The sequence below is a fragment of the Pelophylax lessonae genome (assembly GCF_965119305.1).
Source record: "Pelophylax lessonae genome assembly, chromosome: 9".
NCBI classification, from domain to species: Eukaryota; Metazoa; Chordata; class Amphibia; order Anura; family Ranidae; genus Pelophylax; species Pelophylax lessonae.
The window spans coordinates 47,939,294-48,083,472 of record NC_138776.1 but is presented as its reverse complement, the minus strand read 5'-3'; the positions used below and the strand labels follow the sequence as shown (position 1 = coordinate 48,083,472).

At 44.6% G+C, this 144,179-nt stretch overlaps 1 protein-coding gene across 1 annotated transcript; it reads left to right on the top strand.

Moving 5' to 3' along the window:
- The first annotated feature begins 54,993 nt into the window (after window positions 1-54,993).
- GPAM (glycerol-3-phosphate acyltransferase, mitochondrial) lies at window positions 54,994-141,437 on the top strand. Its single transcript, XM_082268372.1, has 19 exons — window positions 54,994-55,129; window positions 58,614-58,687; window positions 69,773-69,886; window positions 71,827-71,967; window positions 74,721-74,820; window positions 74,926-75,062; window positions 82,121-82,220; window positions 93,256-93,468; window positions 95,597-95,710; window positions 95,802-95,887; window positions 99,876-99,985; window positions 105,013-105,083; window positions 108,507-108,768; window positions 108,852-108,991; window positions 115,535-115,612; window positions 120,414-120,551; window positions 124,765-124,954; window positions 136,459-136,517; window positions 141,004-141,437. Exons 1-19 carry the CDS (start codon window positions 55,016-55,018, stop codon window positions 141,118-141,120), a joined length of 2,358 nt encoding a protein of 785 aa, XP_082124498.1. The 5' UTR covers window positions 54,994-55,015; the 3' UTR covers window positions 141,121-141,437.
- The last annotated feature ends 2,742 nt before the right edge of the window (window positions 141,438-144,179 follow it).

Sequence of the window (144,179 nt, the reverse complement as noted above, 5' to 3'; positions counted from 1 at the left end):
TGATTCTCCCGGCCCCCTCCCCCTAATACAATGCTGATCCCCCTGGACCCCTCCTTCTAATACAATGCTGATTCCCCCTCCCCTAATACAATGCTGTTCCCCCACTGGCCCCCTCCCCCTAATACAATGCTGACCCCCCTCCACCTAATACAATGCTGTTCACCACCTCCCCCTAATACAATTATGTTCCCCCCCCGGCCCCCTCCCCCTAATACAATGCTGATCCCCCCTCCCCCTATTTCTATACTGTTCTGCCCCTCTCCCTAATACAATGCTGTTCCCCCCTCCCCCTAATACAATGCTGTTCCCCCCCTACCCCTAATACAATGCTGATCCCCCCTCCCCCTAATACAATGCTGATCCCCCCCTCCTAATACAATGTTGTTCCCCCCGGCCCTCTCCCCCTAATAAAATGCTGTTCCCCCCGGGCGCCTCCCCCTAAAACAATGCTGTTCCTCCCCGGCCCCCTACCCCTAATACAATGCTGCCCCCCCCTTGTCCCCTCCCCCTAATACAATGCTGTCCCCCCTTGCCCCCTCCGCCCTAATACAATGCTTTCCCCCGCCTGGCCTCCTCCCTCTATTACAATGCTGATCCCCCCTCCCCCTAATAAAATGCTGATCCCTCCCCTGAGCCCCTCTCCCTAATACAATGCTGATTCCCCCGGCCCCCTCCCCCTAATACAATGCTGATCCCCCCGGCCCCCTCCTCCTAATACAATGCTGATTCCCCCCTCCCCCTAATACAATGCTGTTCCCCCACTGGCCCCCTCCCCCTAATACAATGCTGATCCCCCTCCCCCTAATACAATGCTGATCCCCCCTCCCCCTAATACAATGCTGTTCACCCCCTCCCCCTAATACAATGCTGTCCCCCCCCCGGCAGACAGCCAGTGACTAGAGATCTGCCAACCGCCGCCGCACAACCGCCGGATATGACGTCATGCCGCTCACATCCGGTGGCTAGCCCAACTCTGCATACCCAGCGGGGCGATTACAAAGGGGAGTAAAAACTTTTTTTGCGGCCACATCTCAAAGTGGCCCCAGGGTCGCCGGCCTACCGTGAAATTTCCTGGTATCCCGGTAGGCCAATCCGGCCCTGCCTGGCTGTTGGGGATTGCTTAAACCGCTACAGAAAATGTACCTATTAGAGCTAGCAGAGATCAGGCCTGAGCTTGTTTACACTGCAGTTTTGTAGACTGTGTATCAGAAGTGACAGTGATCTCTTAAACCAAATTCCCACACCCTACCAGATCCAATTCTCCTTCCCCTCAAATCCCCCTCTTAGCCCAAACCCCTTCTAGCAAACATTCCCACCCCCAATTTCCCCTCCTAGTAAATATCCCCCCCATACCACTTCCTAGAACATATCCCCCCAATCCCCCATCCTAGTAAATATCCTCCCCAATCTTCCTTCCTAGTACATATTCCCCAATACCCCCCTCCTAGCACTTATACCCCCAACCCCCCCCCCCCCTACGATATATATCCCCTCCAATCCCCTGCCTAGCACATATCCCTCCCAATCCCCTCTCTTAGCACATATGCCCCCCTATCTCCCCTCCCAACAATCCCTTTTTGTTGGTATTTAAATCTGGAATATTTCCTTTTAGTAGCAGGATAGTGGTGGTCTGTATGTACATTTGGCCTGCTTCCAAATATCAATAGCTGCAGTTCAATGATGTCACAGGCATCCCTACTCCTGTGTATACAGCTCATGTGTATAGCAATGATGTCTAACTTTAGGATTGCGAATGAACCCGGGCTGATCCTGATTCCGTACTTCCCTGTGTCCCAGCATCTCTTTCCATCGGTCGCTGACAAAGTCGAATCCAGGGATAGCTGATATTTCACGGTCATCTTTCTTGAAATTCAATTTCATCTTCTTTGACCGTTTCACGATTGGGCTCTGTGGTGAGGAAAAAATATATTAAAGACAGGAAATAAATAATTTAGATAATGCCTAATTATTAAGATATGGAATATTATTATTATTGGGCAACTTCTGTTATTTGCTATGTGCTGAGTGAACATATGAAAGGAAATCCAATTTAAAAGGACCAGTCATGATTGGACCTATGCATCAATATGAATCATTATACCATTATAACTGTGCAGGCATTTTTATAAATGATCTTTATATTTTGCACTTATTCTAAATTCTCTGCAGGTACTTGGCAGTTAGAAGCATGAAGCTCCTTATGAAATGGTGATGGGTTTCATGCTTAACCGGTTGCCGACCGCCGCACGACTACATACTGCGGCGGTCAGCCCCGGCCAGGCAGAGTGACGTATGGGTAAGTCACTCGCCTGTCACTGACTTGAGAGCCAATTGCGGGCGGGCGCGAGCCCGCCGCGGCTCGTTCACTGACAAGTCAGTGCGTGTGACCGGTGGACCCGATGTCCGCCGGTCACACTACGATCGCTCCGGTGAAGGTAGAAAGGCGGAGCGGCTTATGTAAACAAGCCGCCCGTCATTCTCCCTGGTGTAAAAATGAAGATCAGACGGTTCTACTATGTAGGACCGTTGATCTTTGTTTTTACACCAATAGCCATGTCCCTATACAGTTAGAATCACGCCCCTAGGACACACTTAACCCCTCCCTCTCCAATACAGTTAACCCCTTCCCTGCCAGTGTCATTTTTGCAGTAACAGTGCATATATATAGCACTGATTACTGCAGTAATGTCACTGGTAAACCCCAAAAGTGTCAAAAATGTCAGTCAAGGGTCCGATCTGTCCGCCGCAATGTCGCAGTACCGAAAAAAAATCGCAGATCGCCGCCATTACGCGTTAAAAAAAAAAACACCAAAAATGACAAAAATCTTTCCCTTTGTTAGTAAACGCGATAACTTTTGCGCAAACCAATTAAAATACGCTTTTTGCGATTTTTTTTTTTACCAAACATATGTAGCATAAAAGAAATTGGCTGAAAATGTTAAAAAATTTTGATTTTTACATTTTTTTGGGGGGGAATTTCATATAAAAAAATGTGAAAAATATTGTTATTTTTGCAAAATTGACTCTCTTTTTTTGTTTATAGCGCATGATCAAAAAATCACTCAGGTGATCAAATACCACCAAAAGAAAGCTCTGTTTGTGGGAAAAAAAGGACGTCAAATTAGTTTAGGTACAGCGTCGCACGACCGCGCAATTGTCCGTTAAAGTCACGCAGTAAAAAATCGCAAAAAACCCCCTGGTCTTTTAGCAGCCAAATCCTCCGGGGCTTAAGTGGTTAATACATGCATTACTTATAAATGGTCCACTATGGGACTGTTTTTCCATCCTAAAAGTGCAATCTATTGGATAGCAATAGGTCACGGCACTTGCATAACCCAAAAGGCAATGAAGCTTCTTATACCTGCCAGTAGGGGGCAGAATAGAGACTGCAAAACAGCAGACATAGCACAACTACAGGCGTGATCCCATTTCCTAGTCAAATACTTACAGGTTCCATGTCGTATGGTGGACGTATGTTCCCAGCTTCTAATTCGTCCCAGTTAATCACTTTGAAGAATGGTTGTTGCCGGAGATTTGTTTGTAGAAACATGCACTGTGGATTTAAAAATATATATATATATTAAAAAAATAGATCATTAACATCACAAAAAGCAATAATTAAACAATTTTATATAGCCACATTTGTAGCGCAAATTGAATCTTTGGCAAGAGTGGGGCATCTTCTTACCTCCTTTAATAAGTCCACGAGTTGCCAACTGGTATCATAGTCATCATGTAGGCGTACTAAATATTCCATATGAAGGATTATACTGCGAAAGCTTGAGTAGTCGCTGAGGTAGTCACACCATGGTTCCTTAAAGACCTGGAGAAATAGAGAAATAAAAAAAAATATATTTTTTAGCCCAGAGCATAATAAAATAAAGTTAATTATACAATATATTCATTCAACTGGTAAAGAAATTACTATGTACAGTATACATCATAACAGCAGTTGGCTGTGTCATGATGCTACAACACCAAGCAGAGGTCCAACCCCATTCTGTGGGTCTAAGCAAAGTTTCATTTTTCACCTCCTTTTATTACAATATTCAACTATTCAGCCCTTTGGACGTATCTGGTACGTCCAAAGTCTGAAGACGTTGAACAAGCTCACAGTTGTTTCTGTTTTTACCAGCCAGCTTCACCACCTTTTTATTACATTACTCAACTATTGAGCCCATTGGACACACCTGGTTTATAAGAGTGATCTAGATGGCTGTAGACCCACCCAATCACTTTTATTTGACCAACGGGTGACCCCACCCCCACCAAAGCTCCCCTTCAATGGTTCCTGGGTTCTCCAGCACCTCCTAGGAGACCCCTACTGTCTCATTGGGAGTACCTGTCACGCAAAGCTATAACGAACTGAGCTTACTAGCCCCCTTGTGATAGCAATAACATTAACCTTTCCTGGCAGTAAGATTGTTTCAGATTTTAGGTGCTGAAAGGGGTACAATTATTTTGCATGTAATTCTTAACCACTTGCCGACCGCCGCACGACTATCTACGTCGGCGGTCAGCCCCTCACAGGCAAACTAACGTAGGGCTACGTTGCTTGCTTGTGAGGGTCTAGGGAGCGAGCGCGCGCCGCCGGAGGCGCGCTCCCGCGTGGTCACGGACCCCCCCGCGCGTGTGACCAGCGGACCCGATGTCCGCCGGCCACTCGGCGATCGGCGGGGGAGAGGGAGAATGTCAGGCAGCTTGTGTAAACAAGCCACCTGTCATTCTCCTCGCTGTAAAGACACTGATCACATGGATCTACTATGTAGATCCGTTGATCAGTGTCCTTACAGCTCAAGCCACAGCCAATCACAGTAGAAAGCACGCCCCTAGGGACACACACAGCCCCTCCCTCCCAAATAAAGTTAACCCCTTCACTACCAGTGTATTTTTACAGTAACAGTGCATATATATAGCACTGATTACTGTAGAAATGTCACTGGTAACCCCAAAAGTGTCAAAAATGTTAGTCAAGGGTCCGATCTATCCGCCGCAATGTCGCAGTACCGCAAAAAAAAATCGCAGATCGCCGCCATTACGCGTTAAAAAAAAAAAACAACAAAAATGACAAAAATCTTTCCCTTTGTTAGTAAACGCGATAACTTTTGCGCAAACCAATCAAAATACGATTTTTGCGATTTTTTTTACCAAACATAGGTAGCATAAAACAAATTGGCCGAAAATGTTAAAAAATTTTGATCTTTACATTTTTTTGGGGGGGAATTTCATATAAAAAAATGTGAAAAATATTGCTATTTTTGCAAAATTGACGCTCTTTTTTTGTTTATAGCGCGTGATCAAAAAATCGCACAGGTGATCAAATACCACCAAAAGAAAGCTCTGTTTGTGGGAAAAAAAGGACTCCAAATTCGTTTAGGTACAGCGTCGCACGACCGCGCAATTGTCCGTTAAAGTCACGCAGTGCCGAATCGCAAAATACCCCCTGGTCGGAATGGGGGTAAAATCTTCCAGGGGTTAAGTGGTTAAGGACGAGCAGCCCAGACCAACTATTTACATATAATTTTTTTTTACTGTGCATTCTTCTTTATAACATCTCGGGTATGATAAAGTTTGAAACACAAAATCATAAATGATAATATAATAAATAACTATAAAAAAGTACATATATATATATATATATATATATTTGTGTGCGTGTGTATGTATATATATATATATATATATATATAGTACAGTAAAACTGCAGGCAAGGGTACTGGGGGGCAAACTAATGTCAATTTATTTTATTTAGCAATGTAATCCAATAGGATTTCAATATATCAGTGTGTTTCTGTGTTATACTTTTCAAATTTGCTGCCGGTTCCACCCCCCTGCGATGTGTCGCTCGCATGAGACGGAAGCCAGGGGACAGAGCATCAGGCGGAAGATCCGGCCGCCGTATGCTGCCGGAATACTTTGCGGTATCCCGGGGACAAGGTAAATAACCCCTCTTCCAGGATCCAGCGATTCTCCCTGGCGGTACCCCGAGTGTGGCTCGGGTTTACTGCTAATGGCACTGAGATTCCACCTCGAGCCACACTCAGGAATACCGCTAAGGAGGTTAAATAAATAGAAAATAAACAAATAAAAAGTATTAGTGCCGGTTCACACTAATACGACTTGTCAGGCGACTTGGTCAGCCTGGCAAGTTGTGCACCGTCGCGGTCCATTGAGTAGTACAGGACCGGTTCTAATAGAAAAAGGGTCCTGTACTACTTCAGGGCGACCTGGAGGCGACTTGCATAGACATTCATTTTATGAAGTCTGTGCAAGTCGCGCCGAAGTTGCGCTGCACGCGACTTCACAGGTCGCCATCTAAGTCGGAGCGACCTAGTGTGAACCGGCACTTAGAGATGTAAAATCTAAAATAAGTAAAAAAACGTAAAGTACACAAAAACAAGGTTAGGTATTTGTTTTTCGGATGAATGAATGTTAACAAATCCAAAAAACGTTATAATGAAATTAAAGAATGCATTTGTTTCATTTGGATGATGCCACATGATGCGATAGTTGTTCGGCCCCATGGGGGAACAAATTCAATTTGGATAATGAATGGATCCGAATTTCGTTCTATTCGTTAATTGAAAAAGCACATGATGCCAGTAAATATTGTCCAATCAGCTCATGCCATTTCTCTAGTGGGTTGGACAAACCAAAAATATTTGAATCCTTCCAATTCTAATCCCTCCTATTCGATAGTATATCAAATATATAGCAATCTCCTGGAAAAACTGCAAATTTTTTCTAATCCAGCCGGACCAACGGATATATGAAACAAATGCCGAAGATACAAAACAAATTACATAAACTAATCGGTCCAACGTAACGAATATGACAAAACGAAATTCTGAATTAAAGAATGCATCCGATATTTAACCGGTTGCCGACCGCCGCACGACTATATACTGCGGCGGTCAGCCCCGGGCAGGCAGAGTGACGTATGGATACGTCACTCGCCTGTCACTGACTTGAGAGCCAATTGCGGGCGGGCGCGCGCCCGCCGTGGCTCGTTCACAGACAAGTCAGTGCGTGTGACCGGCGGACTCGATGTCCGCCGGTCACACTACGATCGCTCCGGTGAAGGGAGAAAGGCGGAGCGGCTTATATAAACAAGCCGCCCGTCATTCTCCCTGGTGTAAAAATGAAGATCAGACGGTTCTACTATGTAGGACCGTTGATCTTTGTTTTTACACCAATAGCAATGTCCCTATACAGTTAGAATCACGCCCCTAGGACACACTTAACCCCTCCCTCTCCAATAAAGTTAACCACTTCCCTGCCAGTGTCATTTTTGCAGTAACAGTGCATATGTATAGCACTGATTACTGCAGTAATGTCACTGGTAACCCCAAAATTGTCAAAAATGTCAGTCAAGGGTCCGATCTGTCCACCGCAATGTAGCAGTACCGAAAAAAAATCGCAGAAAGAAATGACAAAAATCTTTCCCTTTGTTAGTAAATGCGATAACTTTTGCGCAAACCAATCAAAATCCGCTTTTTGCGATTTTTTTTTAACCAAACATATGTAGCAGAAAACAAATTGGCCGAAAATGTTAAAAAATTTTGATTTTTACATTTTTTTTGGGGAATTTCATATAAAAAAATGTGAAAAATATTGTTATTTTTGCATAATTGATGCTCTTTTTTTGTTTATAGCGCATGATCAAAAAATCGCACAGGTGATCAAATACCACCAAAAGAAAGCTCTGTTTGTGGGAAAAAAAGGACGTCAAATTCGTTTAGGTACAACGTCGCACGACCGCGCAATTGTCCGTTAAAGTCACGCAGTAAAAAATCGCAAAAAAAAACCCCTGGTCTTTTAGCAGCCAAATCCTCCGGGGCTTAAGTGGTTAATAATACAAAAGTTTCCAGCGCGCACACGTCTAATTCAAGGTATCTCATTTAATGAGAAGCTGTGAACACATTTAAAGTGTCTCCAATCATTTTGGGCACCGTAATTCTTTGCAATTTCATGGGCACATGCACTTTGCCACATGCCAAATCTTTTTTATTTTGTAAAAAAAACAGGGATTATATAGTGTTTGCGTGCACAATAATTCATTTCAATGTATTTTTTTCCTTGAAAATTTAGATTTGATAAACAAATGTCGCACAACATAAAAATTCCAACTACCATCGTTTCATTGTACTGGGCCCCTCCATCATATTCTGAAGGGTCTAAAATTGTTTTTTAGGCAAAAATGCACATTTTTACCATGAGTGCGAAAAATGAAAAAATTGCTGGTTAAGAACCTCTTTGTGGCCAGAAAAACACGACAGCACCGCCAATAAATAGACAGTGTGTGCCTTACCTCATTAATTTGAGAAGACATGGTGGCCTGGCAGAAAGGAACTCCTGTCATCTTTGCCAAACCAAAATCGATGATCTTGATATGTCCGGTACTATCCAAGAGGACGTTATACCCATGTAGGTCACTGTAAAGAAAAAGAAGAAAAGGGTGAGCAGGCTGCTATGAGATAGAACAAGGGTCTCCAAATGTTCTAAACAGGGTCCAGATTGGGCCAGATTGCTAGCCTTCAGACTTTAGGGGGGCGGTCTGCAGCCAGCGGGAAAAGAAAAGGTCCCTGCATCAGTGGGAGAAAACAATACCTCATCTTTGTCCTCAGGAACAAAAAGTGCCCCATCAGTGGTGTCAGTGGGAGTAATAGGGCCCCATCATTGGTGTCAGTGGGAGTGGTGGTACCCCATCATTGGTGGCAGTGGAAGGAATAGGGCCCAATCATTGGTGTCAGTGGAAGGAATAGGACCCAATCATTGGTGTCAGTGGGAGGAATAGTGTCTCATCATTGGTATCAGTGGGAGGAATAGTGCCCTGACTCGTGTCAGTGAGAGGAATAGTTTCCCATTATTGGTGTCAGTGGGAGGAATAGTGGCCCATCATTGGTATCAGTGGGAAGAATAGTGCTTTATCATTGGTGTCAGTGAGACCAATAGTGCCCCTTTACTGGTGTCAGTGGGAGGAATAGTGGCCCATCATTGGTATCAGTGGATGGAATAGCGCCCCATCATTGGTGTCAGTGGATGGAATAGCGCCCCATCATTGGTGTCAGTGGAAGGAATAAGGCTCCATCATTGGTGTCAGTGGGAGGGATAGTGTCCCATCATTGGTATCAGTGGGAGGAATAGTGCCCTGACTGGAGTCAGTGGGAGGAATAGTTTCCCATTATTGGTACCAGTCGGAGGAACAGTGCCCATTTACTGGTGTCAGTGGGAGGAATAGTGCCTCATCAATGGTAGCAGCGGGAAGAATAGTGCTTCATCATTGGTGTCAGTTGGAGGAATAGTGCCCCTTTACTGGTGTCAGCGGGAGGAATAGTGGCCCCATCATTGGTGTCAGTGGAAAAATAGTTCCCCATCATTAATGCCAGTGGGAGGAATAGTGGCCCCATCATCAGTGTCAGTGGAACAATAGTTCCCCATCATTAATGTCAGTGTAAAAATAGTGTCCCATCATTGATGTCAGTGGGAGGAATAGTGTCCCATCATTGCTGTCAGTGGGAGAAATATTGCCTTGCAACGGTGGAAGGACTAGCTCCCCAAGGTCTGGATAGAGGCAAGCAAAGGACCGCATCTGGCCTGCAGGTGGCAGTTTGGAGACCAAAGAGCTAGAACAATAAAATTTGGTGGCTGGATTACTTACCGATGTGCAATGCCTCTTGAATGCAGAAATTGTATGGCACACAGCAGCTCCGCAGCAATAAATCTGATGGAAAAAATAAGAAAACATTTATTAGTGAAAAAACTTGCCCTATAGTAACCTAGGTCCCCTATTAATAATACTTTATCCTAATGCTACAGGAAATAGGTATATTTTTGAAGACATGTTGTATATTGCTAAATCACTTTAACAAAATGTTGCCATATTTCAATTTTTTTAGGTCTTAGATCTATTTTGCTCTTTTATTTGGCTACAAACCCTGATGTATTTTTATTATGGAATTATTACTGTAAAGCTTTCGAAGTACTAATGGAATGACTGTTGTCCAGCTAGGAATATAACCATGTCTTCTTTGTACTAATCTCCTATGAGTTAGATCTTCCTGAATCCCATCCTATAAATAATGTCATTCAAAGCTACCCATGGATATTAGAGTATATTTTTGGAAAGATCGACCTACGATCTTAGGTCTATGAGAAATTCATGGCCCAATAGCTAGGATTATTTCACCATTTATTCCATATAGGCCATGGGTGTCCAACCTTTTGGCTTCTCTGGGCCACATTGAGTGCAGAGAAATTCTCTCGGGCCGCATATAAAATATATACTGTATTTTCTGGCGTATAAGACTACTTTTGAACCTCAAAAAAATCCCCCAAAAATGGGAGGTCGTCTTATACGCCGAGTATAATATCTCCAAGGTAACCTAAGTATAAGTATTACCGGTAGATCATGTAATAGGGGGGTCGTCTTATATGCCCAGTCGTCTTACACGCCGGAAAATACAGTACTATAGTTAAGGTATATAAGTAATAAAATGCCGTTGCGCCATTCCCGCGCTGCTGCATTCAACCCCCCCCCCCCCCCCCCCGTACTAATTTAACACAACCAGAGGATGATCAAATGAAATGGAATCAGTATACAGAGGTTTACTTCTTCTGAGAGATATTAAAGGAACACTCTAACCACCATGGCCACTTCAGTGATTCAAAGTGGTCATGGTGGTAGGAGTCAGACTCGGAAACGCTGCACATGCTCGCCTCCCCCTCCCCTCTGAGGCAGCCTTTGCCTACCGTTAGTTGGAAGCTGCTGTGGCCGTGCCCCCGACCGACTTCCTTCCTCCCCAGTAACAAAAAAAAATTGTGTCAGGGGGCAGTGGGCCGCATCTCCTGTGGTTCTGGGCCGCATGCGGCCCCCGGGCCGCAGGTTGGACATGCCTGATATAGGCAATGTTTGGCATCTCAGCTATCCTCCATTCCTATTCACTCTGCATTTTCTAATTCTAATTCCCCATCACCCCCTTAAATAAGGAGACACTATTGTGTCTCCTTATTTATATACAATTGTACATTCTACCTCCCTCCCCACTACCAATGAGCCCCATTGTATAACTTACCTTATGGTGTCAAAATCCAGAGGATTCCTGTTGTCTATGAATTCAAGCAGGGCCCCACCAGTTATATATTCCATGACAAAGAAAACGAAATTCTAGAATAAGATAAAACAGATAAAAATTATAATGCATTCATTATTCACTATGGGAGTTCATATTCAGCCCTTCACCCTTGTCTTCTCACATTTGGAGACTTTCAGGTCCGGTTTACACTTATGCGATGCGGGAAGGCTGCGAATCTGCAGCCTGTTCCAGCATCGCACACGCACCCCCGGCAGTTCACACTGCCATATGCGATACGCTGGGGGTGTCAATGTAATCTTAACGACACCCCCAGTTTGATCGCATATCGCAGTGCGATCTTGCAGTCCGCACAGGATCGGAACCGCTGTGCGATCCGATCCTGATGTGGCTGCCAAAAAGGGTCCTGTGCGAGTTTGCTGCGGGTGCGGTGCGAATTTAGCCATACAAACTGTATGGCTAAACTCGCACCGCACAGCTGATCGCATGTAATGAAGGAGCAGTGCGCTCCAACATTACATGCGAACCCCGCACTCGCACAAGTGTGAACCGGGGCTCAGTGAAAATTTAGTAACAAGTCTGTGAAGGGTCTCATTTATTCATATCATTTATAGCTAGTGTTTACATTTACTGGGCTTGTTCTGTGATGATGAAGACATTATGCTCCTTTTTCCAAGCAGCAAGAATCAAAGAACCTGCTTGGATGACCATCAAAAGCTCTTCAAGGTCCAGAGATGTATAGTAACTAAGTAGAACTACTTCACTACTGTACTTAAGTACCGAAAGGCGGTATCTGTACTTTCCTAGAGTAGAATTTTTTTCTCCTACTTCCACTTTTACTTCACTACATTTTTTCGATGATTTCAATACTTCTACTCCGATATTTTTTTTTTTGTGCTGCATAGTTACTCGTTACAATTATAAAAATTACCACTGCCAGAACAGTAGATGGCAGGTTTCACGAAGCTCAAAACATGTGTATTATCAGCGCATACGAAAATAAATGCTACTGTATGTATAAATAAAAGCTGCATTTGAAATAATAAAAAACAATATGATGTTCAAACTTTTGACTTCTTTCTTTAATAACTACATAACACAGTACTTGTACTTTTACTTTCAGTACTTGAGTAGCAAAATTTTTTAAAAAAACTACTTGTAATACTTAAAGCGGAGTTCCACCCAAAAGTGGAACTTCCGCTTTAAATAGTCCTAACCCCCTGACATGCCACATTTGGCATGTCATTTTTGTGGGGGGGGGGAGCGGGTACCTAGTTTTGACATGTACCCGCTCCTACTTCCGCTCGGAGCACCGCGGCGCCCTGAGCGGAAGTTCTCCTCTCTCCCTCCCTCCCTGCAATCTTCTGGGACATGTCAGAGGTCCCAGAAGATTGCCGGCCAATCGCGACGCAACTCGCGCATGCGCAGTGCGTACCCGGCTGTGAAGCCGCAAACTGTCACAGCCGGGTGCCCACATCAGTGATGCTGGTGCCGCAGAGCAGAGAGGGAGAAGACGGCGCATCGCTGGACCGTGGGACAGGTGAGTGTACGGTTAGGCTGGAACTCCGCTTTAAGTACAAAAAATGTTGAATACTTTAGTACTTCTACTCAAGTCACTTTTTGATCGAGCACTTGTACTTTTACTCAAGTATGGGTTTTCGAGTAATTTATACAACTCTGTCAAGGTCACAGAACCGGTCCAGTTGACTAACATGTACCAACACAGGTGATTGGAAAGTTATATGGACTAGGGGAATGTTATATTCTAATTGATTTGACCTCTTCTAAAATTCTTCCAAAATAAGTAAATGATAAAGTTACTTACGTTTTCCTGAAAAGTTGCATATAATTCTGGGAAGAGCCTGCTAACTCCCGTCACTTCCATGACTTTGCGTTCTAGCAAAGAAGTATCAAAAGGATCTGAAGATTTTCTGCATACTTTTATTGCCAGTAATTGATCAACGTCACGATGTGATGCCAGGAACACCTGAAGGAGAAAAAGTAATTGGATATTAGTAGAGTAAATCAAAGGTCGTCTCACCCACCCATGATATCTTTTTTTTGGGTTAGATGTAAATATGCCAATCACCCGATGGCTCTTTACATCTCACATGGTCTCCAGTGGTGAAATTTACCTGCCGGAGTTCCCACCTGCACCCTCCCTCTTTTCCGAAACCGTGTGTCTTGGCACAACCATAACAGGTGTTAAAGCACCAAAACTATGTGAATACAGCCTTAACCGCTTGCCAGTCCACCCCAGTTTATTTGCTGGGGCAGGTCGGCTCATACAGGCACAATCACATAACCTGTATGTCACGGCTTTCTTCCGGGTCCGCTCCCACATGCGTGCGCGGACCCAGAAGGCAGTGCTGCCAATGATTTGTAAATCTGATCACTTACCTTCGCAAACGCTCCCCATCCGAGAAGCTCATGATAATTGAAGCTTTTTACAGTCAGAATGGGACCTGTGGACTCTTTTTTCTTGATTCCTAAAAACAAAAACAAACAGAAGATTAGTTTACCTCAATCTGCATAAATTTCAATCATTTTTAATGAATTTTTCCTGGTATTGATAAAGTTAACTGAACAAGTGGAAGTTACGGGTAGTGACTACATTCTACTCAATCAATCCTATGGGTGCGCTGTATTCTGCAGGACAGAATTCAACACGGGGACTGCACTCAATTGGCCCGGGGTGATTTATTAATGGACAAGTTTTTTATAAATAAACTTATCTTAAAGGCTACGTTCACATGTGGGCGTAGCGGATCAGGGGCAGAATCACTGCGATTCTGCCCACGATCCGGAATCATTGCAAATCGCGGGACGCCTGTGCGATGCCCGTGATTTGCAATGGCATTCCAAACGCTGTGCGATGTTGCTGCGATTTTCGCCTGCCAAATCGCGGTAACATCGCGCAAACAGAACCACGGGACGCATAACGCCCAAAAAGGTACAGGAGCTTCTTTTGTGCGTCATGCGTCCCGCGATTCTGTTTGCGCGATGTTACCGCGATTTGGCAGGTGGAAATCGCAACATCGCACAGCGTTTGGGGTGCCATTGCAAATCACGGGCATCGAACAGGCATCCCGCGATTTGCAATGATTCCGAATAGTGGGCAGAATCGCAGTGATTCTGCCCGTGATCTGCTACGCCCACAGGTGAAAGTAGCCTTAAGGGTTTATTTGTTTTATAGGGCATTGTTCACTAACTGCCCACGCAACAGGAGAATTTTTTTTACTAAGCAACAACGCAAATAAAACCCCAAAAAAAGACCAAAAAGTCCACCCTGCGCATATGCAAAAAATTATATATATACATGTATATATATATATATATATATATGAATCTAAATACTGCCGCTGCTGCTCATCACCAAGTGACAAAATATAAGTACATAAATTAACACAGCGCTGAAACAGTGTGAATATAAATCTAGTGACATAAATACATTTCTTAATAAATTTCTCGCTACAGCGAGGAGGACGGTAGGACTGCTTTCCACTAGACGCCGGGGATATCATATTGTTTACTGATGAAATACATAAATTGATGAGCGTATACTATTCTTATATATTGTGAGTGTATTTCCTGGATACTTTTGATTCATTAAATTTTATTGGAACGTACTGCACCATTTGGTTTCTTTCTGCTTATATATCTACATATATGGGAAGGACATCTTGAAGGCACCAAATCCATATCCACTTGCCTAAGCCTTTTAGACTATAAGGTCTCAAGGGGTCCACACATTCTGGTAAGTGGATTCATGTGCGGGGAAGGGGGCACGTTTGGATCCACAAGTATCATTTAAGTTCACCTGAGAGCACTTTTGGATCACTCATTATTTGCACAAGAATTCTTTCACTGGACACTTGCTTTTATACAATTTGTTTGGACACTTTTCTATTCGTTTATTGGACATTTTATCATATTAGTTGTATTTAGGTCATCTTATCTTTTGAGATCACTTATTTATTGATCACTGTTTTTTTATTAAGAAAATTATTTATGTCACTAGATTTATATTCACACTGTTTCAGCGCTGTGTTAATTTATGTACTTATAACAACGGAAATAAGGCTTTTAACCACTTTACCACCGGAGGATTTTGCTGTCTTACGTCCAGGCCACTTTTTTGCGATTCGGCGCTGTGCGAGTTTAACTGACAATTGCGCGGTCGTGCGACGCCGTACCCAAACAAAATTTACGTCCTTTTTTTTCCCACAAACAGAGCTTTCTTTTGGTGGTATTTGATCACCTGTGCAATTTTTACTTTTTGCGCTATAAACAAAAATAGCGTTTATTTTGAAAAAATAACAATATTTTTAACATTTTTATATATGAAATTCCCCCCCCAAAAAAATTTAAAAATCAAAATTTTTTTACATTTTTGGCCAATTTGTTTTCTGCTACCTATGTTTGGTAAAAAAAATCACAATAAGCATATTTTGATTGGTTTGCGCAAAAGTTATTGCGTTTACTAACTAAGGGAAAGATTTATGTCATTTTTGGTGTTTTTTTTTTAACGAGTAATGGCGGCGATCTGCGATTTTTTTTGCAGGACTGCGACATTGCGGCGGACAGATCGGACCCTTGACTGACATTTTTGACACTTTTGGGGGTACCAGTGACATTTCTACAGTAATCAGTGCTATACATATGCACTGTTACTGTAAAAACGACAATGGCAGGGAAGGGGTTAATTTTATTGGAGAGGGAGGGGTTAATGTATGCCTGGTGCTTACTAACATGTGTGGGGGGAGGTGACTGAGAGACATAAGGACAGATCGCATGTTCAGCTATGCTGAACCCTGCAATCTGTCACTGTCTGTCACTTAGGAGATCCGCCCGCTCTGTTTACACAAGCGGGCGGATCTCCAAACTCGATTCCCCGACGATCGGGGAAGAGTAGCGGTGGCTCCTCCCCTGGCCCGACTCCCGCTGTGGCTGAAAGCAGCGGGAGCGCCGCCTACAAGGGGAGGAGTCCAGCGACGTAGGTCTACGTCGCTGGACGGAATCGAGCCACTTTGCCGCAGTACAGTCAACGTGACTGGTCGGCAAGTGGTTCAAAAAAGGCACCAAAAGAAGGGACTCATATGAGGAGGAACCAAAACCTACCGAGCAATGCAGGATTACAGTAGATACTTCAGGATGACCATTGAGACAGGTGGTATACTATAAGTCACTGGTCATCACTGACATTAGGGGCTATAATTAGGTAATTAGGGGTGTGCTATATAAACTCTTATTTATCAATTAGAAGTATCGAAAAACATAGAAACGTGCTGTGGGGGGGGGGGGTCTCTTGTTCAATCAACTTGTATGTTTATATTGTTCACAATACTTACCTTTTCTTCTCATTCTACGGAAAAAAGCCCTAATCCTGCTAAAGAATGACCGCTTTCTGCGCGCAGGGGTGGCATCCTGCTGGGCAGGTTGGTCAGATTCTCTGCTGGGGCGGGGCTTGTCCTCCGCAGGTTCCTCTTGGGTGGTCAGTGGAGGAAGACCCTCCTTTTCTGGAAGAACAGCACGGTCTGGAACATTGTCTGTGCCGTTGATAACTTGGGTCTTGAATCCTGAGGTGGACACAGTGTCGGTAGTATCTGTGATCTCACTCCCACTTTCTGGGATTGATGCAGTCTCTATAGGACTGCTGATCTCAATCCCATCTTTAGGCTCAGCCACAGTCTCTATAACTGTGGATTCAATCCCATCTGTCAGGGTGGACAGAGTCTCCACAATGTCTGTGGCTTTGGTGGATGAGATTGTTTCTTCTGTGTCATTCCCATTGTCTTTCGTAGCGGTGATCTCAATCCCGCTTTCTGGAATTGACACAGTCTCTGTAGTGAGCTCAAACTCCTCTGCTGAAAAATAGATACTGACTGAGCTGCTTGTGGTCTCGGTCTTGCTTGCAAGGCTGGACTCACTCTCGTAAGAGGTCTTGTTTGCAAGGCTGGACTCACTCTCGTAAGAGGTCTTGTTTGCAAGGCTGGACTCACTCTCGTAAGAGGTCTTGTTTGCAAGGCTGGACTCACTCTCGTTAGAGGTCTTGTTTGCAAGGCTGGACTCACTCTCGTAAGAGGTCTTGCTTGCAAAGTATAAAGACCAAAACATCTTTGGGTGCCCACCTACAGACATAATATTTCTATAGCTGCTGGTCTGTATTCCATCTTTTAGCTCAGTCAAAGTCTTGAGGATTGTGGATATAATCCCATCTGTCGGGGTGGGCACAATCTCCTCAATGTCTGTGGTGTCTTCTAAGGTGGACACCTTGTTTGTAGTAGCGGTGATCTCAATTCCGCTTTCTGGCATTGACACAGTCTCTGTAGAGACGCTGGTCTCTATCCCATCTTTTAGCTCAGCCACAGTCTCTACTGCTCTGGTGAGCTCCAGTTCATCTGCTGAACCATAGATACTGTCTGAGCTGGGATCACTTTCTGCTGTGGTCTCCTCAACATATTTGGAGTTGGCAGATTGGATTTCACTTTTTTGGTTCGCCTCATTGTCCGTAGTAGCAGTGATCTCAGTCCTGCTTTCTGGAATTTGCACAGTCTCTGTAGGGATGCCGATCTGTAGCCCATCTTTTGATGCAGCCACAGCCTCTACAGATGTAGTGAATTCCAGCTCCTCTGTTGTCCACTGGTGGGCACCATCTGTGTCACTGGTGGCCCCAATGTTGATTTCTGAGGCATGCACATGTTCAGTGCCGCTGGTAGCCTCAGTCTCTCTTTCTGAGGCAGACACAATGTCTTTGTCGTTGGTTGTCTCAGGAGGGATCGCATTGATTTCTGCAGAAAAAAAAAAACAATGATTAGCTTTCATTCATATTTGTTTTTCTAGACGATCAACTAGTACAGTGATGGCAAACCCTGGCAACCCAGATGTTTTGGAACTACATTTCCCATGATGCTAAACTACACTGCAGAGTGCATTAGCGTCATGGGAAATGTAGTTCCAAAACATCTGGGGTGCCAAGGTTCGCCATCACTGAACTAGTATAAACCTATACAAATAAATCACAAGACTGGCTGAACAGAATTAGAGCCCAAATGTCTGGCTGCCTTTTTCAAAATCAATTTCTGTTGGTTTTATTTTTTTTGTGTGTAAGTGTATGTATATGTATATGTATGAATGTTGTATGTAAGTGTATGTATATGTATATGTATGAATGTTGTATGTAAGTGTATGTATATGTATATGTATGAATGTTGTATGTAAGTGTATGTATATGTATGAATGTTGTATGTAAGTGTATGTATATGTATGAATGTTGTATGTAAGTGTATGTATAGCCAAAACTAGCGTAGGAAAGGGTTAAAACCCCTATTAGGTTATTTTTGCCATCTGGGTGAGGAAATTTCCCTTTTCTGCCTGTCCTGACGATGCAACGGAAAGGGAGCGGAAATCCCTACAACATGCCCCTCTTATGCAGTGGCTACCTGAACAGGTGTCCCCACTGGAAGAATAACCCTGATCCCCAATTCTGGTGACAAATCCAAAATTTTGGATCACACCTCACTTTCATAGCCACGCCCTATGCATTTCGTCACTACGACGTCATCTGGAGCGTAGTGACGAAACGCGTAGGGCGTGGCTTAGTACGTCAGTACGTCACTTCCGGTAACGGTGGTTCGGACCGGTGGAACGCGGAAGCAGCCCGGGGGACACCATACACTGAAAGTGAACTCCCTAACTGTGAGTGGATGCTAACTTTACTTTGATTTGATTATCATATACTACGCAATGGAGGCTATTTTGTGTTTCAGCGACTGAAGAAACCTGAGTCATCTGCCATAAAGCGTGCGGTAAGAATTGTTTGTACCTGGTGGAGATCCACAGGCGCAATGTGTATTATTTAAAGGCACGCAACCGAGAACTTGGTGCAATACTCCACAGGTGCACAGACTAGCACTCAGCACTTTGTATTTATGTGGCAATATGAAATGGTTTTATGCACTTTATTGATGGTTTTTAAGGATATTAGCACTAAGCACTTTGCATTTAAGTGGCGACAGTACATGGTTTACTAAAAGCACTATATGCACCATATGCACTTTCTTAAAGACGTATGGTTTTATATATTTTATCTTCACCAATACGCACATCACACACTTTTTATCTTTAATATTTTATATGTGGTAGCGCCGACACCAACAACCCTGCACTTTTTCACAAGGGTCTAAAAGACCCCAAACCCCTCCTCTGCACTTCAATGTATTCAAAATGCCGAAAACGGCATTTTTGAATACTGTCACTTTTTGAATCTGCCGCCTTTAGCAGCCGAGTAACCCGGATGTGACGTCATGGACGCCGCCTTTGGGTTACGTCATCGGAGACCCGATCGAAGCCGCTTCCGGCTTTGATCGTAACTCCATCCAGCCAGCGGACGTGCCGACTGGGTGCTCGGGTCTCCCGGTGGAACGGGAGACCCGGACAAAGCAACGGAAGGTGGTGGGAGGGGGGGGGGATGTCCTCTCCTGCTCAACGGGGTAATGATCAAGCGGCTCCCGAGCCGCATCAGTCGTTATCGCCGGAAAGTCGACCATCCGCTCTAAAATACATTAAACCACTTAAAGTCAGCCGATGTAGGTCTACGTCGCTAGACGTTAAGTGGTTAAGAAAAAAAAAAATTAAATTTTGTCTCCAAATAAGACTAAACCTGTCCAATCCAGCAATGCTACATGTAATATGAAACTGTCTGAGCTTCAAATAGGAAAGATGTTACACTGTCAGTTACCCCTTTTGCACCATCTTTCCCTCATTTTAATAGTCAGAGCAAACTTCCTTGCCAGAAGCCTGAATTGAAATTTCAGCTGGTGTGCAGAGAATGCTGTGAGTTTAATATAAAGAGGTGCCACAGCAGCTTACAGTATACAGATAATGATTTGTTTTTTTCTTGACATTTGTCTCAAAACCGTTTGAATGGTAACTTTGCTTCCAACTGTCACATCTCCTGTGCAGGTTTTACATTGATAGGAAAGCTCTGATTGGCTGCTGCTAGAATGTGCAGCTCAGCTCTGGCACCTGCATACTCCAGAGTGATAATTACATTTCTCCTGTTAGGTTACACCGACTTTCTATTTCTGGGATAATGAAGAAATATAGATGTGAGACCTCCAGGTGACAATAAAGATGTGACAGAGTTTCTAATTCCTCACCAAAAAAATACATTTTGTCTATAGATGCACTTCAACCAATTGACTATGAGCTGATAATCCCCCTTCATTCCTATGTTTCAGTGCTGTGATAGTTTGAATGACAATTACTCCATCATACAGCACTGCGCACGCATTAATTTTATATCTATTTTGGATACACAGTGAAGGGGTGTAATATAAGCCATTGGCCACCAATAGGAATAGGGGGCTATAATAAGGGGAGGGGTATATGAGCTGCTGTTCACCAATAAGAAGATACAATGTATCTCATCTAAATATAATGGATTTTGTTCAGCCAGCTTGTATATTTTATGGATCATAAAGTTTACCTTCTGGATCCCTAACTGTTTTATTCTTCTTCTTTCCACGACGGAACAGACGGCGGAAAACAGCCCTAACCTGGCCAAAGAATGGCCGACGTTTGCCCTCAGTGGTGGGATTCTGATGGGCAGGTTGGGAAGAATCTCTTCTGGGGCTGGAATTCATTTCCATGTCCTGTCTGATTTCTGAAATTTCCTCTTTGGTGGTTAATTGAGGAAAAGATTGATTCTTTTTAATTTTGCGGTTCATTTTCCAAAGAATTACCATTTCTCTAGGAGCACAAAATAACACGACCTTCTCTTTGCACTGCAATTAGAAGACTGGCTCACTGAGCCCCAGAACGTCTATATATAGCTGTGCTCCCCTTAGATCGGCCAACTGTCATTTCTAGGAAGGCTGTGATTGGCTGAGCGGTTGCTCTGTCTCTATTGGTCAGATCTGCATACAATCACTAACAGATCAGAGAGAAAGATTTCCATTTCTACCATCAGCCTACTGATATGACAAAAACAACCGGATATTTTCCCAGGTAAATAAGGGTCTCCTACCGTGATATTGTCAGCTAAATAAATATTTTTTAATGCAATCTATAGACAAAAATAAGAAAACATTTTTGTTTTTTTTTCCTATAGTGACCTGTTTTAGTTTTCAGATCCAAAGTTGGGATTTACTGACAAGAGTAACCTGGATAAGAGGATATATGATGGGGTCCTGTATGTTTTATTAAAGTTTTTTTAGGGTGTTCACCACATAGGTCCTAATAATAATCATATCCCCACTAAGCAGTGAATTCAGATCTATTTTTTTGATATTTAATAAAATATATTATATTTTTATATTATATTTATTTCTCTGTAGAGAATATGATCATTATATATATATATATATATATATATAGTACATTCAATCTGGTGTATACTGTGGGGGTGACTTGTTTTTCTCTTGTTGCTATGGGCTCTGAATGGTTGCTATGGGCTGTCTATGGACATTTAGAGGTGGTTGTATGGTGATGGATTGGTGTTGTGTAAGTTGTACACTGGGGCTATGTTATACCTAATGTATGTTGTAGAGTATAGTGTATATATTATATATATAGTATAGTGTATATATTGTATATTACACTATGGACTATACCCTGTTGCTGTGGACTTTGCATGGTTGCTGTGGACCCTACCCTGTTGTGGGCTATTCATGCATGTCTGCGTTGTTTTTAGGGTTATGGCTTTGTGTAGTGTTTCTGGTCTCTGTAACCACATACTGTGTGTGTGTATATATATATATATATATATATATATATATATACACACATACACACTTTGTACACTAGGACTATGTTATACCTATTCTGTACACAATAATACATACATATTACACTGTAGACTGCATATGGTTGCTATGGGTTACCCATGGTCCTCATGAGGTGAATGTTGACAACGCTAAGCTGCTGCTTCGTCATTTATTATGGACTTTATTTATAAAATGAAGCGAGGCATTACATAATAGAAGGTGTCATTGATTAACCACCTGCTGACCAGGCCTTTTCTGGATCTTTTTGTTTACAAATATAAATTAGTATTTTTTTCCTAGAAAATTTCTTAGAACTCCCAAACATCATATATGTTTTTTTTTTTACCAGAGCCCTTAGAGAATAAAATGACGATCGTTGCAATATTTTATGTTACACAATATTTGGGCAGCCTTGGGCAGTCTTTTCAAATATTATTCTTTTTGGAAACAGTACAATGAATTTAAAAAACAAAACACAATGGTTATCCTTTTTATTTTTGTGTAATGTGAAGGATCGTGTTACACCGAGTAAATAGATACCTAGCATGACATGATTTAAAATTGCGCACGCTCTTGGAATGGCGACAAACTGCGGTACTTAACCACTTGCCGACCGCTCACATGGAGTGTACTGCGGCAAAGTGGCTCGTTATCGTCCAGTGACGTAGACCTACATCGCTGGACTTACCCTCCTCGTGGGCGGCGCGCGCGCGCCGCCGGAGGCTTGCTCCCACTGTATTCAGACACAGCGGGAGTCGGCCCAGGGGAGGAGAGGCGGTGATCACCGCCGCTCTTCCCCGATCGTCGGGGATCGAGTGAGGAGATCCGCCTGCTTGTGTAAACAAAGCGGGCGGATCTCCTATGTGACAGACAGTCACAGATTACAGAATTCAGCATAGGTGAACCTGCGATCTGTGCACTTTCTGTTTCAGGGACTACGGTCATCAGGACTAATATATGGGTAAAATCCCCAGCAATAATAACCTGAAAGGGCTTCTAACACATCACCACTCTTTCTTAACCACTTTACCACTAAGGGCTCTTTCACACGGGCGATCCGATCAGATCCGCCTGTCAGTTTTTTAGGTGGATCTGATCGGATCCTCCATGCAGCTCTATGGGGCAGCGGATGTCAGCGGAGACACCTCCGCTGACACCCGCTCCCATCCGTATCCGTATCCGATCCTGTCCGTGAAATCCGGACGGATGGAAACCCTATCGGATGAGAGCGGACCACCTATCCGCTCTCATCCGATCCCCCATAGAGAGCAGCGGGAGCTGTGACACCTCCCTCTCTGCACTGCAAGCGAAGACGGAGCTGTCATCCGCCGGCTCTGCGGGGATCGGCGGATCGATCCCTGCTGAGCAGCACGTATCCGCCTACGGAGGCGGACCGTGTGAAAGAGCCCTAAGCCTATTTTTGACACTTTTTGTTTACAAGTTTAAATCAGTATTTTTTGCTAAAAAAAACTACTTAAATCCCCCAAACATTATATATATTTTTTAGCAAAGACTTTGGAGAAAAAAATGGCGGTCATTGCAATATTTTTTGTCACGCGGTATTTGCGCAGCGGTCTTTCAAACGCCATTTTTTTTTTTAAATTACGAAAAATCACATTTCACTGCAGTTAAAAAAAACTAAACAGTAAAGTTAGCCCATTTTTTTTGTATATTGTGAAAGATGATGTCACGCCGAGGCTGCTTCCCCGCTCCACCGGTCCGAACCACCGTTACCGGAAGTGACGTACTGACGTAATAAGCCACGCCCTATGCATTTCGTCACTACGACGTCATCTGGAGCGTAGTGACGAAACGCGTAGGGCGTGGCTTATTACGTCAGTACGTCACTTCCGGTAACGGTGGTTCGGACCGGTGGAACGCGGAAGCAGCCCGGGGGACACCATACACTGAAAGTGAACTCCCTAACTGTGAGTGGATGCTAACTTTACTTTGATTTGATTATCATATACTACGCAATGGAGGCTATTTTGTGTTTCAGCGACTGAAGAAACCTGAGTCATCTGCCATAAAGCGTGCGGTAAGCATTGTTTGTACCTGGTGGAGATCCACAGGCGCAATGTGTATTATTTAAAGGCACGCAACCGAGAACTTGGTGCAATACTACACAGGTGCACAGACTAGCACTCAGCACTTTGTATTTATGTGGCAATATGATATGGTTTTATGCACTTTATTGATGGTTTTTAAGGATATTAACACTAAGCACTTTGCATTTAAGTGGCGACAGTACATGGTTTACTAAAAGCACTATATGCACCATATGCACTTTCTTAAAGACGTATGGTTTTATATATTTTATCTTCACCAATACGCACATCACACACTTTTTATCTTTAATATTTTATATGTGGTAGCGCCGACACCAACAACCCTGCACTTTTTCACAAGGGTCTAAAAGACCCCAAACCCCTCCTCTGCACTTCAATGTATTCAAAATGCCGAAAACGGCATTTTTGAATACTGTCACTTTTTGAATCTGCCGCCTTTAGCAGCCGAGTAACCCGGATGTGACGTCATGGACGCCGCCTTTGGGTTACGTCATCGGAGACCCGATCGAAGCCGCTTCCGGCTTTGATCGTAACTCCATCCAGCCAGCGGACGTGCCGACTGGGTGCTCGGGTCTCCCGGTGGAACGGGAGACCCGGACAAAGCCACGGAAGGAGGTGGGAGGGGGGGGGACGTCCTCTCCTGCTCGCCGGGGTAATGATCGAGCGGCTCCCGAGCCGCATCAGTCGTTACCGCCGGAAAGTCGACCGTCCGCTCTAAAAAACATTAAACCACTTAAAGTCAGCCGATGTAGGTCTACGTCGCTAGACGTTAAGTGGTTAAGAAAAAAAAAATTAAATTTTGTCTCCAAATAAGACTAAACCTGTCAAATCCAGCAATGCTACATGTAATATGAAACTGTCTGAGCTTCAAATAGGAAAGATGTTACACTGTCAGTTACCCCTTTTGCATCATCTTTCCCTCATTTTAATAGTCAGAGCGAACTTCCTTGCCAGAAGCCTGAATTGAAATTTCAGCTGGTGTGCAGAGAATGCTGTGAGTTTAATATAAAGAGGTGCCACAGCAGCTTACAGTATACAGATAATGATTTTTTTTTTTTCTTGACATTTGTCTCAAAACCGTTTGAATGGTAACTTTGCTTCCAACTGTCACATCTCCTGTGCAGGTTTTACATTGATAGGAAAGCTCTGATTGGCTGCTGCTAGAATGTGCAGCTCAGCTCTGGCACCTGCATACTCCAGAGTGATAATTACATTTCTCCTGTTAGGTTACACCGACTTTCTATTTCTGGGATAATGAAGAAATATAGATGTGAGACCTCCAGCTGACAATAAAGATGTGACAGAGTTTCTAATTCCTCACCAAAAAAATACATTTTGTCTATAGATGCACTTCAACCAATTGACTATGAGCTGATAATCCCCCTTCATTCCTATGTTTCAGTGCTGTGATAGTTTGAATGACAATTACTCCATCATACAGCACTGCGCACGCATTAATTTTATATCTATTTTGGATACACAGTGAAGGGGTGTAATATAAGCCATTGGCCACCAATAGGAATAGGGAGCTATAATAAGGGGAGGGTATATGAGCTGCTGTTCACCAATAAGAAGATACAATGTATCTCATCTAAATATAATGGATTTTGTTCAGCCAGCTTGTATATTTTATGGATCATAAATTTTACCTTCTGGATCCCTAACTGTTTTATTCTTCTTCTTTCCACGACGGAACAGACGGCGGAAAACAGCCCTAACCTGGCCAAAGAATGGCCGACGTTTGCCCTCAGTGGTGGGATTCTGATGGGCAGGTTGGGAAGAATCTCTTCTGGGGCTGGAATTCATTTCCATGTCCTGTCTGATTTCTGAAATTTCCTCTTTGGTGGTTAATTGAGGAAAAGATTGATTCTTTTTAATTTTGCGGTTCATTTTCCAAAGAATTACCATTTCTCTAGGAGCACAAAATAACACGACCTTCTCTTTGCACTGCAATTAGAAGACTGGCTCACTGAGCCCCAGAACGTCTATATATAGCTGCAGCTCCCCTTAGATCGGCCAACTGTCATTTCTAGGAAGGCTGTGATTGGCTGAGCGGTTGCTCTGTCTCTATTGGTCAGATCTGCATACAATCACTAACAGATCAGAGAGAAAGATTTCCATTTCTACCATCAGCCTACTGATATGACAAAAACAACCGGATATTTTCCCAGGTAAATAAGGGCCTTGTGCTGTGATATTGTCAGCTAAAGAAATATTTTTTAATGCAATCTATAGACAAAAATAAGAAAACATTTTTGTTTTTTTTTCCTATAGTGACCTGTTTTAGTTTTCAGATCCAAAGTTGGGATTTACTGACAAGAGTAACCTGGATAAGAGGATATATGATGGGGTCCTGTATGTTTTATTAAAGTTTTTTTAGGGTGTTCACCACATAGGTCCTAATAATAATCATATCCCACTAAGCAGTGAATTCAGATCTATTTTTTTGATATTTAAAATTATATTAATAAAATATATTATATTTTTATATTATATTTATTTCTCTGTAGGGAATATGATCATTATATATATATATATATGTATTGTACATTCAATCTGGTGTATACTGTGGGGGTGACTTGTTTTTCTCTTGTTGCTATGGGCTCTGAATGGTTGCTATGAGCTGTCTATGGACATTTAGAGGTGGTTGTATGGTGATGGATTGGTGTTGTGTAAGTTGTACACTGGGGCTATGTTGTTCATATGTGTAATACATGTGTGATGTGTTTATATATATATATATATATAAATTACACTGGGGCTATGTTATACCTAATGTATGTCGTACAGTATAGTGTACATATTATATATACTTTATATATATATATATATAATCTATATATAATATATATTATTATATATATAGTATAGTGTATATATTATATATATAGCATAGTGTATATATTGTATATTACACTATGGACTATACCCTGTTGCTGTGGACTTTGCATGGTTGCTATGGACCCTACATGCTTGCTGTGGGCTATTCATGCATGTCTGCGTTGCTTTTAGGGTTATGGCTTTGTGTAGTGTTTTTGGTCTCTGTAACCACATACTGTATATATATATATATATATATATATATATATATAAATATATATATATATATATATATATATATATATATATATATATACACACATACACACTTTGTACACTAGGACTATGTTATACCTATTCTGTACACAATAATACATACATATTACACTGTAGACTGCATATGGTTGCTATGGGTTACCCATGGTCCTCATGAGGTGAATGTTGACAACGCTAAGCTGCTGCTTCCTCATTTATTATGGACTTTATTTATAAAATGAAGCGAGGCATTACATAATACAAAGTGTCATTGATTAACCACCTGCTGACCAGGCCTTTTCTGGATCTTTTTGTTTACAAATTTAAATTAGTATTTTTTTCCTAGAAAATTACTTAGAACTCCCAAACATCATATATGTTTTTTTACTAGAGTCCTTAGAGCAGGGGTCTTCAAACTATGGCCCTCCAGAAGTTCAGGAACTTCAATTCCCATCATGCCTAGTCATGTCTGTGAATGTCAGAGTTTTACAATGCCTCATGGGATGTGTAGTTCCACAACAGGTCCGTAGTTTGAGGATCCCTGCCTTAGAGAATAAAATGACGATCGTTGCAATATTTTATGTTACACAATATTTGGGCAGCCTTTGGCAGTCTTTTCAAATATTATTCTTTTTGGAAACAGTACAATGAATTTAAAAAACAAAACACAATGGTTATCCTTTTTATTTTTGTGTAATGTGAAGGATCGTGTTACACCGAGTAAATAAATATCTAGCATGACATGATTTAAAATTGCGCACGCTCTTGGAATGGCGACAAACTGCGGTACTTAACCACTTGCCGACCGCTCACATGGAGTGTACTGCGGCAAAGTGGCTAGTTATCGTCCAGTGACGTAGACCTACATCGCTGGACTTACCCTCCTCGTGGGCGGCGCGCGCGCGCCGCCGGAGGCTTGCTCCCACAGTATTCAGACACAGCGGGAGTCGGCCCAGGGGAGGAGAGGCGGTGATCACCGCCGCTCTTCCCCGATCGTCGGGGATCGAGTGAGGAGATCCGCCTGCTTGTGTAAACAAAGCGGGCGGATCTCCTATGTGACAGACAGTCACAGATTACAGAATTCAGCATAGGTGAACCTGCGATCTCTGCACTTTCTGTTTCAGGGACTACGGTCATCAGGACTAATATATGGGTAAAATCCCCAGCAATAATAACCTGAAAGGGCTTCTAACACATCACCACTCTTTCTTAACCACTTTACCACTAAGGGCTCTTTCACACGGGCGATCCGATCAGATCCGCCTGTCAGTTTTTTAGGTGGATCTGATCGGATCCTCCATGCAGCTCTATGGGGCAGCGGATGTCAGCGGAGACACCTCCGCTGACACCCGCTCCCATCCGTATCCGATCCTGTCCGTGAAATACGGACGGATGGAAACCCTATTTTTCCATCCGTTCAGTGATCGGATCGGATGAGAGCGGATAGGTGGTCCGCTCTCATCCGATCCCCCATAGAGAGCAGCGGGAGCTGTGACACCTCCCTCTCTGCACTGCAAGCGGAGACGGAGCTGTCATCCGCCGGCTCTGCGGGGATCGGCGGATCGATCCCTGCTGAGCAGCACGTATCCGCCTACGGAGGCGGACCGTGTGAAAGAGCCCTAAGCCTATTTTTGACACTTTTTGTTTACAAGTTTAAATCAGTATTTTTTGCTAAAAAAACTACTTAAATCCCCCAAACATTATATATATTTTTTAGCAAAGACTTTGGAGAAAAAAATGGCGGTCATTGCAATATTTTTTGTCACGCGGTATTTGCGCAGCGGTCTTTCAAACGCCATTTTTTTTTTTAAATTACGAAAAATCACATTTCACTGCAGTTAAAAAAAACTAAACAGTAAAGTTAGCCCATTTTTTTTGTATATTGTGAAAGATGATGTCACGCCGAGTAAATAGATACCCAACATGTTACGGTTTAAAATTGCGCACACCCGCGGAATGGCGACAAACTATGGTCAATAGAAATTTCCATAGGACACGATTTTAATTTTTTTAACGGTTACCAATTTAGAGTTAGAGTGTAGCTCTCTTTTTTTAAATTATTGCTCACGCTCTGGCGATCGCGGTGATGCCTCACATGTGTGGTTTGAACAGCGATTTAATTTGCGGTGCGACTTCCAAGTTTTCTTTCGTGCGCGAGCTAACGGCAACGGGGGCGGCTACATTTTTTTTTTTTTCCTATTTATTTTATTGTTTTTTTTCATTTTAACACAGGTTTTTTAAAAAAAATAAAAATAAATCTGATCACTTTTATTGCTGTCACAAGCAATGTAAACATCCCTTGTGACAGCAATATGCAGTGACAGGTACTCTTTATGGAGGGATCGAGGGTCTAAAAGATATAGGGGATAGGGTTGATACCAGCGCTATGGAGTTTCAGTACATTGATTGGACTGGGGTTAGTATAAACAATGTGATGTAAGCTGCCTCCAACCTACCTCTGAGGTAGTGAGCAGTGGAAAAGTGCAGGGTTGTTGGTGTCGGCGCTACCACATATAAAATATTAAAGATAAAAAAGTGTGTGATGTACGTATTGGTGCAGATAAAATATATAAAACCATACGTCTTTAAGAAAGTGCATATGGTACATATAGTGCTTTTAGTAAACCATGTACTGTCGCCACTTAAATGCAAAGTGCTTAGTGCTAATATCCTTAAAAAACAACAATAGAGTGCATAAAATGTGCTTAGTAAAACCATATCATATTGCCACATAAATACAAAGTGCTGAGTGCTAGTCTGTGCACCTGTGTAGTATTGCACCAAGTGCTCGGTTGCGTGCCTTTAAATAATACACATTGCGCCTGTGGATCTCCACCAGGTACAAACAATTCTTACCGCACGCTTTATGGCAGATGACTCAGGTTTCTTCAGTCGCTGAAACACAAAATAGCCTCCATTGCGTAGTATATGATAATCAAAGCAAAGTAAAGTTAGCATCCACTCACAGTTAGGGAGTTCACTTTCAGTGTATGGTGTCCGCCGGGCTGCTTCCGCGCTCCACCGGTCCGAACCACCGTTACCGGAAGTGACGTACTGACGTAATAAGCCACGCCCTATGCATTTCGTCACTACGACGTCATCTGGAGCGTAGTGACGAAACGCGTAGGGCGTGGCTTAGTACGTCAGTACGTCACTTCCGGTAACGGTGGTTCGGACCGGTGGAACGCGGAAGCAGCCCGGGGGACACCATACTCTGAAAGTGAACTCCCTAACTGTGAGTGGATGCTAACTTTACTTTGATTTGATTATCATATACTACGCAATGGAGGCTATTTTGTGTTTCAGCGACTGAAGAAACCTGAGTCATCTGCCATAAAGCGTGCGGTAAGCATTGTTTGTACCTGGTGGAGATCCACAGGCGCAATGTGTATTATTTAAAGGCACGCAACCGAGAACTTGGTGCAATACTACACAGGTGCACAGACTAGCACTCAGCACTTTGTATTTATGTGGCAATATGATATGGTTTTATGCACTTTATTGATGGTTTTTAAGGATATTAGCACTAAGCACTTTGCATTTAAGTGGCGACAGTACATGGTTTACTAAAAGCACTATATGCACCATATGCACTTTCTTAAAGACGTATGGTTTTATATATTTTATCTTCACCAATACGCCCATCACACACTTTTTTATCTTTAATATTTTATATATGGTAGCGCCGACACCAACAACCCTGCACTTTTTCACAAGGGTCTAAAAGACCCCAAACCCCTCCTCTGCACTTCGATGTATTCAAAATGCCGAAAACGGCATTTTTGAATACTGTCACTTTTTGAATCTGCCGCCTTTAGCAGCCGAGTAACCCGGATGTGACGTCATGGACGCCGCCTTTGGGTTACGTCATCGGAGACCCGATCGAAGCCGCTTCCGGCTTTGATCGGAACTCCATCCAGCCAGCGGACGTGCCGACTGGGTGCTCGGGTCTCCCGGTGGAACGGGAGACCCGGACAAAGCCACGGAAGGTGGTGGGAGGGGGGGGGGGGGGACGTCCTCTCCTGCTCGCCGGGGTAATGATCGAGCGGCTCCCGAGCCGCATCAGTCGTTACCGCCGGAAAGTCGACCGTCCGCTCTAAAAAACATTAAACCACTTAAAGTCAGCCGATGTAGGTCTACGTCGCTAGACGTTAAGTGGTTAAGAAAAAAAAAAATTAAATTTTGTCTCCAAATAAGACTAAACCTGTCCAATCCAGCAATGCTACATGTAATATGAAACTGTCTGAGCTTCAAATAGGAAAGATGTTACACTGTCAGTTACCCCTTTTGCACCATCTTTCCCTCATTTTAATAGTCAGAGCGAACTTCCTTGCCAGAAGCCTGAATTGAAATTTAAGCTGGTGTGCAGAGAATGCTGTGAGTTTAATATAAAGAGGTGCCACAGCAGCTTACAGTATACAGATAATGATTTTTCTTTTTTTCTTGACATTTGTCTCAAAACCGTTTGAATGGTAACTTTGCTTCCAACTGTCACATCTCCTGTGCAGGTTTTACATTGATAGGAAAGCTCTGATTGGCTGCTGCTAGAATGTGCAGCTCAGCTCTGGCACCTGCATACTCCAGAGTGATAATTACATTTCTCCTGTTAGGTTACACCGACTTTCTATTTCTGGGATAATGAAGAAATATAGATGTGAGACCTCCAGCTGACAATAAAGATGTGACAGAGTTTCTAATTCCTCACCAAAAAAATACATTTTGTCTATAGATGCACTTCAACCAATTGACTATGAGCCGGTAATCCCCCTTCATTCCTATGTTTCAGTGCTGTGATAGTTTGACTGATAATTACTCCATCATACAGCACTGCGCACCAATAGGAATAGGGAGCTATATTAAGGGGAGGGGTATATGAGCCGCTGTTCACCAATAAGAAGATACAATGAATCTCATCTAAATATAATGGATTTTGTTCAGCCAGCTTGTATATTTTATGGATCATAAACTTTACCTTCTGGATCCCTAACTGTTTTATTCTTCTTCTTTCCACGACGGAACAGACGGCGGAAAACAGCCCTAACCTGGCCAAAGAATGGCCGACGTTTGCCCTCAGTGGTGGGATTCTGATGGGCAGGTTGGGAAGAATCTCTTCTGGGGCTGGAATTAATTTCCATGTCCTGTCTGATTTCTGAAATTTCCTCTTTGGTGGTTAATTGAGGAAAAGATTGATTCTTTTTAATTTTGCGGTTCATTTTCCAAAGAATTACCATTTCTCTAGGAGCACAAAATAACACGACCTTCTCTTTGCACTGCAATTAGAAGACTGGCTCACTGAGCCCAGAACGTCTATATATAGCTGCAGCTCCCCTTAGATCGGCCAACTGTCATTTCTAGGAAGCCTGTGATTGGCTGAGCGGTTGCTCTGTCTCTATTGGTCAGATCTGCATACAATCACTAACAGATCAGAGAGAAAGATTTCCATTTCTACCATCAGCCTACTGATATGACAAAAACAACCGGATATTTTCCCAGGTAAATAAGGGCCTTGTGCTGTGATATTGTCAGCTAAATAAATATTTTTTAATGCAATCTATAGACAAAAATAAGAAAACATTTTTGTTTTTTTTTCCTATAGTGACCTGTTTTAGTTTTCAGATCCAAAGTTGGGATTTACTGACAAGAGTAACCTGGATAAGAGGATATATGATGGGGTCCTGTATGTTTTATTAAAGTTTTTTTTAGGGTGTTCACCACATAGGTCCTAATAATAATCATATCCCCACTAAGCAGTGAATTCAGATCTATTTTTTTTATATTTAAAATTATATTTAATAAAATATATTATATTTTTATATTATATTTATTTCTCTGTAGAGAATATGATCATTATATATATATATATATATATATAGTACATTCAATCTGGTGTATACTGTGGGGGTGACTTGTTTTTCTCTTGTTGCTATGGGCTCTGAATGGTTGCTATGGGCTGTCTATGGACATTTAGAGGTGGTTGTATGGTGATGGATTGGTGTTGTGTAAGTTGTACACTGGGGCTATGTTGTTCATATGTGTAATACATGTGTGATGTGTTTATATATATATATATATATATATATATATATATATATGTATGTATGTATGTATATATATATATATATAATATATATATATATATATATATATATATATATATATATATATGTATATATATAAATAAATTAAAAAAATTTATTTTTACATTTTTTGGGGGGGGAATTTCATATAAAAAAATGTGAAAAATATTGTTATATTTTTTCAAAATTGTCACTCTTTTTTTGTTTATAGCGCAAAAAGTAAAAATCGCACAGGTGATCAAATACCACCAAAAGAAAGCTCTATTTGTGGGGAAAAAAAGCACATAAATTTAATTTGGGTACAGCATCGCACGACCGCGCAATTGTCCGTTAAAGTAACACAGTGCCGAATCGCAAACTATGGCCTGGTCAGGAATGGGGTAAAATCTTCCGGTCCAAAAGCGGTTAAAAATACGCTCATTGAGAATTTTTTTGTCAAAGACATGTAGCTAAATACATTTTGATAGAAAAATAGCCTAGGCTATATACAGCGCTTGCCGCAGAAAAACAATTAAATTAATGTATGTGAACAATGTTGAAAACTTATCTTTACAGTATAAGTGAAAATACAAATCAATTAAACACATGAAAATTAATAAAAAGTTCTAAGGAATGAATTGATAAATAGATAAATAAGTCTTTTCCAGTGGTGATCAATATATGTGAATAAAATAAATGTAAAATTCAATAAATAAAGTCTTTTCAAGTGGTGATCAGGTGCAAAGTGCTTCGTGCTCAATGAATAAAAGTTTGTGACTTTCGTGACGTGGGTTCCTCTTTTCCTGTGGCTTGTGGTAGAAATAAATGACTTACCAGAATTGTTGGGTCCCATGTGCTGTATAGCACTAGGACCTACAGCGCTTGGAGGCCGTTCCGGCCGGATTGGGGATACCGGATAATCACGTCTATCTAATGTGTCATTTGAGTCAATCTATAGGGGAATTGTTGAATTACATTTTTTATATATTTTAAGTAATGAATACAGGGGGTATTATTATGAACTTATGCACATGAATATGCACTATATGCTACAAATAATATCTTGGGATTGTTATAATTTGGGGTCTAATGTTTTAGTTTAATCAATTTCATGCTATCGATCGGTATATAATAGGAATAATAACAACTGCTAGTATCTGGCTCAAATAGCGTCCTCATTACTATAACAACGTATTTGCATACGATTAATTGGATGATTGTAGGGCGGAGTGATGAGCGGTGTCTTCTGTATAAATACTAGCCAGTGCACAGTGCCTTCCTACCTTTTGAAAACGTCACAGGAAGTGACGAAACGCGTCAAGGTTGTGGAACGCACGTCAGCACGCTACTCACCACGTGGAACGCAAGCCGGAACACTCCGCTCGCCACTCTGCTAGGAGGTGTTTGTAAGCGGTTTCTTTGCCTGCAAACTTGGAGTTTGAGTCTTTCTTCGCTCCGATTTTTATGAATATTTGATGAATAAACGTTTAAAACGATAATACACTATCTGGAGCCTTTCTTTTAACCCCATATCCTGAGGATTGAGATCGGGTAAGGAGGAACCTAACCTGTATCCCACCAGGATCATCCACAAAGGGGATCCCCAATCCGACCTGAACGGCCTCCAAGCGCTGTAGGTCCTAGTGCTATACAGCACATAGGACCCAACAATTCTGGTAAGTCATTTATTTCTACCACAAGCCACAGGAAAAGAGGAATCCACATCACGAAAGTCACAAACTTTTATTCATTGAGCACGAAGCACTTTGCACCTGATCACCACTTGAAAAGACTTTATTTATTGAATTTTACATTTATTTTATTCACATATATTGATCACCACTGGAAAAGACATCTATTTATCAATTCTTCTGAACTTTTTATTAATTTTCATGTGTTTAATTGATTTGTATTTTCACTTATACTGTAAAGATACGTTTTCAACATTGTTCACATACATTAAGTTAATTGTTTTTCTGCGGCAAGCGCTGTATATAGCCTAGGCTATTTTTCTATCATCCATTTTAAATCTACAGCTGCTGCCACACAATATATATTTTTATATTTATATCTCACTGATTACACACATATTATATTTTTATCTTATATTTAAACAAAACCTTTTCCGAGGCGCGAGGGCGATACACTAGTATAGTGTTATCTTTTTTCTATCTAAATACATTTTGGCCTAAATATATGACAAAAATTTAATATATTGGACATTTTTTAACTGTCAAAGTAGAAAAATTTTGTTATTTTTTCAAAATTGTCGCTATTTTTTTATTAATATCGCAAAAAATGAAAAGTGCAGAGGTGATCAAATACCACCAAAAGAAAGCTCTGTTTGTGGGAAAAAAAGGACCTAAATTTAGTTTGGGTACGGTGTTGCATGACCGCGCAATTGTCAGTTAAAGTCGCACAGTGCCGAATCGCAAAAAGTGGCCTGGACGTAAAGCAGGAAAATCCTCCGTTCCTAAAGTGGTCAAAAATCTCCATAGGCAACACTTTAAAAATGTTATAGGTTACCTGTTTAGAGTTACAGAGGAGTTCTAGTGCTAGAATTATTTCTCTCGCTCCCAATAATCGTGGCAATACCGCACATGTGTGGTTTGAAAACCATTTACATATGTCCGCGCGACTTACGTATGCGTTCGCTTCTGTGTGTGAGCACGGAGGGATGGGGCATTTTAAATTTTTTGTTTCTTATTTTATTTTACTTTTTATTTTTACACTGTCCCTTAATTAATTAATTAATTTATTTATTTATTATCACTTTTTTTTTCCTATTACAAGCAATGGAAACATTCCTTGTATAGAAATAAGGATGACAGGTCCTCTTTATGGAGAGATCTGGGGACAAAAAGACCCCAGATCTCTCATTAACCATTAAAATCATATTTATTTTGCATAATGGCTTAAATCCTGAGAATCAGAAGTGACGAAAGACATCACTCAAGTCCTCCAAGGGCGTAAAGATGAGTGGCGGCCATCGTTGCCTTACTTGACTTCCTGCCCAGAAAACGACCGCATCGGATCGCTCCTGGGTTTTACTGATTGCTCCAGTAAACTCATGAACAATCGGAAAGCGGCAGGAGGGAGGGGAGGGGGGACACCGCTGTTTCTATAAGTGATCCCGTGGCAAAATGCGTTTTTTTTTGGAAAGGGTAAGGAACTTAATTTAGTCCTGCAACAGACTGCTTTTTACGTGTAATAGACATCGATAGACCCACACCAAAAACACAAGTGCTGCATTTTTTACCCTTTTTGTATCTGTTTTGCATTTTTTTTTTTTGCTAATAGGAAAGTATGACAGTTGTGTTCATGTAGTGCAATTTTAATGCTACTTGTGTACCAGAGAGTGTAAAGACGCATCAAGGTTGCATCAAAGTCACACTACATGAACAGAACTGTCATCGTTTCCTATTAGCAAAGAAACAAATGCAAAACACATCAAAAACTGTCATTCAAAAACGCAAAATGTACCGCAAAATGTGTCAGAAAAACACATCAACCGCAACCTGCATGGATATGATCCTAACCTTAGTGTACAGTATAATGTGCAGGACAACTCCAAACTCCGGACAATTATCCTGACACTGCCTCATAATGAACAGGGAGGGTTTTGGTGTAGTTATGGGACCCCGTATATTATACAAAGTCCTAATATCTCCATATGATGGGGTACCCCGTATATTATACACAGTTGTAATATCTCAATATGATGGGGTATCCCATATATTATACACAGTCCTGGTATTTCCATATGATGGTGACCCCATATATTATACACAGTTGGTGTTGAGCTGAACACTTCAAAAGTTCTGCCCCGAGGCACAAACTCTGTTAAAGTCTATGGGATCTGAACATGAAAAATCAAAAGTCCCCATTTTAAAGGCTTATTGGCCATAAAATGAGTATGGGGGTTGGTTACTGCCCTGGGGGACATGTATCAATGCAAAAAAAACTTCTTTAAATATAGTGATGTCCCAAGAGGGCAAGGCCACCAGGTGACATCACCAGGTGGCCCTGCCCCTTACCTATTTAAGAACTGTCACCCATGCAGAGCAGGCGTTCGGCGGTCAGCCTTCCTTGCGGGCAGAGTTTTTTTTTTCTTTTTGCGAGACTGGCGGTGCGGCAGGCATTGTGATTGACAATGAATCTACATGGGGGGGGGGGGGGGCATTGTTTTTTTTATTTTTTTTACTAAAGAAATTGTCAAAAACTGCGTTTTTGGGGGCTTCCGGATTCCGATAAGCCCCCTGGCAGCAGACCATTCAAAACCACTGGCCAGGATTGTGGGGAAGATGCCCTTGTCCCCATCAACATGGGGAAAAGGTGCTCCAAAGCACCCCCCAAATGTTGAGGGCATGTGGCATGGTTCAGGGGGGGGTGTTCACTCGTCCCCCTCCTTTCCTGACCTGCCAGGCTGCTTTCCCGGATAAGGGTTTGGTATAAATTTTGTGGGGGACTCCAAATGGGCACACTGGGCAGTTGCCCGGGGACCCCAGTTGCCCAGTGACCCAGCCAAGCATTAGTCCTGATTCCCGTGTGCATCCCATCTGCGAATGTAGCAGGTGGCAAGCGTCTGTCATCCCTGCGCTGCTGTCAGGCCACTTGGGCCATGGAGGGGGAGCCCACAACTGCAGGAATGCCTGTCCGCCTCCACGGGAACAGGCACACACAGGACAGTCGAGTCTGACTCCCGTCACCCAGTGTTGCCAACCGCCCATAGATTTACGGACAGCCCGTAAAATCAGGGCACTTTTCTCCGGCCCGTAAATGCCCGTAGCAGGAGAAAAGTGCCAGTAAATCTACAGCGGCGGTGGCAAGGTCAGAACTGCGCATGTGCGGCGCGCAGTTCCGGAGATTCCCGAGTTCTCTCGGACTCGCAGAGAAGAGATGCAGACTCGCACTGCACCTGCGCCCGCCCCTGCCTTCGCCCCCGCCGTCATTCAAGTCTTCCCGCCGGCCGCCAGGCGCCACTGCGCCAGTGACAGTGTGGAGTGTGGTGGAGTGGAGTCAGTGGACAGAGACTAGAAGATGCTGCTGGACGGATCACGGATGGTGGAGTGGACAGAGCAGACTGTGACAGCAGAGCAGAGGACGAGCACAGAAGAGCAGAGGAATAGTGCAGGCTCACAGCGCCCAATCAAATTTCAGTTTGCCTAAACAAATTCTGGTCAGCATCCTTACCTTTTGCAATAATCAGTATTTGTGTTGAAATGTAAATGCTGTGTTTATTTTCCAGAATGCTGGAAAATCATTTCAATTGAACCCGCTTTCCTAGTCAGCGGTGTTCATGCGTTCTTGTATACTACAAACAATAGAGAGGAACTCCAACCAAACAAAGCATTGTAAATAGATTTTCCATCCGCCATACTGTATATAGTCTGTAGGGTGACACCACTAGTCTGAGCCTGCAACTCTGAAACCTCCCTATCACCTCCCCACCTCCAGTCCATAACATTGTCCTCCCTTACCTTTCCTTTACCTGTAAGCTTATTAACCACCTCTCCTGATGCCTGAAACATGTTGTGGTGACATCATTGTGAAATGCAATACACAATCTCAGCCTAATCGAGTTCTGCATAGTTATAAAAGCAGCATTTCTGATAGATATTATACATTTTTGAATATTCCTTCATAATATTTACAGGGGGCCAGCAGAGGGTGGTGTTGGGGGATTTAGGCGGGCATAACCCAATTTGCTTATCGTTATAAGGATATCTTGCGATGTCTAGAATGTTGGTCACATGACCTAAAGCCACCATCATGTCACGTATCCGTATCATTTTCAATGACTGACAGCTGAAGTTGGCACCTGAAGACATAGCTGCCATGGCATTGGTCATGTGACCTTGAGCGAGTAAACAAGATATCAGTGACCTTGGTATATTGTGGCAACAATAGATAGGTAATTCTAACAGATTATTTTCTGTCCATTTAACCACTTAAGCCCCGGAGGATTTGGCTGGTAAACGACCAGGGGCTATTTTGCGATTCGGCACTGCGTGACTTTAACGGACAATTGCGCGGTCGTGCGACGCTGTACCTAAACGAATTTGGCGTCCTTTTTTTCCCACAAACAGAGCTTTCTTTTGGCGGTATTTGATCACCTGTGCGATTTTTTGATCACGCGCTATAAACAAAAAAAGAGCGTCAATTTTGCAAAAATAGCAATATTTTTCCCTTTTTTTTATATGAAATTCCCCCCAAAAAAAATGTAAAAATCAAAATTTTTTAACATTTTCGGCCAATTTGTTTTATGCTACCTATGTTTGGTAAAAAAAATCACAAAAAGCGTATTTTGATTGGTTTGCGCAAAAGTTATTGCGTTTAATGACTAAGGGAAAGATTTTTGTCATTTTTGTTGTTTTTTTTTAACGCGTAATGGTGGCGATCTGCGATTTTTTTTGCGGTACTGCGACATTGGGGCGGACAGATCGGACCCTTGACTGACATTTTTGACACTTTTGGGGTTACCAGTGACATTTCTACAGTAATCAGTGCTATATATATGCACTGTTACTGTAAAAATACACTGGTAGTGAAGGGGTTAACTTTATTTGAGAGGGAGGGGCTGTGTGTGTCCCTAGGGGCGTGATTCTTACTGTGATTGGCTGTGGCTTCAGCTGTATGCAGAGTGATCAACGGATCTACATAGTAGATCCATATGATCAGCTCTCATACAGAGGGGAGAATGACAGGTGGCTTGTTTACACAAGCTGCCTGACTTTCTCCCTCTCCCCCGCCGATCGCAGAGTGGCCGGCGGACATCGGGTCCGCCAGTCACACGCGCGGGGGGGTCCGTGACCACGCGGGAGCGGGAGCGCGCCTCCGGCGGCGCGCGCTCGCTCCCTAGACCCTCACAAGCTAGTGACGTAGCCCTACGTCACTTTGCCTGTGAGGGACTGACCGCCGACGTAGATCGGCGTGCGGCGGTCGGCAAGTGGTTAAAGTGGATCCTGCTTTTGACTTCAGGCCCTTAAATGAAGTGGACTAAACGATTATTTTTCATGTTTGCCTGGAGCTGTGCCTTAAGCAGCCATAAGCACAGTCTCTGACCACCTCCTGTACCATGTCCGCAGTCTCTGACCACCTCCTGTACCATGTCCGCAGTCTCTGACCACCTCCTGTACCATGTCCGCAGTCTCTGACCATCTCTTGTCTTTTATCATGTCTGCAGGGGAGTCTGCAGAGGAGTCAAGAGTGAGAGCGCCGCCGGGATGGGGGTCACAGGAGAAGTCAGATGTGTGGGGCCTGCGGAGTGGAGACCAGAGCCGTCTGACTGAGCCCTGCACAGTGCACCTGAGAGGAGGTCAGTGACAGCGCCGCCAGACCAGTCTGATGGGGGGGTCACTGATGTAAGGGGGCACTGATATAAAGATCCCTCTATATTTGTAACCCCCCCCATATCTTAATGTAGTCACTCTGTGGAACCCACCCACCACAGTGTCCCAGCAAGCCAGCCACCCACCACAGTGTTCCAGCAAGCAAGCCACCCACAACAGGGTGACACCAAGCCAGCCACCCACCACAGTGTTCCAGCAAGCCAGCCGCCCACCACAGTGTTCCAGAAAGCAAGCCACCCACAACAGGGTGACACCAATCCAGCCACCCACCACAGTATTTCAGCAAGCCAGCCACCCACCACAGTGTTCCACCAAGCCAGTCACCCACAACAGGGTGACCCCAAGCCAGCCACCCACACAACAGGGTGGTAACTGATAACCAGCTATTTACAATAGTGTTTGACTCAGGATTTAAGTGGTTGATGTCCATACTTGAGGGTCGTTGACATAGTAAGGCTATGTTGAAACCAGAGAATGCTGGCAACTCACTCTCATTGAAGACTGACTGCTGGTCAGGACAAACAGAGTCAGACGAGTCACTACTGATTCTTACATGCCACTTCATTGACAGTGGATGGACAAAAAGGCAATTGGTGTTGAATACAAAAGTGATGCAAGGATCCCACACTGAGTACAGTAGAGAAATTTTTCTAGGCATGCTTGAAGACTGGGGAATTAACAAAGACCGAGTGATGCTTGTGCTACTTCGAGACAGTGGAGCAAACCTGCGGAAAGGAATGAGGCTTGCTGAAATGTCATACCTCAGTGTCATGGCACACAACACCCTCCAACCTTCAAATGATGGTCTCTCAGGCCAAAGAGCTTTGATTGATATATGTTTGAAGAAGCATGAACAGATTAAAAATGTTGTGCTTGCAAGTCTTTTGAATCCTCAATACAAGAACCATGCTTTCTCTTCTGATGATGTATTGGCAAAGGCAAAACAATGGCTGACAGAAGATATTCAACAGGAGGTGCAGGAGGTTCCTGCAGAAAAGACAAGTCCTCACTATTTTTATAATATGAAAGAGCAGCGTGCTGCAAAAACAGAAAAATGTCCAAAAACACGTCTACGTCAACGAACAGAAGAGAATCTTCTTCATCGTGGTCGAATTGATCAGGACATTTTCAGTGTTTTAATGGGGCCTCATGCGGAGGATTCAATTTCTTCTGAATCTGCAATAATGAGCCTGGATGATGAACTTCATTTCTATTTGAAAGAACCAGTAATTGACAGAAGAAGTGATCCTCTTCAGTGGTGGAAAGAAAATGAGGCACGCTACAAAAGACTTGCTTCCCATGCTAGAAGATACCTCTCTCTCTCTCTCTGCTCCTCTGTCCTGCTCTCCTCCTAAACATATTTATGAAGAAGTGCCAGCATTATATCAACAAAACAGAAGCCCTTTAACAGGTGAACATGAACATGCAGAAATGTTCTGCTTTCTGCAGTATAATATTGTTCTACTTAACTGGGAGTATTGAAAAGAGTAATGTCCACTCAAATCCACTGTCTAGCTGTTGTCTAGCTTTTTTTCTATGCAAGGAAAAAACAAAACAAAAAAAAAAACAGCATTTTTGGTTGCACATGATTGGATGACGGAAGTCAGCAGAGTTCCCTCTCATTTACTAAGTTCTGGAGCAACTGCACTTTGCAGAGTTTGGAGATTAATTCAGTAATACCGCAGGTAGCGGCCAATTTATTGCACTTTATTTATTTATTACACATATTGCACAATTGTTGTATTCATATGATGTGAGTATATATAATTTGTATTATTGAAATAGGGTGACTTACACGTAAGAGGATTACTGCACTGCTGTTTATGGTGTTTAGAATACATATTAGCCTTGATGAAGAATAGGATATTATTGGCATGAATTACATTTTTTTTTTTGCTGGTTATTAGTAATTTGCAATTAAATACATTTTTATTCTAATATCATTTTTCAGTATTATTATTATCATTAGTAGTATTTTGGCATAAACGACATCATATTTTTTTTATTGGCACTAGTAAGTTGCAAATATATATATTTTTTTACTGTAGTATTATTTTGCACTATTGTCATTATACGAAATGATTATCATCATCATTATACTCACTAATAATATTATTATTTGATTCGCATGAATTCATATTTTTGTTATTTTGTTTTTTGTTTTTTTACTGGTACTAGTAGTATTTTGCAAAATAATACGTTTTTATTTTTTAATTATTTTGCAGTAATGTAACGGTAAGATTATTATTATTAGTATTGGGCCCTGAAGAGTCAGTGTACAGTGTGCAGTGTACAGAGTTAAGAGTTGCAGCAGCACAAGTAGTGACAAGGAGCTATCTCAGCCAGTGAAGGGCTGGAGGGAGCTGTTCAGTGACTTTTGAGCTAAATTGAGTGTCAGGACTCAAGAGTTCTACAGTCCTGGAACTTCTGAGTTAACAAACGAGTTAAAATCTAGGTTCCAGCACTAATTCAGCCAAGCAGTATTTGCAAGTGTCAGGAAGCGCTGTTCGGCATTCAGCTGGCGCCAAAGCAGCGCTACTGGGCATTTTGGTCATTGTCTCAGTTCTCACACCTGGGTTCACAACTTAAATGTGTTGGGAGTGTTACCTGTACTAATGGCAGACCCACCTCAGGCCCAAGGCCTGGAAACATTGCTACATGAGAATCACAATTTTTTTGCTTAAAATAAAGATCACGATTCTCAGGGTAACATCAATTTTCACATTATACAAAAATATTGGGTTAACTTTACTGTTTCATTTTTTTTTTAATTCGTTGAGGTGCATTTTTTTCCCAAAAATTTTAGTTTGAAAGACTGCTGCTGCGCAAATACAGTATGCCATAAAATATTGCAACGACCGCCATTTTATTCTCTGGGGTCTCTGCTAAAAAAAAATATATATAATTTTTTGGGGGTTCTAAGTAATTTTTTTTTAACTTTTGTAAGTAACAAATGTCAGGAAACAGCTCAGTCTTTAAAGAGGTTGTAAACCTCCAAAAAAGACAAAGGCATAATGAGCTAGTATGCATCGCACACCCATTATGAAATCCTTACCTTAGAACCAAGCCCCCATCACCCGCCCACTTTCCACTGACACGGTTGTTATGTTCACCCTTCTTTCTTCCGAGTTTGCGTCCTCCTGCCATCTGATTGACGTCAGCATGTCGCAGACCCGATGCGTTTCGTCACAGATGACGTCGTCCTGGGGGAACGTTGTTTGTATAGCTGGCCGGCTTATTTTATGCCTTTGAGGACTATGATTTTGTAAGTGCAATCTTTTTTAATCACAATAAAATATCATAGGTTTACGCTATGGGGCATTTGTTATATCTTTTGGGGATCATTATCCTTTGAAAAGTTGCCCATTACCTGGAGAACTACAGAGGAGAAGTTTCGTCCTCCATATAGGATACCACGGCTTATGTTTGGTTATATCCCCAGCACTGTGGACCCTTGTGGTCTTTATTTCTGGTAAGCAGGTTATATGAGCAGTGGTGGATACTGCTTTTGGTGGTGGAAACTTCACTCTTCTACATTTTCAGTCCATTGGTCAATTATATGGTCGGAAACTCACCTAGTCACTATTTGTTGAACTATCACTGATGTTCACTTTCAATTAAGAGCTTAAAGCCTACTAACAAGCCGAAGATCGTCAGATCGGTCGTCGGACGAAAATTCCCTGCCGATTTTCGACGCGCGTGTACGAGGCTTTAGTTTCCTGGCTCTATTGTGCTATATTTATTTATTTTAAAAAATGTTCCTGTCTCTATGCATTGATAATATACATGTCAATTATTATATCATTTCACTATTAGCGCAACTTCGTTTTTAGTTTATGTTTGTTTAGTGTATATCTCACTTTTAAATTGCAGCTTCGTATTGCTTATTTAGCATAGTTTATTTTGTGTGATTATTCTATCCAAGTTATAGCCCTCAATAAAAAAAAAAAAAACAAAGTCACGGACTGTTCTCCGACTCCGGAGTGCCTGTGGAAATTCAGTGTGCCTGGCTGTGCAGGGTGGGGGATCCCAGGTTCTTGCGGCTCCTTAGGGGGTGCGCTACAATGGAATGCGGCAAAAAGCTCCATTAGCTACTTTACCACGTTTGTCACACATAGGGCCGCCCACTGAAAGGAAAACAATGTCAAATATGCTGAATGGGACCCAAAGCCCTAAAAACGCACTCATCCTTTCAGTTCAGGCCATAAGTAAAGATAAAAAGGAACGGGAACGTGCCGTGTCGGAGTTGGCAGGCAGATCGGAGGAGCCAGCCAAGGTTTTCTTGGAAAGGTTTCCCAATTGTCTGTCGTTGTAGTAACATCATGCAAACCTCTGAGGTTTTGCATCTTGTGTAGCATGGAAAACTGCGGCTGTCCGCAGCGTCTTAATGGAGAATCCTCAGAGCAGCAAAAAATACTGGCGTTTTATGGCACAGATTTTCCCTTTTTTTGCTTTAATATATTTAATCCCTTGTCTACCAACGAACATTTAACCACTTTACCACCGGAGGATTTTGCTGTCTTACGTCTGGGCCACTTTTTGCGATTCGGCACTGTGCGAATTTAACTGACAATTGCGCGGTCATGCAACGCCGTACCCAAATGAAATCTACGTCCTTTTTTCCCCACAAACAGAGCTTTCTTTTGGTGGTATTTGATCACCTGTGCAATTTTTACTTTTTGCGCTATAAACAAAAAAGTGCGACAATTTTGAAAAAATAACAATATTTTTCACATTTTTTTATATGAAATTCCCCCCCAAAAAAATGTAAAAATCAAATGTTTTTATCATTTTAGGCCAATTTGTTTTCGGCTACATATTTTTGGTAAAAAAAATCGCAATAAGCGTATTTTGATTGGTTTGCGCAAAAGTTATTGCGTTTACTAACTAAGGGAAAGATTTCTGTAGTTTTTGGTGTTTTTTTTTTTTAAACGAGTAATGGCGGCGATCTGCGATTTTTTTTGCGGGACTGCGACATTGCAGCGGACAGATCGGACCCTTGACTGACATTTTTGACACTTTTGGGGGTACCGGTGACATTACTACAGTAATCAGTGCTATACATATGCACTGTTACTGTAAAAATGACACTGGCAGGGAAGGGGATAATTTTTATTGGAGAGGGAGGGGTTAATGTATGCCTGGTGCTTACTGACAAGTGTGGGGGGAGGTGACTGAGTGACACAGGGACAGATCGCAGGTTCAGCTATGCTGAACCCTGCAATCTGACACTGCCTGTCACTTAGGAGATCCGCCCGCTTTGTTTACACAAGCGAGCGGATCTCCAGACTCGATTCCCCGACGATCGGGGAAGAGCGGCGGTGATCACCGCCGCTCCTCCCCTGGCCCGACTCCCCGCTGTTACTGAATACAGCGGGAGCGAGCCTCCGGCGGCGCGCGCGCCGCCGAGAAGGGGGAGTGTCTGACCTACAAGAGCCACTTTGCTGCAGTAGAGCTCTAGTGAGCAGCGGTAAAGTGGTTAAAAACGGCAAGTGGCTAAATCAATTTTTTGAGAGATTTGCATGCGATTTTGCGTGTCACATAGGGCCAGCCCATTAACTTGAATGGGCCGCTCTGTGCGCGTTTGTTGCCCAGAAAGAAGCTCCTGCTCTTTTTCAGGGAACAAGCTTCACATGATTTTTAAAGGCGCGGCTTGCCGCTATTGCCGTGCGATCCTGTTACACGACTTTTGTGGCAGAATCACATTTGGGGTGCCATCTGTGCCAGGACAAGGTCATCCAGCACCCAGGGCAAAGATGCCAAACTGCACCCCCTCCTTCCCTTAGTGTAGGGCATTCCTGAAACAAACCATTGCACCCAGGGCCGCCGTTCCCTCCTGCCCACCCCTTGTCGCAGCCCTGGTTGGCATTGAGGGATAATGGCACCCAATTGTGTGTTGTGCATCGTGCAGCAATCAGTGGAATCATGGGCAGAATCTGTAAAAAAGTACCACTTAAAAGAAGCGTACTCCCCACGCCTAGGATTTAGTGTGTATTAAATGTGTAAAATAATTTAGTGACAGATTATACAATAAATAAATAAATAAATACAGAAGCAGCAGTAGTATGGGAAATCATAAAAGGAAAAATAGTCCTAAAATTAAGACTATCTACAGCGCTTGCTGGAAACAGTATAAATATATGCAATATTCTTACTAATATAGGTGCAAAATGTGCAAAATATTGTGCCAATTAATTAATCCAAAATTAATCAATTCATAAATGTATCAAAAAAGTCAATCTCCAAAGTGCAAAATCAAAAAAGTCATGAAAACCAATGTTCAGTGTTTGTTCCTTTTCCTGGGAACTGTGCAAGTGCTCACAAAATTCAATGAGTGACAAATAAAGTGCAGGTGCTGGGTGCCTTCTTCCCGTGCAACAATTTATAAATTGGGTGACTTACCGAATATAGTGGGCCTCATATACCTTATAGTATTGCGGCCAATCTCACTTGTTGGTAAGTCCCCTTTAAGATCCTCCTGTGCCGATGGTGGTTTTCTTCCTTACCCTTCCATAAGGCAGCTCATGGTGTAGGATTTAAAAGGATAAAAAGCTCCAGATAGTCAAAGGGTTTGAAAACGTCACCGGATGTGACGAAACGCGTCAGCACATGGTCCGCACAACGTGATACGTGACCCATTTGGAACGCAAGCCGGAATTACCTCCGCTTGCCACTCTGCATGGTACTGTTTGATTGTCACGGATACTACCATAGAGGGATTCTTGCGGGATCCGACCAAACTGGTAGCTGATACACTTTTTATTTGAATAAACCGCTTTATAAACAATAATACACTATCTGGAGCTTTTTATCCTTTTAAATCCTACACCATGAGCTGCCTTATGGAAGGGTAAGGAAGAAAACCACCATCGGCACAGGAGGATCCTAAAGGGGACTTACCAACAAGTGAGATTGGCCGCAATACTATAAGGTATATGAGGCCCAGTATATTCGGTAAGTCACCCAATTTATAAATTGTTGCACGGGAAGAAGGCACCCAGCACCTGCACTTTATTTGTCACTCATTGAATTTTGTGGGCAGAATCTGCCTACAATTCAGAATCACAATGTGTGGGTGGAGCCTATGAGCCGGTGAAAGGCTTTCCGTTAAAAGTAATCCAGGTGGATTTAGAGCTACTCAACCACGTTTATGGGGCTCTCAAAGTGTGTACCCCCCACCCACCCCCATCCCGACGGTAGTTTCCAGGCTTGGGGAATGTCCATTCCTCGATCCCTTTTACGAATAATGACCTCAGAAGTGTTTTTATGTCACTTCCGGGGTCACAGCTGCCACTCTATGGTGTAGCCAATGATGCGGCTATTCAAGCACAATCTGTGTTTGAATAGCTGCACAGCAGGGCAGGGAAGACACTGGGGGTCTAATTCCCCAATGTCTCCATAAAGAGTATCTGTCACCTGCATCATATATAGAGGCTTGTTAGCAATAAAGTAACAAAAAATAAAAAAAAATTTAGTGTAGGGCAAGCATGTGTATGTAAACATTGATTGCACTAGACATATGAGGAATCGTAGCGTTGTTGTCGGAGTCGGAGTGAGAGCAATATGCTAGGTAGGTCCATAATTAATAGCTACCTCTAAACTGATAACCTGTAAAAGCTTTTAACTACTTGACCCCTGGAAGATTTACCCCCCTTTATGACTAGGCCCTTTTTTGCGATATGGCACTGCATTACATTGACAATTGCGCGGTCATGCAAGACTGTACTTTATTTAATTTATGTCCTTCTTTTCCCACAAATAGAGCTTTCTTTTGGTGGTATTTGATCACCTCTGCTTTTTTTTTTTGCGCTATAAAGAAAAAAAGACTAACAGTTTTGGAAAAAAAAAACTATATTTTTTACTTTCTGCTATAAAACATAGCCAATAAAAATATATATAAAATATATAATAATATTTATAATAATAATGATGATGCTAGTATGTTATGCTGTAGACTTCCCCTCCTGTATGAAGTCACTCCATATAACACAATACAGTATACATCAGGTTGTGCCCACACTAGAGATGGCCGGGCAGGGCTCAGTGACGTCAGTGCGGTGCGCGGCCGGGCCGGGCAGAGGGGGAGCGGCATGCTCCACACATGAGCCGGGAGGTGAGCGGAGGAGGACGGAGAGGTGAGTTGTCTATGTGAATACATTGTATGGGGGGGAGGTTGGGTACTCTGCTCTCCCAGCGCCTGGTGTCATTGTCTATAGAGAGCTGTGTGTGTGCGGCATCTCTATACCGTCACCTCCCCCCCCCCCCCTCCTCCATAGAGCTGTGTGTGGGTATTAATAGCCCGGAGATAAGCCGATCATCTGCTGTGCGGACCCGGGGGTGACCTTGGAGCGGCCGATCCCCCCCCCCCCCCCCCCCATAGAGGATCCATTATCTTCTTCCATCATCTCCCTGAGATCAGAGAGGCCCGATCCGTACATCCCATGACAGGTCACAGAGGAGGTGACAGACCCCTTCCTTCCCTGCACCATTCTACCATCCACAGTCCCTGTGTGTCCGATCTCTATACATCTCTTCTATCACACTGTCACCTCCTCTCTACAGCTCATGTGTCATGACAGGTCCTCATGTGTCATGACGGGTCCTCATGTGTCATGACAGGTCCTCATTTGTCATGACAGACAGGTCCTCATTTGTCATGACAGACAGGTCCTCATTTGTCATGACAGACAGGTCCTCATGTGTCATGACAGACAGGTCCTCATTTGTCATGACAGACAGGTCCTCATTTGTCATGACAGACAGGTCCTCATTTGTCATGACAGACAGGTCCTCATGTGTCATGACAGGTCCTCATGTGTCATGACAGGTCCTCATGTGTCATGACAGGTCCTCGTGTGTCATGACAGGTCCTCGTGTGTCATGACAGGTCCTCGTGTGTCATGACAGGTCCTCATGTGTCATGACAGGTCCTCATGTGTCATGACAGACAGGTCCTCATGTGTCATGACAGACAGGTCCTCTTGTGTCATGACAGACAGGTCCTCATGTGTCATGACAGACAGGTCCTCATGTGTCATGACAGACAGGTCCTCATGTGTCATGACAGGTCCTCATGTGTCATGACAGGTCCTCGTGTGTCATGACAGGTCCTCGTGTGTCATGACAGGTCCTCGTGTGTCATGACAGACAGGTCCTCTTGTGTCATGACAGACAGGTCCTCGTGTGTCATGACAGACCGGTCCTCGTGTGTCATGACAGACCGGTCCTCGTGTGTCATGACAGACCGGTCCTCGTGTGTCATGACAGACCGGTCCTCGTGTGTCATGACAGACCGGTCCTCGTGTGTCATGACAGACTGGTCCTCGTGTGTCATGACAGACAGGTCCTCGTGTGTCATGACAGACAGGTCCTCGTGTGTCATGACAGACAGGTCCTCGTGTGTCATGACAGACAGGTCCTCGTGTGTCATGACTGCTCTCCTGTACATCCCTGCTGCCCAACCTGCGGCTCCCCAGGGACACACACAACCCTTTCCTACATGTGGGGCCCTGGAACCTCAGCAGTGGATTGATAAGTGAAGGGCCTGGAATGGCAGTGACCTCAAGCAGTCTCCTGTAACATTTTCCTGCACCAGGACAGTCTCTGACCACACCTGTAGCCTGTCCACAATCACCTTCTGTCTCCTGTGCAATGTCCTCACACCGTCTTCTGTAACATTACATATTATGAACATATTGTGTAGCTCTTTAGTGATGTCAGAGGCCGTGGTTGAGGCCCCCTATAGTCCATAAGTTGACAACCACAGGTCATTATGACTGGACTATATCTTATCTGTCATGACTGGTCTACATGTGTCCTGATTGGTCTACATGTGTACTGACTGGACTATACCTTATCTGTCACGACTGGTCTCCATGTATCATGCCTGGTCTATACCTTATCTGTCACGACTGGTCTCCATGTATCATGCCTGGTCTATACCTTATCTGTCACGACTGGTCTCCATGTATCATGCCTGGTCTATACCTTATCTGTCACGACTGGTCTCCATGTATCATGCCTGGTCTATACCTTATCTGTCATGACTGGTCTCCATGTATCATGCCTGGTCTATACCTTATCTGTCACGACTGGTCTCCATGTATCATGCCTTGTCTATACCTTATCTGTCACGACTGGTCTCCATGTATCATGCCTGGTCTATACCTTATCTGTCACGACTGGTCTCCATGTATCATGCCTGGTCTATACCTTATCTGTCATGACTGGTCTCCCTGTATCATGACTGGTATATACCTTATCTGTCACGACTGGTCTCCATGTATCATGCCTGGTCTATACCTTATCTGTCATGATTGGTCTCCATGTATCATGCCTGGTCTATACCTTATCTGTCACGACTGGTCTCCATGTATCATGCCTGGTCTATACCTTATCTGTCACGACTGGTCTCCATGTATCATGACTGGTCTATACCTTATCTGTCACGACTGGTCTCCATGTATCATGCCTTGTCTATACCTTATCTGTCACGACTGGTCTCCATGTATCATGCCTGGTCTATACCTTATCTGTCACGACTGGTCTCCATGTATCATGCCTGGTCTATACCTTATCTGTCATGACTGGTCTCCATGTATCATGACTGGTATATACCTTATCTGTCACGACTGGTCTCCATGTATCATGCCTGGTCTATACCTTATCTGTCATGACTGGTCTCCGTGTATCATGACTGGTATATACCTTATCTGTCACGACTGGTCTCCATGTATCATGACTGGTATATACCTTATCTGTCACAACGAATCTGCATGTGTCCTGATTGGTCTACGTGTGCCATAACTGATCTATACCTTATCTGTCATGACTAATCTATATGTGTCCTGATTGGTCTGGTCTACACTGTATCTATCATGACAGGTCTACTTTTTACCATATATGGTGTGACTCCTCAATACCACACCTGGTCTGAGTCTGTAGAAGAGGGGGGAGTATTGTGACCAGGGCTGCTTTTTTCTTTTTTATTCTAAAATTTGTCTGGGGGGGGGGGGGGGGGGATTTGTTTTAAAACCTAAAAATGTAGCGCTGGGCTTTCAACGTAATATTCACTCATAGTAGGATACTTGATCTAAATGGTTTTTGGTGAATATAATGTGGCATGTGTCATTGTACAGCAATCAGTGAGCGGAGCCCTTCTATGTAATGCACAGCGTGGGATCATTCATCCGTCCAGATACAATGTATCCTTCATCTACTCTGTCACTTCTAAAGACCTGGCGAGATCAGGGAATCGACCAATCAGTGGGAAGTGTGCTGCTGGGTGTAGTCACAGTGGAGATGTATTTAGTGATTTGTATGAATTTTATTATATTCAGACAAGTGCCCCCCCCCCCCCCCCCCTCCTGAACCATACCAGGCCACATGGTCTCAACATAGGGGGGCTTTGGGGTGGGGGAGCAGTCAGACGGCTGAAGCCTTTAGTGCGAGTGGAGCTTTTCTTTTCCTCCTTTTTTTTCTTTTTCCCTCTTATCTGGTCGGTGAGTGTCCTGATTGATGATGGATCTACATCGGGGGACATTGTGGTATTTTTTTTTTTAAATAAAGGAAAAATCTCATATTGCGTCTTTATTCACTTTTTACACTTTTTTTGGTGCATGGGTAGGCCATACTCATTCACGGGGGGGTCAGGACTAGGGGGGGCTTCCTGATTCCAATAACTCCCCTGCCTGCAGACCCCCACAATCACCGGCCAGGGTTGTGGGGAAAAGGGCCTGGTCCTCATCAACATGGTGACAAGGTGCTTTGGTGTGGGGGTGACCTGGTACGGTTCAAGGGTGGGGGGTGCTCGCATGTTCCCCCCCCCCCCTTCTCCTTCCTGACCTGCTGGGCTGCATGCTCAGACAAGGGTCTAGGACGGATTTGGGGGGCTCACGCCATAGGGTTCCCCTCAAAATCCAAAATCCATACCAAACCCGAAGGCCTGGTATGGACTGATGGGATTTTATTATTTATTAATTTTTTTTACGACAATTCTTGTTTTACATTGTCAGCGGGAACCCTGAGACTCCGTTCACACAGGTCGCCTGACAGGTCGCCTGCCATAGGGAAGCTGCGGACCTGTTCTAATAGGAGCGACACAAGTCGCTCCGACTTAGAAAAAGGGTCCGGAGCTTCTTTGGGGCGACCCGGAGCGACCTGCATAGACGTCAATGATATGAAGTCCGTGCCGGCCGCTCCGAGGTCACGGTGTGAGCTGCGCACCGCAACCTTTGAGGTCGCCTCGGCAAGTAGCGTTGCCCCAGTGTGAACGGGGTCTTATTCTCTTATGTTATCTTAACGTAAGATAATGTTGGATGCCTTCCAAGCAGGGAATAAGACGGGCTTTATATGTCTTGCTGCATCTTCTCCTGCACATTGTGAGAAGCTCACAGTGTGCAGTGAAATCAGGGTAAGCCATTTCTGTCCAGGAGAGGAGCTGATACTTTCAGCCTTGCACAGTTGTATCATGTAATGGGAGTTAGGCCCCTTTCACACAGGCTGAGCGTTCAGATCCGCCTGTCCGTTTTTTTTTTTTTTTGGTGGATCTGAACGGTCACCCCATGCATCTCTATGGGGCATCGGATGTCAGCGGAGACATGTCCACTGACATCTGACCTGATCCGTCAAATCCGGACGGATTGAAACCCTATTTTCCTTTCGTCCAGCGGATCGGATGGGATGAGAACGGACAGGCGGTTCGTTCTCATCCGATTCCCTCATAGAGAACAGTGGGGACCTGACAGCTCTGTCTCCGCACACAGTGTGAAGATTGAGTTGCCATCCGCCTGCTCAGCGGGGGATCGGCGGATCGATCCCCCGCTGAGAAAAACTGAGTCCTCCGATGGACTACCATGTGTGAAAGGGGCCTATGTGCAATCGCAGTGACCTGCTGCATTGTAAGAGGAACATTTTTTTTTTTATGTGTGTAATGATTGATCCCTACTATTACTGATTAATCGTGCTGCTCCTGTTCTCCTGGAAGAAAATCAAATCTTTTAAAAAGTTGTAGGATTGTTTGATCTTTTTTTTTTTTTTTTGATATTGCACATCCTGAGCTCCCATGACCCTGGGATTATTGTGGAAGGGAGGGACGGAGTGGTCAGCCCATTGCAGCAGCCGGGGTGGTGTGACTGAAGTGTTCTCTATTATTGTGTCCCCGCAGGGAGGGGAGGCGCAGGAGGTCATGTCTCTGCACTGAGCAGGCTGCAATCCTGGATCTGCTAAGCTGACAAAGATGGAGGATTATTCCCTGGGGGGAGGCGAAGGTTGCTACTCTCCCAGCCTGGTGGATGGTCCGGTGGGGAGGCTGAAGAACTGCGGTGAAGAATGGGTGAGTGAAATCTATCATCTGTCCCGCTGCCGTTAACGGCTGGACGGTTGGCAAAGTTTTCCTGGGTGCTCATTGCTGTTCCAGACCCAACTTTGTATAGAGAATGTGCTGTGCATCCTGCTACTTCTCCGCTCTCACCATCCATCCCGTGTTTGTTTAGTAAACAGGAATATTTATTCTTCAAACAAAAGTCTAAATAAACAATATTAATTATTTATTTTTTTAATAGTAATGCAATTTTCTAAACCGGTATGCCCTGGATTTCCCTATTGGGATTGAATATAGATACATGTTTATAGATTATTATTTATATTAAACATTATTATTTTTGATTCCCCAAATAATCAGGGTTTGTTTTTACATGTTCTTATTTGAACATTATTAATTCAATTCCCTAAAGAATTAATCTATTGTTTTTGTAGATTCCTTTTTATATATAAATAGTTTTTTTGTTTTCTAACAAGCTTTCTAAATAGAAAATTGTTTCTGGTTTTCCTCATTAGTATTTAATCCAGATAAATGTTTACATTGTTTTTACGTAAATAATTATTATTGCAATTCCCTGAATAAACATTACTTAAATAAATATTTTAAAATGTTGGTATTAAAATAAAAAACTTAGTAGTAATAATAAAAATGTATAATAATATTTTTTTATTTTCTACATACAAATGAATTATGCTTGTCCTCATTAGGAATGTAATGCAGAAAAATGTTTATTGGGTATTATTTAAACATTATGATTTTAGTTCTTTAAATATTTAGTTGCAATTGTTTTTTTAAATAAATGTTTTAATATGTTATGTTATTACATCACCTTTTCTACGGAGAAATTTGTTCTGATGGTTTTGGATATAGTAGGGAAGGGGTTTAAAACAATAAAGAAATATTAATTTTAAACATTTTGTGTGTGTAATAAATAAATACACACACACATATATATATATATAATATATATACACACGTGTGTGTGTGTATAGTCAAATATAATACAATTTTTACATGTCACTTCATTTTCTAAAGAGGAATTTATTCTGGTCAGTTTAAATATTATTGGGACTTTTCTTTTCTTGCTATGTCCCGCTGGGGATATTTGTCTTCACTTCCTGCTGTCCTGGAGATGCAGCAGAAAATGAGGAAATCTCTCTGTATTAGGAATAGTAATTAGGGACATTGGAAGATTTCCCTCACCTGTTGCTCTAATTACATCTGTTACAATTTGGATTTTCCTCACTTTCTGTCTTCTGGACAATTTTTAGGGCGAAAGGATGTCTGGCCCGGCAGTCTTCAAGTCCACCACACTAACATGGAAAGAGACCCTGCTGAGCCGGAAGAGGCCCTTTGTTGGCCGATGCTGCTATGTCTGCACCCCTCAGAGCCGGGTAAGAGGACCCAGACAGATCATTATTCCATATCATCCCTCCATACAGTCATATCATTATTCCATATCATCCCTCCATACAGTCATATCATTATTCCATATCATCCCTCCATACAGTCATATCATTATTCCATATCATCCCCCCCATACAATCATATCATTATTCCATATCATCCCCCCCATACAATCATATCATTATTCCATATCATCCCTCCCATACAATCATATCATTATTCCATATCATCCCCCCCATACAGTCATATCATTATCCCACATCATCCCCCCCATACAATCATATCATTATTCCATATCATCCCTCCATACAATCATATCATTATTCCATATTATCCCTCCATACAATCATATCATTATTCCATATTATCCCTCCATACAATAATATCATTATTCCATATCATCCCCCCCATACAATCATATCATTATTCCATATTATCCCTCCATACAATCATATCATTATCCCATATCATCCCCCCCCATACAGTCATATCATTATTCCATATCATTCCCCCCATACAGTCATATCATTATCCCATATCCTCTCCCCATACAGTCATATCACCCCCCCCCCCATATAGTCATATCATTATCTTATATCTTTCCCTCATACAGTCATATTATTTTAACAAAGAAAAAAACACGCTAAAATGTTATAGAATAGAAATTAAACAAGCAGTGACAAATCTGTGTGATATGTTCACAGTCCACATCCAAATAATGTATCTTTAGGTTGCGCTAATCAGTGCCTATAGGTGCAGCACAAATCAAAACATAAATAGTGTTGACAAAAAAAGTCCCATAAATGTGATGTTCTACAGTTTCTGATGTCACCGTCTACCACCTTGAAGAGTGATTAGATACAGCCACCAATGGATGAAATGCACCAGATATTAATGACCCCTAATTACAAAAGGTCATCAATCGCTTAAAATCCAAACCAGGCCTGGGCTTTTAAGGCATCCACATAGATCTTCTAATAGGGCTCCACTCTCTCCTCGATTCCATTCCATGGCATTACCTAAAACATATAAAATTCCACATAGTGTAATATTGTAAATGTATTTGAATAACATATAGTAATCCACTTACATCAAAATGTAAAAAAAAAAAGCGCCTAAAATCATGCGTGTCGGCCGCATACACACAATAACTTGTCCTTCCAGGACTCACGGATCAGTGATGTCAGCACATCGCTCCGCTCTATGCGTTTCGTCATACGTTAGCGTTGTCCAGGGGCACGGGCGGCACACTGAGTCACTGCTAGTTATACTACATACAGAGAACCACGCCTCGTTCTGAGCTTTGGATGGCGCCAACACGGCCCAACTGTTCGTCCTCATTAAAACCAAGCCTCTTTGTCATTAAATAAGAGGAGGAATAAACTATCCACCCTGCCAATCAAATATGAATTGTGTTAAATATATCAGGCTTCCCAAGTTTAACAAATCAACCCTTATTGCCAAGGATTCTCTCAGATGATGGCTCTAGAGCAGGGGTCTTCAAACTATGGCCCTCCAGTTGTTCAGGAACTACAATTCCCATCATGCCTAGTCATGACTGTTAATGTCAGAGTTTTACAATGCCCCATGGGATGTGTAGTTCCGCAACAGCTGGAGGGCCATAGTTTGAGGATCCCTGCTCTAGAGTGACCTAAATATATCATGGAATAGATGGTAGCAATTGTTTCCCCTAAAACCCATAATGCCTCTTCAGTGGCCCCTAGTGGGCAAATAGCAAATTGAACTAAAAAAAGATCTAAAAAAAAAAGATATATATATTTTTTTATTTAAAAAAACAGTCAGTAAAAAAGGGGAGAAAGTTAAATCTATAGTGTCACTCCAAGACTTAAAAAGCGATCACCATTAGACTAACTTGATAGCGTATGTCTAAACATTATGATTCAAATCTAGATAAATTATACTCACTCCAGGTAATATCTTTCCAAAATGCTAGTATTAAATGAACCTCCAATTAAGGCCAGACAAGGCTCAAAACAGAGTTCACAAGTAAAATCAATATACCGTATATGCCGACGTATAAGACAACTTTTTAACCTTAAAAACATCCCCCAAAAATAGGGGGGTCGTCTTATATGCGGAGTATAAAATGTGAGGGCTACGTTACATGGGCCAAAACAAATGTCCCTATTATTCTCTCAACCCACTGGATATGCAGTAATAATGTATGTATCGTAGCGGAGTATAAAATCTGCGGACTACTTTACATGGCCAAAAACGAACGTCCCTATTCTCTCAACCCGCTGGATGTGCGGTAATAATGTATGTATCGTAGAGGAGTAAAAAATGTGAAGACTACCATACTGTACATGGCCCAAAATGAACGTCCCTATTAATCGCTCAACACGCTGGATGTGCGATAACTGTAAGTACCGTAGCTTCTGCTACATACAGTATACTTCGCTGAGCCAATCACGGTGAGCGATTTATTTTATTATTGAATATAAAGTCTGCTCGGATTGGCTGAGTCGGAGAGAGTAACATCATCAGCCCACCTCTCTGACTCCACCAATCCGAGCTGTCTTTGTATTCAATAATTGAATACATCGCTCACCGTGATTGGCTCAGCGCGGTATCATGTGTGTAGCCAAAGCGACGGTACATACAGTATTACTGCACATCCAGCGCGTAATATTATCATATCACTATCCAATATCAACCCCCCCCCCCCCCCATACAGTCATATCATTATCTCATAGTTGTGCAAATATCAAAATGCCTTAAGTGAAAGAACTGAAAGCCAAAAAATTGGAAAGGGGTGGGGCCAGGGACAGTCAGACTGGGGAAGAAAGAGCTACATGATGCTGGATGTTCTCCAGCCAGGAAATGAGGCAGGCTCTATCTGACTTGCTACACCCTCTAATGCACACTGGGAGAAGCTCACAGTGTGCAGTAAGCAATTTTAGTCCAGGAGAGGAGCCTGTACATCTATGCAAGACTGAAGTTCAGATTTAATGAAGTAGTAGAGATTTGTTTATTTAGATTTTCCTGAATCTTGTTCTTCTGCTGTTTGCAGTAAAAGTAATCACCTTTTCTGATCCCCATCTCAAAGGCAATTCCTCCAACATCATACTAGTTATTTTTTAAAGGTCCCCAAACTATCTATACATTTATTTTTTGTCTATATATTGTGCCAAATGCTTATTAGTACCTGATGCTCTGTACCACTGGGGCCCCTTGTACAGCTGGGGCCCCATAGCAGTGGCATGGCTTTCTATGTCTGTAGTTACTTCTTGCTGAAAATGTTGCCAGAGACAGGGACATGAGCGCTGTGCAACACTAGGGGGCACCCTTGACAAAAAACCTTCCCCTTTCCACATATCTGAGCTGCCAAATCATCTCTCATCTTTGTATGTCAACTTTACTTTTAGCTGGAGTTCTACTTGAATTGTGATTTGTTTGTTTATTTTTTTAATTAATCATTTTGTACTCATCGGTTTTGTTTTGTTGCAGGATAAATTCTACAACCCCAGCATCCCCTCCTTAGGTCTGCGGAATGTCATCTACATAAACGAGACGCACACCAGGTGAGTGCTATTCTGCATTTAGAGGAAGTCCAAAACGCAAAAATACAAGAGAAATTTTTTCCAAAGAATTTTCTATTCCTCTTTGTCAAATCCTGTATAACTTTTTATTAGGATCTGAATTTATTATCATGCTGGTAGTAGGAGAGAACAGAGTGACAGATGAGCTCATTGTGCTGCTCCTTCTTCGTTCACTGTCCAGGCACATTTTTGGGGAGAGAAGACCTGTAAGTGTTACTGAACTGCAGCAGATAGAAAATCGGGTCTCCTGTTCTGCCACACAGGGCCATACTATGTGGCAGAGCTGTGTAAATCCTTGGGCTGAATGGACAAAAATACAAATCTTTTGGCGAGTAAAACAGCCCCCTTTGTTTATTTAGCTGTTTGTGTGGATTTAAATTAAAACTTCAGGAAAAATTTACTATTTTCATTGTGATTGCTCCTGAAAAGAAAGTTTTTTTTTTTTTTTTTTGTGTTATGATTTGAGAACTGCATCTGGATCACATTTAAAGTACCGTATTTTCCAGCGTATAAGACGACCCCCCTAATTTTCAAGTTAAAACATAGGTTTTGGTCTATACTCTAACATCAGATTTCTCATAGATCTCCAAGGTACCCCAAGTACTGTAATACATGTAATCTCTCATAATATCTCCAAGGTACCCTAAGTATAAGTATTACCAGTAGATGTAATCTCAAGACGTTGGCTGTGTGGGAATCCTGTACCGGTGTACCGTAGCTTCGGCTACATACAGTATACCGCGCTGAGCCAATCATGGTGAGCCATGTATTCATTATTGAATGCAAAGCCTGCTCGGATTGGCAGAGTCAGAGAGGCGGGCTGATGTTGCTCCGCCAATCCGAGCAGGCTTTGCATTCAATAATAAAATACATCAGTCTCCCTGATTGGCCTAGCGCGGTATACTGTATGTAGCCGTAGCTATGGTACATACGGTATACCGGTACAGGATTCCCACACAGCCAGCGTCTTGAGATTACATCTACCGGTAATACTTATACTTAGGTTACCTTGGAGATATTCTACTTAGCGTATAAGACGACCCCCCATTTTTGGGGGATATTTTTGAGGTTCAAAAGTAGTCTTATTCGCCAGAAAATACAGTACTAATTTTTTCCTGGAGTTCATTTTCCTGGCTGCTCATTATATTACTCTTGTCGAGCTTTCTGTTTTCCTGCAGTGTTAACTAATAGCTGTGCTTTTACAGCTACTTTTGGCATTTCAGATATGAGTTGGATGACTCATTAAAAACATTGCACTCCCTGTGTGGCTGATACTTAATAAAGTTTAGTTGAAAATTTTTTTTTTTTTTTTCTCTACAACTTAAATTTATTAACCTGCAATGAAGGCTGTCCTATGATGTGCAGGCTTCTGGATTCTTCACAGCAGGGCTGCCGGATTCTTCACAGCAGGGCTGTCCTGTCTCTTTCCTGCTGCTGCGCTACACTGCAGGCCTGCCCTTTTCTCTTCCTGCTGCTGCTGTTCACTGCATGGCTGCCTTGTCCCCTTCCTGCTGCTGCTGTTCACTGCATGGCTGCCTTGTCCCCTTCCTGCTACTGCTCTCTACTGCAGGACTGCCCTGTCTCTTTCCTGCTTCTGCGCTACACTGCAGGGCTGTATTTTCCCCTTCCTGCTGCTGCACTTTACTGCAGGCCTGCCCTGTCCTCTTCCTGCTGCTGCTTTTCAATTAAGGCTACCTTGACCTCTTCCTGCTGCTGAGCTTCACTGCAGAGCTTACCTGTCCTCTTTCTGCTGCTGAACTTCCAGAGCTGTGGGGGTTAGTACCTTCAGGTCTTCAGGCTCAGCTGCACTAAAGATGATTGATCTGGATACTCATTGGAGGAGAAGGAAGGAGTGGGTGTGTTCCCATCAGATCATCTTTAGTGCAGCTGAGTGGAAGCTGTTAACCCACACAGTAAGTTCAGCGGCAGGAAGAGGACAGGGCAGCCCTGCAGTGAAGTTCAGCGGCAGAAGGAGAACAGGGCAGCTCTGCGGTGACGTTCAGCAGCAGGAAGAGAACAGGGCAGCCCTGCGGTGAAGTTCAGCGGCAGGAAGAGAACAGGGCAGCCCTGCGGTGAAGTTCAGCGGCAGAAAGAGAACAGGGCAGCCCTGCGGTGAAGTTCAGCGGCAGGAAGAGAACAGGGCAGCCCTGCGGTGAAGTTCAGCGGCAGGAAGAGAACAGGGCAGCCCTGCAGTGAAGCTTTCTAAAGAATCCAGCAGCCTGCAAGTTATGGGACATCTTTCATTACAGGTAAGTAATGTAACTAAAGCTGTAGAGAAAAAAGTGTTTTGTAGCTAAACTTTAGCAGTTGTTAAGACACAGTGACTGCACTGCCATCTCCTTATATATTTATTACAATACAAAAAAAGGATGAGGAATCTAGTAAAAATGTAAAAGTTGAATTCCAGTTGACTTTGTGATAAATAACTGGAAGCTGTGCTAACTAAAAATATGCTATACTTTGCCTTTAAGCAATCCTATGTTGTCTTCTATATAATGGAGATCCTTCAGCTGTCTGAATGTATTTCTGGATACACGGGGGACTACTTGTCTTACATGGCCTCCTCTTGTATCAGCAAGCCAATGTTTAACCGTTACTTGACTCTGAGATTATCATTGAACATGTCACACTAAGAAGGGAACAAAGGATCATGTGAGCGTCTCGTCTGTCATTTTTAATCTTTCATGAATGCTCCAAATAGTGTGAATGTGCAGTTATGGTTCCGGGCTTTACTGGGGCCCCTGTTATCATCTTCAGCTGTTATACCCTTGCGCCCCCTATGGAGCAGTCATTTTTACATTTTATCCTTTTTTGATGAATATCATCAAAAAGTTTATTCAGCAATTCTATTCAAAAAGTGAAATTCATATATTTTATGTAGAGGCATTACACACACAGTGATATATTTCAAGCATTTCTTTCTTTTCATCTTGATGATTATGGCTTACAGCTGGTGACACCTAAAATTCAATATCTCAGAAAATTAAAATATACAAGACCAAAAAAAAAAAGTTTTTAATACAGAAATGTTGGCTTAGTGAAAAGTATGTCCATGTACAGTATAGTTTGCACTCAATACTTGGTCGGGGCTCCTTTTGCATGAATTACTGCATCAATGCGGCATGGCATGGAGGCGATCAGCCTGTGGCACTGCTGAGGGGTTATGGGAGCCCAGGTTCCTTTTAAAATCGGCTTTCAGCTCATCTGCATTGTTGGGTCTGGTGTCTCCCCTCTTCCTCTTGACAATACCCCACAGAGTGTGTGTGGAGATTAGGTCAGACGAGTTTTCAGTGGAGAAGCACAGAATCCAAGTTGCATGAGGCCCAGTGTGAAGTTTCCACAGTCAGTGATGATTTGGGGAGCCATGACATTTGCTGGTGTTGGTCCACTGTGTTTTATCAAGTATCGAGTGCATACTATACTGTACATGGATAGGCTTTTTAGTAAGCCAACATTTCTGTATTCAAATTTTTGTTTTTATTGGTCTTATGTAATCTATTTACACTGTTAGACCCCATTCACACTAGCACGACTAGTCAGGTGACTTGGTCGCCTGACAAGTCGCGGTGGGTCGCTCGCCATTGAATAGTACAGGACCCGTTCTAATAGGAGCGACACAAGTCGCTCCGACTTAGAAAAAGGGTCATGTACTACTTTGGGGCGACCTGGAGGCGACTTGCATTGACTTCAATGATATGAAGTCCGTGCATGTCGCGCCGAGGTCGCGGTGCACTTCACAGGTCGCCCCAGCAAGTCGCGTCGCCCCTGTCTGAACGGGGTCTTATACAAGTTGTACACTCACTACTTTACATTGTAGCAAAGTGTCATTTCTCCAGTGTTGTCACATGAAAAGATAGAATAAAATATTTACAAAAATGTGAGGGGTGTACTCACTTTTGTGAGATCCTGTATATTTATAATTGTATTCGACTTTTTAATTAATATCATGAACTTTAAATTAATATGAATTATTTAAGTGCCGATTGACCCTATTTTTGGCCGATTCATTTTCGATGGCCGACACATATTTTTTATTCTTTAACTTGTGCCTTTTTTTTTTCTCTTGAGACATTGGAAAAAAAAATATAAAAATAAAAAAAAAGGTTTAATAATAATATTAATAGTTAGAAAAATAGAAATAAACGAAAAGTCAGCAAGAAAAAAAAGGGAGAAGGGGTTAATTAGGACTGATTAGGGTAAACTAAGGGTTAGTAAGTGGTTATATAGTAATGTTTTACCTGTCAGGTCGGCATATTATGCAGGTAAAGGAAGCTCCTCCCTTTGATCTGTTTGTGAATGAAGCGGTATAGATAGAAAAGTAACAATGTTACTTTGTATCTCTTGACCTCTGTTCTGAACAATGTTTATAAACACTTTGAAAAGATGTCTGGTTTGCGCAAAGGTTATCGTGTCTACAAACTAGGGGATAGATTTATGGCATTTTTATTTTGCTTTTACTAGCAATGGCGATCAGCGATTTTATTTATTTATTTTTTTTCTAGTGGGATTACGACATTGCGGTGGACAGATCGGATGCCTAACTGACACTTTTGGGGGGGACCAGTGACATTTTTACAGTAATCAGTGCTAAAAATATACACTGTTACTGTACTAATGACACTGGTAGGGAAGGGATTAACACCAGGGGTGATCAAAGTGTGTCCCTAGGGGGTGTTTTCTAACTGTGTGGGGATGGACTCACTAGCTGAACACCTAGAGCTGTGTTCCTAAATAGCAGGAACACAAGATCCCTGTGTTGGTCTGTGACAGAACCTTGTTTACATAGGCAGACTGCCATTCCTTCTCTAATGGGAGCGACCGCGGGTGGCCGACGGACGCCGCGTCCACCAGACTCACTAATTGGCACCCCCACTGGCTATTACGCGAAAAGATGTACAGGTATGTTTCGCGTAATAGAGCCGATCTGCCGCAGTATATGTGCAGCGGCTGGTTGGCAAGTGGTTAATGTGATCTATAAACTGTACAACTCAGTTGAAGAACAAACTGAAATCTTTTAGGTGGAGAGAAGGAAAAACTTAAAAAATATGGATGCATAAGTGTTCACACCCTTAAACTAATACTTTTCTGAAGCCCGTTTTGGTTTTATTACCGCACTCAGTCTTTTTGGGTATATCTATCAGCATGGCACATCTTGACTTGGCAATATTTGCCCACTCTTCTTTGCAAAAACACTCCAAATCTGTCAGATTGCGAGGACATCTCCTGTGCACAGCCCTCTTCAGATCGTCCCTCAAGATTTTTAATTTGGATTCAGGTCTGGGCTCTGGCTGGGCCATTCTTCTGGTGAAGCCATTCCCTCTACCTAAACTAAGGCCCTTGTTCCAGCTGAAGGAAAACAGTCCCAAAGCATGATGCTGCCACCACCATGCTTCACAGTGGGTATGGTGTTCTTTTGGTGATGTGCAGTGTTGTTTTTGCATGGAACATATCTTTTGGAATTATGGCCAAAAAGTTCAACCTTTGGTTTCATCAGACCATAACACATTTTCCGACGTGCTTTTGGGAGACTTCAGGTGTACTTTTTCAAAGTTCAGCCGGGCTTGGATGTTTTTCATCGTAAGAAAAGGCTTCCGTCTTGCCACTCTACCCCATAGCCCAGACAAATGAAGAATACGGGAGATGGTTGTTACATGTACCACACAGCCAGTACTTGCCTCATATTCCTGCAGCTCTTTTCATGTTGCTGTAGGCCTCTTGGCAGCCTCCCTGACCTGTTTTCTTCTCGTCTTTTCATCAATTTTGGGGTGATGTCCAGTTCTTGGTAATGTCACTTCTGTGCCATATTTTCTCCACTAGAAGTTGACTATCTAGACTTTGCTCCATGGAATATCTAATGCCTTGGAAATTCTTTTGTACCCTTCTCCTGATTGATACCTTTTAACAATGAGATCCCTCTGATGCTTTGGAAGCTCTCTGTGGTCCATGGCTTTTTCTGTAGGATGCAACTGAGAAAATGTCAGGAAAGACCTACTAGAACAGCTGAACTTTATTTTGGGTGAATCAGAAGCACTTTAAATGATGGCGGGTGTGTACTGAGTCCTATTTAACATGAGTTTGAATGTGATTGCCTAATTCTGAACACAGCTACATCCCAAATTATAAGAAGGAGTGCATGCTTATGCAACCCCCGACCTACTAAAATATTTCAGTTGAGTTGTACAGTTTGTAGGTCACATTAGAGGTGGAAAAAGTTCTGCAATGATTTATCTTTGTCTCATTTTTTACATCACAGAAACCTGAGATTTTAGATTTTACCAGGGGGGGTGTAGACTTTCTATATCCACTGTACAGACTGTAGATTTTGGTGAATTATTTGTATCTTTTGTCAAAGTGCGGGAAAGACGAGAGAGTGAATTTCCTGGAATAACTTCATAAATAATAAAGTTTCCAAAATTGAAATGTGGGAAAAATGCCAAGAAAGCAATTTGTCCCTTTTCTAAGGAGACACCCCCCCCCCCCCTGCTCCCATCACAACCACCACCATAGTAAATAATAATAGGTCTTTAAGTGATGCTGCAAATACTGTAGCTGCTGACTTTTACTATTCGAGCACTTACCTGTCCAGGCATCCAACGGTGTTCTTACCCGAGCCAGTTTCTGAATGGGCTCTCGAGTGCTGGCATCGCAATTTTGGCTAAGAAAAACTGGTTTCCTACTTCGCGTGCGTGAATTGTGCTGCACTCTGTGAACGGGCTGATTGCGGGGGAGAAGGGGGGGGCTGAACTTGTGGCTCACTTCTAAATGGTCTAACCCGGAAGTGGGAGAGGGTACCTGTCAAAACCAGCTACCCCCCCCCAAAAAAAAAGGTGCCAAATGTGGCAGCGGAGGAGGCAGACAAGTGGAGCTCCGCATTAATTGCAAAGAAAAATCAGGTCTCTTTCTCTGCCAGGCAGGGGTGTACTGTGCAGCAGTGCCATGTAAATCTCAGGACTGGATGGACAGAAAAACTCATTTGGAACTAATTTGGAAGTAATGCAGCTTTGTTATGTGTTTTTTATTTGTGTGTTTAGTTGTTTTTCAGGAGTTGAGATTTAAGAGCCGGTTCACACTACTCCAACTTGTCAGGCGACTTCTATTATGAGAAGTCGTTTGCAAGCCGCGATGAAGTCTCTCTCTCTCTCTCTCTCTCTCTCTCTCTCTCTTTCTCTCTCTCTCTCTCTCTCTTCTCTCTTCTCTCTTCTCTCTTTTCTCTTTTCTCTTTTCTCTTCTCTCTTTTCTCTTTTCTCTTTTCTCTTTTCTCTTTTCTCTTTTCTCTTTTCTCTTCTCTCTTCTCTCTTCTCTCTTTTCTCTTTTCTCTTCTCTCTTTTCTCTTTTCTCTTTTCTCTTTTCTCTTCTCTCTTCTCTCTTCTCTCTTCTCTCTTCTCTCTTCTCTCTTTTCTCTTTTCTCTCTCTCTCTCTCTTTCTTCTCTCTCTCTCTCTCTTTCTTCTCTCTCTCTCTCTCTCTCTCTCTTTCTCTCTCTCTCTCTCTCTCTTCTCTCTTCTCTCTTCTCTCTTCTCTCTTTTCTCTTTTCTCTTTTCTCTTCTCTCTTTTCTCTTTTCTCTTTTCTCTTTTCTCTTTTCTCTTTTCTCTTCTCTCTTCTCTCTTCTCTCTTTTCTCTTTTCTCTTTTCTCTTCTCTCTTTTCTCTTTTCTCTTTTCTCTTTTCTCTTTTCTCTTTTCTCTTCTCTCTTCTCTCTTCTCTCTTCTCTCTTCTCTCTTCTCTCTTTTCTCTTTTCTCTTTTCTCTCTCTCTCTCTCTCTTTCTTCTCTCTCTCTCTCTCTTTCTTCTCTCTCTCTCTCTCTCTCTCTCTTTCTTCTCTCTCTCTCTCTCTCTCTCTTTCCTCTCTCTCTCTCTTTCTTCTCTCTCTCTCTCTCTTTCTTCTCTCTCTCTCTCTCTCTCTCTTTCTTCTCTCTCTCTCTCTCTTTCTTCTTTCTCTCTCTCTTTCTTCTTTCTCTCTCTCTCTTTCTTCTCTCTCTCTCTCTCTCTTTCTTCTCTCTCTCTCTCTCTTTCTTCTCTCTCTCTCTCTCTTTCTTCTCTCTCTCCAAAGACTGCAGCGCATATAAACCAAAAAAGAGAGCAGCATTGTCTCACGGGTCTTGAAAGGTGAACGCACAATGATGGTTTTAATCAACGTTCCTAGAAGGCACAAGCTTGTCTTCCTCAGGAAGTGTGTGTGTGTGTATGTGTAATATTCTTTTTTTATTTAAAAAAAAAAAAAATGGAGAAAAGCTATAAAGAATACTTTTTGTTACGCCTGCTCAGTTTACTTTTATACACAGAAGAACAGTTGAATTAAAACGTTCTTTTAAATGTCAGTTGTGTAGTGCAGCTGCCCATATGCGGAGGTGTGTTTATATAGGTATAGCCGTCTATACCTCCTCATATAACCCTTCCACAAGTCACTGCCTGGTACATGTCCACACACTGTTTGTTCAGACGGTGACGTTCTTTTTAAATATTGACCTAAACTTTTATAATGTCAGCAGGAAGTCCGTTAACAATATAAAAAACTAAAATGCATCAGAAATCTTTACAGCTGAACTCCAGGCAGGTGTTAGACACAAATGAATGCAGCTTTGTAATTAATATTATATATTTACATGTGTTTTTTAAAAGCAAGCAATGTAAATACCTGAATAGGAACAACACAACCTTCTGGAACTGGAGATTGATTCATAGCTCCGTTTATTTACTGCACAGAGTATTACATTTCATTACATTTCATTACATTCATTTATACACTATATATGCACCTTATTCCCATATTTATTTGTGTTTGCATTATTGCACAGTATCGCAGTCCATAACCACTATAGGCACTTTATATTTATTATTTATTACACGCAAAGTCACCCTGCACTTTGTATGATCACCATATATAGGTATTGATCTTGTTAAGGATAATATTTTATATAATGAAGATTTTTTTTTAACTTCTTGAATAATTTAATCAACTTGGCGTGTACACCAATATTAATTTAGAGAATGTGACTGCACTGATTACACACTTATCCCTGAAGCTCATTATTCCCCCCAAAAAGAAATGCAAATTGCGGTAAAATCGCGTGTGCAAAAACGTACCACAAAAAGCACTGCAGATATAGATCAAAAGCAAACGTGTGAACTGGGCTTTAAAGATTTTTTTTAATTGAATGTATTAAGTTGGTTTGACTTTAGATACTGTATACACTAATATATTTAGATATAAATACAAAAGAGATTGGCCCGCTGGACTTTATGTGAGGTGGGTGCTAGTGTCTGGAAATGAAATGTAGGAGTAGGTAGGTAAAAGAGTAAGTTTTTATTGCAATATATAAAAAATATTGTACAAGTAAGGAATAGTGTCATACACTGGAAAGCATATGCAGTAGCCCACTGGCTAAAATGTAAACAATATACAGCATAAATAATGATAAATCACATATTCGTATACATCTTGTAATACAGCTTGGTTTCAAAGATAGCCTTAATGACATATTGTAATTCCATAGTATTGGAGTATACTGCATCCTGTCCTGACGCGTTTCGCGAGCTATGCGCTTGCTTCTTCAAAGATAAATGCATATAAGATATATCTACAAGAAAATAAATCTTGGAGTAAGAAACAGAAAGTGAATGAAAAAGATACCTGAAAAAGGTTCAATAAAATAGTAGAGACTCAAGGGAGTGTTAAATACTCACAGGTCGATAAAACTAGGATGGGGAATGGAACTTCTGTGTGGTGGTAGCGCACGCCAAATGCAAGCCAAAAATGGAAAGAGTCCATGGTAAGTGGGTGACGGGTGATGAAATAGAGGGGTGCACCTTCCAAAACTGCCATAAATAAAATAGTGAAAATATATTGTAGTGTTGTCATCTGAAAAAAAAAACGGATAATATTTTTTCATATGACAACACTACAATATATTTTCACAATTTTATTTATGGCAGTTTTGGAAGGTGCACCCCTCTAATTCATCACCCGTCACCCACTTACCATGGACTCCTTCCATTTTTGGCTTGCATCGAGCTGGGACCCTTCAGCTCCTGGGTCCGACATATGCTACTACCACCACACTTCTTTGAAGAAGCGAGCGCATAGCTCGCGAAACGCGTCAGGACAGGATGCAGTATACTCCAATACTATGGAATTACAATATGTCATTAAGGCTATCTTTGAAACCAAGCTGTATTACAAGATGTATACGAATATGTGATTTATCATTATTTATGCTGTATATTGTTGACATTTTAGCCAGTGGGCTACTGCATATGCTTTCCAGTGTATGACACTATTCCTTACTTGTACAATACTTTTTATATATTGCAATAAAAACTTACTCTTTTACCTACCTACTCCTACATTTCATTTCCAGACACTAGCACCCACCTCACATAAAGTCCCGCGGACCAATCTCTTATGTATTTATATGTATATTGGGATGGAGGCGTGCTATGGAAGTCACCGGACCATTTCCCTGTTGCTAATATATTTAGATATTTAGTTTTGGATAGAGTAAGGAAAAGTTAAAATCTTGTGTTTTTTTTTTTTTTTTCTTTATGGGAGATAACTGTTTACTTCCTGCCCTGTAGAACCAACAAGAGCGATTTCTCCTTCCTGTTCTGGTGACGATTTCCCATCATTTGTAATCTTGGTGACAATAGTCACCTGCTTAAAAAGAGAGGGTGACTCTCCCTAGCGGGGACACAGACAGCACTAAAAACCTTGCAGAGGGTGGAACGTCCCACCCTTCCATCCAAAAACTACAAAAAAGTTTTGCCATTGGATACAATTTTAATTAGAAGTGATGACAGATGTTCTACATTTTATAGCTCAATGTAATTTCTGCCGCACTATAAATGTCTCTTCATAGCTTTGGAGTGCATATTGTTGACTTTTTTTTAAACTTTGTGAATTTGGCACATGTGGTATTTTTTTTCATTGACCTCAATTTAGAAGGTTCTGTCTTATTATCTGGTGACCATTTGACCGAGAACATTTTTTTTTTGTAATACTGCTGAGCCTCGACAGGTAATTGGTGATTGTTACACCCGCCCCCTCTCTGATTGGCTGCTTTCTCCTTTGCAGACACCGTGGCTGGCTGGCTCGTCGCCTCTGTTATGTGCTCTTTGTTCAGGAACGGGACGTCAACAAGGCCATGTTCTGCAGCAATATGGCGGAGGCGGTGCTGAACCAGAGCAGGTGAGGTCAGGGGGACCTGATGTGGTCACAGGGACTGGTCTGATGGGGATGTCAAGTAAGACATTACCGGTTGTCTCTTCTCAGAACCGACATAAATATTTTGTAACTGCAGCATTTTTTTTTTCTTTTGTGTTTTTTTTTTTGTCTTTGTTTTGGGTATACTGGAGAATGGTTATCTCGGACTTTTTTTTTTTTTTTTTTTACTGCTTAGGACCTGCATTTGTAAAGTCTAAGAACACCAGACCAAGATCTAAGGCAGGGGTAATGGATTAAAATTTAAGAAGGTCCAGTTGCTAAAAATTTCTTCCAGCCAAGGTCCAAATTTCATGTTTGTGCTATGACTCAGATTGTAGTCATTGTGTGTCTATTAAAAATATATTGGGCTCTCCCATCAGAGTACCTCCTTCCCATCAGTGTGCCCCCTTAGATCAGGTGCCCCCTCTGTTTGCCCTCTTAAATCAGGTGCCCCCTCTGTGTGCCCCCTTAGATCACGTGTTCCCTGTCAGAGTTACTCTTTAGATTACGTGTCTCCTGTCAAAGTGACCCCTATAGATCAGGTGTCTCCTGTCAGAGTGCCCCCCTATAGATCAGGTGTCTCCTGTCAGAGTGCACCCCTATAGATCAGGTGTCTCCTGTCAGAATGCCCCCCTATAGATCAGGTGTCTCCTGTCAGAGTGCCCCCCTATAGATCAGGTGTCTCCTGTCAGAGTGCCCCCCTATAGATCAGGTGTCTCCTGTCAGAGTGCCCCCCTATAGATCAGGTGTCTCCTGTCAGAGTGCCCCCCTATAGATCAGGTGTCTCCTGTCAGAGTGCCCCCCTATAGATCAGGTGTCTCCTGTCAGAGTGCCCCCCTATAGATCAGGTGTCTCCTGTCAGAGTGCCCCCCTATAGATCAGGTGTCTCCTGTCAGAGTGCCCCCCTATAGATCAGTTTTGATCAATCATAATGCATTTAGAGATTGGTAGAGCCCATATATGTGAATTGTGTACCTGTACATGATAGATATGTCCATGTAGTCAGGCAGGCAGAGGTGGGGACTGGGCGAAGAAGCTTGCTGTAGGGGGCGGGGGACTGGGCAGAGTAGATTGCTGTATGGGGATGGAAGCTAGGTGGAGAAGCTTGCTGTAGGGGGTGGGGGACTGGGCAGAGTAGATTGCTGTAGGGGATGGAAGCTAGGTGGAGAAGCTTGCTGCAGGGGCGGGGACTGGGTGGAGAAGCCTGCTGTAGGGGGCAGCAACTGGGTGGAGAAGCTTGCTGTAGGGGCTGTAGGGGATGGAAGCTAGGTGGAGAAGCTTGCTGCAGGGGCGGGGACTGGGTGGAGAAGCCTGCTGTAGGGGGCAGCAACTGGGTGGAGAAGCTTGCTGTAGGGGATGGAAGCTAAGTGGAGAAGCTTGCTGCTGGGGGCGGGGACTGGGTGGAGAAGCTTGATGCTGGGGGCGGGGACTGGGTGGAGAAGCTTGATGCTGGGGGCGGGGACTGGGTGGAGAAGCTTGCTGCTGGGGGCGGGGACTGGATGGAGAAGCTTGCTGCTGGGGGCGGGGACTGGATGGAGAAGCTTGCTGCTGGGGGCGGGGACTGGATGGAGAAGCTTGCTGCTGGGGACGGGAAAGCTTGCTGTTGGGGGCGGGGACTGGGCGGAGAAGCTTGCTGCTGAGGGCGGGGACTGGGCGGAGAAGCTTGCTGCAGGGGGCGGGGAACATGTGACATTCCTTGATTGGACACTGGTCGGCGGTGATACGGCGCTGCAGACTGGCGGGCTGATGGTCCAGATGAGAATGTCACTCAGTCCAGGTCAAGTTTGATGCTAATGCTGAATGTCTAGCCGTTTTTAGATGTCCTGTCTTCACTAGAAGAAGGAAAAATCTACAAGAGGTATCCCAATATCAACACATGTTGTATCTACTTAGTATAACTGGTTCACGGTCTCCTTCCCTGCCAGGGTGAGAGAAGCCATAGAAGCCGTGGCAGCTGAGGCCAGTCCCACTGGAACTGCAGACCCCAAGTCTACCAACAAGGTCAAGAGGAAAGCCAAGAAGATCCTGCAGGAGATGGTGGCATCTGTATCCCCAGCATTGATCAGGTCCGGGCTTGTCTCATGTAAAGTATTGCAAATTCTGATTTAACCCTATGTACACTGCTGTGCACTTCTACCTATTTCTAGAAGACTTTGCATAAAAACAGGTATTCTTGGTTTGCATATATGGCAATACACATTCAAGCTGGCCAGCTTCGTCAAAGTGATAGTTGGGGAGAGCTACTGACTCCATTGTGGTCACTGACCTTCATCTTGGAGAGAGGTCTGTGCTCAAATCAAATGGCTTACATATGTAACACACAGTGGGAATGACCCAGGAGTGGGCAGGATGGGCGGCTGCCCTGGGCACTGTGGTATCATGCAGGGGGGGGGGCACCACTAGGATATTAAGGAGGGAGGGGATTTGTGTTGAGAGGGGGAATTGGGGGGCGGCAGGGGGGGGTAAGAATTGTTCTAGGAGGACTCATTTTGAGGAGGCGTTCTAGGAGTAGTGATTGGGGGGATTTGTGTTGGGAGGGGGTAAGAGGATTTGGAAGGTTTGTGCTATATAAGTATGATGGTGGAGGGGAAATATTTTTGAGGGGGAATTGTGCTAGTATGGATGATTGGGGGGGGGGGGGAATTTGTGCAAGGAGGGGATATTCGTGGGGGGGATTTGTGCTAGGATGGTTGATTGGGGGGGGGGGGGGGAATTGGGAGTGAGGAGAGAGGATTTGTGCTTAGAGGGAAAATTTGAGGGATAGAGGATTTGTGCTAGGAGGGGGGAATTTTTCTTTTTTTTTCTTTTTGGGGTGGAGGGGGATTTGTGTTGGAGGCATATGTATAGAGGGAGGATTTGAGCTGGGGGGGGGGGGCAAATATTTTTCCTGGAAAGGGTGATTATAGCATGAGGCAGATTTGTTCTGGGAGGTGGGGGAATTTATACTTGGGGATGAGGATGCAGATTAGTGCCCTTTTTTTCTTTTTTTTTTTTTTTTTTTTGGATGGAAGGAGAGGATTTTTGCTAACACATAATGTTCATACATCTTGGGGGGGGCTTGTGTAATTTGGCATCTTTACCCTGGGCACTAGATGACCTTGTCCCGGCACTGGTGTGACCATACATTAAAACTGAGCTGCGGGAATTTAACAAAATCTACCCTTGCAGTCCCCATCCCCATTCCATCATTCAATCGTGCAAGCAAGAACTGTGGGCTGATTCAGAATTATATGGTCTCACCCTTTCAGCTCCTTGTGTTATATACAGTATGTTATTTGGATTTGAGCCAGACATCTCTTCATTTCTATTGCATCGTATAAAGTCCGACACTCGCTGAAATTAGCTTCATCACTAATCCTGGCCATCTTAACCAAGCGTCGCCACTAGTGATGAGCTTTAGCGTGTTTATAAGAGCATCCAAACACATGTACAAGGCCACCAGGAAGCTGTCACCTGTACAGGGCCAATCATCTGCGATTAGGATGTTCCCCTTTGGCCAGGGTACTGCCCTGGTTACAGGTGATTAGCCTGTACAGGTGACAGCTTGCTGGTGGGCTCACACACGTGGGTTTGGATCCTCTTATGAACACGTCCAAGCTCACTGCTAACTATGGACATAGCAAGATGTGTTCACTGGTCTAAGCCATCGGTGGTCAGCTTGTTTTGAGGGCCTCAAGCGCCGGTACCTGAGACTTCTGGAGAGCTACACAATAGAAGTGCAATTTTGCACCTCAATGCCCAAACATTTTGGTTATGCTGCATTTTCTTTTCAGCATATCGCAGTGCACACTGAAGTAGTTGGAGTAAAATAACCCCCAGCTTTATTGTCAGTGAGTGCAATATTAACCCCTCAGTATTGGTGTCAGTGAGTGCATTAATAACCCTCGGTGTCAGTGGATGCAATAATAACCCCCAGCATTGGTGTCAGTGAGTGCAATAATAACCCCCAGCATTGGTGTCAGTGGGTGCAAAAATAACCCCCAGCATTGGTGTCAGTGAGTGCAATAATAACCCCCAGCATTGGTGTCAGTGGGTGCAATAATAACCCCCAGCATTGGTGTCAGTGAGTGCAATAATAACCCCCAGCATTGGTGTCAGTGGGTGCAATAATAACCCCCAGCATTGGTGTCAGTGAATGCAATAATAACCCCCAGCATTGGTGTCAGTGAGTGCAATAATAACCCCCAACATTGGTGTCAGTGAGTGCAATAATAACCCGCATCATTGGTGTCAGTGGATGCAATAATAACCCCCAGCATTGGTGTCAGTGAGTGCAATAGTAACCTGCAGCCTTGGTGTCAGTGGATGCAATAATAACCCCCAGCATTGGTGTCAGTGAGTGCAATAATAACCCGCATCATTGGTGTCAGTGGATGCAATAATAACCCCCAGCATTGGTGTCAGTGAGAGCTATATTAGCCTGCAGCATTGGTGATGTTGAGTGCAATAATAACCCCCGGCATTGGTGTTGGTGAGTGAAAAAATACCCCCTGGCATTAGTCAGTGGATGCAATAACCACCAGCATTGGTGTTAGTGAGTGCAATTATAAAACTCTCAACAGTGGTGTCAGTGAGTGCAAAAATAACCCCCAGCATTGGTGTCAGTGGATGCAATAACCCCCAGCATTTGTGTCAGTGGATGCAATAACCCCCAACTATGGTGTCAGTGGATGCAATGGTAGCCCCTAAAACTGGTGCTAGTACTATCCCAACATAGGTGTTCATGGCAATAAAAGGTAAAGCTCTTGTGATGAACAGGTCCTGAGGAACTCTTGGGATGGGGAGATGGGACAAAAATCCAATTTGTGTTCTCTTCCAGGCTAACAGGCTGGGTGCTCCTGAAGCTCTTCAATGGCTTCTTCTTGAACATTCAGGTTCACAAGGGACAACTGGAGATGGTAAAGAAAGCGGCCACAGAGGTAGGTCGGCCTTTTCTGGTGTATGTTTGTTTTTGTGCGTCACCTACGTTGTTCTCTGCACCTCTCACAACCTGACGTCTCTCCCCTCTTGTCTTCAACCTGTAGACGAAGGTTCCACTCGTCTTCCTCCCCGTTCACAAATCGCACATCGACTACCTTCTCCTCACATTCGTCTTGTTCTGCCACAACATCAAAGCCCCCCATATTGCGGCAGGGAACAACCTCAACATCCCCATTTTCAGGTCTGTACCGACTCCGTCCATAAATAATCGGTCTTTCAGTTTGGTCATTGCCCTATTTCACAGCGGTGCCTTTTTATGGTTTATGGTCCAAATAGAAAGTGAAAATTTTAATGTCCTTGTATGTTAGGTAGGATGAAAAATATATAAGCATATATATGTATCTTTAGGTGGATATATATATAAAAAAGCAGAGTTTTTTTATTCTGTAGGACTGCATGTAAGTTCTTTCTGTGCAAACGAGGAGAAAATTACATGGTATTAGACTGTTTTCTTTCCATGTGGAGGAATGTCTGTTATAAAGAAGGGCATGAATCAGGAAAATACTGCTTTATGGCCACTAGATGGAGCTGATGATAATAGAAAATTAAATATCTTACTATGATTGTCAGATTTATCTAGTGGCCATAATGGAGTATTTTCATGAACCCCCTCCTTTCAAAAAAAAAAAAAAAAAAGTTAATGAATGATAATTGAGCTAAAGAGTGAACCAATATAAGTCCAAGGGCCCTACCAATTAAAGTGGTAATAGGGGGAGAGTGCAGCTGAGGCTAGAGCCCTGACATTTCCTGAGAGAGGGTTGCTGGGGTTAAAGGGGTTGTCAATTCAGAAGGTTTATTTTTTTATCTTAAAGAGGTTGTAAACCCATACAACTTTTTATTTTTTTGCAACCTGTAAGAGAAACACATAATGAGCTAGTATGCATCGTTTACTAGCTCATTATGAAATACTTACCTTAGAACGAGCCCCCGCCGTGCCCCCGGCTAACCTGTATGACGGGTGACCTGTCCAGTCGCCCGTCTTCCGGGATCGCGGCATCCGGCCATCTGATTGGCCGGAGCCGCGGTGACGTCACTCCCGCGCACGCGTGCGGGAGCCGACAGTCACGGCACGGGGCTCTGAAGAAACGGCACCAGCGGCCGTTCCTTCAGAGTGCATGCGCCAGTGACGTTACTGGCTGCATGTAAGGTAAATATCTCCTAAACGGTGCATGTTTAGGAGATATTTACAGTACCTATAGGTAAGTCTATGATAAGGCTTACCTATAGGTACTAGTGTCAGAGGAGGGTTTACTTCCTCTTTAATGCATTAAGATAAAAAACCCTTCTGTGTGCAGCAGCCCCCTTTAGCCCACCTAATACTTACCTGAGCCCGTCTTTATCCAGCGATCTTGCAGGAGTGTCTTGGCTGCCTGGGACTCCCCTCCTCATTGAGACAACAACGTAGCACGATTGGCTCCTGCTGCTGTTAATCAAAATCATTCAGCCAATCAGGAGAGAGAGGGAGTGGGGCCGGGTCACGGTTCCATGTCTGAATGGACACACGGAGCTGTGACTTGGCTTGGTTGCCCACATAGCAAGCTGCTTGCTGTGGGGGCACTCAACAGGAGAGAGGACCCAGCAGAGCCGAAGAGGGATCCGAGAAGAGGAGGATCTGGGCTCCCCTGTGCAAAACCAACTGCAATAGAGGAGGTATAACATGTTTAATTTTTTAGAAGACTAAAAGACTTTAAACTCACTTTAAGTTGTGTGTTTTTTTTTTGTTTTTTTTTTGAGAGAGCTAGTCTACTAAGTTAATGAAAGCCTCTAGGGCCTAGAGATTGGCTGCTAGATCCCAGCCCTGTCACATGGGAGGAAGTTTCTTTAACCACTTGTCTACTAAGGTATGTTTATAGACAAATGGTTAACTCTAGCTCGCTGCTGCAGCTGTGAGCTTGGTACTGGCTTAAAGAGCTGGCTGAACACTTTGATCGTGCTCTCAAAGTGCCCTCAGTGTCTCCATAAAGAGGACCTGTCACCTGCCCTGCTCATGCTATCCCATAGAGCACTTGTTAGCTATTGTGTGATAGCGATAAAGTTATAAAATAAAAGTGTTAAAATATATATTTTTCTTTCGTTCATTGATGGATAGCGCTCCTGATATTTTTAACCATTGGGTTATACTGCCCCCTACAGGAGTAGGACACTAGGCAGAAAAAAAGTCTGGCTACGCTTATGGGCAGTCCCAGGGGGGTATACTCCCTCTTTCTGCTATAGGTACTCAGTTTTTTTTCTGCCTAGTCAGGAGTAAGACCTATTTCCTAGCTGGGATCTCTGGTCCTGGCAATTTTTTCTTTTTAGATAGAATTTTTTGCTTCTGTTTCTTTCCTGTGAAATTTACAATCAACTGCTGGACTGGGCGGCGGGCTGGATAATCTAGGTCCAGTGGTCACCCCAGTCTGTCCAGCGAGCGCGCGTAGACCTCAGCTTCACGCTAGGTCGGCCGTGACATAGCCCCACAAGACGGGGACTGGCCTGCGATTTTAAATACCTCGCAAGGTCGCATAGGACTGGGTGGTACACCTCCCGGTGTGGGGATAGGGCACTATGCTCTTAATGGTAGCAGGGGGGTGCGCCACCTGCGACCGGATGATCAGCTGTCCTGCCTGTGCCTGTCCTGAGGCCTAGGGATCCCTCTTTCTTCCCTGGGAGCCACGTTGTGCTGCTCAGGGCCGCTATTTTCTTGTAGCCTTTGTGCTGCAATGCACGACGGCCATGTTTGTGTAGTCCAGCGGCCATTTTACTGCGGTTTGCCATAGAAAACGGCGGCGGCCATGACAATGGAGCCCTATGGGCGGCGATTTTCCCTTCCTGATCGCCGTACATGCAGGGCAGACTCTCCTGGTGGCTGCGGTGCCTGGTTTCTGCGGGGTGGTGAGTCTGGTGGGGTCCTCTCCCTTTCTGCTGAGGATTGATTGGGCTTGGTGACTGGACTGTTCCACCGGTGGTGGACCCTCCGGTTTCCAGAATAAACTAGGTAACCATGATTCCAGTTGTAGGCTCCCCGGCCTTTAAGGACCCGGCTGACAGGAAGGCGGAGGCTGTGGCCCGCAGAATGTACACCCTGGCTTGTTCGCCACTGAGGCCGATATTGACCATTGCCCTGGTGTCACAGACTCGAACCGAATGGGCTAAGCTGTTGCGCTGTGACCTGGAGGGGGAGCAGCCCCTCCCCCCGCCTATACGGAGCTGGCAGACCAGAGGCTGCAGTTTATCTGTGATGCCTCTTTGGATGCGGCTCCCCTAGTGGCTCGGCTCTCTGTTTCGACAGTGGTCCTTCTGCATGTCTTTTGGCTCAAATGCTGGTCTGCGGACCAGACTTCTAAAAAGGCCTTGACTGATCTTCCCGTTTTACGGAGATCGCCTGTTTGGTGCTACCCTGGATGACTTTATTAAAGGTCTCACAGAGGGGAAGAGTACCTTTCTTCTGCAGTCTACTAATGGCAAGGACCCTCGTCATAGATGTGTGCCCCCCTCCTTGGCTCATAAGAAGTTTTTTCGTCCCTCAGGGTCGACTAACAAGGGATCGAAGCCCTTCAGGGGATCCAAGCAAACTTGGTCTGGCAAGTTAGGAGCGGGCTTCTCCAGACCCGAGAACAAGGCTTATTCAGCTTGAAGGTGCGCCCTCACCCGCATCTGGGGTGGGGGGGGGGGTACCTTCGCTGGTTCCCGAACCCGTGAAATTCCCCGCTGGTTCCCGGACCCGTGGACCTCCCCAGTACAAGACAAGTGGGTCCACAAAGTCAAACGGTCCGGCTACAAGATCGAGTTTCGTTCTTACGCTCCGGAAAGGTTCTTTCCTTCCAACGTGCAACTGTCCCCGCTCCGCTTACCGACTCTCTTTGGGGCGGTGCAAGACCGTTTACTTCAAGGGGTGATTGTCCCGGTTCCGACTTTAGAACATTTTCAGGGATTTTACTCAAATTTGTTTACGGTCCCCAGAAAGGAAGGCAAGGTGTGTCCAATCCTGGACCTTAAGGCTGTACTGCTTGTGCAGGTGCATTAGTTCAGAATGGAGTCTGTTCGTATGGTGGTGGCTTCCCTGCCTCCATTAACATCAAGGACGCTTACCTTCATATTACAATATGTTGGTCACCAGCGCATCCTTTGCTTTGCCGTGGGAGAGGAGCATTGTCCGTTTTTGGTGTTACCATTTGGTCTCGCTTCCGCTCCTCGGCTTTTCACGAAAGTGTTGGCCCCGGTGCAAGCATTGTTACGTCAGCAGGTAATCACGGTCTTGGGCTACTTGTTCGACATTCTTCTGCGAGCAGAGTCTCCTACTGCACTGGTAGAAAACCTGGAGATCTCCATACAGACTTTGAGGAAGTTTAGCTGGATTCTGAATCTTCAGAAGTCGGTCTTGGTTCCTTCCACAAAACTAGACTATCTGGGTCGGACTCTGGACTCGACCTTGACCTTAGCCAGAGTACTCCTTCCTCTGGACAAACTCCAGAAACTGCAAGCTGCAATTTTCCTCCCGTTGTCCAGCAGATGGTCATTCCTCCGGACTTGCATGCAAGTGCTGGGCCTGATGGTGTCTACCTTCGAGGCGGTCCTGTTTGCACTGTTCTGTATGAGTTCCCTGCAAGGGAGATTCTGATCGAATGGGACAAGACTCTACAGTCTCTGGACAACCAAATCCAGCTGAGCCGGGGTGCAAAAGGGTCCCTGATCTGGTGGCTTCATTCTCCGGCAAAGCAAATCCTTCCTTCCCTTGTATTGGACGTGGTCACCACGGATGCTAGCCTGTTGGGGTGAGGAGGAGTTCTCAACAGAAATTCTGCTCACGGGGTCTGAACCCTGGAAGAGTCCAGACTACCGATCAATATCCTGGAGCTGCAAGCGATCAGACTGTGCCTGGAACATTGGACGGATCATCTCCAAGGATGTCCAGTGCACATTCAATCAGACCATGCCACTGCCAGCTGTGGCTTATGTCAATCACCAAGGGGGCACAAAAAGTGTCCTGGCGGCTCTGGAGGTAGCCGGCTACTCAGGTGGACAGAACGTTTGTTCCAGCCCTTTCCGTTCTTACACATTCCCTGAGTGGAAAACTGGCAGGCGGATTACCTCAGTCGACAGGCCTTGGTCAGGGGGAATGGTCTCTTCATCCAGAGGTATTTCATCAGTTGTGTCTCCGGTGGGACATCCCCGAGGTGGATCTGCTATCGTCTCAGCTCAACAGAAAGGTGCAGAGGTTTGTGGCACAGTCACGGGATCCTCTGCTCGGACGCCACAGACGTGCTGATGGCCTCTCCTCTCAAGCTTTTGCCAAGACTTCTACGCAGGATCGAGGCAGAAGGGATTCTGGTCATCTTAGTGGCCCCGGACTAGTCTCGCTGGCTTGGTACGCCGATCTAGTGCGGCTGGTTGCCAACGTTCCTTGGAAGCTTCCTCTCAGGGGGGATCTGCTGTCCCAAGGCCAATCTTCCACCCTGCTTTATAGTTGCTGGCTTTGACAGCTTGACTGTTAAAGCTAGGTACTGAAGGATAGGGGTTGGTCTGAATCAGTGATTCCAACTCTGTTAAAAGCTAGGAGATCTACTAGGAAGATCTACCATCATTCATGGAAGACGTACATCGCGTGGTGTGAGTCCCTTGGGGTTCATCCTCGCTCCTACTCGGTGGCTCGGATCTTGACCTTCCTTCACAGGGGGGTTGAACAGAAATTGGCCTTGAGTACCATCAAAGGCCAGGTGTCGGCTTTGGCGGTCTTCTTTCAGCGACCCTTGGCCACACACTCCCTGGTGTGTACCTTTTTTTTTTTTTTTTTTTTTTTTTTTTTTTAGGGTGTTCGCCATTTGGTTCCTTCAGTGCGGTCTCCGTTGCCGCCTTGGGGCCTCAATTTGGTGCTTTCGGTCCTCCAGAAGTTTACCTTTGAGAAGTTTCGGGAGGTTTCCTTATTTACCCTGTCTCCGAAGGTGGGAACAAAGACATTGTGTTGACTGGTGGCGTTATCCTGTCGTACACCTTACTTGGTGGTTCACAGAGATAAGGTGGTTCTTTGCCCCTGTCCGTCATTCCTTCCAATGGTTGTATCTGATTTCCATTTGAATGAAGACATTGTGTTGCCTTCCCTGTGTCCCAGGCTAAAATATCCTAAGGAAATTGTCTTGCATGCCTTGGATGTGGTTCGGGCAATTAGGGTGTACCTGACAGCTATGGAGTCTTTTAGGAAGTCATACTCACTATTTGTGCTTATGGATGGGTCTCGGACAGGGTTGACCGCTTCTTCTGCGACCATTCCCAGATGGATCAGACTGTGATTCAGGCCTTTTCCATCAAGGGTCCGGTTCCTCCTTTCCCTATCAAGGTGCACTCTACTTGGGTGCTCAGTGCCTTCCGTCATCAGGCGTCAGTAAACAGGTTTGCAAGGCGGCCACCTGGTCATCGGTGCACACTTTCACAAAGTTCTATAAAGTTGGATGTGTTGGCATCTGCGGATGCCTCTTTTGGTTGCAGGGTTTTGCAGGCTGCTGTTTTGAGGACTTTGTCCTCTTTGAGGGTGTATTGTTTTTTTTCAGGTGGGCTCCAGTTGTTTTGGTTAAGCCCCTGTTGCCTGGTTGGCTACTGTTTTTAGCCCTGGGAATTTTTTGCTGTTCCCATCCCTCATGTTTAACAAAACTGAGTACCTATAGCAGAGAGAGGGAGTATAGCCCCTGGGACTGCCTATAGGCGTAGCCAGACTTTTTTTCTGCCTAGTGTACTACTCCTATAGGGGGCAGTATAACCCAATGGTTGACAATATCAGGAGCTGTGTCTGTCAATCCCATTTTATAATATAATATAAAATGTGTGTGTAAATAAATATTAAAATTGACATTTTTAAAACACCCCCCATCACCCCTGTACACACCCCATATAAAAAGCACAGCACAGGGTGAGCACAGGTTTGTAAACACTAACTGTGCCACACATGTGAGCAATAATGTTAGGTCATAATTAATGCTAAAAATATATGTAAACCTCCACCTCATAAAACAATTAATCAGTTAAAATTTTTCAGAATCTTAATAAGCAAATATAGTACAGCATAAAAAAATATATTTTTTGGCGGTATTGGGGGGGTTACAGTAATTCCTAGAAAAGCTTGAAGATTTTATCATGCGTGCAGATAATTTTAAAAAATTGCCCCGGTAGGCAAGTGGTTCAGCATTTGCCAACAAAGAATGTATTTTTGTGTGAATATATAATATGTGTTCTTGCAAACTAGAAATAAACTGCTTCTTTCTTATTGGACAGTACTTTGATTCGCTTGTTGGGCGGGTTCTTCATTCGGCGAAAACTTGATGAAACCCCGGATGGCAAAAAAGACATTCTGTACAGATCCTTGTTAAACGGGGTAGGTACCAAAGTAGTCTTTCAGAATAACGTTGTCCACCTTCTCATTGGCTGTGTCCTTGTAGTTGAATGTTTAAGAATAGCATTGTCCACCTTCTTACTGGTTGTGCTTTATAGTTGAGCATTTTTGGAACGTTTCAGAATAACATTGTTTGTCTTCTCATTGGCTGCGTCTTGTAGTTAAATGTTTTTGGAATGTTTAGGACACTGCCTTCTTATTAAACTTTATTAACTTTAGTTAGAAAATTAACTCTTGCTAGATGACTTCAGACTGGCCTTTTTTGCAGGTATAGATTAAGGATCAACCGATTATCGGTGGGGCGGATTATCGGAGGCCGATATTCCATTTTTTTTTAAGTATTGCTATCAGCCACAAACTTGCCGATATTGCTTCAGGTGGTTGTACCGGAATGATGGCTGCAGCTAGAGGCATTACCCCGGTACCGTTGTTTAGAGCCCTTGTCATTACAAGCTGCTCGATTTGTCATTACAAGAAGCGGGAGGGGGACATCCCCTCTCCGCTGATTAAAAGGACAGTGTAAAAATAAAAACTTTACATTTGCAAAATATCTGCACCTAATATCTGCCTGAAGGGTGGCCAGAAAATCAGTATCTGCCCTCAAAAAGCTATATTGGATGATCCCTATTATAGATATGTAAAACATTAAAAATAAGTGTCTATACTGTATAAAATCCAGTGATATGCTGTCTCCCCCTGCTCTGCACATGCCCAGTTGCTATCCATTGTTAGATACTGACGAATTTGTAGAAGCAGATCTGCTTACAGCCTTAGAGCAGAATTAAACCCTCTTATTGTTTACAGCCAAGGAAGCTGCTTCTGTTTGATCTGCAACTGCCATGGCGCTGTACATGTGATCAGTTATGACACCAGCTATTTAATGGTTTGACAGTTTGGTTGAGGACACAAACAAATATGACAGTTGGCAAACCCGGCATTCCAGTAATGTAACTGTTTGATATATATATATATATTTTTTTTTTTATACCGTTAAAACGATAGGGTTACAGTGAGGGTAAAAAGTATTTGATCTGCTGCTGATTTTGTATGTTTGCCCACTGACAAAGAAATAATCAGTTTATAATTTTAATGGCAGGCTTATTTTAACAGTGAGAGACAGAATAACAACAAAAATCCAGAGAAATACATTTAAAAAAGGTTATAAATTGATTTGCATTTTAATTAGTGAAATATGTATTTGACCCCTTCGCAAATCATGACTTAGTACTTGGTGGCAACACCCTTGTTGGCAAACACAGAGGTAAGACGTTTCTTGTAGATACATCTCAGGAGGGATTTTGTCCCACTCCTCTTTGCAGATCCTCTCTAAGTCATTAAGGTTTGGATGCTGATGTTTGGTAACTTGAACCTTCAGCTCCCTCCACATATTCTCTATGGAATTAAGGTTTGGAGACTGGCTAGGCTACTCCAGGACCTTAATGTGCTTCTTCTTGAGCCACTCCCTTGTTGCCTTGGCCGTGTGTTTTGGGTCTATGTCATGCTGGAATACCCATCCACGACCCATTTTCAATGCCCTGGTTGAAGGAAGGAGGTTCTCACCCAAGATTTGATCATCCCTTTGATGCGGTGAAGTTGTCCTGTCCCCTTAGCAGAAAAACACCCGCAAAGCATAATGTTTCCACCTCCATGTTTGATGGTAGGGATGGTGTTCTTGGGGTCATAGGCAGCTTTCCTCCTCCTCCTCCAAACACAGTGAGTTGGGTTGACGCCAAAGAGCTTGATTTTGGTCTCATCTGACCACAAGAATTTCACCCAATTCTCCTCTGAATCATTCAGATGTTCATTAGCAAACTTCAGACGTGCCTGTACATGTGCTTTCTTGAGCAGGGGGACACTGCCGGATTTCAATCCTTCACAGCATAGTGTGTTACCAATTATTTTATTGGTGACTATGGTCCCAGCTGCCTTGAGATCATTGACAAGATTCTCCCGTGTAGTTCTGGGCTGATTCCTCACCGTTCTCATGATCATTGAAACTCCACGAGGCGAGATCTTGCATGGAGCCCCAGACCGAGGGAGATTAAGAGCCGGTTCACACTGGGGCGACTTGTCAGGCGACTTGGTCGCCTGACAGGTCGCCTGCCATAGATTAGCACAGGACTCGTTCTAATAGGAGCGACACAAGTCGCTCCGACTTAGAAAAAGGGTCCTGTACTACTTTGGGGTGACCTGCATTGACTTCAATGATATGAAGTCCGTGCATGTCGCTCCGAGGTCGCGGTGTGCGCTGTGCACCGCGACTTCACAGGTCGCCCCAGCAAGTCGGGTCACCTGTATGTGAACCGGCTCTGACAGTTATTTTGTGTTTCTTCCATTTGCAAATAATCGCACCAACTTTGTCACACTCACACCAAGCTGCTTGGCGATGGTTTTGTAGCACATTCTAGCCTTGTGTAGATCTACAACAGACTATAGGCAAATGTTATGCTGTGATAGCGGAGAACATTCATAAGAATCATTTAAAGGTTATAAAGGTAAGCTAATTTGACAGACAAATTTATTCTCTTACCTGTCAGTTAAGGCCTGAGAGGACAGAAACTATCATCTACTGTATTTCAACAATCACCCAACTGTAGGAGATACAATATGGATTCCACAAGCAAACTAAACTGGAGCCTTTCCCCAGCAGTGCCCCCTAGTGGCAGAAATGCATATTTCTCTTGTTTGAGAACTACATATTTGCATATATGTATGAAAAAAACCATCAATCCATCCAGTTCAACCCATAAAGTGTGTGTGTGTGTGTGTGTTTACTGTTAACCGTACATCTTATACCCCTGTATGTTGTTGTCTTTAAGGTGCCCATCTAATCGTTTTTTGAAAATCAGAAGTACAATGCAGAAGTAACTGCATTGAGAAGTACAATGTTACTTGAACTGTATTCCAGGATTTGCTTGTCTTCAGCTGAGAGAACTTGCAATAATTTTAGGATATTCTATAAAATCACAGAAATCTTTCATTAACCACTTGTCCTTAGGTGGATGTCATATGACGTCCTGGAGTTTAAGTCGTTAAATCTGAATGATGCCTGCAGCCGCAGGCATCATACAGATATTGTTTTTTTTTTTTTTTTTTTAGCAGATGATTCCCTGCAATGTGAAAAACAATCATAGTGGCTGTTAAGCCGATTGATTGTTTTTACAGGCTTTTACTGGCTTGCCTGTGCGATCGGTGAGCCGGAGAATGAATCAGCTGGCAGCTGGCATTTACCATAGAGCTGACCGAGGACCATATGGTCCCCGGCCATCCCTATGACCTTTGGAGGCTAGGAGCGACGTCATGAGGTCACTTCTGGAAGATTCTTCACGATTCTGGAAGATGTAAACACTGCCGTATTTTTAACTTATATTCTGAGATTGTTTTTGTTTTTTTTGTTTTTTTTATCTCCGGCTTTCCAGCCTAGAGGAGTGATTGTGTGACTTATAGACCCCCAGATCTCTCTATAAAGAGGACCTGTCATGCCCTATTCCTGTTACAAGGGATGTTTATATTCATTGTAATAGGAATAAAAGTGATCAAAAAAAAATTAAGGGAAAGTGTAAAAATAAAACGTTAAAAAAAAAAAAATTGAAAATGCCCCTGTTCTCGCTTGCTCGCACGCAGAAGCGAACGCATGCGTAGGTCGCTCTCATATATGTAAACACCATTCAGTCCACACATGTGGGGTATCGCTATGAACGTTAGAGTGAGAGCAATAATTCTAGCACTAGACCTCCTCTGTAACTCTAAACTGGTAAACTTTAAAGCTTAGCCTATCCAGATTTTCAAGTATCGAAGTTTGGTGCCATTCCACGAGTGTGCGCAATTTTAAAGAATGACATGTTGGGTATCTGTTTTGCATAACATTATCTTTCACATTCTATAAAAAAAATTGGGCTGACTTTAGTGGGTTTTTTTTGATTGGTTTGCGCAAAAGTTATTGCGTTTACAAACTACGAGAAAGATTTTCATTTTTTTTTTTTTTTTACGGCGATCTGCTATTTTTTTTCCTTTCTCTTTATTTTTTTGTGGGACTGCCAAATTGCGGCGGACAGATCGGACCCCTGACTGACATTTTTGACACTTTTGTGGTCTATCAGCGACATTACTACAGTAATCAGTTCTATAAATATGCACTGTTACTGTAATAACGACACTGGCAGGGAATGGGTTAACTTTATTCGTGATCAAGGGGTTAAGTGTGTCCCTAGGGGCGTGATTCTAACTGTGGGGGGCGTGGCTTGTGATGTAATCACAGAGACATACGATCCTACATAGCAGGATCGCATAGCCTCTGTATTTACATCAGGGAGAATGACAGACGGCTGTGTTTACATCAGCCGTCTGTCTTTCTCCCTCTGCAGCGGGGGATCGCGAGTGGCCGGCGGACATCGGAGCCGCCGGTCACTCGCGCTAGCTCCCCAGGGAATGAGCGCCCCTCACAGGCGGCTGTGCAAGCGACGTACCCCTACGTCACTTTGCCCAGCAGCGGCTGCCTGCCGCAGTATATCTGCGGTGGGCGGTCGTTCTGTGGTCAATTTTTTCAATTTCCTAAGAAAGTTGCTTTTAAAAAAATTCCTGCGCATATACTGTGTGACATAAAAAGTTGTAACGACTGCCATTTTATTCCCTAGGGTCTCTGCTAATTTTTCTAGCAAAAAAATATTTTTTATCATTGTAAAAGTATGAATCTCCCCCCCCCCAATTTTTCCAGGATAAAAAAAAACACGCTTTGAAAAAAAAGAACATTTCTCTATCGCTCATTGACAGACGTAGTCTTCTTGATTCTCAAGAGCTGGGTTATGTTGTCTCCGCAGGAGTAGGACTAGGCAGAATGACAAAACGTTCTGGCTCCACCCTAGGGGGCAGTCCCTGAGGGTATATCCTCCCTCTCTCTGCTACAGGGAATCAGTTTTTTTCTGTCTAGTCAGGAGTAAGGACCTAAGTTCCTTGCTGGGATCTTTTGGTCCTGGCAAGACTTTTTTTCTTTAAGAAAAAGACATTTTTTAGGTAGTTTTCTCCAGTGTTTTTTTCCTGTGAGATCTTCAAGCAAAAATGCCGGACTGGGCGACACTTGTGGTCACCCCAGCCGGCCTACGAGCGCGTGCAGACCAGGCATTGCGCTTGGTCGGCCGCGACATATTCAAGTAAGTATGCGGGGCCGGGCGACGGGCTGTATGTGAGATCCAGTGGTCACCCCGGTTTCTGCCTAAAAGCGCGTGCAGACCAGTGCGCTGAGTCGGCCGCGACGGAGTCCCAGTAAAGGGACTGACTTTGCGAGTTAAAAGCTCGCTTGGACGCCAGGACCAGAGAGTCGAGGCGTCCACAAACCCCCACCTCGGTGGAGAGGGTATTATGAAGAGAGGGTGCCTGTCGGTTCGGTAAAACGTTCCCTTTTTTCCTCATTTATGAGGCAGTATATATTATGGGCCCCTCCAGATATGGTCAGTATATATCTGACACTTACAAGTCCCCCTTGTAATACAGCATGTGTTTGTGGGAAGTGGACTTGGTTCAAGAGCTAACACTCTACCCAGCAGACTGTAACATTACAGCAAACATAGGAGGTATAATCCTACCTTATGTGCAGTGTATCTCTGTAGATCCATATGTCACCTCTCAGCAGAGTGCAGGTGGATGTGCTGGGAAGACGATATCGGCGGTCCGCCGCCATTTTGCCGTAGACCGAATGCATGTATGTCCTCAGGTCACGCCGGCCGCCATGTTTTTGGAGTCTTATGTCTCTTCTATGGGGGCGGCCATGTTTTGTGAGCCCAGCTTCCTCGTGGAGGGCTGGGAACGCCGGAAGGCGTACACAGGGGGCGGAGCCACGCCTTCTGCCCGGGAAAAAGCAAACAGCTCCTTCCAGTCTGTGTAAGACAGACGCTGGCTGCAGTTTGTTGGAAACTGCACTGCATCGGTTGGTGAGCCTTGGGGGTCCCTCTCTCTCTCTCTCTCTGGGATCGAGAAGCAGGTACTCTGAGGGGCGCTATTGCGCTAGGGGGAGACACACAAAAAAAAAAAAAAAAAAAAGGTTTTTTTGTTTATTGCTGGCAAAAAGTGTCCTGTATTAACATGGACCCTGCCACTCATGTATCTCCTCCGGATCCCCTCGAGGGGTCTGCGGGATCCTCCAGCACCCCATTGACAATTGAATCTTTGTCAGCCATTATGGAAACTTTTGTGTCCCGGGTGGAAGTGGCTTGTCAGGGACAGGGCGCAAGAAAGCGACCCCCGCCTAACCCCTTATTATCTGAAACCTCGGATTCAGACTCTGAGCCTATTTCTGCAGTTGCAGGTACTTCATCTGGTATTGGTTTTCTCGGGTCCTGTCTCTTCAGACAGTGAGGAGGATGTTTCGGCATCTGCCATAGCCCGAGAGGAAGCGTTGGTAAACGCACTCATTGTATCTGTTCAAGAGACTTTAAGGTTACAGGGTATTCCATCAGAAATAGCTGAAACTGAGATCCCCTTTGGGACTAAAAAGCGCATCAAAGTGGCAAAGGTTTTTCCATTGCCCAAATGTTTTGGCAATCCAATCGATGAAGAATGGCGTCTGCCAAAACGCACTTTTAATATTTCCAAACGCATTGACAGGCGTTATCCGTTTGAGGAAACCCTTATTAAGAAATGGACAGAACCACCTGTGGTGGATTCACCAATTGCTAGATTGAATAAAGCCACGGTTATTCCTTTAGAAGACGCTCCGTCTTTTAAAGATCCAGTGGATCGCAAGATAGAAGCTATGTCTCGCACCATGTTCTCCTTGATTGGATCAGCTTTCAGGCCAATAATTGCTATTGGTCTGGTTTCGCAGGCTGTAACTGAATGGACCAAGTGGTTACGCCGGGACTTAGAAGAAGTCCCTCAGGCGGTATCAGATTTGTTGGAACAAATGATACAGGGGTTACAGTTTGTATGTGATGCGGCGTTAGACGCCACTCCATTAATGGCGCGAGCATCAGTCTCAGCAGTGGTTCTCAGGCGTACACTGTGGCTAAAAGGTTGGATAGCCGACCAAGGTTCCAAAAAAGCATTGGCTAATATCCCCTTTTCAGGAGAACGTCTATTTGGAGCCAACTTAGATGAGATCATTAAGGATCTCACCGGTGGAAAAAGCACCTTTTTACCGCAAAATTTTAAAGGTAGAGGAACTCGTCAAAGACGAGGGCCTTCTTTTTCTGCTCACAAGAGGTTTTTTCGTCCAGCGGGTGAAAAAACTAAGTCCTCCAAGGTTCCTACAGGAGGCGTCAGGGGTCGTTGGTCGGGCAAGCAAAAGCCCGCCCCCTCCAGACCTGAAGATAAACCATCCAAAGCCTGAAGGTGCGCCCCCACCCATAACTGGGGTGGGGGGACGTCTTCGCCGGTTCCCGGATCCATGGCTTTCCAGAATCCCGGACAAATGGGTTTGCGAAGTCATAAAGTCAGGGTACAAGATCGAGTTTCGATCTCTCCCACCGGCGCGATTCTTCCCTTCCAATATCCGACTATCTCCGGATCGTCTAGAAGATCTGCGGAGAGCAGTCACAGATCTACTACAACAAGGAGTGGTAGTCCACGTTCCTTGGACAGAACGGTTTCAAGGGTTTTATTCAAACCTGTTTACAATACCCAGGAAAGAGGGCAAAGTGCGTCCAATTCTGGACTTAAGAGCACTCAATTCTTTCGTCAACATAAGAAGATTCAGAATGGAGTCCATTCGCACGGTAGCAGCCTTCCTGCATCCAGGGGATGTCCTAGCGTCCATAGACATCAAGGACGCCTATCTTCACATTCCCATTTTCGCAGGACATCAGCGTTTTCTACGCTTTTCCGTAGAGGAGAACCACTATCAGTTTGTGGCGTTACCTTTCGGTCTCGCCACGGCTCCGCGGGTCTTCACAAAAGTGTTGGCCCCAATGTTGGCACTTCTGCGCCAAAGAGGTATATCGATTCTAGGTTACCTAGACGATCTTCTGCTTCATGCAGAGTCTCCTCAGACCTTGCTACAAAACATAGAAATTACTATGATTTCTTTACAGGAATTCGGGTGGCTGGTGAACCAGCAAAAGTCTTTTCTGGTTCCCACCCAGAGGCTCGAATATCTGGGTCTAATTCTAGACACAGTCAGGACAAGAGTGTTTCTTCCGGTAGGGAAACTTCGAAAGATTCAATCAGCAGTCCAGTTGTTACTGTCCAACAGCTGGTCTTCCCTTCGGACTTGCATGAGGGGTCTGGGGTTGATGGTGGCTTCATTCGAAGCAGTCCCATTTGCCCAGTCCCATACCCGAATTCTTCAGCAAGAGATTCTCCTCAGATGGAATCGGAATCCGGAATCCCTGGACAATCAGATACGATTGAGCAAACAGACCAGAGAGTCTCTGGTTTGGTGGCTTCGGTCTCCAATGCTCAGCCAGGGAAAGTCATTTCTGCCAATATATTGGACGATAGTGACCACGGATGCCAGTCTATCCGGATGGGGAGGAATTCTCGGTCAATTATCTGCCCAGGGACTTTGGTCCTCGGAAGAATCCAGATTACCGATAAATGTATTGGAACTGAGAGCGATCAGACTTTGTCTGATTCACTGGACCGAGCAGCTCCAGGGCAGCCCGGTTCGGATCCAGTCGGACAATGCCACGGCCGTGGCTTATGTCAATCACCAGGGGGGCACCAAGAGTGTCCGAGCGGCCAAAGAAGTGGCTTGCATTCTTCGCTGGGCGGAACGATTTGTTCCAGCAATCTCTGCGGTGTTCATTCCGGGGGTGGAGAATTGGCAGGCAGATTATCTCAGCCGTCAGACCCTGGATCAGGGGGAATGGTCCCTCCATCCAGACGTTTTCCACCAGTTGTGCCTACGGTGGGGCACCCCGGATGTGGATCTGTTGGCATCACGATTCAACAGGAAAGTTCAGAGATTCGTGGCTCGCTCCCGCGATCCTCTAGCAGAAACCGCAGACGCACTGATCGCCCCGTGGGGGCAATACCAGCTAATATATGCCTTCCCTCCTCTCGCGTTACTGCCAAGACTTCTTCGCAGGGTAGAGGAGGAAGGAATCCCAGTAATCCTGGTAGCTCCGGACTGGCCTCGTCGAGCTTGGTACGCCGACATGGTCAGACTGGTGGCGGACGTCCCGTGGAGACTTCCTCTCAGAGAGGATCTACTGTCTCAGGGACCGATCCTCCATCCTGCTTTACGATCGCTGGCTTTAACGGCCTGGCTATTGAGACCCAGGTGCTGAAGGACAAAGGTTTGTCAGCTTCAGTTATTCCTACTCTAGTTGAAGCAAGGAAAGCGACTTCCAGAAAGATTTATCATCGCACATGGAAGTCCTACATTGCATGGTGTGAACCTTTGGGGTTCCGTCCTCGGTCTTATTCGATTAGTCGAATATTGGCTTTTCTGCAACAAGGGGTTGAGCAGAAACTGGCCTTGAGTACTATCAAGGGTCAGGTCTCAGCATTAGCCATCTTCTTTCAGAAGCCTTTGGCTACTCATTCCTTGGTGCGGAATTTCATCCAGGGGGTGCGACATCTGGCTCCGCCAGTGCACGCGCCGTTACCCCCCTGGGATCTTAATTTAGTGTTGTCGGTTCTTCAGAAACCTCCCTTTGAAGATATTAGGGAGATTCCTCTACCCACGTTGTCCCAGAAGGTGGCCTTCTTGGTGGCTATTACTTCTGCACGCAGGGTGTCAGAACTGGCCGCATTATCTTGTCGTTCACCATATCTGGTGGTTCATAGAAATAAGGTGGTTCTTCGTCCGAATCCATCCTTCCTACCAAAAGTAGTTTCAGAATTTCATCTGAATGAAGAAATTGTATTACCTTCCCTGTGTCCTAAGCCCAGTCATCCTCGGGAATTTGCTTTGCACTCCTTGGATGTGGTCCGGGCGATCAGGGTATACTTGAAAACGACAGACTCGTTTCGCAAGACGGATTCACTTTTTGTGATCCCAGATGGACCCAAAAAGGGGTTGCCTGCATCTGCCGCGACCATTTCCAGATGGATCAGACAGACGATAGTGCAGGCTTATTCTATTAAGGGTCGGGAGCCCCCGTTCCCTGTTAAGGCGCACTCCACTCGGGCACTTAGTGCGTCATGGGCCTTTCGCCATCAGGCGTCAGTGGTCCAGGTGTGCAAGGCGGCTACCTGGTCGTCGGTGCATACCTTCTCTAAACATTATAAAGTTGATGTAATGGCATCGTCTGATGCCTCATTTGGCCGCAAGGTTTTGCAGGCCGCAATTTGAGGAGACCAGTGGTCTACCTCGAGGGTTTTTTTCCGTTGGAAAATTTTTTCTTTAGTCTCATTCTTTGTTTATAATGAGCCTTTAAAACTTCTAGTTTGGCACCGGTTGGGCCTACTAGATTGGATTTGATTTTGTCAATCCCACCCCTCATTTGTGGCACTGCTTCTGGATGTCCCAGCTCTTGAGAATCAAGAAGACTACGTCTGTCAATGAGCGATAGAGAAAAATGGATTTTTGTAAGAACTTACCGTAAAATCCTTTTCTCTTAAGCTCATTGACAGACGTAGTACCCGCCCCTCTATCATTGAGTTGGGTTGGGTTAATTTCTCTGTACTGCTTTAAACAGAACTGATTCCCTGTAGCAGAGAGAGGGAGGATATACCCTCAGGGACTGCCCCCTAGGGTGGAGCCAGAACGTTTTGTCATTCTGCCTAGTCCTACTCCTGCGGAGACAACATAACCCAGCTCTTGAGAATCAAGAAGACTACGTCTGTCAATGAGCTTAAGAGAAAAGGATTTTACGGTAAGTTCTTACAAAAATCCATTTTTCCAGGCCTTCCCATCTCTACTCATAGTTGAATGTTTGGGAAAAACATTCTTCCCGTTTAAACTGTGCCTGTGAATAGCGTCGTCCATCTACTTATTGGCCATGCCTTGTAGTTGAATGTGTTTTTGGATCGTTTGGGAAAAACATTGTCCTCCCTATTAATGGCTGTGCCTTGTAGTTGAATGTTTTTTATGTTTGGCAATAATGTTGTCCGTCTTCTCATTGGCTGTGTCTTCCAGTACATTGAGCAGCTCCTTTGCAAGCATCAGTTCTTGGAGATCTTTCTGGAAGGAACGCGCTCTCGCAGTGGCAAGACCTCGTGTGGCAGAGCTGGCATCCTGTCGGTCGTTGTGGACACACTTTGCGACAGCTCCGTCCCCGATGTCCTTGTCATACCCGTGGGGATATCTTATGACCGTATCATTGAGGGACATTATAATGGGGAGCAGCTGGTAAGTGCCAAGTTTAATTTTTTATTTTTTTATTTTTTGTTGTGCCCATCCTAAGTTCTTATCATCCTATTTATGAACCTGTAAGGTTTCCATGCGTAGTTTTGTTTTCTGAGGTAATGATTTGCTTTCCTTACCCCTTCCTTTGAGTGGTTACTTTGTCTCCATTCTCTGACCCTTTTTCATTTTTTAGGCCCGGGTCACACTGGTGCGACTTGCGCTCCAACTTTGGGAGCACATGGTGCATGAGAAGTCGCCCCCCAATTGAGTGCATTGGGACTGTTCTAATAGGAGCGACTTGAGTCGTTCCGACTTAGAAAATGGTTCTACTACTTTTGAACCGACTTCGGCACGACTTGCATTGACTTCTGTTAACCACTGTGTATTTACATCGCTACTTTGATGTTCTGATGCCATAACCCCGGTATTTTCTTACACAGTCGGCGGTCCTCTTTCACATAAAAGTGGTCCCAGCGGCGGATTCGTATTGAAGGTGCGCTTTAAAGGGTAAATCCACTTTCGTGGGGAAAAAAGGAAATAAAGAAGGAAACAATATAGCGTATACAATTGCGACACAAGTCATATTGTAATTGAATGATGTTAAAAACTACCTTTCCTTTTCAATCTGCAGCTCTATAATTTTCTATTGAGTGCAATGCAATATGGCTACCTGGAGATGTTCCCCCCCCCCCCCCCCTCGAAAACATAATTTCCTGCTTGTGTGATTGGCTCACCAATTTTCCTAGAAGTTTGCACGAAGATACAAGGCCGATTTCAGGCACCCCCTGCAACATTTTTGACGAGATACTCCCACTAGGAACATGTCTAAATGGATGCAGACCTTGCCACTTTTCTCATTTAGTGCTCTGCAGCTGCACAGCTAATTGATAATTATGAAACCACTCCCATTAGACCCTCAACACACAGAGGAACAAACAGTGATTTCTTCAGAATAACAATACGGACCGCGCAGCGTGCAGGGCTCGGGAGTGCGCGCCGCACGGTGTGCAGGGCTCGGGAGTGCGCGCCGCACGGTGTGCAGGGCTCGGGAGTGCGCGCCGCACGGTGTGCAGGGCTCGGGAGTGCGCACCGCACGGGGCCAAGAGTGACTGCCAGGAGCTGAGTCACTGATAACGTTTAGTTTGCACACATTTACAAATACATGTGTAAGCTGCAGAGGCCACGGAAAGGCACCCGATTGTTATCCGCAGTCCTAACCCTATACGTTTTTGAAAGCCTCAATAGTAGATGCAGTGTTACATAGTAGTTGAGGTTGAATAAAGACAATAGTCCATCCAGTTCAACCTGTGTAGGTGTGTGTGGACATAATGATTTCCCATACCCCTGAATGTTCTGATCCTTGAGATGTACATCCAATAGTCTTTTAAAAGTAGTCATACTCCTCGCAGTTACTAACACGTGTGGTTATGAATTCCACAATCTTGTAGCCCTTACTGTAAAAAAACCCTTTGTAGCCTAAGGTTAAATTTCTTCTCCTCCAATCGAATTGTATGGCCTCGTGTTCTCATGTATTCATTGCGACTGAACAGTTTTTTTTTTTATGTTAAGATCACCGTTGAGGTACTTGTAAGTTGCTATCATGTCCCCTCTCAGTAGTATCTCTAGTAGGCTCTGAAAAATGTATAGAGTTAGGACCACAGGTAATAATGGGCTGCCTTGTCCTGGCCTCTGCAGCTTACACATGTATTTGCAAATGTGTGCAAACGAAACCCCTGTTTTTAATGCAAACTGTTACATAGGACAATTTGATTGATTGCAGGCTGGCTGAGAAGTTGAGCTGGGAAATTTCTTTGGTTTTGTTTTACGCAGTTATGCTCCACCTGCACCCTCTGGGGAAAAAAAATCCCTCTTTGCCCCTAGGCCCCCCCCTACTGGACTAATTGAGTCAAGGCCCAGTACAGGAGGGCCATCTCCACCCTAATCAGCAGCCAAGCATGTACCAGTTTATGTCCATGTATAGCTGTATCCCATGGTTGCTTTCTTTGGGAAGCTGTATGAAGCAAATGGTGCTTCTGGAGACTATTTAACTCACTCTAAATTTCTGTACGCTCTTTAACTTTACACAGCCAAATGCATGAGCCCTTAAATCTTTTACTGATCACCATTTTAGGGAAAGCCCAAGAAAGACGAGAGTCTGTGGAGCGTGGCCAGGGGGGTGTTCAGAATGCTGCGCAAAAACTATGGCTGTGTACGAGTAGACTTCGCCCAACCCTTCTCTCTGAAGGTAAGTGACCGACATGGAGTGTCCTCATGCCATGATTTTTCCCAGTACTGTTTGTGTTATATAATGTGATATTTTTTCTCCATGACTTCAGGAATATCTAGAAAACCAGAGACAGAAGCCATCGCCCGCACCTCTCCGTTTAGACCAAGCGCTGCTTCCCGCCATCCTCTCATCCAGGTAAAGCTCAGATGGAGATTCCAAGCAATATCTCTGTTCATAATTCTCCCAGCTGTGTGTTAACCACTTAAGCCCCGGAAGATTTTACCCCCTTCCTGACCAGGGCCTATTTTACAATTCGGCACTGCGTGACTTTAACGGACAATTGCGCGGTCGTGCGACGCTGTACCTAAGCGAATTTAACGTCGTCTTTTTCCCGCAAACAGAGCTTTCTTTTGGTGGTATTTGATCACCTGTGCGATTTTTACTTTTTGCGCTATAAACAAGAAAAGAGCGTCAATTTTTCAAAAATAACAATATTTTTCACATTTTTTTTATATGAAATTCCCCCCCCAAAAAAATGTAAAAATCAAAATTTTTTAACATTTTAGGCCAATTTGTTTTCTGCTACATATGTTTGGTGAAAAAAATTGCAAAAAGCGTATTTTGATTTGTTTGCACAAAAGTTATATAACTAAGGGAAAGATTTTTGTCATTTTTGTTGTTGTTTTTTTTAATGCGTAATGGCGGCGATCTGTGATTTTTTTTTTTTTTTGCGGTACTGCGACATTGCGGCGGACAGATCAGACCCTTGACTGACATTTTTGACACTTTTGGGGTTACCAGTGACGTTTCTACAGTAATCAGTGCTATACATATGCACTGTTACTGTAAAAATGACACTGGCAGTGAAGGGGTTAACTTTTTTTTGAGAGGGAGGGGTTATGTGTGTTCCTAGGGGCGTGATTCTAACTGTGATTGGCTGTGGCTTGAGGTGTAGGAACAGTGATCAACGGTCCTACATAGTAGAACCGTATAATCACTATTCCTACACAGGGGAGAATGACAGGTGGCTTCTTTACATTAGCCGCCTGCCTTTCTCCCGCTCTAACGGACGATCGCGAGTGGCACACGCGCGGGGGGGGGGGGGGTCCGTGACCGCCCGGGAGCGGGCCTCCGGCGGCGCATGCTCGCTCCCTAGAGCCTCACAGGCTAGCGAAGTAGCCCTGCGTCGCTTTGCCTGTGAGGGGCTGACTGCTGCAGTAAATATACTGACGGCAGTCTGCAAGTGGTTAAAGGAGACGCCATTTACCCTGATTTTACAATGTACATTATAAGCTGCAGCAAGTCAGATAGAGCCTGCCTCATTTCTTGGCTGGAGGATGTCCAGCATTATCTAACCTTTTTCGTCCCAGTCTGACTGTTCCTGGTCCCCCACCCCTTTAGTCGGATTTGATTTCTTTCAATCGTAGAGGCTCAGCATCACATGTGGGCATTGTCTAGAGTGGTCTGCCGTGGACGTGTCCCGTCCAGGGGGACTTAATATCACAACCCCAGATCCATCCGATAGTGAAGATGATTCCTCCATGGTTGCAGCAGCGAATGAAAAAGGGCTGGTAGATGCACTTATCACTGCAGTGCGTGAGACTTTAAAAATGGAGGACGCGGCTGATGTAGCCACAGAAGTGGCTGTGTCGTTTGGTAGCGTAAGTCACCTCGTGCTCCAAAGATGTTTTCTTATGTGCCTTATTTTGACAGGTTTTCCTGTAAGGAATAAAAACAACCAAAATTAACCTTTGTGGTCCCCAAACGTTTTGCTGTACGTTACCCTTTTGAGGAGTCACTTTGAAAAAGTGGACTAGTTCACCAGTGGAGGATCCTCCTGTTTTCAGGTTGAATAAAGCAACCATGACCCCAGTAGAGGAATCCCCGTCCTTTAAGGACCCGGCAGACAGGAAAGCCGAGGCTGTGGCACGCAGCATGTTTACTATGGCTGGTTCGGCATTGCGGCCAGTCTTTGCCTTAGCCCTGGTGTCTCAGACCCTAACTGAATGGGCCAAGCTTTGGCGCCAGGGTCTGGGGAGTGAGCAGGTCCCCGCTGCTTATGTTGATTTAGTGGACCCAGTTGGTCCATGGGCTGCAGTTTATTTGTGATGCAGGTTCTGAGTCTGGTGGTATCCACCTTCTAGACAGTTCTGTTTGCACAGTCCTACATGCAGCTCCTTTAGCAGGTTGGACTCCACAGGAAGATACAGAAGTTCGTGATGAGGTCCTCTGACAGACGCCGCAGGCGTCCAAGGGCCAAAAGACCAGCATCATCCTCGGCTCAGGCTACTTCCACAGTTCCTGTGAGGAATCAAGAGCGAGGATCTCCCAATCATCCTGGTGGCCATATAACCTCCCTTGGGGGCTTACTCTCAGAGAAGACCAGTTGTCCCAAGGGCTAATCTACCATCCTTCTTTACAGTCTCTGGTTTTATTGGCTTAGATATTGAAAGCCAGGTACTGAGGGATAGAGGTTTGTCTGGATCAGTGATCCCTACTATGGTGAAGGTGAGGAAGTCGTCTTCCAGCAAGCTATACCGTCGTTCGTGGAAAGTGTACATTTCTTGGTGTGAGTCGGTAGGCGTTCATCCTCGATCCTTTTCTGTGGCTCCGATCTTAACCTTTCTTAAACAGGGCGTTAATCGGTAATGGTCCTGGAGTACCATCAAGGGCCAGGTGTCTACTATGGCAATCTCCTTTCAATGACCCCTAGCCACGCACTCTTTAGTTCGTACCTTCTATTCAGGGGGTTCAACATGTGGCTCTACCTGTATGGTCTCTTTTGCCGTTATGGGATTTAAATTTAGTGCTTTCGGTTTTCCAGAAACCTCCACTTGAAAATATTCAGGAGTTTCCCTTGTCTACGTTAACCACTTGCTGACCGCCACAAGTACATTTACTGCGGCGGTCAGCCCCTCCTGGGCAAAGTGACTTAGTACTACGTCGCTCGCCCAGGAGCCTGTAGGGGGAGAGCGCGTGCCGCCGGAGGTGCGCCCCCGCTCGTTCACGGAGGTCCCCGCGCGAGTGACCGGCGGCTCCGATGTCCGCCGGTCACTTGCGATCTCCCGCTGGAGAGGGAGAAAGGCAGGCGGCTGATGTAAACAAAGCCGCCTGTCATTCTCCCTGATGTAACCGCAGAGATCATATGATCCTGCTATGTAGGATCCTATGTGTCTGTGGTTACATCAAAAGCCACATCCCTCTACAGTTAGAAGCACGCCTCTAGGGACACACTTAACCCCTTGATCTCTGGTAAAGTTAACCCCTTCCCTGCCAGTGTCATTTTTACAGTAACAGTGCATATGTATAGCACTGATTACTGTAGTAATGTCACTGGTACTCCCAAAAGTGTCAAAAATGTCAGTCAGGGATCAATCTGTCCGCCGCAATGTCGCAGTCCCGCAAAAAACAAAATGCAGATCGCTGCCATTACTGGTTAAAAAAAAATAATAAAAATGAAAAAAATCTTTCCCTTAGTTAGTAAACGCAATAACTTTTGTGCAAACCAATCAAAATATGCCCATTGCAATTTTTTTATTTTGTTTACCAAAAATATGTAGCAGAAAACAAATTGGCCTAAAATGTTAAAAAATTTAGATTTTTTTTAATTTTTTTTTTTTAGGGAATTTCATATAAAAAAATTTGAAAATATTGGTATTTTTTCAAAATTTACGCTTTTTTTTTTCTTTATAGCGCAAAAAGTAAAAATCGCACAGGTGATCAAATACCACCAAAAGAAAGCTCTGTTTGTGGGTGAAAAAAAGACATCAATTTCATTTGGGTACAGCGTTGCACAACCGCGCAATTGTCCGTTAAAATCACCCAGTGCCGAATCGCAAAATAGTCCCTGGTCTTTGAGCAGCCAAATCCTCCGGGGTTGAAGTGGTTAAAATCCATTCCATCGATGGACACAGCACCGACCCCCCTATATAGAGTTCTGATACTTCTAATACTGCTTGCTACTAAACTGATTACCTAGAGCAGAGAGGAGGGTTATATACCAAGCTGAGGACGGCCCATAGGGGTAGCAAGGTGTTTTTTGTTCTGCCTAGTCCTACTCTTGGAGGAGGCAATATAACCCAGTAGTTATGATTTATGGAGCCCTATGTCCAGCGATGAACGAATGAGAAATGTTTTTTTCAGTAAGTACAAAAAATCTAATTTGTTTTTTCTTCTGTGTTAGAGCCACAGATGCCGTGAATGAGAGCGTTCTAATCTCTAATCCTGACCTGAAGGTGGATGGCCCAATCAGGAGACAGATAATCTCCAGTCTGGCCAATCATGTCTTGTTTAGTAAGTATAGTTTAATCTTTTAAAATAATATTTTCAGCCCTTACATTTACATGATTCAGAGAGCGTCGTTTCTAAGACTAAAAAAAAAAAACCTAGGGAAATACCATTTTATGTACTTTAATTGGTGGTCATGTGATTGCTTGGTCCCCTCTTCTCCCCCAGCCATAATACACTTATGCCTCGTTTCCACTGAGTGGTACGGTTCGGTTCAGTACGGTTCGGAACGGTACACATTGCGTTTCCACTGCCAATAGTATCCTTTCATGATAGGCGTGGTGTAGCAGGGAAGCTGTGATAGACGATTCTCTGTCAACCAATCAAAGTTTTGCAGAGTGTAGCTCCACCCTGTTGGTACGGTACTAATGTGCTTGGTACCCCAACGAAAGGGTACCAAAAAGTTGTACGGTACGGTTCGGAATTAGGGTACCATTCATAATGGAAACGGCATAAATAGCGTACCGAACCGAACCGTACCAGAAAGCTCAGTGGAAACGAGCCATTAGTGGCTTCCACCAATGTCATACATCCAAGGATCTACTTGTCTCCTATTGGGGGTAATAGCCTTCACTTTTTGTCCTAGAAGCACAACAGGAAGTGAGAGGAAATCTCTCCAAAGTGAGAAAATTCCCCTCATACAGTTGTCACTGGAACAGGTGTTCCCATTGGAAGATTTTACCTCCTATTCCTGGTTTGGTGACAAGTTTTGGATTTCTTGTCGCATTCAGTCCTGTTATGAGGACCACCAGAACAAATGGGAGGGGGGTGCTCTCCCCATAGATGGCAATACTAATCTTTATCATATTTGATCTACAAAGACTTCTGTTCATTTAGATCCTAACTTTCTAAATACAGTACTAATCTAAGTCCTATTTGTTACTTCGTAGCCCTGATGAAGTGGGCCTTTTCCATCCTCGAAACAAGTTTATATTTTTAAAGCTAAACGCAAGGCAGATATAAAAGCCTAAAATAAAGCAGCTCTGTAATTATGAATACACAACATTTATTTTATAAGCTCAAGCTGTGCAAGTACCTGATTGTGATCTGGAGGGGGGACATTAGCGCAGGGGAAGGCAACCTTTGACAGGTGGAGATATAGCTGAACAACATGAAGAAGATCAAAAATCATTGGGGTTCGGCCCAGTTTCTTTGAAAGAAATTAACTAGCAAGACCTTACTAATTATTAAGTTAAACAATAGAGCAGTGGATGTTGTCCGGGGTTTTTTTTTTTTTTTTTTTTTAATTTTACTTTTTTTTTTTTTTTTCATTACAATTTCTTTTTTTTATCAACCCTGTTGGGGGGACTTTGGTAAAATATCAGGTGTCTAAACACACCCTTAATGTCTCAGTTTTGTGACATTTTTTTTTGTCTCCCCGTTCACAAACTGAAGCATAGTAAACACTGTTTAGTATGCTTCAGTTATGAATGAACACAGTGAGTGATCGGTACTGATCATTCACTATGTTCATTCAGAAAAGGAAGGGGCCGGTAAATGACATATTTAGAGTCCCTTTCCACCGCTCTCCTTTCTGAAACAATCCCTCTCAGCAGCTGTTAGGAGAAAAGAATGGGGGATTGGGCAGCAGAAAAAAGGGAAACCTGGGCAAGAGGGATGGGCGGGGGAGGAATTTACTTGAACTGACCTCCCTGTATTTTCCTCCTGCAGCAAGTGAATGCTAGCGGGAGGGAGAGGAGGAGAAGCTGTCCTTAAGCTGCTGCGGGAGGAAAATTACAGGGGAATGGTTCCTGTAAATGCCGCCCCCACTCTTGTCCAGGTTCTTGGGGTTGACAAGGAAGTAAGGCATTTTTGCCTGTCAACTGCCCACTGATTACGATTGGTTGTTGACCCCCACATTACAGTGATAGAGAGATGAGCTTATCACTCTGCTGCTTCTCCTTTCACTCTCAAGTCACAGGCAGGGGGTAAGTCCTGGATGACCTGGGTTGAGGGGAAGTGGGTTGAATAATACTGGGGACTGTCCTCAAACTGAGGACATCTAGTGACTGAAAATAAGTACCGCAGGGGAATCTCTCGATTGAAGCGGTTTTGTTTAATCTCTCAAGATTTCTATCTTTACTTTTTTGTTTTTGGTTGGAGTTGTGCTTTAAACTCTTTCTGGGCTCTAGGAATTTATTGGATTTAAGAAATAAAATGGGGTTCTTACCCTTCGACACTCTATCTAATACACCCCACAGTAAGAAGATATCTGGGGTGTTATATAATCAGGTGTCCCCTATGGTGGGAGTCCCCAACCCCCGATCCACGGACTGGTATGGCCTGTTGATTGCCGGGCATTGCAGCTGGAGGTAAGCAGCGACCATGGTCCCAACAGCACACCGTCCGCTGCTCGGCCATCAACAGACCACGGACAGTACCGGTCTGCGGCCTGGGGATTGGGTTCCCCTGCTGTGCGGCCCTGTCACTGAGCCTAGGTATCTTCTCCCGAGATCTGATCTGGAGAGCGGTAGTCTTTCATATTAACAAGCGGGTAATCACCCGCTTGTTAACATAAGTTGGGCAGCTCCCACCCTCCGTCCAGATCTGCTGACAGGATGACATCGGCACGGGGGTGGGAGACTCAGGAGAAGACACATGGCTTAAAACTGCCTCTACCGTGCCACAGGTAGGACTCTGCAGGGGAGGTAAAGACTGAAATGGGGGAGTGAGAGAGGACATTAGGGAGGAGTGCATGACTGCAAGGGGCACTGTGACTGCAAGGGGCACTGTGATATAAAGGGAACTGCACTGTAAAGGGACACTGCAATCATGACAGTGCTTTTTTTCAGTGCAGTCTCCTTTATGTCACAGAACAACCTTTACCGTGCAGCCCCCATTACATCACCATGTCCCATTACAGTGCAGCCCCCGTTACACCACCATGTCCCATTACAGTGCAGCCCCCCGTTACATCACCATGTCCCATTACAGTGAAGCCCCCTGTTACATCACCACGTCCCATTATAGTGCAGCCCCCTTTTACATCACCATGTCCCATTATAGTGCAGCCCCCTTTTACATCACCATGTCCCATTATAGTGCAGCCCCCTTTTACATCACCATGTCCCATTACAGTGCAGCCCCCTTTTACATCACCATGTCCCATTACAGTGCAGCCCCCTGTTACATCACCACGTCCCATTATAGTGCAGCCCCCTTTTACATCACCATGTCCCATTACAGTGCAGCCCCCCCGTTACATCACCATGTCCCATTACAGTGAAGCCCCCTGTTACATCACCACGTCCCATTATAGTGCAGCCCCCTTTTACATCACCATGTCCCATTATAGTGCAGCCCCCTTTTACATCACCATGTCCCATTATAGTGCAGCCCCCTTTTACATCACCATGTCCCATTACAGTGCAGCCCCCTTTTACATCACCATGTCCCATTACAGTGCAGCCCCCATTACATCACCATGTCCCATTACAGTGCAGCCCCCTTTTACATCACCATGTCCCATTACAGTGCAGCCCCCCGTTACATCACCATGTCCCATTACAGTGCAGCCCCCCGTTACATCACCATGTCCCATTACAGTGCAGCCCCCCGTTACATCACCATGTCCCATTACAGTGCAGCCCCCCGTTACATCACCATGTCCCATTACAGTGCAGCCCCCCTTTACATCACCATGTCCCATTACAGTGCAGCCCCCGTTACATTACCATGTCCCATTACAGTGCAGCCCCCGTTACATCACCATGTCCCATTACAGTGCAGCCCCCCGTTACATCACCATGTCCCATTACAGTGCAGCCCCCCGTTACATCACCATGTCCCATTACAGTGCAGCCCCCCGTTACATCACCATGTCCCATTACAGTGCAGCCCCCCTTTACATCACCATGTCCCATTACAGTGCAGCCCCCGTTACATCACCATGTCCCATTACAGTGCAGCCCCTGTTACATCACCATGTCCCATTACAGTGCAGCCCATGAGGTTTAATGTTGAAAAATGTAAAGTAATGCACTTGGGTGCCAGAAACCAGAAAGCAAGCTACTCTCTAGGGGGGGGGACCTCTGGGTGAGTCTAGGATGGAAAGGGACCTGGGGGTACTGGTAGACAACAGGCTTGGCAGTGGCATGCAATGCCAAGCCGCTGCAAGCAAAGCCAACAGAATACTGGGATGTATAAAAAAGGGGATTCACTCCAGAAATAAAGAGATTATTCTCCCACTCTACAAGACTCTGGTCCGGCCACATCTGGAGTATGCTGTCCAGTTCTGGGCACCGGTCCTCAGGAAGGATGTGCTGGAACTGGAAAGGGGGATGGCGGGCATCAGCTATGAGGAAAGACTACAAGCACTGAACTTATTCTCTCTGGAGAAGAGACGATTGAGGGGGGATATGATATCAATGTACAAATACTGTACTGGCAACCCTAGCATAAGGAACAAACTATTCAGAGAAAGGAGATACAATAAGACACGTGGCCACTCACTAAAACTAGAGGAAAGGCGGTTTAACCTTAAAGTACGTAGGGGGTTCTTCACTGTAAGAGCAGTAAGGATGTGGAATTCTCTTCCACAAACAGTCGTATCAGCTGGGAGCATCGATAGTTTCAAAAAACTATTAGATGGGCACCTTAGAGACCACAACATACAGGGGTATACAATGTACGGTTAACAGCAAACACACACACACATCATAGGTTGAACTGGCTGGACTGATGTCTTTTTTCAACCTCACTAACTATGTAACTATGTAACATCACCATGTCCCATTACAGTGCAGCCCCTGGTACATTAATGTACTGGGGCATTGTAATGTAAAGGGGGACTGTGATGTGAAGGGGAACTGAGAACACTGTGGGACTGCTTTAAAGGGGTAACTGTGGACACTGTAAAGGGAGGTTGTGGTGTGAAATGGAATAAATGTTTTAGGCTGGAATTCCACTTTATGGTAAACTCTGTGGATTAGCATGGTTGCAGTGTTTGCTGCATAGTATTAGCTGTCTGTTCATTGGTGCTTTTTTGCTCTTTGACATTGATTTTGTAATATTTTGTCATTTTCCTCCTCCAGCTGCAGATCAGTGCTGTGCTGTGATGTCAACGCACATAGTGTCCTGCCTTCTCTTGTATCGCTATCGGGAGGTGAGTTAGGGGACATGTAGGTCACAATATTGCCAAACCTTAAAGTAGAAGTGTAATTTTTTAATCATTTAAAAATCCTGCTCCGCTCCCCTCCTGTTTTTTCCCTTGTCCTCACATGCAGACCTCAGATGCGGTGTGAGTCCCACTGCCCGACCCTCCGGGTTTGCATATCTAAGAACCGGGTGTACATGCACCTGGAAAAAGAGTGGGTGTAAACTATACCCACCCAGTGCTGAGTAAGACAGGAGACCTTATTTTGTTTCTGCTGCTGTTTTAAAAGCAGTTACAGGTCTTGTCCCTTTCACCCCCCCCCCCCCCCCCCGCCTGTGACTGGATGTGAGAAAAGATGCAGCAGACTCACTCATAAGCTCATCTTTCTTGTCACTCTGCTCTGCCCTCCTATCAGCATACTCATTGTACTGATTCTTGCTTCCCCATTCTTAAAGTGGTTGTAAAGGCAGAAGGTTTTTTTTTTATCTTCGTGATTGTTAAGTCTCTCTCTCTTTTTTTTTTTTTTTAAATAACATGTTATACTTGCCTGTTCTGTGCAGTTGGTTTTGCACAGAGCAGCCTGGATCCTTCTTCTTTTCTCAGGTTCCTCATTCCTGTTCCTGGCCCCTCCCTCCTCTCGAGTGATCCCATAGTAAGCAGCTTGCTATGGGGGCACCCGAGCCGAGCTGCAGCTCTGTGTGTCCATTCAGATATGGAGCTGCTGTTTGGCTCCGCCCTCTCTCTCTCCTTATTGGCTTACTGACTTTGACAGCCGCGGATGCCAGTGGCGCCGCGGCTGTATCTCAGCCAGTTAGGATGGAGAGTCCCAAGACGGCCGAGGGACTCGTGGACATCGCTGGACAGAGATGGAGCACAGGTACGTAGTGGGGAGGCTGCTACACACACAAGGCTTTTTATCTTAATGCATAGAATGCATTAAGATAAACACATTCCTGACTTTACAACTCCTTTAACCACTTCATCTCCGGAAGGTTTTACGCCCTTAATGACCAGGCCATTTTTTGCTATTCGGCACTGCGTTATTTTAACGGACAATTGCATGGTTGTGCGACGCTGTACCCAAATACAATTTGATGTCCATTTTTTCCCCACAAATAGAGCTTTCTTTTGGTGGTATTTGATCACCTGTGCAATTTTTAGATTTTGCGCTATAAACAAAAAAAGAGCGACAATTTTGAAAAAAATACCAATTTTTTTTTATCAGTTTAGGCCAATTTGTATTCTGCTACATATTTTTGGTAAAAAAAAAATTCTAAAAAGCGTATTGTAATTTGCGCAAAAGTTATTGCGTTTACAAACTATTGGATAGATTTTTGGACTTTTTATTTATTTTTTATTAGTAATTGCGACGATAAGCGATTTTTAGTGGGACTGCGACATTGCGGCAGACAGATCGAACCCCTAACTGACATTTTTGACACTTTTTGGGGACCAGTGACATTAATTCGGTAATCAGTGCTAAATATTATGCACTGTTACTGTTAATACTGGGGGTGATCAAAGGGTAAAATGTATACCTAAATATGCTTACCAACTGTGGGTGGGGGGGAGGAGGGGGGGCGGCTCTGTGACACGCACACAGAGATCGGTGTTTCAGCTTAGCTGAAACTCACAATCTCACTGTGCCTGTGTGACAGGAGAGCCGTCAGCTTTGTTTACATAGACAGGTGATTCTCCTGTCAGTTTCTCTGAAGATTGCTTGAGGCCGCCGGCGGTCTGGCTCCCGCTGTGTCTAATCACAGTCAGAACGCGGCTCTGGTTGCGCACGCCGCATGCACATAATCATGTAGATCTACGTTATAATGTGCAGCTGAGTCGCCTTGGTTTATGCTTTCAGATAGAAAACCTTCTGTGTGCAGCAGTCCCCCTTAGCCCCCCTAATACTTACCTGAGACCGTCTCCATCCAGCGATGTTGCACAAGAGACTCGGCTGTCCGGGACTCCTCCCTCCTGATTAGCGAAGACACAGCAGTGTGCACCATTTGCTCTTGCTGTCATCAGTCAAAGTCAGTAAGCCAATAAGAAGAGAGGGGGGCGGGCCAAGCCATGGCTCTGTGTCTGAATGGACACACAAAGCTGCAGCTCAGCTCTGGTGCCCCCAGAGCAAGCTGCTTGCTGTGGGGGGCACTAAAAAGGAGGGAGGGGCCAGGAGCAGTGAAGAGGGACCCGAGTAGAGGAGGATTGGGGCTGCTCTGTGCAAAACCACTGCACAGGGCAGGTAAGTGTAGCATGTTTGTTTCATTTGAAACAAAAAACAAAAAATCATGTCTTTAGTATTCCTTTAAACTTATAAACCCAAAAATAAAATGAACCCACAATTGTAGTTTTCCTTAAAAACAAAGTGCATTTATTCTTTTTGCCCATTTCACCAGATCTGACTTTACTCCCTCCCCTCTATTGATTCAAACTTTCCTCCAGCCAATGGCAGTGGTTGAGCTGTTTGTTACATCCAGCAGTTCAAGTCTTCACTTTTCTACCTCTGTGTAATGCAGCCCCGTAGACTTCTACTCCCGAGCCAGAGATGTCCCATAGAAGTCTATGGAGCTGTAACGCTTAGGGGCAGCCAGAACAGTGAAGACGTGAACCGCTGGATGGGAAATTCAGCAGTGTCGTGGCCATCGTTTGGAGGGCAGTATGCAGATATGGAGGGGGCAAGGTGGGTTAGGTTAGGTAAGCTCAGGGAAAGGGGGCAAAAAAAAAATGCACAGACTTGAACTGCTGAATGTAAAAAAACAGTGGAATTGCAGCCATTAAATGGTGGTCAAGATGAACCTATGGGTGGACATAGGTTAGGCTAGGGGAAGGGGCAAGATCGGAATAAGTGCACTTTTGTTTTTAAGTAGTTGTAAACCCTTATACACAGTGAAGTGACTGGTGATACGCAGAGATGAAACAAATTCTCCTACATAAGTTCTACCTGTTTTCTTCAGACTTCTCTTCTCTACATCTGTTCAGATTCCAGATTTTTTACAGCTTGTCTGAGCTTTCAGAAAGCAGGGGGCGGAGAGCTGAAGTTACGCTCTGCAGTGCTCAGTGAGGAGAGCTCTGACAGCTGATTGGAGGAAAGGGACACCACCCCCCCCCCCCCCCCCCTGTACACAGGAACAGAGCTGAGGCTGTCAATCACAAGCTGTATGCTGGAGATCCCTCCCCTGTCACCTTTTTTCGCTTGATGTCAGGATAACCTGTCAGAATGACTCATGCTGATAGAGGATTGAAGCAGCAGAGAGAAGTGACACTTAATGCTCTGGCTTGAGACAAGTACACACTATAGAGGGATATGCTTTTTTAATATTTAATGTCTGAGGTTTGCAACCACTTTAATGCAGATCTGCATCTTGATCTCAGGACTGTTTTAATAAAGCTAATATTGCCATGTTAGGACCCAGTGTAATCCTTCCTCTCCCTCAGGGTGTCAGCTTGTCTCTGTTGGTGGAGGACTTCTTCTCTATGAAGGAGGAGGTCCTGGCTCGGGACTTTGATCTGGGGTTTTCGGGAAGCTGCGAGGATGTGGTAATGCACGCCATCCACTTATTGGGCAACTCAGTGAACATCACCCACACTGACCCCGGTGAGTTCTTCATCGCACCCAACACCAACATCCCGGCCGTCTTCGAGCTTAACTTCTACAGCAACGGTGTCCTTCATGTCTACCTCACAGAGGCCATCGTGGGTAAGAGGCTGGTGGGTAATATTGTGGTAAAGCAAGGCTAGTTGTGATTAGTTGATTAAAGAGAGGCTTCTCTTGTTTTGCAGCCTGCGCGTTACATGTTGAACAGAGGAGGAGGTCAGATGGGACAACGGGAGCTGCTGATGGAGCGATCAGCCAGGAGAGACTCCTCCGCACCGCTGCGGCCTTGTGTTACCTCCTCTCCAATGAGGGAATGATAGCTTTGGTAAGGTGAGAGGGATCGGCACCCATGGATGTTAGGTGGCAGATTATGAACAATGGGGCTATCAAACAGGATTTGAAATGAACCTGTCTTGCAAGAAATATAGGAAGTTATTGCTGATTTGTTTGAGAAAATGCTAATTGTCTGGCTTTTTATGGTTTCTAAAAATATTCATAACCTACGGGTATATGCTATTGGTCCTCTATGTGATAGCAATAAAGTTATGCATTTCAAAAATGTTTTAAACATTTTATAGTGACAAAAAAAACAAAAACCTACACACACACACCACACATCTCCTAAACTGCTGACCTGTAAGGACTTTTAAAACATTGTCTGTGGACAATTTTGGGTACTTATTTGTCGCCATTACCTGACGCATGCAATTCTAAAGTAAAAGTTCACCCAAAACCCAACTAACGCTAATCCTACTTGCAGCCACTTTCTAAAACTAACCTATCTAACCCTGTAAAGAAGAGATGACTATAAATACATTTTCTGAAGCCGTTCTGGTCCGGTCTCCAGCAGCGGATGCTGTGTGCAGGAGAGAACTGACAACGACTGGGAAATACCTGGGAAGTGATGTCGCCCATAGAGTTATTATGGGGCTTTTGTTGTCCGCTGCCTCGCCTACACACTGAAGCCACCACTGAGCTCAGCGTAGCGGCTCTAGATAAGGTAAGTATGGCGATTTTCTTTTTTACAGGGCTAGATAGGTTAGTCTGGCTGTGAGTAGCTTTAGAGTTAGTTAGGTTTTGGGTAAACTTCTTCTTTCACCACTTGCTGCCTTATAACTTATATGGCGGCAATGTGGCACTGCAGTACCTAGTGTGTGATCCGCCACTTCCGGGTCTTAGGCATGCATGCGTGCCGCCAGGGACCCGCTCCCCCTGTGATTATACACAGCGGGAGCTGATCTGGGGGTACCGCGGACACCCGCCGGTAATCCAGCATAAAGGCAGAACGGTGTATGTAAACAAGGTAAATCACCATTCTGTCAGTAGGGAAGGCAGGGATCCTTACATAGTTACATAGTAGGTGAGGTTGAATAAAGACAATAGTCCATCCAGTTCAACCTGTGTAGGTGTGTGTGGCTGTAATCATCTAACATAGCCCTGAATGTCCTGATCCTTGAGATGCAAGTCTAAGAGTCTTTTGAAAGTCTCCATACTACCCACACAAACCACCTCTTTTGGTAGACAATTCCACAATCTTGTAGCCCTAACAGTATGTTCCTGAAAAGCAGGAACTTGGATCCATGTCTTCCCCTAGTAAAAGCACCTCCCACAGTACACAAACACACCGGCTAGGCGCACAGTTAACCCTTTGATCACCCCTCATGGTTAACCCCTTCCCAGCCAGAGTCAGTACAGTGATCGTGCATATTTTTAGCACTGATCACTGTATTAGTGTCACTGGTTCCCACTGGTTCCCAAAAATTGTCAAAAGTGTCAGCGTCCGACTGCCCGCCGCAGTATCGCAGTCCCACTATAGTTTGCTGATCACCTCCCTTACTAGTAAAAAATAAATAAATAAGAATAACCCATAGTTTGTAGACGCTATACACACACACACACACGCACACACACCACGTGTTGAACTGGATGGACTGGTGTCTTTTTTTTTCAACCTCACCAACTATGTAATTTTGCGCAAACCTACCAATATACGCTTATCAAGATTTTTTTTTTTTTTTTTTACTAAAAATATGTAGCAGAATACCTACTGGCCTAAATTGATGAAAACATTTGATTTTTTTTTTTTTTTTCAATTTTTTTTTATTGCATACGTTTTACAGCAGAAAGTAAAAATGTTGTTTCTTTTTCGCTCATTGACGGACACAGCTCCTTAGGATTCCTGACCATTGGGTTATACTGCTCCCTACAGGAGTAGGACACTAGGCAGAAAAAAGAGCTTGACTACGCCTATGGGCAGTCCCAGGAGGTATACTCTCCCTCTCTGCTATACGCCCTCAGTTTTTTTCTGCCTAGTCAGGAGTAAGGACCTAGTTCCTTGCTGGGATCTTTGGTCCTGGCAAATTTATTCCCTTTTTTAAATGGCTTTTTTTCTCCCAGTGTTTTTCCTGAGAGATCTTAAATCAACTGCCGGACTGGGCTTAGGGCTGGATAATCTAGATCCAGGGGTCACACCAGTCTGGTCAGCGCGTGCGTGCAAACCACAGCTTTGCGTTAGGTCGTCCGCGACATAGCCCTAATGGACAGGGGCTGGCCTGTGAGTTAAACGCCTCCAAGGTCGCATACGACTGGATCTCGGCCTGTATCACAGCATTCCTCCTGGCTGACGGTCCCCCCCCCCCGATTCGATTGTGTGGAGGTTCTGTCTGGAGCAGTGCCCGTCTGGTTCCCGGTATGGTGAGTAGCTGTCCCCCCCTCTCCCTCTGTAGGGTATTGGGGTGGACACAGGCTCCTCACTGGTGCTTTATTTTTTTTTTGTTAGATGGTATCTCTTTGAGGAGTCTCTGCTGAATAAGTGGACAGTCCCACCTGTGGTGAACTCTCAACTTTCCAGGCTAAATGAATCCACCCTAATTCTGGTGGAGGAGTCTCCGGCTTTTAAAGATCTCTTTGACAGGAGAGGGAAAAGAGTTTGTGCCAGGATCTGGAGGGGGTCCAACTTCTCCCTGCCTTTCCGGAGCTGGCGGACCAGTTGGTCCAGGGGTTGCAGTTCGTCTGTGATGTCTCTCTGGATGCGGCTCCCTTAGTCTCTAGTCTGTCCGTGACAGCAGTGCTCCTTCGGCGCAGGATGTGGCTGAAATGCTGGTCTGGGGACCAGACTTCCAAGAAGGCCTTATCTGATCTTCCCTTTATGGGGGATCGCCTGTTCGGATCCTCCCTGGATGAGATCATTAAACAGGATCTCAAGACAAGGGATCTAAGTCTGTAAGGATCTCCTCTGGAGGTTCCAATAGGACCTGGTCTGGTAAGCCGAAGGACCCGTGGACCTCCCTGATTCAAGTCAGGTAGGTCCACGAGCTGATTCGGTCCAGCTACAAGATCAAGTTTTGGGCTTATCCTCCAGAGAGGTTCTTTTCTTCCAACCTGTGTTTATCCCCAGACCGCCTGTGAGGTCTCCTCGGTGCGGTGCAAGACTTGCTACTACAAGGGGTGATTTTTCCGGTTCCAGAATCAGAAGGTTTTCAAGGGTTTTCTTCAAACCTGTTTACAGTTCCCAGGAAGGAAGACAAGGTACGTCCAATCTTGGACCTCTAAGCTCTGAACTGCTTTGTGTGGGTACGGAAGTTCTAAATGGAGTCCATTCGTACAGTAGTGGCATCCCCAGGTCAAGGGGGTCTTCTGGCCTCTGTCGATATCAAGGGCACTAACCTTCATATTCCGATATATGTCAGTCATCTGCGCTTCCTCCTCTTGCCGTGGGCAAGGAACATTATCAATTTGTGGCATTACCCTTTGGTCTTGCCTCAGCTCCTCGGGTCTTCATAAAGTGTTGGCCACAGTGTTGGCATTGCAAAAAATAAAAACAGGTTTGTTACTGCCAGTGACACACCTCCATCCCTAAATTTGCATACAAAGAAAAAAGGATTTAGCACTGGGACTTTAAATGAGGTGTACACAAGTGGTCAAATATAATGGGGTAGATATAGTAGCCAATGCATGAAGTATAAAAAACATCAACATGTGCAAATGCATGTGCCAATACAGACATAATTACAGTACATGATAAAGGACATGATGGTTAGTATACATGCTTGCGCACAGCAGTAATAACATTCAATGGTGAACTAGATGCATCTTTCTAACTCGACGCGTTTCGTGAGTCAATCGCTCACTCTTCACTTGTAGATGTGTACAAATATATCTAAAAAATACATAATATCCGTTTTTAATTATATGAAAAGTAATGGCCAATAAAGAATGGAAAACTTGTATGGAGAACCCCTATGTAAGGAAAAACCATACTTAAAAATTGGCTGAGCCTGTGTGCAAGAGGACAAAGCAAACGTCCGGTGGCGACCAAATAGTCTGACCCGGGAGCTGAAGGAAGCGGGGACAAACACTCCCCAACAGGGGACACACGAGGGGCAGGTGTAACTGATATGTGAATGATAATAACCCTCGACAAACCGGATCCCTTGCTGGAACAAAATATATAATGTAGAGTAAAAAGGACTGCATCCCATATTAGTAAAGTAAAATGTATCCATATATATGTATATAATGTTGCAGTATAGCAGAGATAAAATGGGAAGACAAGGGGAAGATCAAGCCCACATCTGTGACTGCCCCATAGGCATTATAATGCTTTTTCCTGCCTAGTGTCCTACTTCTGTAGGGGCAGCAATAACCCAATGGTTAAGAAGGTTCTGCAGTTGTGTCCGTCAATGAACATCAGAGAAAACGATTTTACGGTAAAACAAGAATCCCATTTTCTCTGCGTTCTTTGACGGAAATAGCACCCACTGTATAGAGTTGTAATACTTCTGAAACTGCTTGTAACAAAACTGAGGACCTATAGCAAAAAGGGGGAGTATATCACCTGGGACGGTCCATAGTCAAGTCATTTTTTCTGCTTAGTGTCCTACTCCTGTAGGGGGCAGTATAACCCAATGGTCAAGAATCCTAAGGAACTGTGTCCGTCAATGAACGCAGAGCAATGGTTTCCCAAAATCCCATTTTGGTTTTAAAAATTGTAAAAACCGCAGAGGTGATCAAATCCCACCGAAAGAAAGTTCTATTTGTGGGGAAAAAAGGACATACAATTTATTTGGATACAGCGACCTACTATCGTGCAATTGTTAAAGTAACGCAGTGCTGTATCGCGTATCTGTTTACTCGTCACAACCTCATCTTTTGGATTTCACCTAAAATTAGGTATTAACAGGTTGCCGACCGCAGCAAGTACATATACTGCGGCGGTCAGCTCCGGCCAGGCAAAGTGACGTACCGGTATGTCAGTAGCCTGGGAGCCAATAGCGGGCGAGCGCGCGCCGTCTGAGGCACGCTCCCGTCTCGGCTCGTTCACTGACACCTCCGTGCGTGTGACCGGCGGACCCGATGTCCGCCGGTCACTGGCGATCGTCCGCTGTGAAGGGAGAAAGGCAGGCGACTAATGTAAACAAAGCCGCCTGTCATTCTTCCCTGTGTAAAGGCACTGATCTAACGGTCCTGCTATGTAGGACCGTTGATCTGTGCTGTTACACACACAGCCACATCCCTGCACAGTAAGAATCACGCCCCTAGGGACACACATAGTCACTGCATCTCTAATAAAGTTAACCCCTTCCCTGCCAGTGTCATTTTTACAGTAACAGTGCATATGTATAGCACTGATTACTGTAGTAATGTCACTTTTACCCCCAAAAGTGTCAAAAATGTCAGTCAAGGGTCCGATCTGTCCGCCGCAATGTCGCAGTCCCGCAAAAAAAAATCGCAGATCGCCGCCATTACTCGTTAAAAAAAAAAAACAACAAAAATGACAAAAATCTTTCCCTTTAGTAAACGCAATAACTTTTGCGCAAACCAATCAAAATACGCTTATTTTGATTTTTTTTTACCAAACATAGGTAGCGGAAAACAAATTGCTCAAAAATTTTAAAAAAAATTTTGATTTTTACATTTTTTGGGGAATTTCATTTAAAAAATGTGAAAAATATTGTTATTTTTGCAAAATTGTTGCTCTTTTTTTGATTATAGCGCATGATCAACAAATCGCACAGGTGATCAAATACCACCAAAAGAAAGCTCTATTTGTGGGGAAAAAAAGGACGTCAAATTCGTTTAGGTACAGCATCGCACGACCGCGCAATTGTCCGTTAAAGTCACGCAGTGCCGAATCGCAAAATACCCCCTGGTCAGAAAGGGGGTAAAATCTTCCGGGGCTTAAGTGGCTAAGCTGTTGTGCACTAAAATTGACTCTTGTTTATTTTGATAAACCGTTAAGATAATGTCATGCGACATGAAAAAAAATTGCCAATATTCCCATCACACAATGTTCCTGGAATAGACTCTGAAGTAGCGGGTGCTGCAGGTTGGAGACTGAAGACCTCACAGATCAATGCATATATTTGCCAGCACACCACAGATCATCTGGTATCGTCTTAAAGATTTTTTGAAGAATTATCACAAAGGGGTCCTGCACAGATCTGAAATGTTGCACTTTGTCCTTTGTGATGTAATCATTCTTCAGTAAATCTTTCGGACGATACTGGGCGATCCGTGGTGTGCTGGTAAATATATGCATTGATGTAAATAAAAAATGCAGCACCATTTTTCCTCCAGGGTCTCTGTTTTCAGAAGATATATGTTTGGGAGTTTTAACTAATCTTCAAGCCTAAAATGTGCATAAAATGAAGAAAAATGGAACTGAAGTGGTTAAAGTGCAAGTCCAGCCAAAATGTTTTTTTTTTTTTTTATGAAATGGGGAAGGATTAGAACCCCAGTCCGGTTTTACTACTATCAAGGGCTCCTTTAGAGGGATTTTGCCCTCACTTCACAATATTAAATTGCAAGCACGATTTTTAAAGGGTTAATGCCTACTGAAAATGCTTGTTTGCTTTTTCTCTTCCAGTCCTGTCAGATGTTCTACCAGGTTTGTCATGAGGCTGTCCAGCGCCTGGTCACCTATGGGATGTTCTTGGTAGCCGAGGTAAGTGGCAAGTAACTCTTGGGTGCAAATATTTCCTGGAGAAACAATGTATTGTCTATACACACTGTATTGTACAAACACTACAGAACACATCATCCTCAAAAAGAAATAACTTGCACACTGTAGGATTCATGTTAGATGATCTTTTCTAGATTTAGAGCAATAAACCTATGGACTCTCCACTGGAGGGGGGGCATTCACAGAGGCGGTTGGTGATGGGATATTCACGGAGTCAGTCCTCCTCACTGTAATGTATATAGTGCCCTTTTATAGTGCAGTCCCCTTTATTTCACAATGCCCCTCGCAGATCTGGATCATATTAACAAGCTGGTGTTTACCCACTTGTTAATATGGAAAGACTCCCGCTCTTTGCAGATCTCCAGCTCCTGCTGTCCCCTCTCTGCTAATAGGATGACATCATTGGCCGGGCAGGAGAGCCTGGGACAGGAGACACAGGCATGGCCATTTAGGAGGAGGAGAGCAGTGACTGCGGTCGCTGCTTTCCTCCTATTGTGTGGCCTGATCATCAACAGGACATGGACCGGTACCGGTGCACGCCCCTGGGGTTGGGGACCCCTGCATTAGCCAGTTTTTATTAGGACATGCGGCCCCAGCCCACCAAGCAGTTGCTCAGTGTGCCTTATGGCCAGTCCAGGCCAGCATACAAATGAATGGCTGTGCATTGGCATTTACCTGCATATGTGTGTACAACATAATTCCCCAATGTGGAAGTTTGGTGTCCAGGAAATATATGCACACGGGGAAATGTCTGTATGCAGAAGCATCAGGATTTGAAACAGTACAGCTATTTACCTCTATTGCCGGCTGTACGCAGTGCTTGCAGCTCACTGGGTGCCGCTGGCCATATTTTCTGCCTTTTACCGTCTATATGTATAAGGCTTTAATAGATAAGTTTACCTTTTAAAAAAATATAATAAATGCACATTCTTTTTTTTATTCTTTTTGTTTTTTTGCAGGGAAAAAAAATGTGCCTTTTTTATTTATTTTTTTCTAAGAAACCTGCAGTGCATTGAACTCATGATCTTCTGATCTTGGGTACAATGTCAGGGTCCTGTAGACTATAATTAAAGCGGTCTGCTCATACCTCCCATACGGGCAGACAGATTGGAGAGCATGAAGATCAATGGACTATGAGAGCGCTCAGAACCCTCTCAGTTCATTAAGAACTACAAGCCCTTTGCCGCAATAGCTGATGGTGCAGTTTTTTCATTCACAGGAAACTGTGAATGAATGACACAGCTGTGTGGGCGGAGCCCCGCATGGTCGCGCTGTTTGCAGATTGTAACAGCGAATGCGGGGAGAGGATCCCTGGCCTGCTATCATCGGGGGGGAGAGACAAATACTGGACATGTTACATGTTCCACCCTAAATATGGGTGTGTGATATGTAACATGTTTACACTTGGACTTTAACTACACTGCTCAAGAAAATTAAACTCCTGGGATATTAATCTGGTCAGTAAAGTAGCGGAGGGGGTTGTTAATCAGTTTCTTCCTCTATGGTGTTAATGCCATTAACAGGTGCACTAGATGGGAAACAATGAGACAACCTCCAAAACAGGAATGGTTTTAAAGGGGGAGGCCACAGACATTTTTTTCCCTACTTATCTTTTGTAACTGTTTTTCACTAGTTTTGCATTTGGCTAGGGTCAGTGTCACTACTGGTAGCATGAGGTGATACATGGACCCTATAGAGGTTGCACAGGCAGTCCAACTCCTCCAGGATGGCACATTAATATGTGCCATTGCCAGAAGGTTTGCTGTTTCTCCCAGCACAGTCTCAAGAGCAGAAAGGAGAGTTCAGAAGACAGGCAGTTACTCTAGGAGAGCTGGACAGGACCATAGAAGATCCTTAACCCATCAGCAGGACCGGTATCTGCTCATTGATGCAAGAAGGAACAGGATGAGCACTGCCAGAGCCCTACAAAATGACTTCCGGCAGGCCACTGGTGCGAATGTATCTGACCAAACAATCGGATGACATGAGGGTGGCCTGAGGGCCCAATATCCTCTAGTGGGCCCTGTGCTCAGTGCCCGGCACTGTAGAGCTCGATTGGCATTTGCCATTGAACACCAGAATTGGCAGGTCCGCCACTGGTGCCCTGTGCTTTTCACAGAGGAGAGCAGGTTCACCCTTAGCACATGTGACAGACGGGAAAGGGTCTGGAGAAGCCATGGAGAACGTTATTTGCTGCCTGTAACATCGTTCAGTATGACTGGTTGGTGGCGAGTCCGTGTTGGTCTGGGGAGGCATATCCATGGAGGGACGCACAGACCTCTACAGGCTAGACAATGACACCCTGACTGCCATTAGGTATTGCGATGAAATCCTTGTACCCATTGTCAGACTGTATGCTGGTGCAGTGGGTCCTGGGTTCCTCCTGGTGCGCCACAATGTTCCTTTCTCATGTGGTGAGAGTATGCAGCCAGTTGCTGGAGGATGAAGGAATTGAAACCATTTTTTCACTTTGATTTTTGGGGTGTCTTTGAATGCAGCCCTCTGTAGGTTGATGATTTTAATTTCCATCAAACGATGCGGCATCCTAACACATTATCGGGTCCATATTAGTGTAGATTTCCAGCATGATATTTTTCCCTATCGAGATCTGATGTGTTTTCAAAGTTCCTTGAATTTTTTTGAGCAGTGTACTTCCTGCCGGTAGGATGTCCTTTGGTTGAAGTAGTTATGCTGGGATGATGCCTGCACCTAGAGGCATCATTCCGGTATTTAATTTTTCAGCCGACGATTCCGATCTTAAAGCTCGGGAGCGATGCGACCCCTGTGGATGGCTACACGGAACAGAAAGTGGAACTGACGTTGTTCCTCTCTCTCTGTGACCATGGAAACTGGGAGCGACGAGTATGTTGTCACTTCTGGTTTTGCCTCTTGTTTACCTGCCCATTAATGGGCAGGAAAGCAGCCAACCAGATTTATCTGTGTCTGATTGGCTGCATTGAAGGTAAGAGGAGAGATTTGAGGTCTATTAGACCCCAGATCTCTCCATAAAGAGGACCTGTCGTGGGCCATGCTGTCAAAAGGGATGTTGTTTATCCCTTGTGATAGCAATAACGTAAATCCAAATTAGATGGTGTAAAAAAATAAAATAAAAAAAAAAAGAAGCTTTGTATATAATAAATAATAATAATAATAAAAAAAAAAGTAAAGCACCCCTCCTAACCTCGCATATGTTGCTCCTGCACGCATATGTAAACGGTGATCGCACCACACATGTGAGGTATTGTCGCAAACTTCAGAGCGAGAGCAATAATTCTAGCACCAGACCTCCCGTGTAACTCTAAATTGGTAACCTGTAAAGGCGTTTAAAGCTTTGCCTGCAGTCTGTCAGTGTCTATACTGAGTAGGACTCCCAGTTAGGACCGTATGTCTTCAGGGATGTATGCCCGGAATGCACTTGTGCCTCACAGGTTCACTAAACAACAGGATTGGAGACACAGCAGCTAGATGCCCTGAGTGCAAGCAACTTTGGATTTACTAAAGCTTATATGAAAACCTACCCAACTATCCAATTATTCTGTATCCAATCAGGCAGGCTCTTGCACTAGATCAGGGCTCTCCAAACTTTCTAAACAAAGGGCCAGTTTGCTCTCCGGACTTTGAGGGGGCCATTCTCTGGCCAGTGTGAGTAGAAAATGCCCGGGTGTCAGTGGGAGGAATAATGCCCTGTTGGTGTCAGTGGGAGGAATAGTGCCTTGTTGGTGTCAGTGGGAGGAATAGTGTCCTGTTGGTGTCAGTGGGAGGAATAGTGCCTTGTTGGTGTCAGTGGGAGGAATAGTGTCCTGTTGGTGTCAATGGGAGGAATAATGCCCTGTTGGTGTCAGTGGGAGGAATAATGCCCTGTTGGTGTCAGTGGGAGGAATAATGCCCTGTTGGTGTCAGTGGGAGGAATAGTGTCCTGTTGGTGTCAGTGGGAGGAATAATGCCCTGTTGGTGTCAGTGGGAGGAATAGTGTCCTGTTGGTGTCAGTGGGAGGAATAGTGTCCTGTTGGTGTCAGGGGGAGGAATAGTGTCCTGTTGGTGTCAATGGGAGGAATAGTGTCCTGTTGGTGTCAATGGGAGGAATAATGCCCTGTTGGTGTCAGTGGGAGGAATAATGCCCTGTTGGTGTCAGTGAGAGGAATAGTGCCCCAAGAAAATGGATAAAGGCAGCCAAAGGGCCGCAGTTTGGTAACCACTGAACTAGGTACTTGTTGGTAGATATAAAAGAGGTTGTACTGTCAGGTTGTAATATGTATTATATAAACTAGGGTTGCACAGATACTGTTTTTTACTGGCAAGTACCAATACTTTCAGGTCAAGTACTTACCAATACGGAGTAACTATACCTTTTGCATACAAAATGAATGGGGTGAATCGAACTGCAAATAATCACATGCGATTTGAACCGGAATGCAGTGGGATTCCTGTCTGAATTGTATGACATTTCCTGCACCGCCCTTGTGTGAACCCAGCCTGAAGTCACTATGACAAGAGGCTCACACAGGAGCGGCACGCAAAACTGCATGCGATTCCAACTGGAATTGCACCTTATTCCTGTTCAAATCGCATGCGATTCAAGCCCATTAATTTTGTATGGACTTCAATCATGCAGCAAAGGTATCTGCTTCAGGTATCCGAGCATTTGCACGAGTACTTTTGCAAATGCTCAGTATCCGCATCTATACCAGTATCGGTGCACCCCTAATATAAGCTTCAGACTGTTTATGGAGAAAGGTAACAGATTCTAAATTTTACGTTTTTTTTCTTTTTTCGGTTTCCCTAGGATGACCAGGAAGATGCAAGTCCTAGTCTTTCTGAGTCTACATGGGATAGCAAGATCCCAGATCGTGTGCAGTGGAGGAGCGATGAGGAAGATGAAGATAGCGACTTTGGGGAGGAGCAAAGAGACCGATATCTGAAGGTACAAACACTGAGAACCGTATTCATCAAATCTGAACTTTAGTCTTCTCCCAACATGTTCCAGTTCCCGTCCCTTTATCCCCTGGTCCCCTACTGTTCACAGATGCTTTACAGGCCCCAGTGTAAAAAAATAAAATAAATGCACACTTTTTTTTACCTGCAGAAACATGTGAATTTTATTTATTTTTTTATAACTGGAGAGCTTATTCTTTAACCACTTGACTTCCGGAAAATTTACCCCTCTTCTTGACCAAGTCACTTTTTGTGATATGGCACTGCGTTGGATGAACTAACAATTGCGCAGTCACACAACAATGTACTAAAATAAAATTGATGTCCTTGTTTTCCCACAAATGGAGGTGGTGGTATTTTGGTGGTATTTGATCACCACTGAGTTTTTCTATATTTTGCGCTATAAACAAAAAAAAAAAATGTAAAAAATCGAATTTCTTCGTGCATTTAGGCCAATATGTATTCTGCTACATATTTTTGGTAAAAAAAATAAAAAAATCCCAGTAAGCGTATTTTGATTGATTTGCTTGAATGTTATAGCGTCTATAAAGGATGGGATATATGCTGGAAATTTTTTTTTTTTTTTGTATACTAGTAATGGCAGCAATCTGCGACTTATAGCGGGACTGCAGTATTGAATCGGACACTAACTGACCATTTGTAGGAACCAGTGACACTAATACAATGATCAGTGCTGAAATACTCAGACCTGCCCATCTGGCACCAACAACGCCATGTTCAAAGTCACTTAAATCACCTTTCTCTTTCGTTCATTGACGGACACAGCTCCTGATCCTCTTAACCATTGGGTTATACTGCCCCCTACAGGAGTAGAACACTAGGCAGAAAAAAAGTCTGGCTATGCCCATGGGCAGTCCCAGGGGGTATACTCCCTTCCCTGCTATAGGTATGTGTGTGTGTATATATATATATATATAATATAGCTTTTTCTGCCTATTCAGAAGTAAGGCCCCTAGTTCCTTGCTGGGATCTCTGGTCTTGGCAATTTTTTCTTTTTAGATATCATTTTTTCTCCTGTTTTCTTTTCCTGTGAGATCTACAATCAACTGCCAGACTGAGCGACGGGCTGGATAATCTAGATCCAGTGGTCACCCCAGTCTGGCCAGCGAGTGCGCGCCGACCTCAGCTTTGCCCTAGGTCGACCGCGACATAGCCCCCCTGGACGGGAACTGGCCTGCCAGTTAAACGTCTTGTTAGGTCGCATATGACCATATCTCGGCCTGAGTTGCAGCGTTCCTCCTGGCTGACAGCCGCCCATTTCAATGGCGAGGGGTTCTGTCTGAAGCATTGCCCGCCTGGTTCCTGGAATGGTGCGTACCTGTCCCACCTCTCCCCCTGGAGGGTTTTGGGGTGGACGTGGGGCCCTCCATGGGACGGTCGGACCCCCAGGTTCCCCTTTCCATCAGGCACCCCTATTACCTTCCCTCCCCCCATCAGGCACCCCTCTCATCTTTCCCCCCCATCCTACCCCCTCTACTTTATGCTGGAGCTGGGTGGTTTGGTCCTCCTCCTGGGTTGGGGGCAGGGCGCTATGCTGGCGATGGGGCTGCACCGCCGGAGACTGGACAATCAGCTGTGTGGGGGGGCTGTACCCGGGGGGGGGCTCCTGCCAGGGCCCCCTGTCCTGCCTATGCATGTCCTTGAGGCCTAGGGATCCCTCTTAGGTCAAAGTTCTATAAAGTGGATGTGTTGCCATCTGCGCATGCTTCTTTTGGCTGCAAGGTTTTGCAGGCTGCTGTTTAGAGGACCTGGTCCTCTTTGAACGGTGTATTGTTTTTTTCATGTGGGCTCCAGTTGTTTTGGTTGAGCTTCTGTTGCCTGGTTGGCTACTGTTTAGCCTTGGGAATGTTTTCCAGTTCCCACCCCTTTAACACTGCTTTGGGACGTCCCAATCCGGAGCTGTGTCCATCCATGAACAAAAGAGAAGATGGGAATTTTTAACTTACTGTAAAATGAATTTCTCTGATGTTCATTGACTGACACAGCACCCACCCCTCTGTGTTTGTTGTAATTCGTCTGACACTGCTTGTAACAAAACTGAGTACCTATAGCAGAGAGAGGGAATATACTCCCTGGGACTGCACATGGGCGTAGCCAGACTTCTTTTTTTCTGCCTAGTGTCCTACACCTGTAGGGGGCAGTATAACCCAATGGTTAAAAAGATCAAGAGCTGTGTTCGTCAATAAACATCAGAGAAATGAATTTTCCAATAAGTTAAAAATCCCATCCCCCCCCCATTCTGATGCCTGGTTTGAACTTCAACAAGTCATCTTCTCCACATCTAGATGCCTAAATGCATTGAGTTGCTGCCATGATTGACTGATTAGCAATTTGTGTTACCAAGCAATTGAACAGGTGTCCCTAATAAAGTGGCCGGTGTATGTGTTGGGATCTTCTGCATCAAGGGAGGCTCTAGTCGGATGATTTATGAATATGCTTATGTACAGGTGCATTTAAAAAAATTTGAATATCATCAAAACGTTGATTTATTTCAGTAATTCAATTCAAAAAGTGAAACTCGATTGAAATGAGTTTAAGGTGTGTCTGAGGTAAATTCAATACAAATAAACTTTAAATTTGTGGTACCAACATCCCTAAAGTGAAACTCGTATATTGTATAGATTCTTTACAAACAGAGTGATATATTTCAAACATTTTCTTTCTTTTAATTTTGAGGATTATGGCTTACAGCTAGTAAAACCCAAAATGCAGTATCTCAGAAAATTTGAATATTGCATAAGACCAGTAAAAAAAGGATTTTTAATACAGAAATGTTGGCTTACTGAAAAGTTTGTCCATGTGGCTCCTCTTGCACGGATTACTGCATCAATGCGGCGTGGAATGGAGGCGATCAGCTTGTGGCACTGAGGTGTTATGGAAGCCCAGGTTGCTTTGATAGCTGCTTCAGCTCGTCTGCATTGTTGGGTCTGGTGTCTCTCAACCTCCTCTTGACAATACCCCACAGATTCTCTATGGGGTTTAGGTCAGGCGAGTTTTCCGGGCAATCAAGCAGAGTGTTATGGAAGCCCATGATCAATAAATCAGGTATTGGTAGTTTTGGCAGTGTGGGCGGTGTCAAGTCCTGCTGGAAATTGAAATCAGCATCTCCATAAAGCTGGTCAGCAGAGGGAAGCCTGAAGTCCTCTATAATTTCCTGGTAGAGGCCTGCGCTGACTTTGGACTTGATAAAACACAGTGGACCAACACCAGCAGATGACATGGCTCCTCAAATCATTACAGACTGTGGAAACTTCACACTTGACCTCATGCAACTTGGATTTTGTGCCTCTTTATTCTTCCTCAAGACTCTGGGACCTTGATTTCCAAATGAAATGCAAAATTTACTTTAATCCGAAAAGAAGACTTTGGACCACTGGGCAACAGTCCAGTCCTTTTTCTTCTTAGCCCGGGTAAGACACTTCAGACATTGTGTCTGGTTCCTGAGTGGCTTGTCACAAGGAATGCGACAGTTGTAGCCGTAGTCCACTCCTTGTGAATCTCCCACAAATTCTTGAATGATCTTTGATTTACAATCTTCTCAAGGCTGCGGTCATCCCTGTTGATTGTGCACCTTTTTCTACCACACGTTTTCCTTCCACTCAACTTTCCATTCATATACTTGGATACAGAACTCTGTGAACAGCCAGCTTTTATTAGCAATGACCTTTTGTGACTTACCCTCCTTGTGGAGGGTGTCAAAAACTTCTGGACAACTTGTCACGTCAGCAGTCTTCCCCATGATTGTGTAACCTACTGAACCAGAGAGACCATTTAAAGGCTCAGAAAACCTTTACAAGTGTTTTGAGTTAATTAGCTGATTAGAATGTGACACCATGAGTCTACAATATTGAACTTTTTTCACAATATTCTAATTTTCTAAAATACTGAACTTTGGGTTTTCACTAGCTGTAAGCCATAATCATTAAAATTTAAAGAAAACAACGCTTGAAATATATCACTGTGTAATGAATCTATATGAGTTTCACTTTTTGAATTAAATTACTGAAATAAATTAACTTTTTGATTTGATATTCAACTTTTTTGAGATGTACGTGTATGTAGGGGTTGCGATCTTCCGCTTCAGGGATGCTACAGTCACATAACTCATGAATAAAGTATTGGCACCACTCTGCACCTCTACCATGGTGATGACGATCACAAACTGTTCTTTCCCGTTCTAGGTCAGTCCATCACAGAAGCACCAGCAGTTCCTGTCCTTCCTGCAGAGACTCCTCGGTCCCATCCTCGAGGCTTACAGCTCCGCTGCCTCCTACATCTATGGTTTCAGTGGTCGTGTTTCAGAGAGGGAGTTAATCCAGAATCTGCAGAAGTACCTTCTAGCCAGGACGGAGCGAAGGGTCGCCGTTTATTGTGAGTCACGTTCACCAATTAATCCTCACTTTTACTTTTTTACAGTGAAGAGCTCCAGCAGAAAAGTAGTTATAAACTCAATCACCAACTCTATGATCGCAATATTTAAATATCTAAATGATGATTTTAGCTTAGGGAGGAAACTGTAAAGTTTAGGTCGTTCAAGAGGACATGTGGCCACTCAGTGAAGTTGGATGAGAAGCAGTTTAACCTTTTAAACTTCATATATTTGTGTAAAAGAAAAACCTTACACTTCATACGGGGTTCTTTACTGGTAGAGCGGTAAGGATGTGGAACTCCCTTCCACAGCCGGTGGTGTCAGAAGGAAGTGTGGATAATTTAAAATTTTTAGATGGGCATGTTAGCGAACACAATATGTAGAGATCTGGGCAGTGGTAGAGACATAAATGCATACACACACCTACACAGGTTGAACTGGGTGGATAGGTGTCTTTATTCAACCTTACCAACTATGTGAGTAACTATGCAACTAACATCTTATAGAAGCTTTAACCATGTTAATGTCTTTTCAAATCTGCAGTTTTCACTTTCTGTTATTGGTTGACAACACTGTCCCTAACTCCCATTTGTGCTCCTGCATTGTCACCCTTATGCATGTTCCCCTTGCAGAGACCGCACGTGGCCCTTGCTGGCATTCATAGCTCAGGCATCTTTCACCATTGTCCCTATCAGAAAGCCAGTCTAGAGCTATGATGTGCAGCTGATGCTGAAAAAAAGTTGGGAAAAAGTTGAAAACAGGATTTTAGTATTAGAAACACAGAACACTGTTAAAATGTGCAGATTTTCTAAACTGCATTTCAACTCCAAATAATGCTTTCCAGACTTTTTTCTTTTCCTGAATTCCTTGGCGTGTTCTGTCTTTCTCTTTTCCTATTGATTTGCTGTGTCAGGGCTGCAGGAGGATAGGCCATAAATGCTTTTGGTTGCTTTATTTTACCTGAGTCTTTTTTTTTTTTTAATTGCTTCTTTCGATTTGCTTGTTACATCCTAAGGCTTTACTGACTGGTTCTTAAAGCAATATTTTTTTCTATGTTGACCATTTAATTTGACCCCTATGAAGCTTCAGAACAATCACTTGTTTATAGGATCTCCATGAATGCAACAGTCACATGTTAAAGAATTAAAAAAATTGTATACTCTGCTCCTCGGCTTGCCTGTAGTGACTAAGTGACTTCTAAGTGACTCCAATATTAGAGTGGCATGTACGTATCACAAAATATTGTGGATGTGTTTGGTATACAGGATTGGCTGAGGTGTAGAATCTCTTCCTTGCCTTATTTGTTCACTCCCCTCTCCCTTTGCCTTTTTTCTCTCCCTTGCCTTCTCTGTTTGTCTTCTCTTTCTCGCCTTGGCTTGTCTTCTCTCCGTTGCCTTGCCGGCATGCTGTTGCCTTGTTTTCTTCCACATTGCCTATCCCTCTCTCCCTTTGCTTTGCCTTGTTTCCCTCGCCTCCCTCTCCTCTCCCTCTCCTCTCCCTCGCCTCTCCCTCGCCTCTCCCTCGCCTCTCCCTCTCCTCTCCCTCTCCTCTCCCTGCCTCCCTCTCCTCTCCCTGCCTCCCTCTCCCTGCCTCCCTCTCCTCTCCCTGCCTCCCTCGCCTCCCTCTCCTCTCCCTGCCTCCCTCTCCTCTCCCTGCCTCCCTCTCCTCTCCCTGCCTCCCTCGCCTCTCCCTCGCCTCTCCCTGCCTCCCTCTCCTCTCCCTGCCTCCCTCGCCTCTCCCTCGCCTCCCTCGCCTCTCCCTCGCCTCTCCCTCGCCTCTCCCTCGCCTCTCCCTCGCCTCTCCCTCGCCTCTCCCTCGCCTCTCCCTCGCCTCTCCCTCGCCTCTCCCTCGCCTCTCCCTCTCCTCTCCCTCGCCTCTCCCTCGCCTCTCCCTCGCCTCTCCCTCGCCTCTCCCTCGCCTCCCTCTCCTCTCCCCTCGCCTCCCTCTCCCCTCGCTCGCCGCTCCCTCGCTTCTCCCCTGCCTCCCTCTCACTCGCCTCTCCTCCTCTCGCTCGCCTCCTCTCGCTCGCCTCCTCTCGCTCGCCTCCTCTCCTCCCCTCCTCTCCTCCCCTCGCTCGCCTCCTCTCCTCCTCTCCCTTGCCTCCTCTCCTCTCCTCCTCTCGCTCGCCTCCTCTCCTCTCCTCCTCTCGCTCGCCTCCTCTCCTCTCCTCTCCTCCTCTCGCTCTCCTCCTCTTGCTCGCCTCCTCTCCTCGCCTCCTCTCCTCGCCTCCTCTCCTCCTCTCGCTCGCCTCCTCTCGCTTGCCTCCTCTCCTCTTTCCCCTCTTCCCCTTCTCTTCCCTTCCCCTCCCTCTTCACTGGCTTCCTCTCGTTCCCTCTCCCCCTCCCACCTTGGACCTCCTTTCGTCCCCCCCCCCGGACCTCCTTTCGTCCCCCATGACCTCCTTTCGCCCCCCCGGGCTCCCTCCCCTCTCCTCCCTCTCCTCTCCTCCCTCCCCTCCCTCTCCTCTCCTCCCTCCCCTCTCTCGCCCATCCCTCGCCTCCCTCTCCTCTCCTCCCCCTTTGCTTTGCCTTGTTTCCCTCTCCTCTCCCTCACCTCCCTCGCCTCTCCTCTCCCTCGTCTCCCTCGCCTCTCCTCTCCCTCGCCTCTCCTCTCCCTCGCCTCTCCTCTCCCTCGCCTCTCCTCTCCCTCGCCTCTCCCTCGCCTCTCCTCTCCCTCGCCTCTCCTCTCCCTCGCCTCTCCTCTCCCTCGCCTCTCCTCTCCCTCGCCTCTCCTCTCCCTCGCCTCTCCTCTCCCTCGCCTCTCCTCTCCCTCCCCTCTCCTCTCCCTCCCCTCTCCCTCGCCTCCCCTCTCCCTCGCCTCCCCTCTCCTCTCCCTCCCCTCTCCCTCGCCTCCCCTCTCCCTCGCCTCCCCTCTCCCTCGCCTCCCCTCTCCCTCGCCTCCCCTCTCCCTCGCCTCCCCTCTCCCTCGCCTCTCTTCTCCCTCTCCTCTCCCTCGCCTCGCCTCTCCCTCGCCTCGCCTCTCCCTCGCCTCGCCTCTCCCTCGCCTCTCCTCTCCCTCGCCTCTCCTCTCCCTCGCCTCTCTCTCCTCTCCCTCGCCTCTCTCTCCTCTCCCTCGCCTCCCTCGCCTCTCCTCTCCCTCGCCTCTCCCTCGCCTCTCCTCTCCCTCGCCTCCCTTCTCCCTCGCCTCCCCTCTCCCTCGCCTCTCCTCTCCCTCGCCTCTCCTCTCCCTCGCCTCTCCTCTCCCTCGCCTCTCCTCTCCCTCGCCTCTCCTCTCCCTCGCCTCTCCTCTCCCTCGCCTCTCCTCTCCCTCGCCTCCCCTCTCCCTCGCCTCTCTCTCCTCTCCCTCGCCTCTCTCTCCTCTCCTCTCCCTCGCCTCTCTCTCCTCTCCCTCGCCTCCCTCTCCTCGACTCTCTCTCCTCGACCCTCTCTCCTCGACTCTCTCTCCTCGACTCTCTCTCCTCGACTCTCTCTCCTCGACTCCCTCTCCTCGACTCCCTCTCTCTCCTCGACTCCCTCTCTCTCCTCCTCTCCCTCTCCTCCCTCTCCTCCCTCTCCTCTCCCTCGCCTCCCTCTCCTCTCCCTCGCCTCCCTCTCCCTCGCCTCCCTCTCCTCTCCCTCTCCTCTCCCTCGCCTCCCTCTCCTCTCCCTCGCCTCCCTCTCCCTCGCCTCCCTCTCCTCTCCCTCTCCTCTGCTCTCCTCTCCCGGCCTCCCTCGCCTCTGCTCTCCTCTCCCGGCCTCCCTCGCCTCTGCTCTCCTCTCCCGGCCTCCCTCGCCTCTGCTCTCCTCTCCCGGCCTCCCTCGCCTCTGCTCTCCTCTCCCGGCCTCCCTCGCCTGCCTCTCCTCTCCCTGCCTCCCTCGCCTCCCTCTCCCCTCCCTCTCCTCTCCCCTCCCTCTCCCCTCCCTCTCCCCTCCCTCTCCCTCTCCTCCCTCGCCTCTCCCTCTCCTCCCTCGCCTCTCCCTCGCCTCCCTTTCCTCTCCTTCGCCTCTCCCTCGCCTCCCTCTCCTCTCCCTCGCCTCCCTCTCCTCTCCCTCGCCTCCCTAGCCTCTCCCTCGCCTCCCTAGCCTCTCCCTCGCCTCCCTAGCCTCTCCTCTCCTCTCCTTTGCCTCCCTCGCCTCTCTCCCTCGCCTCTCCCTCTCTCGCCTCTCTCTCTCCTCCCCCTCGCCTCCCTCTCTCTCTCCTCTCCCTCGCCTCCCTCTCTCCTCTCCCTCGCCTCCCTCTCTCTCTCCTCTCCCTCGCCTCCCTCTCTCTCTCCTCTCCCTCGCCTCCCTCTCTCTCTCCCCTCTTCCCCTTCTACTTCCTTTCTCTCTCCCCTCTCCACTGGCTTCCTCTGGTCCCCTCCCCCTGGACCTCCTTTCGTCCCCTCCCCCCGGACCTCCTTTCGTCCCCTCCCTCGCCCCTCCCCTCCCTCGCCTCTCCCCTCCCCCGCCTCCCTCTCCCTCCCCTCCCCCGCCTCCCTCTCCCTCCCCCGCCTCCCTCTCCCTCCCCTCCCCCGCCTCCCTCTCCCTCGCCTGCCTCTCCCTCCCCTCCCTCGCCTGCCTCTCCCTCCCTCTCTCCTCGCCTCCTCTCCTCTCCCCTCTTCCCATTCCCTTCTCTGTCCCCTCTCCCCGGACCTCCTTTCCTCCCGTCTCACCCCCCTGGGCCCCTCTTGTCCCCTCTTCCCCCCCGGGCCTCCTCTCGTCCCCTCGTTCACCCTCCCCCCCGGTCCTCCTCTCCCTCCCCTCCCTCGCCTGCCTCTCCCTCCCCTCCCTCGCCTGCCTCTCCCTCCCCTCCCTCGCCTGCCTCTCCCTCCCCTCCCTCGCCTGCCTCTCCCTCCCTCTCTCCTCTCCCCTCTTCCCATTCCCTTCTCTGTCCCCTCTCCCCGGACCTCCTTTCCTCCCCTCTCTCGCCTGCCCCTCCCTCTCCCTCGCCTCCCTCTCCCTCGCCTGCCTCTCCCTCGCCTCCCTCTCCCTCGCCTGCCTCTCCCTCGCCTGCCTCTCCCTCCCCTCCCTCGCCTGCCTCTCCCTCCCCTCCCTCGCCTGCCTCTCCCTCCCCTCCCTCGCCTGCCTCTCCCTCCCGTCCCTCGCCTGCCTCTCCCTCCCGTCCCTCGCCTGCCTCTCCCTCCCGTCCCTCGCCTGCCTCTCCCTCCCTCTCTCCTCGCCTCCTCTCCTCTCCCCTCTTCCCATTCCCTTCTCTGTCCCCTCTCCCCGGACCTCCTTTCCTCCCGTCTCACCCCCCTGGGCCCCTCTTGTCCCCTCTTCCCCCCCCCGGGGCCTCCTCTCGTCCCCTCGTTCACCCTCCCCCCCGGTCCTCCTCTCGTCCTCCCCCCCCCCCCCCCCCAAAATTACTGTTCAAAAGGGCCCTACTATTAGAGAATGTAAAATCCCAGAGTTGCATACATTTTCAAATAAGCAATTTACATATGATATGATAATCCCCTTATCGTTAATTTATATATTTACAACTCCTGTGGTAATGTTCAGGCTTCTGATGCCACATACTGATAGGCACCTCTGCAGAAATATAAATGATCTATTGTTTTATGTGGCTGCGCCTTCACTTTAGATGGTTATTGCTAAACACATGAAGAGGTCTGTAGCCCCTTTGCTCTGCTCTTGCATAGGCTTTAGTGATAAATAGTACAGTGTAAGTAATGACCAGTAAACTCATTTATTTTTCAGTCTGTACAGTTAGTACATTTTGTGAAATGTAGCCTTAAAAGTAATTTTCCATGTAACTTCCACATTTTCTTATGCTTGCTGTTCTGTATTCTAAGCAAGGCTGCCTCAGGTACTTTTTAACAAGGTTCTTAAACCATTACCGTGCATTACATAGATTAGAGACATACACTTTTTGGGGACAGAAAAAGTGATTGCAGTAGTAGGAGTGCCCAGTAGATGGCAGTGTTGTAGTTCTGGCTGTGGAGTTTTTATATAAGGCTCTTAGTTCTGTTCCCCGGAGCCCGCTCAGAGACGTCTTGTTATACAGCTGTCTGTACACTGATAGAGTCCTCCAGCTAGTCAGCTTTACTGAGTGACATTGTAAAATTGTTCTACTCGTCTCTGGAGTGGACTGCAGTGTCCTGGAGACAATGTTCTTTATTTTACTTTATATGGAACATTGACAGTATATTGGCAGACCTTTGCACAGGACATTGAACCATTAAAACCTTTACATAGCCCTGACATATTCAATAGTACTCTACAGAAAACACTGAGTCAGTCACATCAGCCTCCGCACCAGAGGAGCTTACCCTCTACTGTCCCCACCCCTGTCACATAGACACATTGTACCCTGCTGATTGCCTGCAGCCCCTTTTCAGCCATTTCTGGTCTACATACACTCCAGCGATGGCTGCATGGCATTTCTCAGGGTGGGTTTCCTGATGGTGACAACAGTGAGCCATGCCTGTCTAATGTGTGTTAAAGCAGCCACCTGTGTCAATGCAGGAGCACAGCTGGGAGACAAAGACAGAGCAATGTAGGCTTTATAACAGGAAGTGTCTGAGCTAGGAACGTCATGGCGGGATCACCAGTGCCACCTTCTGAGGTGCTTGTGCTAGAAGCCCACTACCTGACACCGGGTCTCGTACTAGCATTTAGGAGGTCGGAGGACACACTGGCTCCCAGTCATGAGATATGAGTATATATATATATATATATATATATATAGCGTGTGTGTATTTGTGTATGTGTATGTATGTATGTATATATATATATATATATATATATATATATATATATGTATGTATGTATGTATATATATATATATATATATATATAATGTATGTGTGTGTATATATTATGTATGTATATATATATATATATATATATGTTTGCCCACTTGCAAAGAAATGGTCTATAATATTTTTATCATAGGTGTTTTTTAAATGATAGACACAGAAGATAATCCAAAAATCCAGAAAAAGCACGATACAAATGTTAAAAATTGAGTGGCAGTTCAGTGAGTAAAATGGGCATTTGATCCCCTAAGTAAAACATGACTTGGTACTTGGTGGAGAAATCCTTGTTGGCAAGCACAAAGGTGAGACATTTTTTGTAGTTGGTTACCAGGTTTGCCCACATCTCAGGAGGGATTTTGGTCCACTCTTCTTTACAGATCTTTTATAAATCCTTAAGAGGTTTCTTGGCTGTCATTGGCAACTTGAAGTTTCAGCTCCCTCCCATAAATTTTCTATAGGATTAACCACTTCCCGCAAACTGACGTACCTGTACGTCGGTTTGCAGAAGTGGTTATGCCGGGATGTTCTGCAGCTGTAAGCATCGACCCGGTACCGTTTTTAGAGCCGGCAGTCAGCTTTCAGGAGATAATTATCCCAGCGAGCATGACGGGACTCCCCCCCCCCCCCCCCCCTTCCCCCTCAGCCCGGGTCTCCCGTCCCACCAGGCACATCCACCGGCTGGTTGAAGTCCCAAACAAAGGCAGATTCGGCTTTGATCAGGTCTCTGATGTAGTGACCTGGAAGCTACAGCACAACGTCACTTCTGGTTTACTCGGCTGCTAATGGCGCAGATTTTAAAAAACTCAGTATTCAAAAATGCCAATATTGGCGTTTTGAATACTTTGAAGTGCAGTGGACCCCAGAATGCCAGGTGTGTACGGCGTACGGACCTACAGCACTGCCTGCAGCTGGTAGGTCCGTACACTGTAGGGACCTAATTTCTCCCTCTTGTAAGCTCATGGTCACTTCAATGACCATGAACTTATAACCGAATTGTTCAGCAGACTCTGCTAAGCAATTCTGTGGCTGATTAGCGAATTAAAATCCGCTGATCGGTTATTAACCTAAAATGTGACTGCCCCCCCCCCCCTCCCCTCATTCTGCCACTTCCTTGTCCCCAGCCTCTCCACCTCTCTCCTGCTACCTGTCATCTAAAACTACTCTCCTTTCCTTTTCCCTTCTTCCCCCCAGCACTGATTCCCCCCAAACCTGATCAGACCCCCCCCCCCCCCGGCAAACCAGATACCCTGTAGCTACCTTTAGAAGCTGGCATTCCTCTTCTGCCACAGGCTTCTGGTGCTGCTGGGGCTTGGAGTGGATCAAAATATGTCGCCCCCTGCCTGTCCGGTCAACCCCCCTGTACCGGCCCCTGCACCACTGATCCATCCCTTCTGCTCCGTCAGCATCCTTCCCTTCCCCTCCCGTCGCCTGCAGCTGCTGACTGGCACTGAGCTTTAGTAGTAATTTAGCAGGAATTTGGTAAGTTATGTTGTGTTTATGTGCACTATTGAAGATTTAAGTGTATTTTTAGTGAAAATAGCGATATGATAAACATTTGCACCATTATTGTAGCACGTTTTTTTTTTCTACAGACCATATGCTTTCAGAAAATGTATGGTTTGAGGGGTCTTTTTTAAATTCTGAAACCTGTAAGTGAAAAATGGTAACCTCTGAAGTAAATTGTTTTTATTTACAGTTTTCGTACTTTCAGTTTTCACCATTTCACAAAAAGGTGTAATTTAAAATGTATAAATATTTATTAACTCAGTATAGGTTTAACTTTTATATTTAGTAGGAATTTTATACATTTTGCCATGTATGAATCCATCCAATTAATGATTTTAGTGTATTTTTAGCGAAAAATATTGGTTTGATAAGCATTTTCGCAAATATCGCGGTGCCTTTAAAATCAGTAGCACCTTTTTTTTATTCTACTGGCCATGTGCTTTTAGAAAATATATGGTTTGGGGGGTCTTTTACAAACTCTGAAAGCTGTAAGTGAAAAAGGAAAACCTCCAGATTTTTAGAGAAATTTTTGCGTACATCTGATTTTCAGGATTTCTCAAAAAGGCGCAATTTAAAATTTACCAATATTTAATTATTAACTCAATACAGGTTTAGCTTTTATATTTAGAAGGAACTTAGCAGAAATTGTGTATAATTTGCAGTGTTTATATCAGCTAATAATGATTTTAGTGCATTTTTATTGTAGGTATTGTTTTGGTAAACATTTGCGCAAATATCGCAGGGCCTTAAAAATCATTAGCACTTTCCATTTATTCCACTGGACCTTTTGTTTTAGAAAATGTATAGTTTAGGGGTCTTTTTAAAAACACTGAAAGTGAAAAATGAAAACCTCCACATTTGTTTATTTATAGTTTTGTGTACGTTCAGTATTCACCATTTCGCAAAAAGCTGCAATTTAAAATATATTTCTTATTTAATAACTCAATACAGGTTATGCTTTTAGAATTAGAAGTAATTTAGCAGGAATTTAGTAAAATTTGCTGTGTTTGTATCCGCTAATAATTTTAGTGTATTTTTAGCGAAAAATATTACTTTGGTAAACATTTGCGCAAATATCGTAGGGCCTTAAAAATCAGTAGCACCTTCCTTTTAATTCTACTGGTCCTATGCTTTCAGAAAATATTTGGTTTGGGGGGTCTTTAACAAACTCTGAAAGCTGTAAGAGAACAATGAAAACCTTCAGATTTTTAGAGAAATATGGTTATTTACATTTTTGCGTACGTTCAGTTTTCACCATTTTGCAAAAAGGCGTAATTTAAAAATTACAAATATTTGTTATTTATTAACTAAATACAGGTAAAGCTTTCACATTTAGTAGGAATTTAGCAGGAATTTTGTAAAATGCGCTTTGTTTATATCTGCTAAAAATAATTTTACAGATTTTTTAGCAAATGTATGGTTTTGATAAACATTTGCACAAATATCGCAGGGAGTTAAAATCAGTAGCACCTTCTTTTCAATCTACAGGTCATGTGCTTTCAGAAAATATATGGTTTGGGGGGGGGGGGGGGGGTGTTAAACTCTGAAAGCTGTAAGGAACAATGAAAACCAAATGAGAAATTTGGAGATTTCAATTTTTGTGTATGTTAGATTTTCACCATTTCGCAAAAATGCGCAATCTAAAATTTACACATAGTGGTTATTTATTAACTCAATACAGGTTAGCTTTTAAGTTTAGTAAGGATTTTGTAAAATGGGCTGGGTTTATATCTGCGAATAATGATTTTAATGTCTTTTTAGCAAAAATATTGTTTTGATAAACATTTGTGCAATTATCACTGTGCCCTAAAAACCATTAGTACCTTATTTGTACTCTGCTTGTCATTTGCTTTCAGAAAATATATGGTTTGGGGGGGGGGGGGGTCTTTAACAAACTCTGAAAGCTGTAAGGGAAAAATAAAAAAGCAATGGAAAATGTTCAAAAATGGCCTGGTCAGCTAAGTTTAAAAGTGGAGCACAGGGCCTGGCAGTTAGGATAAAAAGCCTTCTGTGTGCAGCAGCCTCCCTAGCACCCCCCTAATGCTTACCTGAGCCACCTATCTATCCAGCGATGTTCACAAGTCCCTTGGCCGTCCGGGACTCTCCTCCTGGTTGGCTGAAACACAGCAGCGGTGCCATTGGCTCCCGCTGCTTTCAATTAAAGTCAGTTAGCCGATCACGAGAGAGAGGGGGTGGGGTCGAACGACAGCTCTGTGTCTAAATGTACACAGGGAGCTGCAGCTGGGTTTGGGTGAATCCGTAGCAAACTGCCTGCTATGGGTGCACTCGATGGAAAGGAGGGGCCAGGGAACACAAAAAGGGGCCCGAGAAGAGTAGGTACTGGGCCACTCTGCTCAAAACCATTGTACAGAGGAGGTAAGTATAACATTTTTGTTATTTAAAAAAAAAAAGACTTTAAAATCACTTTAGGGTCTGGAGAAGGGCTAGGCCACTCCATGACCCTAATGTGCTTCTTCTTGAGCCACTCCTTTTTTGCCTTAGCAGTATGTATATTTGGGTCATTGTCATGCTGGAAGACCCATCCATGACCCATCTTCAGTGTTTTGGCTGAGGGAAGAAGGTTCTCATCCAAGATTTTACAATACATGACCAGTCCATTGGCCCCTCAATGCGGCAAAGTCGGCCTTTACCTTTAGCAGAGAAACCGCCCAAAGCATAATGTTTCCACCGCCGTGCTTGACTGTAGAGATGATGTTCTTAGGGTCAAAGTCAGCATTTTCTTCCTCATAGCGAGTCATGTTAACGCCAAAGAGCTCAATTTTGTTTTCATCTGACCACAGCACTTTTTCCCAATCCTTCTCTGAATCATTTAGATGTTCATTGGCAAACTTCAGAGACCAAAATTGAAGAATAATACTGATTATTAATTTAGAAATTGAAGAAAAAAAATATATATATATATATATTTTAGTTTTACTGTTTTGGGGTAGCTTTTCTTTGATACAAAAATATTCAGGAGGTATCTATTAACATCTATCATCAAATGAAAGCCCGATGTATCGTTAAAAAACAGCTCACCAATAAATGAGCTTCCGGGTGCCCGATCCACAGCCGTTTAACTGAGTGCATATGTAGAAAGATCAGTTGACGCGTTTCAGCCTATAAGGCCTTAGTCATAACTGTCTTTTGCCTAAAGGGAACTGAATTCGCCTAATAGGAATGTGTCTTGTTTATAATTTTCCTGCATGGAGACAGTCAGATGGTGTTTACCAGTAGAGTGATAATTCCTGGTCTGGATGAAGCTGATTTCATCATACACCGATCTATCCTTATACCTTGTCTTGGTTTTCTACCTTGCAGCTGAGAGCGCCACCTTCTGTCTTGCAAGAAATGCTGTGAAGACCTTTATAGACCTGGGGGTGAGTTTTATTGTATAAAAGCATTGCCAAAGCAAGTTTCTTTCTGTCTGTATTATTTTCTCTTACTCTCTTTTTCTATCCATTGTTTCCTGATTCTCTTTAGCTCTTGCTCTCTCTCTATTTCTCTTTCTCACTTTTTCTTCTTTTCTTTCTTTTCATCTCCGTTTTTCTTTCCATTTTTGTTCTAGCACTCTTTCTTGCCCTCCGTCCTTTCACTTTCTCTCATTTTCTCTATCTAGGTGTTTATCTCACTCTCTTGCTCTCTCCCACTTTTTTTTTTTTTTCTCTTTCCTTCCTTCCTTCTTTTTCTTAAGGGCTCTTTCACACAGGCGGTCCGATCAGGTCCACCTGTCAGTTTTTTAGGCGGATCCCCATTCAGCCCTATGGAGCAGCGGATGTCAGCGGTGACATGTCTGCTCACACCCGCTGCCATCCGCATCCGATCCTGTCCATGAAATCCGGACGGATGGAAACCCTATTTTCCATCCGTCCTGGGGATCGGATCGGACGGGATCGGATGAGAGTGGACAGGCGGTCCGCTCTCATCAGATTCCCCATAGAGAGCAGCGGGGGCTGTGACACCTCCCTCTCTGCACTGCAAGCGGAGAGGGAGCAGTCATCCGCCTGGCTCAGCGGGGATCGCGGATTGATCCCCACTGAGCAGCATGGATCCGCCTACAGAGGCGGACCGTGTGAAAGAGCCCTAACTCTATTTATCTTTTTTTTTTTCCTCCTACCGTATATACTCGAGTATAAGCAAACCCGAAAATAAACAGAGGCACCTAATTTTACCACAAAAAAACTGGGAAAACGTATTGAATCGAGTATAAGCCTAGGGTGGGAAATGCAGCAGCTACTGGACTCAACTGGACCACCACGAGACCCAGAACAGGGGCTGCGGACATGGTACAGGAGATGCAGGGCTGTGGGCATGGTACAGGCATGGTATAAGAGATGGTTCAGGCATGGCACAGATGGTACAGGCATGACACAGATATGGCACAGATGGTACAGGCATGACACAGATATGGCACAGATGGTACAGGCATGACACAGATGGTACAGGAGATGCAGTGCTGCGGGCATGGTACAGGAGAATTTCCTGTACCATGCCCGCAGCACTGCCTCTCCTGAGAAGATGCAGGAGCTGCGGAGGAGTCTCACTTACCTTTCCGCCCTACATTTAAAAATGGCGCCGCCTGGCACCAACACATCGCCGCGCATGCGCTGTCTGCCAAGGAATAGCCGAATGTGTACGGGCTTTCCCGAGCGGCGCATGCGCACGGACTGGGGAAAAGGTAAGTAAGTAAATACATGCTGAAAAACTCGGCTTATACTCGAGTATATACGGTATATTTTTTTCTTTATCTTTTTTTTTTTCCTCTCTTTTCTCCTTCCCATTTTTCATTTTCTCTAACTACCTTTTTATCTCTCTCTTCTGTACTTTTTATCATTCTTTTTCTCTAGTTTTTCTCTTGCTCTCATTTTCTCTTTCGCTCTTTTCCCCTTGCGCTCGCTCTCTCTCGTTTTTATCCTACTCTTTTTTTTTTTTTTTTTTTTTCTTTCTTTTTTATTCTTCTTTTCTATTATTTTTCTCTAGCTTTCTTTTTCCTTCTCTCCCATTTTCTTCTTTCTTTTTATTCATTCTTTTCTCTTATTCTTTTTCTCTAGCTTTCTTTCTCTTTCCCTTTCTCCCACTAGCTCCTTCTCTCTTTTTTGCTCTCTCTTCTTTTTCTCTTTATCTCTCTATCTTTTTCTTCCTCTCTTTCTTTTAGTCTTTCTTACTCTCCCGTTTTCCTGTCTTCCCATTTATCTATCGCTATCCCCTTTGGCAAAGGGCTGTAGTCTTGTCGGGGCTCTTGTACTTCTGTTGTCTTTTTGTGTCCATTTTACATACAAACATCTCTTAGAGGAATTCTTTTATAGTTGCTCTCCATCTCACTTCAATTAGAGAATTTCCAGCTGTTGTCCATTTGCAGCCATCGGCAAGCTGGTCCATTGTAGGCTGGCGGCCTGTTCTTTGTAAATCCAATTCCTTTGAACAGCGTTGCCCCAGGATCACTTCTTCTGCTGTTTTGTGTGTTCTATTTTTTTTTTCAAACTTTAAAAGAGATGTATGTCTTGCCATCTAAGAGTGGGAGCCCTTGTACGTTCTCATACCCCGGTGATTTGGTGTGTATCATGCCAGGGCTAAGTGCTGTCTGTACACCGCAGGAAAACAAGGCAGGGTTGTGCAGAATGAAAGCAGCGCCTCCCTGTATGAGCGGAGCTGGAGAGCTTTGAACGCTGCAATCACACTGTGATGGGCCGGAGCGGCAGATTTCTGCGTTTGTATCTTCTCGTTTTATTTCAGATTCTTTATTCAGTAACAAACCTACCTGGGGTGGCATTGTCTGTGAACCATAGAAATCTATTTGTATATACATGAATGTAAATTCAATACCTTTTAGTGCATACAAGGCAAAATAGGGAAGAGGTAAACCCCATGTGTGTGTGGGGTCTGTGTCCCATTGTTGACATTTTCCTTCAAATCCTGTTCTGGATTTACAACAGGATGTGAGAAAAACATTTCTCCAAAGTGAAAGAGATTTCTTTATATTACACACTAGGACAGGTGTCCCCATTGGAAGCTTTCTCCTTACTTCCTGCTCAGGTGACAGCAGTAAAGCTTTAAATTTCCCATCACTTTCTGTTCTGGTAACAATGGTCATCAGGACAAATAGAGAGGGTGAATCTCCCTAGAGGGGACACGGGCAGAAATAACCTGTTGGGGTTTTTAACCCTACAAAATAAAAAGACAGTTTTTTCTTTAGTGCACTTTTAAACTGAACTCCAACATCTCCTCCAGTCTTGCACAGTTGTACCGGCTCCTCTCCTGGACTGGAATGGGTTACTTTGATTTCACTGCACACTGCAAGCTTCTCACAATGTGCATTAGAAGCTGCAGAAAGTTAGATAAAGCCCGCCTCATTCCTTGGCTGGGGGGCATCCAGCATCATCAAGTCCTAGAGTTATCATGTGTGCTGAACTTGTTGCACTCCAGCTTTTGCGGAACTACAAGTTCCATCATGCCTCTCCCTTTGGGATTCATGCTTGGAACAGTCAGCTGCTTGCAATGCCTCATGGGACTTGTAGTTTTTGTAACAGCTGGAGGGCCAGAGGTTGAACACCCATGACGTAGATGATGCCATCAGTCTGTTGTGGAGATGACGAAGCATTTCCTCAGGCCCCGTTCACACTGGGGCGATCCGACTTCCCGGGGCGACCTCACAGGTCGTGGCGTGCTGCTCGCACCGCAACCTCGGAGCGGCCGGCACGGACTTCATAACATTGAAGTCAATGCAGGTCGCTCCAGGTCGCCCCAAAGAAGCTCCGGACCCTTTTTCTAAGTCGGAGCGACTTGTGTCGCTCCTATTAGAACGGGTCCACAGCTTCTGTATGCCAGGCGACCTGTCAGGCGACCAGGTCACCTGACAGGTCGCCCCAGTGTGAACGGGGGCTCAGTCTCCTCTCCTGCAGTGATCAGACATGTACATTGTAACTTTGTAGCAAGTCACAAAAGAAGAGACTTCAGCAGGGGGTTGGGCTGTGTCAGACTTTTTTAAACAGAGGCACCGGGATTGACATGATTGTGTTATCTCTGAGCCGGTGTGCTATCAAATTACCGCTTCCATCAGATCGCGTAACAGAAGTGACGTGCCGACCAAAAAATACATACTGCGCATGCGCTATGCATTCCTTGGCGCTATGCATTCCAAACACTTCATGATCTGACGGGTAGCGGTAATCTGATAGAAAACACATGCGGACATCTTACTACACCCAGCTACGTCTTGAATTTCAGAGTAATTTTAGCAATAAAGTGAGCGTATATAATTAAATATGGTATACTGACATCTGTGATGCTGTTTTGATGATACATTTTGAAAGAAGCTGGACGCCAGCAGTAGGAAGGTGGCAGAGGCCATGTTGGTACACCCTGCACTGCTCAACGCTAAACCTTTAGACTTTCAAAATGAAACATTCAAACCGCATCACAGATATCAATATACTATATTTATTTATATACGCTCAATTTATTGCTAAAATTACTCTGAAATTCAAGACGTAGCTGGGTGTAGTAAGATTTCCGCATGGGTGTTCTATCAGATTGCCGCTACCCGTCAGATCATGAAGTGTTTGGAACGCATAGCGCCGAGGAACGCATACTGGAACGCATAGCGCATGCGCAGTAAGTATCTTTTGGTCGGAACATCACTTCGATGCACGATCTGACGGGTATTGGTAATGTGATAGAACACTGGCATCTCAGTCCAGGAAGTAGATGGCAACCGTGGATGGTGCCTGAACAAAGATGGCACGTCCTTTTGGAGAGGAAAGAAGATGAAGGCTTTGTCAGAGGGACCTAAAATTGTCATAGAACGGCTATAATAAAAATCTAAGCATTTTCTTAACTCACAGACTCTCCCTCTCCCTTTCTCTGAAGGTGTTCCAGGCCTGCAAGGAAAACCGTGATAACATTCTAGAACTAAGCAGCACGTTCCTACCTCAGTGTAACCGCCAAAAGCTTCTGGAGTACATTGTAAGCTTTATGGCTCTGTAGATGCTCGGAGATCGGCCGCCATCACTCACCCACGCCTTGGCTGTACTACCCTCCAACCTGGCACCATTGCTGCATTTTATGCACTGACAAAAGAAAAGTGCCTACTACACATGAAAACCAACTTCCAGCAACTCTACTGTGACAATTCAACATATGGAACGTCTTTTTATATAACAAAGTCACAAACTGCGGATTATGTCGAAGACTTGTCTTCTTTTTGTTTTTTTTTAAAGACTATTTATAGACATTGCTGCCAGTCGCACATAAAATGGCAAAATCTGAGGATTTTGAGTTCTTTTTTTTTTTTTTTTGCCATATGTTATTAAGGTCTTTGCGTCTCTGGTACTTCACTTTTTCTCCCCTTATCAGTTTCTCAGTATGTTATTTCCTTGGTCTGCAGTTGATTTTTTTTTTTTCGGCCCGTTTTTCATGTAGTGTCATTTGGATATGACACAAGAGAAGTCAGCGTTCATCTTGTGTTGCAATTTGTGGTCTTTTGTTTTGTCGTTTCTTTCTGTTCTTTGTGCCACCCTTCCTATATACATTCTGGGGGTGAGATGCCACCCTTCATATATACATCCTGGGGGTTAGATGCCACCCTTCATATATACATCCTGGGGGTAAGATGCCAGCCTCCATATATACATCCTGGGGGTTAGATGCCACCCTTCCTATATACATTCTGGGGGTGAGATGCCACCCTTCATATATACATCCTGGGGGTTAGATGCCACCCTTCATATATACATCCTGGGGGTAAGATGCCCGCCTCCATATATACATCCTGGGGGTAAGATGCCACCCTTCATTTATGCATCCTGGGGTAAGATGCCAGCCTCCATATATACATCCTCGGGATAAGATGCCACCCTTCATATATACATCCTGGGGGTGAGATGCCACCCTTAATAAATACATACTGGGGATAAGATGCCACCTTTCATATATACATACTGGGGGTAGAATGCCACCCTTCCTATATACATACTGGGGGTAGAATGCCACCCTTCCTATATACATCCTGGGGGTAGAATGCCACCCTTCCTATATACATCCTGGGGGTGAGATGCCAACTTTCATATATACATCCTGGGGGTAAGATGCCACCCTTCATATATACATCCTGTGGGTAAGATGCTACCCTTCATATATATACATCTTGTGGGTAAGATGCCACCCTTCATATATACATCCTGGGAGACGAATGCCTCTCTTCATATATTCATCCCAGGTGTAAGAAAGTACAGTCATGTCTCCAACAGCCAATGAGATTTAAAGTAGATATAAATCTGAACTAAGTGGCATTTGCATACGGTTTTCACCCCCCCCCTTTTTTTTTTTTTCTATTCTTTTTTCTACTTCTGGCTTTAACTTCTTGCTTCATATCACCTTCAGCCTTTGTCAGCCACTTTCTGTCTACGTGCACTCGCCCCAGGGTCAGCTGCAAATTATTACTTTGGACAACGTAGGAGCACAACTAGGAGACAGTTGTCACCTTAAAACAGAAAGTGCCTCAACAGGAACCTTTATGGCAGGTTTACCAGGCTTTATTATAATAGAAGCTGCAGATTTATAAAGATTTAAATCAACACCTTTTGAAATGGCATTACCATGATACATCTTATATGAGATTTAGGTAATTGAGTTCTGATCTACTTTAAGCTTTTATGCTGTGTGTTGGCAGTTGGTTGGTACCAGCAGCTTTGCTCTAGAATTCATGCATTGTTTTTTTTTATGAAGGTCGTTTATTTCAGTCTATTGGATGTAGTTTAGAGGCTAGTTGGACCCACAATATAATTGATATATATATATGAATCCAGTGTAATTGATATTTAGCTCAAGTTTCCTAAAATTCAAGATGGCGCCATTATTCTTGTTGACCAGTGGGGACCTCCAGTATTGAATCTTTGTACCTAGGCTTGGTCATTGGTCTGAGATGCTTTTCAGATTATAATATGTATCTCCTTTTGCATATCTTTTAAAACTGTTATTTTGCATGTTACAGATTTTCATCTAATACGTCTCCAGCCGGTCCCCTACAAACTAATAATATTATGAGGTGCCTGGACCGGGCACAGTAGAATGTTCTCAGAGTGACTAGCAAGTACTAGAATTTGAGGTTTTAGAATAAATCATTTTGTTCCCATCTATTTGAGAGACACATGAGATCTGTAACCATTGGGTTATAAGTCTTGGACACTGGCAAAAAAAAAAAAATAAAAAATCTATAGGACAGCCCAGGATAAAACCCCTCCTATGTAGACAATCGGCAGGCAGATTTCCTCAGCTGGAAGTACCTGGATCCCAGGGAGTGTTCCCTACACCTACTGGTGTTCTATGTCCCGTGTCACTGGTGGGGGACATCGGATGGTGTGTTATTGAACCTGGAAACCAACTGGAGAGGTTTGCATCCAGATACATGGATCCAGTGGATGCTTTGGTGGCCTTGTTTGATGAGTACACTCTGATCTATTTCTGTCCTCTCCTGAAGCGTATCTGCTTTGCAAGATCAAGATAGAGGGCATTCTGGTGATCCTCATTGCTCGGGAATGGCCCAGGTAACAGTGGTATCCAAACTTGGTAGGACTCCTGACAGATGCTCTAAAGCAGGCATGTCCAACCTGCGGCCCAGAACCCCAGGCAATGCGGCCCACTGCCTCCTGACAATTTTTTTTTTGCTGGGGAGAAAGGAAGTCGGGTCGGGGGCATGGCCACAGCAGCTGCCAACTAACGGTAGGCAGAGGCTGCCTCAGAGGGGGGGGGGGAGCATGTGAAGTGTTTCTGACTCCTACCACCATGACCCCTTTAGATCACTGAAGTGGTCATGGTGGTTAGAGTGTTCCTTTATTATCGTTCAGAAAAAGCCAACCTCTGTATACTGATTCCATTTAATTTGATCATCCTCTAGTTGTGTTAAATTAGTGCGGAGGGCATGGCGGCGCGGGAAGGGCGCAGAGGCATTTTATTACTTATATACCTTAACTATAGTATATATTTTATATGCGGCCTGAGAAATTTCTCTACACTCAATGTGGCCCAGAGAGGCCAAATGGTTGGAC

Excerpts from the sequence above, each read along its gene's own strand:
- GPAM (XM_082268372.1), top strand. The coding sequence starts at position 55,016 with ATGTCTGGCCCGGCAGTCTTCAAGTCCACCACACTAACATGGAAAGAG. Across the intron at positions 58,688-69,772 it reads ATAAACGAGACGCACACCAG|ACACCGTGGCTGGCTGGCTC; the intron begins GTGAGTGCTATT and ends TCTCCTTTGCAG. Across the intron at positions 105,084-108,506 it reads TCTTGTATCGCTATCGGGAG|GGTGTCAGCTTGTCTCTGTT; the intron begins GTGAGTTAGGGG and ends CCTCTCCCTCAG.